We start from the raw sequence: 144,179 nt of genomic DNA on the forward strand, positions 1-144,179 counted from the left end.
TGAGCTAATTACATTTTAAATGCCCCAGCTTTATACGTGATGCGCATTAACAAATAAATAAAAAATACAAAATAAATGACAGCATGGAAAAATATGATTGTTTTTCGCTTGAATTTCATTTACACTGAATACACAAAACATAATTATTTTCGTGTATCGAAAATATTCATAAATCAATTTCATATTTATCATATGCATATTTTTGCATATATATGCGTATATGTATATGTTTATGTATGATTAATTGCTGCCGCAAAACCAATTTCAAGTCAAGGCCAGCCATAAACTGACTTTTAAAGATTTAAGCAACTTTTACTATAAACAGTTCGATTTGCTTTATTGGCTTTATTGGCGAATTGATAATAAATTTCAAAATATTTTAAGAGTATTTGCTGTGAGCTTTAATTATAATTTATATATTATTTAATGCGTTAGGCTAGACTGGGTATCTATTAGTCAAGCAGCATGCTTTTAAGAATATATTCCCAAATTCCAATACGAATTATATTGAAAATATTCCGTAGCCAAAAAGAAAGATAATTATTATAAAACAGCTGGTAAAAATGTAGATACCCTTTCGAATCTCTGTATCTATGTATTTATTCATCTATGTATATTTGTATCTATGTATTTATGTGTCTATATATCTATGTATCCATGCATCTATGTATCCATGTATCTACGTATCTATGTATGTATGAGTATCTATGTGTCCACGTATCTATGTATTTATTCATCTATGTATATATGTGTCTATGTATCTATATGTGTATACATGTATCTCTGTATCTATGTATTTATTCTTCTATGTATCTATGTATCCGTGTATCTATCTATGCATCTATGTATCTATGTATGTGTATCTATATATCTATGTATCTATACCTGTGTCTCTATATATCTGTCATCTATCTATATATTCTTCTACCTATTCAATCGCTCATCTATCTACTTATGCCTCTACTATCTATCTATCTATCCTTATCTCCATCTACAACTCTCTACAGATGCTCTTCTCTATCCACTGCGTTACATTCTGCATAACGAACTCATAGGCTTTCACTTTTCAGTATACAAAATGTTGAAAACAAATCGAATATGCTCGTTCTTATGGCATCTGCTAAAATATTTATTGAAATACATAAAACATCTGCAGATGATGATCAAAGCGGCGCAACGTTTTAGCCAGCATCGAAGCAATTAGTTAGCCATAAAAATCCATTGCTAATGGGCACTTCTTTTTCGGCCATAAATGATGACAGCCGGCGTTGAGTATAAGAAAGCATACAAATAGTTGGCTAATAAGCAATATGTGTATATATATTCATCTTATTGTATAATCAGCTCAAGCTCATGCCATCGGGCAACAGGCATGTGACCAAGGCACGTGCTTTTCAATTGGCTATTAACAAGATCATCAAATTAACATTGCCAAATGCTTCGACTGACTGATTCCCCGATTTGCTGACTGGCTAAGTGGCTGGACGTATTTAAATCCGGACTTCAGGCAATTCCCACCAACTTCATTAGCATGCGCGTCACGTCGCCATCAGTATTTGTGCTCGGCCGGCGACTGGCCCCGAATCGCTCTTCAACTGCTGCCTTCCTCAATGCCAGACCGCCTCAGGTCGTCTCCGACCCTGCCCCGGCCCTCGTCCACCTGTTCAATTGAGCACTCGAAATGCAACTTTAGGTCTCTGCGCAGGTGGCGCGTGCCAAGGACTCATTAGCTTAGGTACGGTGCAAAAAAAAAAAAAAAAAAAAAAACACACATATTGTCTTTTCGCCTGGACATATGCAACAGATTTTGAACAGCTGAAGAAGACTTGAGTTAACAGGGTGCGTTAACAGTAATCGGTTGCATATGTAATTACAATGCTGTAAATATCATTCAATAAAAATTATATGTGTATCAGCTTTTCATTTTCGAGAACTAGTTCCCTGGGGACTTTGACTCTGAGTTTCTGCTTTAGCTGCATATGAAATTTATGTCTTGAATAACCCAATGACTAATCAAGTTTTTGATACATAAACCGAATAGTATAAAATAAAAATAAAGATCAACAAATCTTTTTTTTTTTTTTTTTTAATTTTAAATGTCCCTAAATGTAGTTTCGATTTGATAATTCTGCTGTGCTTCAAAGTCAAATTAAAATGTAAATATCAGTGGTCCTAGTCTCTGATTTAGATGAAAATAAATTATTAGCTTTATATATATATTCTTATTCCAATGTATTAGTCAATTTTAGCACACCTATTGTATATAATTCATTAACAAAATTTGTATTTACACGCTCGCCATTCGTATCTCTCCACTGCAATCTTTGCTCATATGTGACTCAGCTTGCCTTTCGATCCAAACACTCGAACGAGTTGGCTTCTTATGATTCATAGTCCCCAGCTAGACACAGTCGACAATAAACAATAGCAACAGCTATAAATAACTCGAACAATGCGAGTATCAGAGTCTCGCATCATTGTTGCAATTACATTTATGCACTCAGAAGGTCTCTCTCCCTCTCTCTCTCTCTGCTCAAGATGCCATAAAGTCTGGAATATTTAATTGTGTCACTTGTCCACTGTCTTGGGTGTGCGTTTGTAGGTGTGTGGGTGTGTGGGACAGATGAAGTGCACATTTGAATGCCCAAATGAGATGTTGTCGCTGCCGCTGAGGCCGTTTAATTGTAATTTCGTGTGCAGGCCCAAAATGCTAAATAAACAGAGAGCAAACGACGTGTGCGTGCGTAATGCGGCTACAGTGAGCACCAGCTAAGCGAACTTGACAGTCAAATGTCAGAGAGTGCCGCCAGTTAGCAACTGCCAACTAACTCAGTCAAGCTGGGCTGAACAGAAAGCCATGCCAAATGCAGACAAGTCATGCCAGCCAGAGATCACTGTACTTGCATTTGTAATGCAGCCTTGGATTGTGCAATATATATTTGGGCGCTGGCAATTCGATTTGTGTCCAGCCCCTGGGCATCCAGCGAATTGCGGTTGCCATTGGCGCGTATCATTGTTAACATGGCTAAATTATATAAGCGATTCAGTTGCTGCTCTCTAAACATGTGTGTGTGTGTAGGTCAAATGTCGGCAACAATTTTCAGCCAAAAACTATTAAACGAAATGATGACGTATTTGAGCACCAACCACAATTGATCTGAGCTCTTGACATCGACTACATATGTATGTCAACGGGTGAGTTGTCAAACCCATAAACGTAGATCTAATGTGGGGTTACCTGTTTGTCAAGCGATGGCGATTGAGAGTGAGTGATTGGATTTTTTACTCGACTTATAGGGATAGTTTTTATAGCCGATTTGATATGTTATAGTTGAACGCTTGATTTAGTGTACAATAATATGTTATAGCATAATATACCATTATGTGTTATACTAGGTATACCATAATATCAATATAATCTGGCATACTATATTAAAATTATGTGTTATACGATTGTACACAGCACTTCACTATATAGACTATAAACTGTTATACTATATACTATACTATACTATACATACTAGACTGTAAAATACATTAATATGTTATACTAGACTTTACCATATAATGTCCCTCGACTATAATCTGTTATACTAACAAGATTTATACAATACAGCAATATACTAAATAATGTATTGTGCAATACTATTGTATTTTATTATATAATATAACCTGTTATACCATGTGAGTCAAAACTGTTTAATAATATAATATACTACACTATAATATGGTATGTTTTATATTTTTATACTACACCACAGTAAACTTTTCTATTATGTGTTTTTCATTACTATACCTCACTTTGCTTTTGTATTCTATGCTAGACTATACTAAGCTTCATTATACTATATTCTAATTTGTTGTACAAAAATTTGCTGTAATTAATTCATTTTGACATACTATAATGTGCTGTAATGAGTTAAACTATACTATAAACTATAAAACGATACTGTTCTGTTATACTATTTATCGACCATTCTGTTATACTATATGAAATATTTATATGCTGTTCTGTTATACTATATATTTTAATATGTTATACTACACAATACTGTATTATATTATGCTATAATGTTGTTTACTATAATACTGCTATACATGGTTTCCCATCTATTATTATAATTATAGGCCTAGTCTCCAATGCGCCATTTCTCGATTTCAAGGCAGTTGTTGGGTCAATAGATATGTGCACAAGAATTTGGAATCTCTATATATTAATTCTCCACATATTAATTCAATATTATGAATAATATTTATAGTAAGTATTTTTTATATCAATCAGTATTTAGGAAAATATTTGATAGCTGATTATTGAACGCAAAGATTGCGCTTGAACTAGAGTTTCTTGGTGGCTTGCCGCACACGGCGTCTGAAGAAGACGTGCTCGGCCAGAAAGGCGACTGAGGCAAGCAGAGTGCCCACGATGACCACATAGAAGGCCAGCTGGAGGTCGCCGATGGTCAGGACGCGCACCTCGGTAGCCTCGGCCTGCTCGTTGAGCGCCTTGCGTGTCGTGACGGTCACCCGGAACTTTTGGTCCTGGATCCATTTGGGGATGAGGCCAGCGTTGAGCATGCGCAGCAGCTGGGCATTGATTGCCTCCTCCCAGGGCGCATCTCTGGGCAGGACATAGGAGATGGTGTAGTACTTGGGGCACTCGGGCACAATCCAAATGCGGCGCATCAGCAGGAAGTTGACCGATTCCATCATCAGCGAGGAGTACCGGGAGACGCTTGCCTTGCCGCCCACAGTGGCCACCTCCTTGGTGACGTCCGCATTGAGATCCCGGTTCCACCACAGCTTCTTATTGAGGCTGGCGTACAGCGGCGACGTTTCGCTAAAGAACAAGTCATCCGCCATGGACGTGTACTTGTAGACGACCTTCAGTCCGCTGTCGTCCAGATCCTGCAGCGTTAGAATGTCCTTGTAGTGCAGCGGATGGATGTAGACGGTCGACAGGCTGGACTCGAATATGGCGCCGAAAATGACGCTCACCAGGCACAGCGAGCCAATGAACATGCGCTCCGCATAGCTCTCCGGCAAGTGGCTCAGATTCACGCGCACCCACACCACCCACGTGTCCACCAAAATGCCCAGCGCCTGCTGCCAGAGCCGTCGGCTCTGGGCGCTGATGATGTGCAGCCGCAGATTGAGGATGCGCAGCAGCAGCCAGATGAAGGCGCACACGAACGCCATCAGGATGAAGCCCAGCCAGATGTCGTAGCCAACCGCAAAGATGGGCAGAATCGACTGTGGAATGCGGCTGGCCTTGGGCGCATAGATGCACAGCTGATCATCGTAGACGGCCACCGTGAAGTCCATGTACTCCTGCACCAGATAGTCCTTGACAAAGAAGCCCGTCAGGCAGACGTCCAGGCCGTCGTTCAGTATCGAGCCGATGGCGCCATTGTAGCTGCCATTCGCACTGCGCTCGCTGAGGAGGAGCAGAGATTAGAATATCTCAATTAAACACGAAACGCTTTCAATATTTACCCAAAGTAGTTCTTGTCCGGCTGCTGGAGCAGCATCGTAAAGTTCAGCGCCTCGGCTATCACCAGCGCCACCTCCCAGTCGACGCCCGTGATGCTGCGCAGGAGACCCGTCTCCGGGTCCAGCTGCGGCCGGGAATAGACCGACTTGAAGATCTGCACACGCAGCGGATAGCCGCGCATGTCGTGAAACAATTGAGTGGAGAGGGGCTCACCGCCCGCATAGGGGATGAGGCGACCGAAGGCCTCGTCGTAGCCCATCACATTGCCATCCCACTCGCCCGCAAATGGATCATAGATCCAAACATCGCCAGCCACCAGAATGTACCTATTGAAGACCCTGTGCTGGGTCCACAGCCGGCGGCTGCTCTGCTCCAGCTGCAGCTGCTGCTCGCGGCTCAGGCTGTCCGGCACATCGGCCACAATGTAGAAGTAGACGCCGGCACGATCCGCCGAGCTGACGGCGCCGCTGCCGGCGACCAGCTGCGCCAGGCTGACCACCAGCACCAGGGAGGCGCGCTTATCCAACTCAGCCAGCCTGCTGTCCAGCTCCAGAGGCCGGCGCTCGTCGTAGCTGTGCAAGATGTGCGGCACATCCGTGAGCTGCATGAACCACATGGCGTCGCTGTTGCGGGCATCCTCCTGTAGCTGTCGTCCCTGGCGCAGCAGCACGTGCAGATAGGGTATCCGGCGCAGCGGCTCCGCCAGTAGCTCGTCCAGCGATGAGGCGGCTGTCCGGGCGTAGCCCCAGTGAAATGGAGCGAGTGCCAAGAGGAGCAGCAGTTGGGTCCACATGCCGCCGTTCGCCAGCGTGTCGCATCTGCAAATGAGCTCGTTCGCCAAAACGTTGCTCGTGTGGCTCGGCCAGGTAATGTTGTGACACCTGCAATTTGGTCTGTTTGCCCAAACGTAATTAGAGACCAGTTATGTCAGCTGCCGTTCTCCCAGCTGGGGCCGCCTAGGTCACTGAGCAAACATCGGCTTCTCCTTCGGCTGGCTTTGTGTGCTTGCGAGTCGAGCAAATCGGATTCGAAATCGAAATTTATGCGGCTGCCTGCCTGACACACTGAGCTATTGAGCAGGAGTCGGTGGCAACGTCAAAGACACCAAAGTTCTTTAGAAATCGCCACAATCGCAATATGAGAAGAAAAAATAAAAATAAAAATAAAGAAAAATGAAAGCAATTCACATGCCAAATCAACTCAATTCAATTCATAGTTCCGCCGACCAGCAGCGAGCACAAGTCGCAAGTCGAAAGGAAAACACTCGAAACGCTTCGAACGTCCGCATTCAATTGGAATTTCCCATTCAATATTTCTGCACATTGGCAGCCAATTTTCATTAAATTTAATACCCAATAAGCAATCATGTTGATTTCCATATTGTTGTTTCTCTGTCTGTTCGTTTGTTTGTTTCCCTTTTCCACATGATTTCCACACATTTTTCGCATTATATTCGATAATAAATGTGAAATGGACTCGGCTTTAATGTGGCCTAAGCAATTACAATTTTCGCCAGCCATTTCTATATATTCGCAGACACTGTGCAACAAAATTTGTGGGCTAACAAAGTTACAACACTCGTCAGCATAATTTGAATGGAACTTTATGTCAAGAACTGTAATATATGGAGTTATACGAAGAGTGTACCAGATAGTTCCTATTGATTTGATTTTATACTGGTTGTGATGTTATTTATTTATATATCTATGTTCTTTGTTTCTTTAATGTAATATTATTATTATAATAATTAATTTTTATATTATAATTAATTAATTAACATTTTTATTCATATTTCGATATATATATTATCTATTTATATTTTAAGTTTATTGATATAAATCTATTTTTAATTTTTTGAATATTTTTATTAGATTTTATTTTTTATTTATATTTTTTATATATACCTATCCTTCTACTCTATTGATTTTTTATTTTTATTTTTACTTTTATTTTATTTTTATACCCTGAACCCATTTTCAATGGGAAATCAGGGTATAATGGTTTTGTTGAAATGTATGTAACAGGGAGAAGGAGGCGTGGCAGACCCCACAAAGTATATATATTCTTGATCAGGGTGACGAGCTGAGTTGATTTGGCCCTGTCCGTCTGTCTGTCCGTCTGTCCGTCTGTCCGTCTGTCCGTATGTATGAACGCGTCGATTTCCGAAGATATAAGAGCTAGAGACTTCAAATTTTTTTTAAAATGTCCGTAATTACAGCGCGCATATCAAGTTTATCATTAAAATTCGATAACTCATCCCGATCTTTTTTTATCGATAAAAAACCTTATCGAAAACCAGTTATAAAATTATATCTTCTACACCTTTATTGCTAGAGTCTCCAAATTTTTAATGTATGCTTACATGCAATTTATACAATTTCGGTTTTTGTTAAAATTTACCCCCCACCCTTAAACTCACCCCCTCACCCTCACTTTTGTAAAAAGCGTATTTCAAGTACTAGAGACTTGTGCTTTGGCAATTACATGCATATCCATGTTATAATCATAATCTGAAAGTTTCATGAAGATCGTACGTCTATAAAAAAAGTTATTAAACAATTAAGTTCTCATAGTAAGCGCACACTGCAGCCCATGCGTGTTTATGCGTGGGTGCTTGTGTGTGTATGTGTTTGTGTATGTGTGTGTATGTGTTTGTGTATGTGTGTGTGTATGTGTATGTGTGTGTGTATGCGTTTGTGTATGTATGCGTGTGTGTGTCTGTATGCGTGTGTGTGTATGTATGCCTGTGTGTGCGTACGTGCCTGTGTAAGTGTGTGCGTGTTTCTTGTGTAAGCTGAAAGACGCGAAAAATTATTGAAATATCTATTGCTCCAAGGGTTCAGGGGATCTCGTAGTCGAGCAGTCTCGACTAGAGCTTTCTTACTTGTTTTATTTATTTATTTTTTTTTTTTTGGCCTTATTAATATTCCTTATGATGAGAGTTTCAATGTATAATATCTTCAAAAATTAATAGATATGTATTTTCTTTCTGATGCGGTTTTAAGCGCATTTAAACTTGATTCCAAGTAGTATTAATATGATTCGGCAGGACCTTGAATATAGTATAGTATATATAGTATAGTTGCGTATATCTAGAAAGCAGCTTAAGAATTTAGTCCAGCATTAGGGGAAAAAATATTAGGAAATTTTATGCGCATACCTGGAAATGAGCTTAAGAGTTTGCGTTGCTCAGCTGCTAATGTCTGGAAAAAAAGAAAAAACAATAGAAAGAGAAGGAAGAAAGAAATATATAATAGATCTATATCATATTGATCACCTAACAATTTCAGTTATTAACTGCTAATCAATTGGAAGTTGAACTTGAAACTTGAAAGTTTCTTCAAGTGAATTTGTGTACCAATGAAATTTTTCGAAGAATATAAATATCGAATATAATGTAAATTCAAATGATATATTGCCAGTAATATATAAGGTCTTTTTTCAAATTTTATTGGCACTCTCTTTCTTTAACTACCCATTTAGTATCAGATTGATTTTTTTTTTATTTTTATTTTTTTTTTTAATTTGGTTTGGCTTAGACTTTGAACAGATCAAGACAAGTTTTAATATGCATATAGACTAACAGTACTTAATTTAATTTAAATCATACACACATTTTACTAAAATAACATTCAAATGAAACAAAAGTGCGCGTCGATTCTGAGTTATATTCAATCCAATCTATTATTTGCAATCAAATGCTAAGTTCACATTTCAATTGATTCTCGGTAAGTAAATACAATTGATTACAAAAATTTGCAACTGACCCAAAATTCCTGTAAACTCAACTCAGCTGTGAACCCATTTAATCCGCTTAAAGTGTTGGCTTATGGAAAATACCAAATTCAAGTCAGATCGATGCTCAATTTGCCAACTAGGTAATACATGCATGGAATAGCAAGAGAGGGAGAGGGAGAAAGGGAGAGGGAGGAAGAAAGAAAGTGTAATAGGTAGCGAAAGAGAGAGAGAGGGAGTGAGAATGAGAGTAATGTAGGAATAAAGGAGAGGAGAATAAAGGAGAAGATTAGAGAGAGAGAGTCAGACAAGCAGAGGTAAAGAGATAAAGAGAGTGACAGAGATAGTCGGATAGAGTCAAAGCGACAGACACTGAACGAAAGACAGAGAGAGAGAGAAAGAGAGGAGCATACAAATAGAGGGAGAGACAGAGAAAGGGTAATAAAGAGAGTGGCAGGAGAAGCAGTGATAAAGAAAGAAGGAAAGAATGAGGTATATACAGAGAGAGAGAGAGAGAAAGAGAGATATACACAGAGAGAGAGAGAGAGAGAAAGAGAGAGACAAATGGTGGGAGACATTAAGAGAGAGGGGTAATAAAGTGAGTGACAGAGATAGGCAGAGTGAGGCATAGAAAAAGCCAGAGAGATTGACAGAAAGAGAGAGAGTGAGAGTGAGTGCGATCTTATCATAGCAATCAATATAGCCAGCCAAAACTCTACAATACAGGGTATTTATTAATCAAGCACGCTCGATTGTAAACAAACTTCGACAAACGAGTGGCAAGTGCAAAGTTATATTTTCTGCACCTCTGTGCAGTGCGCACAGTTATTGCTGCGCTCGTCCAAAAAATTGGCCACTGCCTGCGTGTCTGTGAGTGTGTGGGTGTGTGTGTGTGTGTGGGTCATATGTGGCACAGCCAGCCGTGCCTCAGTCAGAATCAAGCTCATGCGTTGCCTGCGTCGCTGCCAGCTGCACCAACAGAAACCATCAATAAACTCTTGCTACACTTTTCTTTCGCAGCTCGGACCCTCTGCTTGGGTTGCTTTCTCACACACACAGACACACTCACACACACACACTTGGCGTTTTCAAAATGAAAAATAAATTGGAAAATTGAAAAAGCAATTCATCGCATTAGAAACGTGCATTGAATTGAAGTCTGCTGACGTTGTCTATCAGGCAGCAGCAGCAGCAGCAGCAGCTTCGTTTTGGTACTTTATCGCTCATACGCCAGGTGTGACGACACAAAAGTGCACGCCGCCTGCCGTCCCATCCACCCAACCCCCAAGCTGCATCAAGACAATTGCCAGCGAGAACGTATTCATTGAAATGCTGCCGTCGCATCGCCTTAAGCGACTCCATTGGCCATTCGGCATTTGCGGGGCTTATGGCCGAGGCGATAAAATCAAATTGGCAAGCTGCAAGTTTGGGGAACGTTTTGTCATTTGTTATTATGACGAGGCCGTTAGATGCACTTCGCTAAGCTCTGACGAGATCCCAGACCCAAAACGAAAGCGAAAACGAAAACGAAATCGACGTGCAGCGCAGCGAAGCGCAATGAAATCATTTGTACGTAGCACGTGAAAATGAAATTTTAAGCATCAGCACAAAATGCGTTTTGCGGCTTTGCCACAGCCATTGGACAGAGCAATGTGCCACTTGCATCCAAAATACTACGCACACACACAGGAGTACAAAAATAAATACACACACACTTATATGTATATAATATATATGTATATGTATAGAATGCATACATATATATTTATGCACTTAATTCCACATCATTTCGCAGCGAATGAAAAAATTGTATTAATAAAAGTAAAAAAAGCCAACTATGAATGCTGCGGTCGAGCGCTACCGACTGCAGAATACTCAGTCACGAGGCTAACGTTGACATATGTATTTACCACGCCCCCAATCGGTATATGTGTATAGGAGAATGTCAGCAGCAATTGTGTCCAATTTCAGTATCCGCCTTCAATAGCGAACCACACAAAATCAATATGCTCATTTCACATTCGTGAATGAGCATAAAAAGGCGAGCCCCAGCGCTACCCATGGCCCTGACGGCTATAAGTTCCGTTGCATTTACATCTGTTGGCACACAAATTGTAAGTGAACAAAAAAGAGGCGACGAGAGGCGGGGCAAAAGAGGCGAAGTAGAATCGGGGAAAAACGAAAACGCAATCAAGGCGGATTTAGCACCTGGGCAGAGCCAACGGCAGACTCAGAGCCAGAGGACTGCGACTGCAGCACCAAAGCCAGCTGTGCATCCGCTCAGATTGGCAGCCGGGCTCTGCGTGTGGCCTGGCAGCGACTTTCCGTCGCTTTGATGCCCCCGGCTTGCAATTGGATTACATGCAACGAATGCGAATCGTCACTGCCAGCACAAACAGTTGCCACTCCATTTGCCTAACAAGCCATTGCAGACTACAGGTCCCATGCCCCATGCCGCATGCCCCATACCGAGTGCCGAATGCCGCACAAATCGTCATCTCAAGCTGATCGAAATACCCTCTGTGTGCATTGGCAAACGCTATCACAGGCGACAATCGCTTTATGCCACAAATGCGCATTCACCAAGTGCAACTGGCTTAAATGCAGTCGCAATGCGGACAATGATATGCATATGTATGTGTGTATGCGTATGAGTATATGCATACTATTTTAAGCTGAAATATTATTGGTCTGTTTGTTGTTTTAATGACACTCAACTATGCATTATTGCAGCTGCATTGCAGCCCAAATGAGCCTTCGATTCAAGACCCTCGCGACATCCACTTATATCAGCAATTTCAAAAAGTACTTCGTTGCACTCTAAAAAATCAAATAAAATAAGTTAGACAAGGAGCTATTTATTTTATACAAAAATAAAATTCGCTGTATTAATCATATATTATAATTATAAATTATTTTATAAATTTGAATTCAATTAAAATTATAAAAGTATGCATAGTATAAAAGAGGGTATAAAGAAAAATTATATTAAGATGAATATTATATACATAAATATATAATATACATACAATATATTAAATTAAATTTAAACTATTAAATTAAAAACAGGAAATCATTTTAAAAGTATGAAAACGGAAACATTTATTTAAAAAAATTCACTATATTAATTATATAATATAATTATAAATTTTTTTATAAATTAGAATTCAGCTAAAATTGTAAAAGTATATATATGAGAAGATATAAAGAAAAATTATTTTAATATGAGTATTATGTAACAATATATCATATTATTAATTAAATTACATTTAAATTTCTAAAAAATTTTAATTTTAAAAATACTAAAACAAAAACGTTTATTAAAACTTAACTTGAATAAAAGTAGAAAAGAAATTATTTATGTTAAAAATTCGATAGCTTGTAAATAAAGACGAATTCACAAAATAAATACAAATAAAAATGTTAACAATAAATTTATGTATATATTGTTTATACATATGTATATTGTTTACACATATTTTTTTTTTTATATTTAAAACATTTAGTTAATTATTGTGTGCCAAATTAATAAAATCGCCCACTGTGCCTCGCTCTCTTTAGGCGGGCTGACCAATTAAGAGCTATAGAGCAACAAATGGCAATCAAATGAAAACTGTGATTGTTTTTATACCCTGAACCCATTTTCAATGGGAAATCAGGGTATAATGGTTTTCTTGAAATATATGTAACAGGCAGAAGGAGGCGTGGCAGACCCCACAAAGTATATATATTCTTGATCAGGGCGACGAGCTGAGTCAATTTGGCCCTGTCCGTCTGTCTGTCTGTCCATCTGTCCGTCTGTCCGTCCGTCCGTCTGTCCGTCTGTCCGTATGTTTGAACGCGTCGATTTCCGAAGATATAAGAGCTAGAGACTTTATTTATATATTTTTATTTTCGGGCAATAATTAAAGCCAATTTAAACAATATTACATCGTAGGATTCTCATTATGTGGATAACGTAGATTGTTTACGTAATATTGAATTAGCATTCTTATGTCAAGCACCTTCAACTGCTGGGCAGTTATCAATTCTGGCAGTTTACGATTCTTAAATTTTACGGCAAACATAAGATCATTTTCGTAGGGAAATGCGGCTAAGATCATTTCTGGCCTGAGACCGCGTTCGAAGCCATTATTGACAGTGGCAACAAGCTTCTTGTGTTTCTTTATAGAACGCAGCATTACCTTTTTTGTGACATTCGTGTTATTGACACTGTCTTCTCCCATAACCACCGAGTTCAACTGACTGTTGCGTGGACGTCCCTGCCATAAGAATCAATGGTAGCTGGCGCATTGACACAAAAAGGAAAACTTACCCGCCGACGCGGTAGAGTACGTTCTGGTGGTTCGGAGTCTGCTCCTGCAATAGATGGAGCCGCAGCAGCGCTAGTAGCACTGGCAGCAGAAACCGCTGTTGGAAGACAAAATATGTAAAATGTATCCATATATTATATATATGTATACATATTAATTAAATATCTAAATTTAACACTTACGTTGCATATTCTTGTCGGGAGAAACCCTTCCGCCGTGTATCTAAATTAATTCACATTTAAATTAATTAATTAATTTACATTTAGTTAATATTCGAAAATGTAAAAATGTAAAAAATATAAAAAATTACCAATTGAGCTTTTAAATTTCGTTTTCCCATTTTATTGTAAGACGGTTAACTTTTACAATATATTTGAAGCTATATCAGCATATTTGAGTTGACATACAAGTGTGACATTAACCACGCAGACTACTAGATTGTTTGATGCTGAGCAAGGCACGAACATATTTCAGAGGTGCTCAAGCGAACTTTCGTTATCGGATTTTAAAAGAACTAGTTCGATTTTTATACCCTGAACCCATTGAAAATGGGAAGTCAGGGTATAATGGTTTTGTGAAAAGTATGTAACAGGCAGAAGGAATCATCGCAGACCCCATAAAGTATATATATTCTTGATCAGGATGACGAGCTGAGTCGATATAGCCCTGTCCGTCCGTCCGTCCGTCCGTCCGTCCGTATGTGCAAAAGGATCTCAGAATATATAAGAGCTAGAGAGCTGAAATTTGGCATGCATACTCGTGTATACCATAGGCAGTACAAGTTTGTCTTATTTTTTCGATAACTCGTCCAATAACTTTTTTATCGAGAATAATCGAAAAATCGACATTTTTTTTCAGCCTAATTTGCACACTTTTAGACCTGGAGACTTCAAATTTGCGTTGTATATAAAGTTAATGGATACAAAGATTTTGCAATCTACAGAGTTTATATACCACGCCCCCTTCGCCACCAATTTGTAAAAAACGCGTTTCAAGTACTAGAGACTTGTGTTTTGGAATGTGCACACATTTTAACCATATGATTACGCTCTGAAAGTTTCAATAAGATTGTATGTCTATAAAAGAAATTATTCAAGGAATAAATTCTCATAATATTCCTCACATTGCAGCGCAGCCCAAGCGCAGCCGCTGCTAACTGCGCAGTCAGCAGAGCGCGTGCTTATAAGTGCATGTATATGCATAAAAGATGTCCAGAATGATTAGAATATTAGCTTGGAGGGTTCAGGGTATCTCCTAGTCGAGCAGTCTCGACTGGAGCCTTCTTACTTGTTTAGTTTACTTTAAAGCTACAGCCCGTATGTATGATATATGAAAAACCTTGCATATTTATATACATAAATATTCCTCACAGTGCTTCAGTCTTAGATGATTCTGTCCAACATATGCAATATTATTGCGGCCTTGGCATCTCCCACGTTGCCTTCGAGATATTTTAGTAAGTCAAAGGTCTTCAAGTGAAGTTAACTTACAGTTCTCTTCGAATTCATTATTTTCATTATCAAAAAGCAAATCTGATTGAATATTAGTGTTATCGATAACTGCAATATAGTTATCGGTAGTAAGATCACCCCATACAAAGTAAACAGCTTGATTAATTATTTTTAATATTTTTCTATATTTATTTAAAAACAATAAAAAAAATTGTTAATAATACGATAACTTGGCTTACAAAATAACTTAAATATCTAGCTCTCTCTCTCTCTCTCTGCGACTCTGTCTCTTTGTACAACTATAGGCTAGCATTATCTATAATGCCAGGTGGTCTCTGTCCTCAGTGGTCCATGTTGGTGGCTAACGCTGCACCACAGCGATCCACGCCGAAGTTCTGACGCATGCGCTCCAGGGCGACTCGACTGAAGCCGCGCGCCATGAGCTGCGCCTCCGCCTGGGCGATCACGTCGCGCATGTAGTCCAGTGCGCCCGCGCTCTCCGTCAGCTGGCTGCAGACGAACTTGTGGCGGAAGCGCAGTTTGGCCTTCTTGATCTTGTTGTTGTAGCGCGACTTGCGACAGGACTCTGCCCGCTGACGCTGTGCATCACGGCTGTTGCCACCAGTCGAGGTCTGGCTCTGCGTCTTCGTCTGCATGGGATGGACCTGTGTGGCCTGCGGCTTGGTGGTTGGTGGTGCACGTCGCTCCACCACAATGGGATTCTCGATGAGCATTTGGTCCACGTAGCGCTGCTCCTCGTCCGCATAGTGCGTCTTCAGGTGCTGCAACTCCACAGCGACCAGCTCATCGATCTGCTCCGGCTTGTGGCTGTGCAAGGCGGGCAGCTTGCTCGGATGCACGCCGATGCCGTGGAGTGGGTAGTGGCCCAGCTGGGTGTAAAACTTGTGCAGATAAAGGTTGCTCTGATCCATAGTCTGTTTGCGCTTTCACTTATCGCCTTCGTCTATCGATCTGCTCGCCCCGAAATCAGTACTGCAATTGCTGTCCGTAATTTGCTTGCGCCTCGCTTTTATAGATGGCCAAGGCACGCACCACGCACCACGAACCCGACCCTGCCCAACCCGCGCAGGTCAAGTCCCATTATGAATCAACTAGCGACCATTTTATGATCTCCATTGTGCGGCGACCACATGCAACGCCTACCTGGCCCACTACCTGCCCTACCCGGCTAACCCTACCAGACCGAGTCACGTAAACAAACGGATTAGCGTGCGACTTGTTTGGGTTTTAACTGACCCATCAGCATCGGTCTGACCTGCCCACTTCTGTTTCCGATTTAGCCATTGAATGATTCGATATGTGTTTATATATATGTATGTATATATGTATATATATGTATTATATAAGCTGGCACACCTGAAAGTGAATAGAGTCACCATATCCATATCATCCGTGTCCTATGCTGATGTAGAAAACCAAAAGTCTCTCAGGCATTCAGACTAAATTATAAATATTCTAAGAGTACGACCATTTTATAATATTATATAAATCAATTGATAGATTATATATTATATATACAAATATAGTATATACTATCTTTATATACATTATCTGCATATAACTTTTATATATAATTTAATATACGATTGTTTCCAACTAACAACAAACTCGGATAATATATATTTGAAAAAAATCAAAAAAAATGATTATAATATAATAATTAATCATAAGAATAATAATATAATAATTATTAATAATAATATGTTCTTCCTATATTTCTGCATTAATCATTATAATTAATAAAGAATAATAATAAAATTTAAAATATCAGTGGCCCGCTGAGATACTTGCATCATATATTCATAATAATCAAATACATATCAAAGATGTTCATGCAAGAGCTCAAATTGTGTCTAAATGATATAGGAATAAGTTAAAGGCAATAATTAGATTAAGCTTATAATATGATGTATAAATTGGGTCTTTATATAGTATAAAACGAAGCGGGGAACGCCATTAAAACTACGAAAATATTAATACAATCTAAATCTAATCTGCTAAACACAAAAATAATATATAGACAACAAAATTTTATTGAAAGGCTTTTTCCTGTATTTTTAAGACCTAATGAAATCCCAACAGGAAAGCATCCTTTGTAAAAATTATGTTCAATCTTTTGTATTCTTTTTTTATTTGTATAAAAATAATATGGAAAACATAATATCTTACATTGATATGAAAATATATCCGTGTGTTTGCTTAGGTTTAATATAAGTATGGAGAAACCCTTAGTTTATTAGTTAATGATATTATATGTATGGCTAATTAATAATAGGTTATTATATCTCTATATAAAGCATAGTCTGTTATGTGTTAATATTAATTTATCAGTTTTTACTAAAAAAAACTTTTTAGACTATTAAAAATCCAAGCATTGCATTTTACAGCGTCTAAATTTATTAGAGACTCAAAAAGATTCAAAAAAGACAAAATTATATAAATAATTAAATAAAAAATGAAAAATTACTATGGAATTTACATATAATTTTTGAATGCAAATTCTATTTTTATTTATTTTATATTTTTGGTCGCAGTAAAGTGAATCCATCATCCTTATGTATACATATATACAATATGTGTATATAGCGTTCATGTATTCGTTATATATATAAAATCGAATCGGCTTTGCTTAAGCATCTACTCAGATGTTGTCTAAGCAAACAGTTTTCGGTCAACACGAAGCCAAGTTCAAGTGCGGCTTATCGGCGGGCTGCCAACAGTGAAGCAGCTGAGTAACTGGCATTTACATTCGCACACACTGATAAGAGCGCGAGTGAAAGAGAGTGAGAGAGAGGGAGGGAAACGGAGAGAGTGTGCTGTTGATGCAGCAGGGGCAGTGTAGAGGCAACTGCAACTGCGATAAGCGAATAGCCATAAACCAATCAACAAGCGTCTGGGTCGCTGGCTCTAACCTGCGGCCCGTTGGCTCTGCAACTGCAGCAGCAGCAGCGGCAAGTGGCAAGTGGCACGACAGGTAGACAGTTTTTTTGATTTGATGGATTGGTCGCGTCGCAGCGATTTGTCAGGCCTGGCGGACATGTTGCTGCCTGTTGCCGCATGGATATGGATTGCATGCAGGTAGCACTCGGCACAACAATTAAATTAAGTGCCCCTGGCCTCACAATAAAAACAACAGCACCTCCCCCACCCAGCCCAAAAGGAGCGTAAACGAAAACAAGAGAACTCCTCAATAGTGGCTGACAGGCAACTAAATTACTGTAGCTGCTGCCATTTACGAGCTGCGCCCGAAAAATGCCACGTTTAATGGAAACCTTTTAAACGGCCAAATAAGTCAGAATGTCATCAATTTAAGTGCAACCTTTGTAAAATAAATATTTCACCACTTTGTTTAAATATGAGGCGAGACCTTAAAAAATAAATAAATACCGGGATATATATATCCCATCGAGGCTCGCATAATCTATTGCAAATGTGTTTTTCAATCAAATCGAGCAATATGCAAAATAGGTTTTTATCTGTCTCTATATGTGTATTTGTTGTCTCTCTCTCTTTTTATGCAGTTCTCTCTTATGCAGTTCTTTACTACTAACATATCATATATAATTTTTTATATTTCTATCTTTTTCTCTACATGTATTCCTCCCATACTCTGTCTTTTTCCTCATACTCTCTCCCGCTCTCTGCCTCCTTGTCTTTTTCTCCCTCTACTTCAAATCGCTTATCATCACTCTTCTCTTTGGTTTTGTCTCCATTCTCATTTTCTCTGTGCTTCATAGCATACATATACTTTCCTCTCATTTAGCATGAGTTCTTATCTCTAACATAACAATTCTCGCTTTGATTCTACAATCTCTAACACTCTCTATGGTTCTCTCTTTATGCTTATCTTTTGATTTCTCAGTTTCTTTGTATATAACTCTCGTTCTGCTTCACTGATTTTCCTTTCTTTGCTTTTCGCTCAGTTTGCCTCTTTATGCTTTCGCTATACAATCTAGCCCTCTCTGTATGTCAGTATTTCATTAGCTCTTTTCTCTATATCTCTTTCGTTCTCTTTCTCCCCCAACTCTCCCTGTAAGCAGCATATGAAACGATAAGGAAAAGTCTAGCCTAATTTAGAAAGTTGCTCTGAAAAGTTTCTTTCTTTATTCCTTTTCAATTAGCGAAATAATTTGTCCACTTATAGGACCCGCTTTAGAATAACTTTCGTGCTCAGAATTACTCCTTGTTCTCAGCTCTATTCTATTCGAATTATATTTTGTGGTAATTCGGCTTTATTGGTCAAATGCACGTACCACTTCATTAGGTTTCGGAGCCGTCATTAAACTTCAAAAATTTAAACGAGCTCGACCGAAATTGGCTAATAATATATAATAGATCCCATAGATATCTATTATATAGTATTAGCCAATTTCGTACATACATCAACAATTGAACGAAAATTCATTTGGAGAAGAGCTGAGAGTCTGATGGAAAAAGTTAGGCCAAAAATAATTATCCCAAAGCCCTGTCAGCAGCAGACACAAAAAAAAAAAAAAATATTTTGAAGCTGTATTATAATACAAAATATGATGATAGAAAATGCGGTTCTATTTCCAGTTGGCTGCCAAAAGAGATAGAAAAAACAAGTAAGAAAACTCTAGTCGAGAGTGCTCGACTAGATACTACCCTGAACCCAACAAATAAAAATGCTCATTTAGTATGGCTGAAATTTCAATTTCGATGTATTTAAAAATATAAATAAAATACCAAACTCATTTAATAAAATATAAAAATATTTTGAAACAATTAAAAAAAATTAACATCAGTTGCATCGATCGGGATTCGAACCGCGACTCCTCGATCGAGCGTCATGCTGCTAACACACTAGGCCACCTCACTCCTGCTAGTGGCGCTGGCAAAACTCAAATAGATTCACTGCTGCAGCGCCATCTACCAAAACTAAACGAAACTAACTGCTGATGTGATTCTAAGAATCTGCTAGAATAACCAAACTATTAAAAACGCACATAAAGTATAGTTAAAATTTCAATTTCGGTGTATTTAAAAATATAAATTAAATAGAAAACGTATTTATAAAAATATAAAAATATTTTGAAACAATTAAAAAAAATTAACATCAGTGTTGCACCGATCGGGATTCGAACCGCGACTTTTTGATCGAGCGTCATGCATCTAACACACTAGGCCACCCCATTCCTGCTGGTGGCGCTGGCAAAACTCAAATAGATTCACTGCTGCTGCGCCACCTACCAAAACTAAACGAAACTAACAGCTGATGTGATTAAACGAATGTTTTTGTTGTAGCTGCTGCACGTGCGTTTGTTAATTGGCGAAATATTTGATTATTTTTTATTAATTTTTGACTGAACGGAATTTAATGAAACTTTCAGCATATGATCTACATATTATATTAAATATTTGAGAAATTTAAAAAAAGAAAAATCATTCACAATTAGCTATAGAGGCATCTGATTTGAACTTGAATGTTTTTACTCGATAAAAACATAACGGGATGATTTATCGAATTTTAAAAGCAAACTCGACGTCCGCGCTGTATATACGGTCATTTTAAAAAAAAATTCAAGTCTCTAGCTCTTATATCTTCGGAAATCGACGCGTTCAAACATACGGACAGACGGACAGACGGACAGACGGACGGACGGACAGACGGACAGACGGACAGACAGACAGACGGACAGGGCCAAATCGACTCAGCTCGTCGCCCTGATCAAGAATATATATACTTTGTGGGGTCTGCCACGCCTCCTTCTCCCTGTTACATACATTTCAACAAAACCATTATACCCTGATTTCCCATTTTCAATGGGTTCAGGGTATAAAAAGAGAAAGAGAGAGTGAGTGGGGGTGGGAGAGAGAGAAAAAACTGGTCATAAGTATAATTAAAAAGCCATTTATAATCATTTTGTCGAATTGTGACCCAGTCAAAGCAGCACAGGGGCCACACCACGCCCCCCTCCACCCACCAAGCAGTGGCCGACACTTGAAGGCGAGTCCAGTCCACTTCAGTCAAGTCCAGGTCCCCATAAATACGCACATAAAGCGACAGTTCGCCGGCTGCCTCAAACCCAGCTTCACATTGTAAAGCCGAAGCCCCCAATGCCAATGCCATTGAGTTTGAATTATGTCAGCGCAGTAATAAATTGCTCAGGGCATTAAATTAAAATATACGATACGTGTGTGTATGCGTGTGTGTGGGTGTGGGTGTGCGTGTGGACTTGAGCGACACACACACACACTGACTGGCAGCAATGGACGCCCACCCAATAGGATTTGTGGCGAGAATTTACTACAAAATGGCAAAACATGTTTTGCACACACACACACATACACATGCATATATAAATCTATATACATAGTGTGTGTATGGAAATAAAATAGGATTTTGAGGCATTCATTTGAGCCTTGACAACTCTTCTTATTCATTCTTCTTTCGGAGTTTTACGCTTAGCGCCGTGGGCGACATGGCCATCATCAAGGTGAGCGCCTGTGCACAAAGCTCTACAATATTTCAATATACGATATAGATAAATTAAGTATCTCTGTTTGAGCTGCAAATATCATGTGGAGAAGAAAGATATCGTTTGTTTTCAGTTAAACTATTTATAGAGGTGCTTGAACAATTCGTTTTATAGGGCTTAAGGCCATAAATGCTTTACCTTGAACGGGGTATTTTAGCAAATTGAAATTCAGGTGTGAAATTACTTTCTTTTCATTTTTAAATTCATGTTCTTAGTTTATGTTTACTTTTCATTTATATCTATTAAATTATTATTTTTGTAAATTTATTATTATTTTTATTTTATTTTTATGTACTTTATTATTATTTATTTTATTTTATTTTTTATTTTTTAGTTAGCTTTACTCTAGAAGACCAGCATATTCAGTACAAGATATCATCTAGTTAAGCATTGCCCATGAGAGAGCACTCTATTGCATATATTCCCGCAAAGTTTGATATGAAATCGATATCAGGCCTGAGACCATCAGATCTTAATTCAATAAAAACAATTTGAATTTATAGCTGGTCAGGATAGTTTCTAGTATAGCGAAAACAGTTTTAGCTCAAACGTCTGCAACTCTGGAATTCGTACAAATATAAAACCACTTGACTTATAAATTGTTTTTGCAATTGTAGATATTTTTTGTATTCTATTAAATACTTATGGACTAGTTCACAAAATACATATATAAAACAGTATATAATTTATATATTGCATACAAAGTGACTAAACAATTGTCATTGTACCATACGATTCTGTTACATTTTGGTAAGATCTTTGCGGAATTGGCGATCGAACAATGCGAACTATTTACATAGAAACTGAAGTTTCGATCAAGTCAGCAAAAAAAAAATTTGTTAATTATTATAATTAATAATTATTATTATATTATTAACTATTTTTGTCCTAATTGTGTATAAAAAATTCTAGCTAAGGGCTTAGCCGGAGCAGCCACGGCAACCACAATGGACGCACTCTACGATGCGACCCTCCTCGAGCTTGGACTTGGGCACGCGGCAAATGCAGTTGGTGCCGAAGTTGGTGTCGCGTGTCTGGATGCAGCGCAAGCAGCATAGATTTTCGTAGCCAGACTTCTTCCATTTGGCTATCAAATTGATGTCGGCGATCTTCTCCTTCAGGCAGTAGTCGTACAGCTCACGGCTGATGGCCTTGCGGCGATAGAACAAGTCGTATATGTAGCGCGTCTTCTGGTGATGGATCTTAAAGATGGGCCACAGCGACTCTGTGATGCGCTTGCCTTCATGTGGCTCAGTCTCAGCTGTAAGTAGACAAAACTCAATTTTAGTAGCAAACATACATACTTGCATACACACACATATATATATATGTATTTATATATCTCTGTATATGTGCAGTACATGAGGCGGCATTTAGCCTTTGTGCATACCTTCGCGCATTTTTTGTTCCAGTTCCTCCAGTGTCGGTTCGATAAGCTCCCAGCCATCTGGTGGTGGTTTGCGGCTGCGGCGTACTTTAGGCATGATATTTTTCTATATATTCTTTTCTAAATATGCTTCAGGAACAAATTTCACAATATGACAGCAAACTAAAATAAAGCGCAAACAGCTGTCGAATGCTAGAATCGTATAGTGTTACAAAACACTCGTATTACAAGCATACACAGCACTGTCGGATCTGCTATCGATTTGACTATTTGCCCGCTAATTTCGCCGTTTGGAAAGTACTGGGAAGAATTTGAAATGGAGGTTGCAGGGAGCTATATTGCAAGAATAAATGTCTCTATTTTTAACTTCGATAGCCTAATTTCAAATCAAATTTCTACAAAAATAAAATATTGCACATTTAACAATCAATAGGTGAACGTTATCGATGCATTTTTTTCATCGAAATAGACTGGTAAATATTTGAATATTCGAATGGAAGGCAATAAATTACTTATATCAACCAAATAGAGAATTTATAAGTATTAAATTCAGAAATTCTACATGAATATAATAAAAATAAAAACAAAATATCAATAATAATAATATAATAATAATAGAGCTTCTTTGAATTGCTGCTATGGTTGTTTTAAGCCGTGGAGATCTGGTAGCACTGGTTGCAAAAGGCAGACAGGCCGCACAGATAGTTGTTCAAATATATCGATAACAGGTTGCAGTTTATTTTCCACTTCAGTGTATATGTAATCGTAGAAGTAATGAGTTGATTGTTTTTGTTATTTCTATTTGGCCGTCGCGTGTGGTTGATATTTAACTAATTTTGTTGTTGTTTTTTTTATTATTGTTAAATATATATTTAGTCCTATATTGCAATTATCAATTGCTAAGACAGTCAACGAATACATCAATTAAACAAATCCAATACAGCAAATCCAAAAGTAAGCAGAGCCCAAACCAACAGACGCAGTCGAAAAGATATCAGTCTGTTTCGTTGGATGTGTGTGTTGTGTGCATGCGAATGTAAATGTGAATGTGCAGCAGCAGCAACCCACAGTGAAGCGTTTGGCAAACTTACCCACACAACTTCAGCGCAGCTTCACACGCGCTATAAAACAGTTGTATTGCTGACTGCGGAGGCGTCCACTTCGTTTTGTCTTTTGTGTGTTTCGTGTGTATTGTGACAATAAATGATAAATGACTAGCTAATTACATGGGCAAATAACCATACCTAAGAACTACTGTTGTGTATGAGTGTGTCTGCGCCTAACTTTAAAGTAAGACAATTTTATGCGTTATACTACATACATACATACATGTATGTGTATGTGTGTACATGCGTGTGCTTTATTATTGGTTTGTTATGACGCAGTTGTCCCTCTCACTCTCTTTGCTCGTATTTGTTGTAAAGCGTCACTTTCATTCATAAGTCCGTTGGCTTTCTTTACGGCAATACAGAAGACATTAACAGCAGCAGTAGCGCCCGCAGCAGCAGCAGCGCCAACAATAACAACAATTACAACAACAAAGAAGCACTTGGCCTTCGCCTAATGCGTGCTCTCACTGCTTTCTCGCTCGCTCACTTGCTCGCCTATTCTCGCTGTTTCCTCTTTGCTGTTGCTCTCCCTTTGCCCATCCAATAGCGATTGCTATTGCATTTCCATTCATTTGGCGATTGGCGCGTACGCTTTGATTGTCATTCGCGTTCGTTGTATTCAGTGCATGGTACGTAAAATAACAAATTTAAGCACACACATACACATGCACATGTGAATGTGTGTATGTTGTGTATTTATATGTGTGTGCACAAAGAGAGATCGCCACCCCCAATCTGCTGGCACATTTAAACGCCCCCTTTACGGGGTGTCTGTGTCGCTGTGTGTGTGGGTGTGTATGAGTGTGTGAGTGTATGTATGTGTGTGTAATGAGCGCACTAAATCTGTATTGTTTGGTTTTTGTTTTCACATTCCTTTAATTTTGCCATTTTGCGCAAAATATATGTTACATATATTTATACATACATATTTGTACGTATGTACATATTGTTATACACCCATACACTGTTATATTTACATATGTATTGATAAAACAGTTTCAATTGCAGCCCAGTCATTGTTTTGCCGGTTACCTGCAAATTGGTCATAGCGTTTATCTAATTTGTTAGGCGTGTAAAGCTTCGCTAAGACTTGGAAGTCAACGAAACTTGCGCTCTGATATCGATAAGATAGTCTACAAGTCGACAAAAATCACATACAAACGAAACTAATATTCAGGTCCAGTTTGCCAATATAAATTCGGACACTTTTACAGGCAGTCCAAAAATTCGCTATAACTTAAGAGATGTACTACATATATTATATAATGCTTTTGACTAATGATTGCATGATAAATTGCCATTAATGATCTTTTTCCTGTATACCAAATGTTAAATCAGTTCCAAAATGTCAAAGCTCTTCAGACCGAATCGCATTAATAGAGCATACATATATTTATATACACATACATATCTACTGCTTTACATAACATGGAGGCGATCCAAACACTTTCCCAGATAATGATAATAATCGCAATATGTGAGCATTTTCACATATTCGTCACGAGTTCCGTTTACTTTGTGTGATCGACTCAGGTTCCCAGAGAACAATATTTATGGCCCAATTATTTGCTCATGAAAACATTGTAATATATGTATATACATACATATATATCTCCTTCTGTCTCTCTCTCTCTCTTTCTCTCTGTGATGGCAAAATATATTTGTTTATTTTTAGACACTCCATTATATGCCCCAAATTCACAATTTCATTTTTCACTCCCAGAGATCTGTATATACATAGATGTTTAATTTTTAAGCTAGGAATCATTATACATATATCTGAAATCTTGTATGTTTAACAGATTTGTAATTTGCAAGTGGAATTTTGGACTCGTCGTCAAATTCAGGAAAGAAAAAAAAAAATTAAAAAAAAAAAAAAACAAAAAAACAAAAAACAGGTTGATAAGCTCAGGCAATAGCTCATTTCAGTAACGCTTTGCATGAGCTGATGCTGTTCAGCTACATTAGTTTGATTGCATATGTATATGAATATGTATATGTGTGTGTATTATTTCACATACATATACCAGCTGTACTATAAGATAAATGTAAGTGAATCCGTCAGTCCATTGGCATCACAAATGCGCGCTAATTGCCATACAAATAGTTTTCCAATTGGATATCAGAGAAAGTTGTGATACAATAAGATATCAACTATAAATAAATATATACATATAATATATAATCCAATATGTATTAAATGTCCAGTCATGCAATTTAAGAGATCAAAGAGAATTTAATTCCCAAGAAAATCTTTGGTGTATTAAAATTTGAATTTGAATTTGATTTTAAAATAAAGTATTATAAAATAAAATATAGTAGTAAATGGAATTCAAATTAAATATAATTATAAATATATATATATATTATATATTATAAATATATAAATATAATATAATTTAATCAAATTAAATATAATTCAAATTCTTTCGACTCCACAGCAAGGGCCTCACCATGGAGCCCACAGCTGGCGGCAATCTGTTGGAGATCATGGATCTGGCACGGACCCTGCGGCAGGAACAGCTCTTCATACAGCATGAACAGGCGGCGTTTGCACAGCTCACGTCAGCCTTGGAGACGAATGCGACGACAATAACCGAGGTGCGCACCCATATTTGTTTATCAAGAATGTCACGTCTCATTGTTGCTTCACCTTAATGATCTATATCCATTTTGATCTCTGTTCAGCTGGCGTACATCTGTGCCCAACAAAGACAGAACCTGCACGATCTGCTGCTCGCCAGAACGGATCATGATCCGTTCCTCTGCTGCCGACGTGCGAGCACCTACGACAATCCGAAATTCGTGGACGCCAAGAAGGTGTTGCCCTACGAGGTGTGTAACAATTAAATATGGTAGAGGGAGAGAGAAAAAGGGGGAGCTGACATTGACAGAAGTCAGTATGAACACGATGTATACATGGCGTATAGGGTGTATATCCATGCATATCAGCTGGCTCTGGACTGCCCAGACAACAAAGAACATCCCATGTAAATGGAGGAAATATTGGTTTGTTTCGCTCTGATACAGTTACAGCGTAGCTGCTTGCTTTATGCGTAGTTAGTTACATGCAGGAAACTTTTTAGCTCAAATGGAAGTCGGTAACTCTAAGTCGTAAATTGTAAATATAATCGTAAATTTGTAATGGCTATCAGCAACTGTATCGTAGGCGACTATATTATAGGCTATGCCAGTCAAATTCCAGTTGCGACTGGCTTTATGATATTACAGTTTATAATAGATTAGAAGCGGGCGAAGTGAATCCATATAGTACATAATTTTGATCAGGATAACCAGCGGAGTCGATTTAAGCAGCAGCGAGTGAAGATAGAACAGCTCGGCGTATTTCTTAGTCAGACACTTTCGACCAGACTTGTTGGCATTTGCCATATATGTATCGCTGATTAGCTTTGATATGTCCATAGAGTTGGCATCGTATACGATTATACGATACCATTGCAGGCATATAGCGCTACATCGTTAGATTGTGTGTACTCAACTGGCAACTATTATATTATATTATCCAAGTTACATAGTTCAGCTATTATCAGCTGATTAGTTAGACAGACTTTAATATATAAACATGATATGTCTTCTGATACCCTCAACAATTGCTCGCTTATACCGTTTATTTAAACAAAGCTCAAAATTGATTCTTATCGATATCAAAGAGATAGGAACATGGAAATACGTATATAAGTATATACATACATATATCGATATAGTTTATCATCTAGACTAAAAATACAACTAGGAGCGTTTTTCTGTTTTACACATTTGAATATTTTAGAATGGAAATAAATTAGCAAAAAATTGTCTTAAAATTAAATTTAATTAGGAATATTTATTTAGATATATTTAAATATAGAAATATATGAGCTTATATTTTCCTTAAATTTAATTTACGTATAAACATCTGTTAGACAAGGAGTTCTACTATAAATACATAAACAGAAATTTTTCTGAAATTCTCGACAATGAATATTAATGTTTTTTGTTTCGATTGAACGATTCCAGCACGCTCTTGCATATGAGGATCTGTTCAACTACTTGTACAATACGCCGTATTTGCTGGCCCTGTCGCTGGCCACGGCGGATCGCTTGTCGCTGCTGGCGCCGGCGCAGCTGGGGCAGATCGTCCACACGATCGCAACGGGCCTCTACGGCAACGCGATCAACACTAAGGATGTGGAGCTGCTGCTGAAGCTGCTGCGCGAGCTGATCGAGCTGCAGCTGCTGAACAGCGAGCAGCCGCGTCGCCTGCTGCGCACCAATGGCAGCGCCTTTGCGAGGCTCTATCATCGACTCGTTGAGTCCCTCTTCTCCGCTCGAATCTTTCTGACGTCGGCGCTGCACGAGCCGCTCATGGCGGTGCTCAGCGAGCACGATGTGCTGCTCGACGTCGACCCGCACAAGCTGCTGCAGAGCTTTTCGGCACGGGAGCGACAGCGGCGCTTCGGCGAGGACGACACCAGCTCCGAGTACCAGCGGAATGTGGCGCGCTTTCACGCCGAGACGCTGGGCAAGCTGCATGCGCATGCGCAGAGCTTCGTGCGCAGCCTGCAGCAGAGCTGGGCCTTGTTTCCCAGCTCGCTGCGCTGGCTGCTGCAGACGCTCGGGCAGCAGCTGCGGCAGACGCAGCGCCACAGCGACCACGAGATACGCCAGCTGCTCACCGACCTGGTCTTCACCCACTTCATTTGCCCGGCCATCGTCAGCGCCGATCTGCAGGGCATCATCGACGTCAACGTGGGCGAGCAGATGCGCCACAATCTCAATCAGATTGTCCAGCTGCTGCAGCGCATGGCGCTCAGCGACGAGGCCAGCGAGCTGACCCAGCTGATGGAGCTGCTGCTGCTGGGCCAGACCGGCGAGGATGTGGTGGCCATTCTGCCCCAGCAGAGCGACTTCGATCGCGCCCAGTTGGCCATCAATCAGCGCGAGCTGCAGCAGTTCGCCGACTTCTTTCGCCTGCTGGCCGCGCGCGACGAGTACGATGTGTCCGCCGAGGAGCGGCAGCGACTGCAGCGCATCCTCTCGCGCATACCCAAGCCGGAGGGCGACCGACCGGCAGCAGCGTCCATGGCCCCGCCCGAATCGGTGTCGCCCGAGAAGAATGGCAAGCGCCCGAACAAGGGACTCTTGCGGCTGGGCAAGGCGACGAAGAAGAAGCTGGCCAAGGGCATGAGTTTTACCACCAACACCAACACCACCACCAACAATAACAACAACAACAACAACAACGCCACCAGCAGCAGCAACCACAACAACAACCACAACCACAACAGCAACAGCAGCAGCAACAATCCCTTGAGTGACTTGAGCAATGGCAGCTCGGCCAATGGGCACAATGGCGACCTGGAGCAGTGCTCCTCCTCGCATAGCGGCAGCAACACCAGCCTCAGCTCCTGCGGCGGTGCCAGCAATGGAGCGGCTGTGGCAACTGCTTCAGCTGGGCCAGATGCAGACACCCCAGTGGAGGGGGATGAGCAGGTGCTGATGTTTAGCATTTACAATGCGGCGTCCAAGAACAAACTGAAGCCGCTCACCGAGGAGGACCTGCTGAAGATGAACTGCATCGGGCAGGACATTGCGCCCGTGACTGTGGCGGCGGCAGCCGCGTCCTCCAATGCGGACGATGTCAGCAGCTTGGATGCGATGCGGCGGCCCCATGACGACGCCTCGATTGGCAACTCGGATAACCTGGAGGCGATCAGCGAGGCGGCCCACTCGGCCAATCATTCGGTGGTCAGCTCCCTGGACCTGGAGGAGCAGCAGGAGCGCGATGCGCACGACGTCGAAAACGATGACAATCTGTCGGACATGGTGTCCGCCAATGTGTCCGGCCGTGGCACGCCCAACATCAGTGGCCGCGACACGCCCTCGTCCCAGGTGACGGATGGCGATGGCGCCGGCGGCGACTTGACCCACCATGCGGCCCGGCCCACGCCGCAGATGCAGAAGATGCTGCTGTCCAAGGCGCGCTCGGACATCGTGGACAAGTTCTGCAAATTCGAGCTGAAGAAATTCGAGGGCGACGAGAACGTGAGCATCATCTCGGACACCTGGTCGACGGATGTGCTGGCCAGCGATTCGGAGACGACGCTGGACGCCAGCAGCGAGCAGCAGCGGGAGCGCGACCGGGACAGGGAGCGGGAGCGCAACTTTGCCACGCCCCTGATACCGTCCGCTGTGGTGCTGCCCGGCGACAACAACAACTTCGTGGTGGAGGCGCTCGCCCGAGCAGCGGCTCCATCGCTGGACGCCTCGGATCAGCGCTCGGAGTCCAATTGGAGCACAGATGTGCTGGCCAGTGACTCCGAGAAGCTGGCCGAGATCGATACGGACGACAATGCCAGCATAACCGCCAAATCCGACATTGTGGCGCCCATGGTGCCAGCCGTTGTGCTGGACGACGGGGAACAGACGCCGGGCAGCAGCGGCGACGGCGACGGCGATGCAGATGCGGATGCGGATGCCGATGGCAATGGGAATGCCAGTGCCAGCGAGCGCAGCCAGGAGGACTCGGCCTTCTTCGACGCCGTGAACTCGTACGAGGATGCGCATCTCTATCAGTTAGCCTCCTCGCTGGCTCGCAGCTCGGTGCGCACCAGCTACCATGGCCTGGGCAGCGACAGCGGCGACAGCAGCTTCCAGCAGCAGTACAAGTGCAGCGGCGCGGAGGGCCGCAAGAGCACGCCGCTCATGGGCATCGCCTGCATGCGCCGGCAGACGTCGGCGGAGAGCAGCATTTCCAATCAGAGCCTCAACCTGGAGGAGCCGACCACGACCAGCCAGGCTCAGCAGCAGCAGCAGCCGCAGCATCACCATCATCATCACCACCATCACCATCATCATCATCACCACAAGAAGAAGAAGCAGCAGCAGCAGCAGCAGCAGCAGCTGATGGGCGCCAACGATCACCATGACCTGATCGACTTTAGCGACTACAGCGAGGACAAGGAGGAGCCGCCGGGCCTGGTGCAGCAGCTGATGGACAAGTTTGGCATCGAGCAGCAGATGCGCAGCGGTGTCCAGCATCGTCGCATTTCCATGGAGCAGCGCACGGCCAGCGAGGATGGGCGACGCAACGGCATCCTGGCCGGCGGCAGTGAGCGCCGCCATCAGAGTCTCAATTACGAGAACCACGAGATCATGCTGCACGCCCTGCTGTCCCTCAAGCCCAAGACGGACGACGATAAGCAGCAGGAGCTGCAGCTGCTCTGTGCCCAGGCGCAGCAGCTGCAGCTGTACGATGATCAACCCGCCGCCACAACAGGAGCAGCAGCAGCAGCAGCAGCAGCAGCAGCAGCAGGAGGAGCAGGTGCAGGAGCAGAAGCAGCCGTCACTGCTCCTGCTACTGCTGCAGCTGGCGCACAAGGCAAGCCCAGCAAGGCCACCGGCGCCATACCAAAGAGCATCAGCTTCGATGCCAGCGCGGACAAGGACAAGCATCGAGCGCAGCGGGATCAGCGCGACCAGAGCGCCGGCATTCTCAACAAGCTGCGGCAGGGCATCTTCAAGAATCGGCGCAGCAACAGCAGCAAGGCTGCGTCGGCGTCGGCGTCGATGTCGACGTCGGTGGCCAACCAGCGCTGCATCATTAGCAACCACAGCAGCGGCCTGAGCGATCCGAACCGCGGCGTCAGCTTCGATCGCAACGCCGCCTGCGTCAGCTTCGGCGCCCACTTCTGTGATAGCAGCGAGGACATTCTGGCCAAGTACAGGCGCAAGGTCAGCAGCTCCAGCGAGGCAACCAATTCCGATTCCACGGGCAATGGCCACGGTCTGCCCCAGCCGCATGGCCAGGCCATCAATGGCGGGTATGTAGCAGCAGCTGCTATCTCTGTCTATTGCATCTAATACATGTCTCCCTCTCTCTCTCTCTCTCTCTCTCTCTATCTTCCTCTGTCTCTTTCGTGTGCAGGCAACTACCTGGCGTGGTGTTCAGCAGCGTCAAGCAGAAGCTGCGCACGGTTCTCTCAAAGACAGACCTGCACAGCGGCGACTTCCGTCAGACGACGCTGCGGCAGCTGGACGCGACGCCGCTGCAGCTGTATCTGCAGATCCAGCTGGCGCAGTGCACGAGCCTGCAGCGCCTGCCGCAGATATCCCATGTGGCGGAGGCGCTGCGCTGTTTGGCGCAGCTGGAGCGGCCGCAGCATGGCCAGCTGCTGCTGGAGCTGCAGCACGATCTGCAGCGCAGGCAGAGCTATCTGCAGTACCTGCTCGTGCATCGCCAGCAGCTGTTGCTGCGCTCCGAGCAGCTGGAGCAACTGGAGGAGCGGCTGCGCGGCGAGGCGCGCAGCTGCCAGCGCTGTCTGCTGCAATCGCTAGTCCGTCTCTATTTGGGTCGTCAGCAGGCCAAGCTGCAGACCTTCCAGACCGAGTTCGCCCAGCTGAGCGTCAGCGACGAGCGGCTGGAGCTGATCGAGGAGTTTATCGAAACTCTGCTGCAGGAGCTGGCCGACAGCGGGCTGCAGGACGACTGGCAGCGGGAGGCGGCACGCGTGGCCATCGAGCGACTGTTGCTGGAGCAGATGTACGAGCAGGTGATGTTCCCCAACGAGGACGCCGACGTCTCCAGGGACGGCGTGCTGGCGGCGCACATTGGCAAGCTGCAGCGCTTTGTCCATCCGGCGCATCCAGCCCTCTGCATTGCCCAGGAGTTCCTGGGCGAGGCGCCCTGGACGTTCGCCCAGCAGCAGCTGTGCTACATGGCCGCCTACAAGACGCCGCGCGAGAAGCTCAACTGCATCATCAAGTAGGTGTTGCCTAGTATATCAAGTGTTCCATGTATTGACATTGACAACTCCTTTCGCAGCTGCATCTCCAGCATCATGAGCCTCTTGCGCATGTCCAGTCCCCGTGTGCCAGCCGCCGACGATATCTTGCCCGTGCTCATCTACGTTGTCATCATGGTAAGCGTCGCAAGAGCTACTCCAGCTGCCACTTGAATACTCAAATGATGTATTTCTATATTTCCTGCCAGGCTAATCCCCCGTATCTGCTCTCCACCGTGGAATACATCAGTTGCTTTCTGGGCAAGAAGCTGTACGGCGAGGATGAGTTCTACTGGACGCTGTTTGGCTCCGTTGTTAAGTTCATCAAGACTATGGACTATTTGGACTAGGTTGTTATAAATATATATATATATATGTATATTCAGATATTTGTTAAGCTAAAAGTATTGGAGTTGAGTTATGTATGTTTCTCTGTTCTTAACTTGGTGTCCAGTAAGCGATTGATATACATATATAAATGTCTCTACTCTCTCTATAATGTAAAAATCATTTGAATACTTCACATAGTTGCTGATATGTACATATGCATATATATTCATATATGTATTCATGTTTAACATTGTTATTAATATTCAAATCCAAGATGGCTAAATAATCGCGGCAGCTGCTCAATAAATTGAAATTCCCCCCCTATGGCCGCCTAATATATTTGTATACCCGTACATACTTAGTAGGTACCTTAGTACACACACACACACATATATATATATAAATAAATACATATACTTAGCTACAAACATATATATATATATATATATATACTTATATATATATAAACATGCACGTAACATGAAAATCAACTTAATATTCCTTATTGTGTAACACAAAATAAAATATGTAAAAACTATGAAATAGAATTTTTGCATTGAAGATTTTCTTATCGATAGTTTAAGATAATTTTTTGAAATTTTACTCTCCCTAGACTTGGGGTTTATTTGACATAATGTATTATATGGATTACTACAATATATATGTGATATAGTATAGCTATCATTCAAAATGATATATGGATGTATGACTGACTCTCAATTATTATTGAGAATTTCTTTGTGCAAATGATATATGATAGTTCTGCATTTTCTCGTAATTCGGAGAATATTTAATATGATATATGATGCTTTTATTAATATCGTTTGCACAGAGGAACTCTCAATAATAATTGGGAGTCATAGAACATTGTTTCCATTATCTGGAAAAGATTCATCATTCAATTGAATACGTACAAGCAGAAAGTCAGATATAGTGCTTCAATCGCAGTCTTATATACTGAGTGACCCAGTCCTATATGATGAATCAACTGCTCCAAAGCTGGAGTTCGATCATTCAAGGCTTATGAGAAAAGGAACTTCAGGTCTTGTTACTTCTAAACGAACATTTATTTAATCGCAAATCTTAGAGCTATATTGAAATCAGACTAAAGTCGGGTCTGCTCCTCAGAGTCGACATTAATTAACATGAAGAAAATTTTAACAAAGCAAAAAATTATAAAAAAAAGCGAAAAAAAATGAATATATAAATAGATAAGAAACTGGAGAATTTGCATCGTTCACTGGCGCAGGACGTACTTCTCGAGATTGGCGTCCCGGCCGCCCATCAGGTAGCTATTGATGCACATTTGGGACATGATGCGGACGCCATGCTGCTGCAGATAGGCAAAGTCCTTTGCGGCCAGCGGCGCCTTCTTGGCATCGACGAAGCAGTGGGTGGCAGTGGCTGACGCGGGGTCGGCGCTGAAGGGTGAGCTGGGCTCCAGGATCGTGGCGCCGCCAGCGCGCAGCACATTCTTGATGGCCGCCAGATTGCGCTCCTGCAGGCTGAGGATGACGCGGTAGTCGCTGAAGGCGCCGCTGTCGGGCGTCAGCTCGAGCCGCCAGCGGTGCGCAGCGGCTGCGATTTGCTGCTCCTCCGGCGCCAGGGTGGGCAAATTGAGCGCCTTGGGATTGCCCCACTCGTAGAGCGACTCGTCCAGAAAGACGCCGCGGGCGTGGCACTCCTCGATGTAGCTGATGTTCAGCACCCATTTGCCGGCTGCCATGCAGCCGAGCAGCTTCTCGCCGCGATTGGGGCGCTCGCACAGCAGATGCGTGCAGGCGGGATCATAGTTGGACAGATTCTGGCAGATCTGGCCGCCCAGCAGCCGAATGCGCTCCATGAGCAGCATGCGCTTCTCCTCGTCGTCGCCGCACGAGATGCTGAAGCAGGGCGTGCCCTGGTAGATCATGCGCGACGACTCGCCGTCGCTGCTCCGCTTGCCCAGGTTGAACTCGGCGGGATCTCGCCAGCCCACAATATCCTCGCCGGCGGTCATGGCGAAGCCCTCCGACTCGAAGGGCTGCACGTATTGCACCTCGCTCCTGGCGTGACCCTCGTGGTCGCGCTTCAGGCTGCTGCGCCGCGACTCGCGGCTCTTCAGGTAGTCGGTGAGCTGCTTGAGCTCCAGCGAGTTCTCGGCCGCCGACTCCTCGAAGCTAATCTTGTCGAAGTTGATGGTGCTGGCGCTGGGCAGCTCATCCGCTGCACCTGCGCCACTGGGACTCTGTGTGCTGGGCACGAACGGGGAGCCAGGCGCTGTGGCTGTAGCTGCAGCACCAGCTGCAGTTGCTCCCGCCTGGAACAGGAGGCGACCCACCGGCTGCTCCACCATACTCTTGGGCTGATGATCGGCCACTGGCACGCCCTCATTCTCGCTGTCGCTGTAGTCGATGCCCAGCGTCTCGCACGTGATGCGCATCACGCGCTGTCGAATGACCGTTATGGGCGTGTCCGGCTTGATCTGGTGCTTGGGCAGGCGCCAGCGTCGCTCGAAGTCGTCGGCCATGCGCTGCTGGAACTCGGGCGTCAGGCAGAAGTTGGGTATGCCGGGCGCAGGCTTCGAGGCCTGGCGTCGATTGACGGGCGTGCAGGCCTGCCGCCTGATCCGCTCCAGCTCGGGTGTCTGGTTCTCGCGCATCTCGCGGATTATCTGGCGCACACAGTCGCGCGCCTGGCTCGTGTCCAGCCGCTGCACCACCTGCTCCAGGAAGTCAAAGTTGCACGCGCCGGCGCTGGTTTTCTGATTGAGCGGCGTGTGCGGCGACTCCGGCGTCGTGGTGCCGCTCGAGCTGCGCCGCCGCGTGCTGGCCACACCCGTGACCAGCTCGGAGATGCGCGGGTTGCGCAGCGGCGTCAGCTCCGGCTGCAGCGGCTGCTGCTCCTTATCCTCCTCCTCCACCAGCGTCGACTGCTGCTCCACTCCTGCCGCCTTCTCCTGCGGCGTGGCGGGCGTCTTCCCTTGGTTCTTGGGCGTCAGCGTTTTGTTGCTCTTGTTGCTCTTACTGTTGCTCTCCTTGAGGCCGGGCGAGACGGGGAAGTCGCTGACGCTTTTGCCCACCAGGAAGCGGGCATACGGCAGCTTCTCGCCGCGCTGGGCGCACTGCACCAGCCAGTCGGCCCGGACCACCGGGTAGCCCCATTTCAGGGCGCCCTCGTACTTGGAGCCCTCGGCACTGGAGCAGATGAGCAGCGGCCGCTCCTTCTTGACGAACGCCTTGTTCAGCACGGCGCCGAGCAGCTCGGCCAGCGCATTGATAAAGTCGCGCTCCAGTCCCGCATAGATGGACACCACAATGGTCATGCCGCGCAGCGGCTCCAGCCTGGCCGTGTGCGGCACCGGCCGATGGTAGTACTCCAGCGGGAGCAGCGCGTTCTGCTTCATGCAGCTCTCCAGGTACAGCTCGGTGACCACGTGACGCGCCTGCACCGGCAGCGTGGCCTCATCCAGCGCCTGCTCGAAGCTGACAATGGCATAGTCCACCGGATCCGTGTAGCTCGCCGGCACCAGGCAGCCCTGGGCGGCCTTGCACTCGCTGAGCATCTGCTCGTACAGCTCGCTGCTGAAGCACGGCTCGTGCACGTACACCGAGGCGCCCCTGAAGTAGTCCAGCTTGTCGAAGTCGATGGAGAGCGTGCTGGCGCTCAGGTCGGGCAGGGCGACGGCCAGTGGAACGGCGGCCGAGGCGGGCGCTGCAGCTGTGAGTCCGCTCAGCGAGAGCTGCGTCGAGCTGGCGGCGGGCAGCGGCATGGCTGGCTCCTGCTCCTGCGAGTAGTGCGTGAGCAGGTCCGGTTCTAGCTCCGGTTCTGGCTCCGGCTCCGGTGGAGCATTGCCGGCATCTGTGGGCCCATCAAAGAGCTTCTTCTTGATGGGCAGCGACGGCTGCTTGAAGCTGTGATTCATGGAGCGCAACGTGCGCTTGCTGGCCGGCGAGGGGGCGTCGGTGGCCTCGCTGGCAAGATGCGGCACGGAGACCCGATACGGCAGCTCGCTGACAATGCGCCCAGCGCGAATGCTCTCCAGCAGCCACTCGAGCCGCACCACCTGCACCGTGGCCAGCAAACCCTCCGTCTGCCACTGCCGATACGCGGCATCCTCCAGCTGGCCGACAATGATGTGGGTGAGGCCCTCGTGCAGCTCGTCGTAGCGCGTGGCGCCGCCCGTGTTGAGCACGCGATTCAGCTTCTCCCGCTCGACACTGCGAAAGCCGCTCAGGTAGACGCAGCAGCCGTCCAGAAAGCTGCCCGCCTTCTTGGCCTTGCGCGGGCTAATCTCCGCCAGCGTCTCCTGGTACAGCTGCTGCTTATGATTGCTGGTGGCCTGCTTGAGCAGGCCGCTGCCGCTGGCCCCACCACCGGCACCCCCAGCGCCGCCGCTGCGTGTCCCGATGCTGCAGTTGCTGCTGACGGTCTCGTTGAGCGTGGTGTTGTCGCTGCACATGCGACGACCCGGCGCACTCACGAAGCTGATGCGCGACAGATCCGAGAGCTGTGTGTTGTCCGCAGCCGTCTGGTTGGCATGGCTGCCATGGTTGCCATGGTGGCGCTTAGTGGGCGTGGAGACCTGCTTGCCGGCCCGCACCTCGTACTGCTTGGTGGGCAGCGCATAGCCGCGCTCATGGCTATCGAATATCCACTCGGGCAGCAGGATGTCCTTCTTGAAGCGCAGCGCCGCCTTGTATTTTTCGGTGTCGGTCTTCGACTGCTCCGTGATGACGATGTCCACCTGCTGGGAGCGGAAGGCGCGATGATAGATGCCGCCGTTCTCATTGACCAGCCGCATCACCGCCTCCTTGCGCGCCGTGTCCAGGCCACTGCACGTGATGTTGGCGCCGAAGAACGTGGGCAGGCGATACTTGTCGAACTGTGGATCCGTGGCGCTGATGCTGGTGCCATTGGCGCCGCTGCGACAGCACGCCCAGACGCCCTGCACCCAGTCGGTGTGCATGACGGGCACATCGTTGAGCGTGGCGTGCTCGTACTTGTTCGACTTGATTGTATTGGATATCAGATGTGTGATGTTGCGTCCGAAGTTCTGGAAATAATGACCGCCCATCCAGTGGATCAGTTTCTTAATGTCCTCCTTCTCTTTGCTGCTGATGCCGCTAGCCGAGATCTGCAGGTCACGCATAGCCGTGGCGTAAATGGGACTGCTGCCCAGTGGAACGGGCGCGTTCTCCTGCAGGCACGCCACAATACAGGGTGGGCCCAGCACCAGCGCCTTGGTCAGCTGCAGCTGCTCGAATAGCTCGCCCTCGAACTGAGCCAGCACGAAGACATCCTTTTTCGTCAGCCCCCCACCGGCGATCAGCGGAAAGCCTTCACTTGGACGAATTTCACGAATTTGCGTGTCCTCCAGCTGCTCGCGCATCAGCTGCAGTGCGTTGGCATACAGCTCAGCGATGGCCAAGTCGGCCTCTGTGTCGCTCTTTGTGTTGTTGACGAAATACGCGCATATTGACTCGTCCAGGCTTGTGCTCATCCTCACTTTAATTGTATTCTATACCACAATTGCAACGATCTGCGAATCCTGGCTGACGCTCGAATTGGGACACACTTTTCGCGAATGATTTTTGGCGCGTCCGATGTTTACTAGTTTGACTCTGATATCGCAACAGCTATCGATATATCGACCACAAAAACATGTACGATCTTGCCACTGACCAGTGATCTTGCATAGCTTGCTGCATACGATAGATACAGCCGTTAAATATAAAATTTAATTTACGCTGCCATTTCGCTTTTATGTACATATATGAAAATAATTTTAGCTTTTGTTTATTTGTTTTGAATTCAAAAATATTTTATGTACGCCAAACACATCCCACACAGCTATATAATACGAGCAATGCTACACATACAAAAATTCATGACCAGACAGGTGTTTTCTCTCAAAATAAAATACGTACTTAATTATTGTTAAAATCAATTCACAATATATTTAAATTTCTGCTTTCTTTGGCGATGGACATCATGACTCATGAGTGTGAACATCCGATATATATTGCACGCACTGGCAGCTCTTCCGAGATGGCAACGCTAGCAGTGTTTCATATTCAAATAATTTGGCGCGATAATCCCGATGCCATTCCATTATTTCAACCAAGAGAAAAGACATAATTTGTGAGTTGCACTGTACAATATCTATTTATTTGCATTTTAAAACACTTGTTTAAGATTTGACATAGGTGCGTACATTGCTTATATATATTAATGCTTAATCGGGCTAATATGCTTTTGCTGTTTTACTTGTGGACTATTGTAGTTATTGTTGCTCACATTTGTTGTTAACTGATAAATTCTTATTGTTGTGAAATAGGGAAAGCTGAGAGAATGTTCAAGACTGCGCTCTTATCATACAAAATAATACAAATTATAAAGATTCCATACATATATATGTATGTGCATATATAGATATGTTGATAGTCAAATAACAATTAAAGTTAATTAAATAAATTAAATACAGCTATGTAGGCCTTAGAATGCTAAACAAATCAAATTAAATGCTGCTGTTAGTAAAATTATAATATTGCAAAAAAAAAAAAAAAAAATAGAACATAAAATATATGTTGATGTTTAATTGCTGTCATTATATTTGAATTGCTCTTCTCTATGGCGATAGTTTCGCACTCATTGCTAAGCAGAAATATATTGCACGCAATGGCAGTGCTGCAGGGGTGGCAGCGCTGTTCACGTTTCATAATTCAAATAGTTTGGCGCGTAACTGCCAAAGCGTTTTTCATTATTTCAATCTGCTGTATCAGTGAGTGAATACTGGTCTATGATTCTAAGCAAAAAAAAAAAGTATATATGTATATTTATATAAATATATTCACTTGAGTTGCGACGCTTTGATTTGATTTGAAATTCTTAAATTTAAGCTCTACAATCTACACATATGTTTAGTAAAAAAAAAGTATATATAGCTTGAAGGTAGGTAAATGAAATTGACAAGTGACAGACAAAATATTTGTGTGACAAAGATGGCCACTGCAATGTGGGGACGGTGGGTCATCTCATCTACGCACAGCTGCGCGCCCTCCTCTGGAACCGCTTCATGCGCCGATACCAATCGTCCTTCCATTCAATAACTATCGTACGCGGACCAACGCCCAGATAGCCGGGCGGCGCCTCCGAGTCACGCCCCATAATCAAATATGATCTGCAACGACAAACAGAGTTGAGGAATGAGTAGAGGCAAGGCATTAAGAAGTTATTTGCTCTACTATGCGATTCTCACGAAAGTTGATCGAGACTGTATACACCTACATATATAGTCCGATATTCAAGGAAACGAAACTCATGATGAGTGCAGCGGTACCTGTAGTCGTACACTCACCTGTTAACTTTGATCCTGGGACAGTGGCACTCTAAATTCTTAATCGGTATGATCCAGGTCATAGGACCTCGTTTCAGCATTGTATTCGGCATTCCATAGGCGGTGGTTCTGCTGCGCTTGAAAACCGCTTGGATTAGCAGATCGTACCGGGCCGTGTCGCTGTCGTTTGGGTAATCCGGCACGCTGGCGCTGCTGCTGATGCCAGCCAAGGCTGCTGCTGGCCCCGGTCCCGCCCGATACTCGTATTCCAGCCCGCCCATTGCCTGTTGATCCATTTCGTAGTCCCCGTACGGATCCATTGCGCGCCTGCGCTCGATACTGGCCGCCTCGCTGCTCGTATCGCGACCAATTACTTTTGCCATTATTGCTAATGAGAGAGAGAGAGAGAGAGAGAGAGAGAGGGAGAGTGTGAGTGATTGAGGATATATAAATTTTATATGTTTCTAGATACTCCATTTAGACTTACCGTAGTCTCTTTTGCAGAATTTGTTGAGATTTAACCTTTTGGTGCTGACTTTGCACTTTTCGCAAACTGTGAAGAGGGGAGAGAAGAGAGAGAGAGAGAAGTTGTAGAGTTATTAGACAAATCGCACAGATGCACAGATCAACGAATCTCGTTGCGTGTTTCTGTTTACAATTTAATTGCAGAATTTATGTCTTTATAGCCAATGCCAATTAGCGCGTCCACAAACAGAAACAAAAATAAATAAAAACAGAAACGGAATCCGATTCGAAATCCGATTCAGCAGCTGAAACTAAAGCAGCCACAAAAGCAGGCGAAACGACTTGTTGTTGTTGTTGCTGTTGTTGCTGCTGCAACAACAATAACTGCGCGCATTAAGGCGCTCGATCGGTATTGCATTAAAGCTGACACGCCCACCATACGCCCATAAGTGGGGGGAGGGGGGCAGGCAGTCTAAGGTCGTCAATGCCGCCTTTTGTGTACTAAAATTAGCGTCGTGTGTTTTGATTGCTGCAATGCAAATTGCTTCGTTTGTTGTTTTTAGTCACAATCGTTTGTTGCAGTTGTTGCTCTTGCAATTGTTGCAATACCCTGTACATGAGCGAAGGGTGGGGCTGGGTATATAATGACCTGATCAATGCAGAGCGTATAATTGAAAGAGTGAGAGAGCGATTTAGAGTGAAGTGAAGTGATTGAGGGAGAGAGAAAGGGTGAGAGAGCGAGAAAGATAGAGAGAGAGAGCGAGAAAGATAGATGGAGAGAGAGAGAGAGAGCGAGAAAGATAGATGGAGAGAGAGAGAGAGAGAGAGCGAGAAAGATAGATGGAGAGAGAGAGAGAGAGAGAGAGAGAGATGGAATACAAAGAGGTTATGATTAAGATATAGAGAGTAGTTGAGTGAGAGAGAGAGGTAGAGATAGAGAGATATATAGATAGAGAGAGAGATAGTAGAGATAAATATATACATATATAGACGAAGAAAGGGGAAGAGAACCTGAAACGAGATGAGAAAGGAGAGCGAGCGGTAGTGAGTGAGATCAAGAGAAAGAGAGAGAGAGAGAGAGAGAGAGAGAGAGAGTGAGTGAATAAGAGAGTATGAGGGATAATAGAGCGTAAGTGTTGACGGCGGTGACAGAAAAAATTAATTGAAAGAGAAAGAGCGAGAGGTAGAGAGAGACAGCGTGATATAGAGGTTCATATAGATAAATAGGGAGAGCTTTGAACTGACGGAAAGTAAATTTACTTTCAGAATTTCACTACGATATATAAGCTATATATTATTCCGATTTTAAGCAAAATCAATTGAATATAAATATTTTCAAAATACGCTCACATTGCGAGTTAAACAAAAATATACTTTCTCAATAACCCAATGTCAGCTGGCTGACCCTGGCAGGGTATCTGCCGGTCGTTCACTCCCGCTTCGGTGTTATTTCAGCTGCCGCTGCCAATGTCAGAGCCGTTGCCAGCAAATCGTGACACAATTGAGGCACAGCGCATAAACTTTGTATTATATGAGCGAACGATCGGATCGGATCGGATTGGATTGGATCGATCGATCGATCGGTCCAACTATTGATCGATAAAGAGGGAGGGCAGCCTTGGGCCCGGTGGGGGCCGGCTAACATCTAAATTTGGCTGGGTGCGCCAACATTTCAATGGCTCGCGCCTCCAATTTCGGCACGAGATCTGAACAATTCGAGTTTTTTATTTTCTTCTTTTCTATTCTTCGCTTTGGGCGGGCGCCACATTTCCTGCTCTAAGTGGCCCAGCGATATTTATCGCGTCTATTTACGGCTGCGGGCGCTAAAGAGCACTGGCCACGCCCACCGCTGGGGCAAGTGGCAAGTGGCAAGTCGAGTCGACTCGTTAATCATTTAATTGTGCATCGCATTAACATGTCATTAAATTTCATATGCAAAATCAAAACGGGTCGATGGTAGGGCGTGGCTGCCAGCAGCAGAGGATGTGTTAGAAGTTTTTTGCAGGCGACGGGGTGTGGGATGATGGGGAGTCGACAGCCTGGCACTAACTTTAAATTAACTCCGACCCGACAGAATTTCAAATTAATTTAATAAGATTATCAAATTATAAATTCATAATTAATATTCATGTCGAGCTGTCTCGCCCACGCTCATAGCCGACGCCCCTTGCCACCCGTCCCCCGTCCCCCACCCCCTTTTGCCACTTGCTGCTGCCTTTGCCCCGCAGCGAACACTATTCAAGGACTAACTTTTGCGCTATGTGTGTGTGTGTGTGTGTGTGTGTGTGTGTGTTCGAGTTTTGTCCATCTTTCTAGTGCGCTTCTTGGTTACAAGCGTGCAAACTTCCAAACTTTCAACTTCCAACATCAACTTCAGCTCCAACTTGGGTTTCTCAGCCTCAACTTTGCGCTTTTCTTTGCCATTGACAAATAAATTTAACTGAATGCTGAATCTCCTTCAGTGGCTGGGTGTGTCGATATATATATATATATGTGTATACAGGGTGGTTGGGTGGCTCGCCAGCCACTTTGACTCTGGCCCCATTTGCATTCGATGATGGATGCTCTCTTCTGAATGGCCGCCCAATGTGCATTCGTCTTTAGCGACTGCCTCCACTGGGAACTGGCTACAGCTCCTCCGCATTGCGTGTGGCCCAATTTGTAGTTCGCTTTGAGTGCTGAAATGCTTCGGTAACAAACCGAAGCCACTTTCAATGCAGCGCGATCCATTTAGATATTGCAATTTTAATATGCCGAGCCACTTGCTCTGCGAGGTCTCTGTCTGAGCATGGAATCACTTTTACATTTCATATACATTTATTGTTTAGCATTGACTGAAAGAAGCGGCAGGCATTAGTTTGGCAGTGATTAAACAATATTTGGAATATGTGTAGACAAACTGTCGGCCGGATGGCCGGACGGACGATGGGAAGGAAGAGCGGACGGACGAGCAGACAAAGTGACGCAGGGACAGGCAGCTGGAGTGTAGGACAGATGAACGGATTGACGGACAGGCAGGCAGAGGACCGACTGACGGACACACGGGGCATTGGACGGGCAGTTGGAGTGCCGGACGTATAGAGGGAGCGACAAAAAGAATGTGGAACGGGAAAGACGAACAGGCGAACAGACGGACTGAAGGACGGATGTATTCAAGTATTGGACAGACGAACGTGTTGACCAACTGAAGGAGGAACGGTCGAACGGATATGGTCATAACTAAAATACTTTCCTACTTCTTGAAAGTCGAATTCCAAGAATCCATTGAAGTGGATTCTATATATAAATATATTTATAATGAGATTATAAATAATCTAAAATTGAGAGTAATCCAAGACTTAAGCACTGACAACTGGGTTTATCGACTTGGTTTATAAATATATGCCTAGCTGAGTTGCCTGTACCCAGACATTCATCAGATCTTCCCACTCTATTTAAATGATATTGAATGTCCTGCAAGAAGCATAGTTTTCTGCCTTTTCCCTCTCTGATTATTATATATGACTAATCTAGTGGAGTACCTAGTATGCAAGTATTTCTGAAAGTTTTCTCCTCTACATATGTTGAATGAACCCTTCATAGTGAAATATGGCACTCAAAAATATATTTAATATTTTTAAAATATTTTTTTAAACAGTCGCGTCTCGATAATTTGTACTCCATTAAATCAAAAACCGTAATAAATTGAAAAAGATTCTATTCTCTTGAATAAAAATCGCTCTCGATAATTCTCGATAAAAAACTCATCACCTTCACATTTCAAATTATCGGTACTCCACTGTATATATCTCTTTTAAATTTTGTTATAAGTAACATTCCAAGTCGCATTACAGCTCATTTTGGTTGTCATACTTTTAGCTGAACTGTCGGCGAGCCGCTGTCGCTTAACCGCTGGCCAGGGAGCTGGGCTCAGGGGAGGCCATCGCCAGCCCAGGACGTCTGTCAATTTCCTTTCAATTTGTCATTCGGCCTGTTGCCCGTTGCCTGTTGCCTCTTGCCTGTTGCTAAATGCGCTATGCAAATAGTTGACAGCAATTAGCGGCTGCAGTCGGCACTCGGCAACAGGCGACAGTCAACTGGCAACTGGCAACTGGCAACAGGCACTGCGCACAGTGCTGCTTAAAAGTGTGCGACCATTGTCGCTGGACGCCGAACAAATTAAATAAGGAAACTTTTTAATACATCAGCTCGGCGTGGGCGGGCGCCCAGTTGCTTCTTCCATTTGCTGCTTGGCACTTTGTGAAAAAGTTTGCTTTGCTTTTACTTCGGCCACGCGCCAAATGATGCGAGGGGCGCGAGCGGGGGCGGCAGGGGCTGGGGCTGGGGTGCTGGGCTTTGGGGGTTGGCGGTGCGATGCGATGCGGTGCGGCGGGGGCGTAGCACGGCGGGTTGTTGGTTTGGTCGGCTTTAGCATGATTTATGCTGTTGTTGCGCATTCTGTTTGCTTGTTGCTGCAGCCTGCACATCTACTCCCCCAACCCCCCTTCCCCACTCACACACACAGCACAGCTATAAAGCGTGTAGCTAAAATGTAACTAAAAGTTGCATGCAAACATTTGCACTATCTGTTAAGTGCTGCACGCCCACACGGCCGGCCACGCCGCCACGCCCCCACTCACTGTACCCCTGCTAGAACAAGCAGCAGCAACGGCTCCGCCTCAGTCTTCATGGGAGGCTCGCTTAACCGACAACCGACTGCACTTTAGCGGATTTGTGTTTTCTCACCCATTTGAAAGGATTACAAAGCGAGAGAAGCGACGCGGCAAAAGTTTGCCGTCTGGGATAGTTAGTAGAAGCGACCGCAGCAGCAGCAGCAGTAACATCCAGCAACAACAACAACAACAGCAACAATTTTTAGCACACACAATGTTCATGCTATATACGAATAAGATAGCTAAAAAGAGTATGAGCAAGCGCAGGAGAGTGCGAGCGAGAAAGAGAGAGAGAGAGAGGGAGAGCACTTACTTACCCCTGCCGCCCTCGGTGCGATAAAACTGCGATTGGGCGGCCGCTGAGCTGGCGCCTCTGTCCATGCCAACGCCTTCAGAGGATTCGTTGGGCTCCGGCGCCGTATTCTGCGTATCCAGCATATTGATCATGCGAGGCGGTTGCTCTGCAAACGATATCATATCAATGGATTAGATTCTCTATGCGAATACTTGAGCGAATTACATCAGACATTCTTCTGTACTATTTCTATACTATACTATATCCCATATTGAATAGCATATGTATCGATACGATTGAGGTTTAAGGAAATATATTTAGTATATTTCTATATTTCTTCTATTTCTGTATTCTGTATCCCATCTCTATATCTATATGTTTCCACACTATTTATTGTATATCATATTTAATAGATTTACAACAATATATGGTATATTACTTGTTTCCATACTCTGTATCCCATCTCTACATTAATATAGAATTTTTATTAATTGTACTTATTTTAATCATTGTCTATTTCTTTGTCTATCTTTGTGCTTATCCACTCATATTCCTTTCATTTATTCGTCCGACTGTTTACACGGAATTATAACAGTTTCCTGTTGTTGGATTTATTCGTCTATCATCCACCTTTAGAACACTGAGACTCAGAGATCTTCACTTTGTGACATCTTCTATTTGTCCATCTAACTTTGTGCTTATCATCCCATTTTCTCTGTTTATTTTATATTATTATTATTATTTTTTATTTTTTTTTTTTTTTTTTTTTTAGATTCATCTGTTCTTCTGCTTGCTCTTGTTTCCAGTGTTTTGTTATTTCGTTTAACTCGTCGATTCTTCGGTTTTTTGTCTTTTAATTTTTTCACCCATATTTTCTGCTGTCTCTCCGTCCGTTTGATAACTTGTATTGGCCTTTCAATTGCTCTATCAGTCGTTCGTTACGTTTCTTCGTCTACTCGTTCTTCGATCCGTATCGTGTCCGCATTCTTTTGCCTGTTCGAACCCCATTCTTCTAACTGCTCGTCCATCGGCTCTCAGCCTACAGAAGTTAGTGACAGTAAAGAGCTTTCTATGGCACACAGCCAGCTTAAGTCAATCAACGAGAGCGATAAATATCGATATGCCAGAAAAATCGATAATTTCCAGCAATTAATTCATTATTGTTTATGTTTCTGTAGAACGAGTTGCTTATTTATGTGTCGCGTAGGGCCCATCTGGTAATTGTGATATATGTCGGCCGATTACTCACTGATGCAGGGTGCGATGTGGGAGCGACTTAGCTGATAGCCGGGGGCGCAGCGATTGCAGGTCAGGCCCGTGACGCCGTCCTTGCACGGACATTGACCGCTCGTGCTGTTGCAGATCTTGCCAGATGAGCCGATCAGATGGCAATCGCAGGCTGCAACGAGACAAACAAGAGAAGAAAAGGAATCAGTTGAAATGCAGACACAGATACAGATACAGATACAGATACAGATACAGATACAGTTATAGCTATAGCTATAGCTAATGTAATTGTTGTGGCAGTTTGCCGTGGCAGCTGCTGTGCGTTGAGAGCTTAATTGTGCGGGCCGCACTTCAAAGCCATTTTTTCCTTCTTGTTGCCAATCGCAAATGCAATCTGCAATCGGCACACACACACACACAGAGTCGAGCAATATGGCGTTATGGTCATGGAAGCTACTTGAATTTAACATGAAGTTGCTTTCAATTTTTCTCATTTTTTTTTCTTTTTTTTTTTTTGGTCAAGCAGCGTGTGACGATGGCTACACTTGGGCTGCCCAGTTGCTCTCTCTCCCTATCTCTGTCTCTCTTTGTCAGTGCATTTATGAGCCGTGGAAATGTACATTAACAGATAACAGGCACTGTGAAGTTTCACTTAAATGCCGGCACACGGTTAATTGCAGCCAAACGTGTGAAACTGCCGACGCAGCGGCTGGCTTTAAAATTTTGCACCCCCTTCAGTTGCCTCAGCAGAATGTGAGCAATTATAGATATATATATATATCAATATATACATCATGCTATATGGTATCACTATATATATAGAGCAAAAGCTTTGACTGGATTCGTTTTTGTTGCTCTGGCCTTAATCGCTCGACTTTAACTAGTTAAATAGGGCAACGCAACTTAAAAATGAAATAAATTGTACATACGGTCTATAGAAAAAAATTTAAAAAATATCAATTTAATATAAAGCAATCTTTTTATATATGTAAAAATACTAACATATATTTTTAGCTAGGTAAACTGTTAAAGTACAATATAGATAAACTATATACAGAATTTTGTATGCATGAAAGCTCAAGAGATTTGTACAATGAAATATGTTTCCTAGTGATTTCTTAGATTTTTTCTACATGTTTCCTTAATGCTCTTCAATATTTCGTACTCTTTATCTTTTGTTTTCTTATATCTTGAGATCGAATCTGATTGAATTCACAAATTTTGTTTACATACACTTTAAATTTTGTTCAGAATTTTTGATGAAGAATTTTGCAGATTTCAATAGAAATTAGAAAATCATGTAAATAAATTTTATATTTTATTTGAGATTTATTGAGATTTTTTCTTTAAATATTGCAAATTTTCCATGCAAATAACATCATGTGGCCAATAAAGTTATTGTTGGTGGATGTTGCCTAGAGCTCTGTTCAAGCCTATTTAAGAATCTTCAAGCTCCTTCAAGAGCTTCCAAGTCTCTTTAATCGATCGCTAATTGTCTTAGGATAAAGTTTATGATATAAAGTTTTCGCTCTAGCTGTCTCTATCTCTCTCTCTCTCTCTCCTTAGCTCTTCTCTGTTCTTTTCTCACTTCAATATCTCTCTCTCTCTCTCTCTCTCTCTCTCTCTCTCTCTCTCTTATTCCCATCAACACATTGGCTGCAATTCAAGCCAAGCTGACTCTGCATTTCATTTTGTTTTTCTTTTCAAATGCTTTTCTTGGCTAAATTGCATGAAGTGCTTCTAGCCATTTATCGGCCACGAGCAGCTTTGTCAGCTACAAATGAGATGTTGGCTGTTGGCTAACTGCTTGCGTCTCATTTGTGTCCATTTTGCTGTTGGCTTACTTGGCGGCTAATAAGCCGCTTTTGGTCGCACTTTAAATGCAATGGCTAGCGTGTGCGAGGCATTAACTGAGAGAGAGAGAGAGAGAGAGAGAGAGAGAGATAGAGAGCGAGGGGAGTAAACTGAGACACTGGCATAGGTCGCGCATGGGGCAGAGCTAAAGAGTCGAGTGTGCAGCGTGCGTGCAACATTTGGTAATTTAATCCGATTTACAATAAATTAAATGCGATTTATATGCACAGAGCGACACATCCGGAAGATAACAACAACAGCAACAACTGCAGCAAAAACAACAACAATGACAATGACAACAGCAACGGCAGACAATAATAACTTGCTATAACAGCAACAACAACAACAACAACAACAACAACAGCAACAACAGCATAGGCACTTTAACCATTTGGCGCTTGTGTCCATTGTTGGCCCGTTGGGCGCCGTCGGGTGTGGGGCGTGGCAGCAACAATATGACAACAATACGATTGCGATTGCGATTGCGTGTGTGCGCTATCTGAACAGAGCGCAGCTCGCCCGCTGGCGTCCTGTTCGCAAGGCAGCCAAGGCACAAGCAAAAAATCGCAACAACGAGTTCATTACGCATCCTGCTCCACATGGATATGAACTACGCTGGCAGCGCACCGCCCACCCCCTCCTCAAGCCACAGTGCCCACGCATCCTGCATAGCCATATGCACAGACATATATATGTACATATATAGCATATTCAGATATGTATGTGGTTTGGCCTGGCTTGGCACTTTCCATATGGCACGAGTTGCGCTTTTCTTTCACCTTTTCTTTTTTGTATTCTGTTTTCCGCTGCTTCTTTTTGCGCACTGACCAAGCACGAGATTATGAATTTTCATTATAACAAACCACTCACACCCGCACACACACACACACATACATAATCATTATCGCACTCATTGGGGAAAATATATGCTCAGTGGCTGCAATTCCTATTCACAATGGCATCTGACTTAGCTCTGCTGTCCCATGGAGCTGGCCATGAAGCTGGAGCTGGAGCTGGAGCTGGCGCTGGCGCTGGAGCTGCTCTGATTCATTTCATTGGCATATCAGTTACCAGCACCAAGTACCTTTTCACATCCAGTTGACTCATTGCCGCAAAGGACGACCCAAATAGCCGCATTGAATCACAATTCTGCAGAGCTAACAAAGAGCCGCAGTTGTCAGTCGCTGGGAGCAGCTGCTTCTACTGCACCAAAAAATACAACAAAATGAAACACCATAAAAATGTCTGAAATTTGCAATGATGAAACATTTCTGTTGCAGTCAATGCTAAAGCAACCACAACAACAACAACAACAACTGTTGCTTTCGCTCTGCTGTGTGAAAGGGATTTTTGTTGAAAAATTGTCTCTTAATTAGGACAGCATGTGAATGAATCACGGCCAATGCTAATCGAAGCCAACCAACTGCATCAAAGTTCCATTCCATTCATTAAGCGCAGTTGCAGTCGGATTTGGATGTAGCTTTTGACTTTAAATGAGAATAATTCTATTTCATATATGCATATTTTATAATAGCAAAAAAATTGTTAATATATGTATAATTATACAAAAAATTAAAATATAAACAGCTTGATAGCACTTTATACTATACATTATAATTAAAGTTAGTTTCAGTTTTGTATTAATTGTAATATATAGTAAATAAATAAAATATATATAGAAAATACTGGAAAAATAAAAATAATAAAAGCTAACGAGTTTATTTTGAGAGGAACAGAAAAAAATAAATATTAATAAAAAATATATATAAATAATATAAAAAAAAATAATTAGGTATATTCTAAAATAATAAAAATGAAATTAAACTATAAATAATATATATATAAAAAGGAAAAAAAAAATTTAAAAATTAAAAAATAATAAATATATGTAAAAACAACAAAGCCATTATACCCTGATTTTCCATTTTCAATGGGTTCAGGCTATAATAATAAGAATAAAAATATATGCAAAGAAAAAAAATTAAAATTAAAAAATCTATAAATAATAAATATTAAAAAAAAAATAATAACAATAAAAATATAATTAAAAAATATAAATAAAAATAAAATTTACTATAAAAATATATACTATATATGATTAAACATCTTCTTCAGGAATATTTCATATTATTTCATATTACCAAAAAAAAAAAAAAACAAAAAAAAAAATCGTTAATCAGTTTTACAAGCACTTCTGCTTGATCTCTGCCTATTGTCTATTATGATTGCTGAAATATGCCAAAAATATAAATCAGAATTTCAATTTTCGCCTATTCCACCATAAATACTCAGCCAGAGGGGCGAATATAGATTTATAACTCATAATTTCGCAATTGAGCTGATTCATAGATTCATAAAATACATTTGAGAACAAACTAGATCTATAAATAAATAACGAAATTTTCAGCTGAGTTTGGAATCTTTCAGGTTGCTGCTCCATTAGCGAAAACTAATTTTCGTTACACCTGGCCAGGTATAATGGATGCTTGTTGATATTTGTGCCTGATTTGACAGCCGTTAATAGGACTACGATGATTTCTGTCTGTGCCCCATATTTAATTTCGGCAATTTTCTGCTTTTAAATTTTCGTTTCATTTTCTCTTCTTCTTCATCAATTTTTTTTCTTTTTGGCAATGCGCGCTGTTTCGCTCCAAAATTTGTTTTCGACTTTTATTTATTTAGCTTGGGCTTCCAAAAATTAATTAACCAAAGTTTTACAGTGCGCACTGTTTGCTCACTCACACTTGCATATTCAGTTATTCACTCACAAAGAGAGAGAGAGAGAGAGGGAGAGAGAGAGAGAGAGAGAGAGAGAGAGAGAGAGAGAGAGAGAGAGAGAGAGAGGGAGAGAGAGAGAGAAGGGCAGAGAGCGGGAGACAACGGCTCTGGGCATAATATAAACATCATAAAGCAAATCAAGCGCAATTTGTTATTGTTTATTTCAACTTTGCGCAAGCGAACCAACCACACCAATACCTATGCCCCCTCCCCCCGCCCAGTCCGCGCCCAACTGCTGCCGCCTCTTAGCTGACCGCAAGGAAAAAAAGTGCGTCGTCGCAGCCACTTCCCATCAATTGCCATAAAATATTAGCCCAAAATTTCGTAGTCCCGCAGAAGAAGAAAAAAAAAAATAAAAGAAACAGAAAAACAAGAAGAACAAAACAAATGGGCAGCAATAAAAAGCACAGCTGCCTCCGAAGAGGGGGTGGGGCTGTGTTGTCGGTAGCTGCGTAGGGTGTTGGTTTGTCGGTGTGCTGCTGCTGCCTGTTTGTTATTATTAGCCAAATAGATTCATGCAATTTTCAAAAGAAACCAAACACAGAAGGAGACGGAGAGAGAGAGAGAGAGAGAGAGCAGGAATTATGAAATGATTGCCTCGCCTCGAATGATTTGCTACGCGAGGGATTACACCTGACTACACCTGGCTTCGATCTGCTCGAGGTGAACACTAAACAGACAACAAAAATCCAGCTGATGGATGTCTATATGAATCATTTTGTGAACTGCAATACATTTGCATGCATTCACATAAAATGAGAGCAAATATGCAATGCATTTCGTAGACGTTTTCATTCCGTGAATATGACTACCCATCAAAATGGATTTTGAATAACACTACATACATTCATATGATTCATTAGGTAAAATGAATATCCATTAAAATATGTCAGAAAGGAAAAAAAAAATACAAAAAAAATTTCCATGTGATTGGAATCAAAAAAACAAATTTTTTATTCATTTAATCATGTGAATACTCATTCAAAAATTGTCAAGTGAGTGAGTGTGTCAATTGAAGTATTCACATTCACTCAATGAATCAAAAAATACTCATCTAAGAGTGTAAATTTAATAAAGTCTAATCTAGTTTTGAATATAAATGAATACACTCATTTTATTCACTGAATGAAAATTCATATTGAACTGAATTTGAATATTTTAAATTTAATTTTTATTGTTATGCATATGAATTTGGTATAGCTAATACACAAATAAAGTCGAATATATTCACGGAAGGTAAGTATATATATAATCATATGAATACTCAGTCAAATATTTCGAATAATGCGAACTAAATCTTATTTGCAGGTGAATACAAATAGCTTGAATATTTTGATTTTGAGTAAATGTGTCCGACAAAGCATGTGAATACGAGTTTAGTGTAATATACAAATGAATATTAATGAATATGTTAAACACATTTATATTTCTTGCACATATTCACATATGAAGGCAAGACTTCGTTAATTTATTCAAATTTATGAATACAAATGAAGTCATTTAAGTTAAGTGAATGTACATTGAATAAAATTTGAACTACTCAGTGCGGCGAATGCAAATGAATCGATTCATAGCTCAGACAACAACCATACAGCCTGACTGCTCCCTGCTCCACGCTCTGCCCCCATTGAAGCTCACTTAAAGCGGAACTTTTTCGCCAGAATGAAATAATCAGTAAATACACTCAGAGCTCTTCAAGTGAATTGTCTGGCTGCGCCGAACTCTTTTCCTTTGCCCTTCGAGGATCCTTTTGAGTAGCCTATTAATAAATCAATAGCTTCGCACGCAGCTACAAAAGTTAGACTGCTGTCTGTTGGGTCTCTATCGGAGCCCTGCTCCTTGACCCGCCTCCCTGCTCCCTGCTCCCTGTTCCCTGTTCCCGGCTCCTGCTGCAGGAAAAAGTTTAGCGCGGTTGCAACCGGCGCAAAGTTCGCTTAACTTTTGCGACGATGCCAAATGAGCAAAGATTTTGCTGCCACCCCTCCCCCCTCCTCACAAACTCTCGCCGTCTGCTCAAATGGATTGTTACAATTTCTGTTGCATGTACAACACAAGGCAAAGTTTTTGGGCGGCGGTGGCAGGTGAGAAGAGGCCGCCTGCCATGGAATACGAGCTTCAATTGTATTTGAAAACTTTTCGGCGCTCTTTTCAAATTGTGCGTTAAAAATTGAGGCGCAGACGACAACAGCCAAAGACTATTAAAAATCAAACGAGGCGCATAAAAGTAGGCAATGCCAAAAGCTCTGCTAGCCGGCATCGAGATTGGGAGGGGCAGTGCGGCTGTGTAGAGCATTCTTTGGGGAGGGGAGGGGGCGGCTTTGAGAATGGCAGCGCCAATTTGACGCTCGAACAATTTGCACAGCTTTAAATGTCAGCTCGCATGCAAAATGTCATAATTCAAATTCTGCCCACGCCCCACACGCCCCCCACAAATGCCAAAAGCGTGGCCAAACTGAGGTTCGCTTCATGTGTTTCAGAGGCGGAGAGGCAGCGAGCTAGAGCGAGGGAGTGGGGTAGTTTATATTGGCAGTATAGTTTGTCTGTCATGACGTGAATATGCTCTGCAATCAGGGTCCAAGAGACTGGACAAGTGACAAGCTATATTATTTAAAAATAACCTACAATATGTGTTTAATAATTTGTTATTTTTTTTGCAGCATATAGTTTTTATATATAAAAAAATTTATAATAAACCTAAAAAGTATTTTCCTTATAAAATTCTTGTAAGCAGTTCTTTGTGAAATTAAAAAGAAAATATAATAATATAATATAAATAATTCATGCCAAAATTTGTATTAAAGATTTTTTTTTTTTAATATTTAAAAAATAATAATTAAAAATTTTAGATATATATTTTTGATTATTATTTAGAAAAAAAAAACGGTATTTAAAATGTTATTATATTTTAAGTTTTAATTTAATTTCCTTAAAAATAAAAAATAATATCAATATGTTTATATATTTCTTTTCAATAACAAAATTATTATAAAAATGTTTTTCTTTAGGTTTTCTTTTTTCTAATTTGAAAATTGTTATTACTTTTGTTTTGTTTATTAGATATATTTTTAATCTATAAAATTGTTTACTAAAATAGTTTTCTTTTTTATATTTCATAAAAACAAACACTTAAAATGTTTTATATTCACTTAAAAATATATATATAAATATTTTTTAATAAATATATTTTTTATATAGCAAAATTATTTGTATTAGTACTATCCATATTAATATTAAATTACTACAAATCATTGTTAATAATTATTATTTCATAATTATCCGTTTATTTTTTAAATTTAATTCAAGCTAACTTAATTTAATTTTTTATTATATTAAATTATTTAAACAGGCTTTCTACTACCTAATTGGCAGCTTAACAAGTTGAACATTAATTCAAGCTAAAATTTTGTTTGATTTTAACTTTTTTTTTCTTTCATTTTCAGCTCACATTACATTAGCTCACAGCTCAAACTTGTACAGAGTATATGTTACGTTGAGTCGACTTTTTGCTAATACTCTCAACTTTTTATTGCATCGTCAGCGTTTGTTCCGCCGCTTAGTTCTTGCTCCCCATAGTTGTAATAGAATTTTGTAGCTTAGTTTTTAAAACCAGCCTGGCTTACTCTGTTACGCTGCTACAGCCACCCATCGCCCATCGCCCATCGCCCATCGCCCATCATCCGTGGCCCGTGGCCCATCCGCCCCCCCTTCATGCCCCAGCTCCAGGCTTGTAGCTCTATGATAAATGCATTTTGGTCTGGCATTCAATTAAGTAAGTTGGCCGGAACCCCTCGCAGCGCGACCTTTAACCGATTCGCTACAGTTGCAGGGCGCGTTTTATGAAATTCTAATGATGTTTGAGTGATATTACGCCCAGCCCCGACCAACCCCCGCCAGCCCTAGCTGCTCTAGCTGCCCTTGCCAGCCACCCCCGCAGCTGCTGCCTGTCTAATAATTACGCTGGCAGCGGCTGCGTTTCATGAACTTGGCTCCCCGAAATGGGCAGTAAAAGAAACTTTTTTCTCTTCGCTCTACGTGTAGCGGTTGCTCTCTGCTCCCTCCCCCTATATATGTGAGTGTGTGTGGGTGTGTGTCTAAGTGTCTGTCGCATAGGTAATTCATGACATTATTTTAATTGCAGCTGCTGCTGTTGCTGCTGCTGTTTCTGTTGCTGTTATTGCTGTAACATTTCGCACGTGACTTTGTGATTTTATGGCATTTAATTTCACGTATTTAGCTACGGATATTGTTAATTGTATTCCACAGGCCGCCCACACGCCCACACGCCTAGCCGCCCATTCGGCTTATAGCCACATTCATGACAGTCTATGTGTGTGTGTGCCATAATTTTGCGCATTGTTTTATTGACACAAAACCAAGCATTAGCCATTTGCGGTATCTCTTTGCATTCACAGGGCAGCCATGGGGCATATCGAAATCATCAGGCAGTTGAACAGAGTCAAAGCAGATAGCAGCAGGAGACCTTTTCACTCATATTTCAGGGTATTTTTTAGTCGTGCTGCTGTCAGTCGAGGCATTAAATTAATGATGTCACACAGCGGAGGCATAAAAAGCATAGCATACTTCTTGGGGGGCGGGCCCTGCTTTTAATTATCCCAAGATTTCGCACAGCAGGAGCAGAAACAGGAGCAGCAAAAACTAACAACACAACAGCAGAACTACACGTTTATGAATAATGGTTACAGCCTGACATTGGTCTATACATACGTATATGTAAATACGTACATGTGTGCTTGTGTATGTGTGTGGCTGTGTGTGTGTGTGTGCAATCTCTCTCATTGGACAAATAATAATGTGTAATTTTCCGGTCATTGAAACATTTGCGCAAATAAGGAAATTGGCTGAGCCCGAACTGAAATGACTTTGACAACATGTCAGGGCAAGTTTATAAAGGTATGCGTGTGTGTGTGTTTGCCTGGACATCCGTTTGGTATACACACACACACACACACACACACACATGCAACGTCTGTCCCTATTTGCACTCGCCCTGACTGCTGCCTGACGGATGAGTTATGGCTGGCAACGTCTGCTTCGGTTTGCGCTTGGCTCAAGTAAATCATTTGAATATTTAAATTAAATCGAAATCTTGTCAGCAGCAACAACAACAAGAGCAGCAACAACAGGCTGAAATATGCATCTACACTACCGTCCCGGATGCTGGGTTCGCTTTAAGGCGTTAATTATAATGCGAGACATGAGAGCGGCGCGTGATTTGCAATCAACGGGAAAACTTATAGTTTCTTATGTACCCATGCATATGTATGTATACATAGAGAAGAAGCCAAATAGAAATTATATATCAGTATATATATATAAACATATTATATTTCAAAAGCTTCCAAGTTGAGTGGTTAGATGGGATAGAACATAACGTAATTTTGTGTATACTTTTCTCTTCTTTATAAAGCTAAATGCGCGGGAATTAGGTTTCTGATGAATATAAACTTTTGATGCCGTTAGGTTATCCAAGCTTTCGTAACGTTATTTGCGAGTAACTACCTTCGATTTCAACATAACTCTTAAATTACTTATCGGAAAATTGTATGTCTTAGAAATATCTTCCATTACTGATGTTGCTCTCCTTTGATTCCTTTTTCATTTGCTATCTCTGTCTTTCTCTCCCTCTGTCACTCTCGCTGTCTCTCTTTCTGTCATTCTTGCACTCTCACTTTCGCTGTCTCTCTCTCACTCTCGCTCTCTCTCTCTTGCAATCTCTCATCACTCTTGCTCTCTCTCTTGCAATCTCTCATAACTCTTGCTCTCTCTCTTCCTCTGGCACTCTCACTGTCTCCCTCTCTCTCAATTTCTCTCTGTCACTCCCGTTCTCAGGCTCACTCCCCCTCTGTCCTTATGTAACTCTCTTTTCCTTTATCCTATTATACTCTCATTCTCTCACTCTCTAATACTCAAGCTCTATTTGCTTCTCTGTCATTCTCTGTCTATACTTATGCTCTCTGATTCTTTGTATGATATTGTGTTTGTAATACCTTGCTCATTTGTATTTCTGAACTGGATTTCCCATTCAAGAATCTATGCTTTAATTTAATTTAATTTTAGAATTATTTCTTTTTGCTCTATAAATATTTATAAAATGCTTTTCTTTTTGTTCTACAGCTCAACTTGGCAAAAAGTAATTACTATAGAAATAAAAATTTACATATTCGATAGCTCTTTCATCATTCATAAATATAAATTTGATAAATGGATTTGCCATATATGAATGTATTCTTAGGACGCTAAAATTAGATCTAGACTATTCTTGGTTCTTGAGAAATTCGCACTTCTCGTTAATTTGAGATTTTCGCACTAAATTTCTATTGTTTATCAACTTTCCTCACCCATAAATTGTTTCCTGTCTCGGGTTTTATTTGAGTGAGGTGTGTTCATCATATGTGCAAAGTGTTTCCTCCTCTAGTTCTTGTTCGCCAAAGACCTTTGATTGCTTTCCTGCGCATATTCTCTAGAAAATCAGCGAATTCTCCAAATGTTCAGCTGAAAAGCTTTTAGCTGCAGATTTGCGCTGCTTTTCGAATTGTTTATCCGAAATCTTTGATATTTAATTGATGGGCATTTCATGGTCTGATTTATGCAGACCCCTCAAGGTATGATATATAATGTAGCATGAGTGGATTATGAGAGCTCGCTCGCAATTATCATTGCGCCACGCATCAAAGGGAACTCGCTGGCATTGGGAGTCTCTATGCACTTGATCCGCATCTGAAGTGGGGGCATTTGTAAGGCGGCGCAAATGCCGTTGCAGGCAGGTCAAGACAAGACAAGACAAGACAAGTAGGAACCAGCTCGGACAGTTGACTAATTGAACGCCAACGTCGCCAGCCGAAAAAAACATGACGTAAAACATTTTGCCAGCACGCAACAACAACAGCAATAACAACAGCAACAGCAACAACAATGAGAACAAGCCGAACAACAATGAGAATAAATGTAAAACCACAATGCAAAAAATGCTTTAAACAAATTGCACGCGTGTCAAAATTAAAATGAATAAATTTCTTTCGACGTTGCACAAACGAAAAAAAAAAATGAAACAAAAACAAAAAAGAAATAAATAAATGCAGCAATAAAACAAAAACCGCAACCGACAAAATTCAGAAAAAAACAAAAAATTGTAAAAAGAAAACAAATAAATTTCAAAATGAAACAAAATTCTGCAAAGAGAAGCCGACGACGATTAAACTCAGCAGGGTTAAAGGTGTGTGTGTGTGTGTGGGTGTAAGTGTGTGTGTGTGTGTGTGTCTGCTTACTTTACATATTTACGACGTGCGCATTTGACTGGCCTTGTAAATTTCGATTGTTGTTGTGGCTGTTGTTCTTGTTGTTGTTGCTGCTCCGCTCGTATAATTAATTAAAAATCGATAAGATTTTGATATGGATTTAACGGCTTTTCAGAATTATGATGCTTAGTCAGCAGCAGCAGCAGCAGCAGCAGCAGCAGTAGAAAAAGCAGCGACATCTCTTGAGAAACGATGACAAATGGCAGACGCGGCGTATGCGCACTTTACAACTGCGACGAGTGAACACAGCAAACAACAGGAACTGGCAACAACAACAACAACAACAGCCACCAGCAACATTTGCCTGTGTTTACATATATTTGTTTTCTTTTCTATTTCTCGATTCGGTGCTCTTTAAGTAGCTTCGCATTTTGTTTGTTTACAAAACTCAATTTGCAATTGGCCAAACGAGCAACAAAAATTTTTTGGTGCAGACGTCAGCTCTGATTCGAAATGCCCAGTTAGATGGATGGACGCGATTATGCATGCATATACATGCGTATATTTATATACATATATTAAGTCTAAAAATAGCAATTGCCTAGTATTTGTTACTGTTGTTGTTGTTGTTGTTGTTGTTGTTGTAGGTGGAGCAACTTATTTGGTCGAGTTGATTAGGCAGCGCGTGAAAATTATAGCCAGCTCATAAATTAACTGACCACCGTGCTCAGTTCCTGTGGCTACTTCTTGTGTTGCTGCTCGCATTGCGCATACCCTGTAGTGTAGGTTTATTGGGTATGATGCGTAGGCAACACTTATCTAACTGAAGAGAGTAGAAGGCAGCAAAGAGCTTGTTGAACTAAGCAATTAAATAAAATAAAATATGTTCACTTGAATATACCCTGTAGTCTAGTCAAAATGGGTATGATGTATGGTGACAATATGTAGAATTTTTTTAAAGAAGTTTTTCGGTCATTGTTAAATCATGATTGATCTGAGTATACCCTGTCGGTCGGGTATTAAGGGTATGATGGATATAGAAAATTATTTAATCACCTTTTTAGGTTCTATTACTGAGATTTGCCCAGTACACCCTGCACTATAGGCATAATGGGCATATACACACATAATGTATAAGCATATATAATATATATAAACAGCTTTTCTCATATATATTTTTATAAAATACTCACTCTGATCATACCCTGTAATCTGAGTATACCCTCTACTCTACGCATGATATTTATAGTATCTTAATGACTAATTTCTAAACCTCTAGTCAAATTTTTCAAGTGTTGTGAAATAGTTGATAAACTTATTAAAGCTACTCAAATTCTATGTACAGGGTATTTACACATAGAGCAATCTCAACTTTGTAGCTATATTGTTGAATACACTTTGGCTTTTTTTTACTACCCACTGGCAAATTTATCGCATACATCAATTATTTTTAAAGGTCGTCGCCGCAAGGGTTTGAGATTTTCTATAAATCTCTGGACTCGCACGAATAATGGGCATTATTTGGGCTAATTGGTGTAAATTGTAATTCCACTGTTTTTTTTTCTCTGGATTCCATGTGTGGAAATAGTCAATTAAATTTGAAAAGGCCCCGCATCGATGCGCAACGGAATTCCTTGAGCGGAATGGCAAAGTTTTTATAGTTGCAATAGAACGAAAAACTATCGATAGACGAGCGATATATTTATACAAATATATAAGCTATTTATATAGCTAGTTACTTTCAGATTGTGGATAAAGTAATGCGCATTGACTTACCTTTGCACACCTTGCGATGATCTAGTGGCTTGTTGGGATCCCGATAGTAGCCCTCCTTGCACTGATGACAATTCCGGCCCGTTGTCGAGTGGCGACAGTTCTGGCAGACGCCGCCGGAGACGCCCTGTGATCGCCGAAAGATGTCCATATTGAAGCGACACTGGTGCGAATGATTATTGCAATTGCACTCTAGAGAGAAAGAGAGAGAGAGAGAGAGAGATTGTTAAAGAGCTGCATGAATGAGCATGTAATATATCATTGGCCCAACTATCGCTTAACTACCATCAATGTGTTGCCCCCTGCCACAGTTTAAGCTTGGCAAATGCGATAAATGGAAATAAATGGAACGCAAATCGTCCAACACGAGCTGGACTCGTACGGGCGAGGGGAGTGAGTGGGATGGGGCCAGGGCATGCCATTTTTCTAGCGGGACATTGGCTTCAATTGCATAATTTATGCGATGATTTGTTTGCCCGGCCTTAAGCATGGATTTTCATCGAGCTCTACGCTGAATACACTTTGCCGAAGGCCAAAGCTCTCATTGGCTTGACTGCAATTGTTGGAGGCGTTGAAGCGCTCTCTGCTATCCCGGGCACGTTGCTCTATTTGTACTACAGATCTATGACCAGTTTTGTTAGTGTATTTCGCTATTCGTTACGGCCACTGCCGACTGCCGACTGTCCACGGTCGACTGTTGGCTGGCTCATGTTTTGCGTTTGGCAAACACTTTGCTATTGACATTCGATGATGTCTGCTGTGCTGGCATCTTTTGCTGGCCATCGTTAGCTTTGTTCGAGCTGAAGTCCAACTTGGAGCTGTCAATGCCAAAGGCCGATGATTGCAGGCTAGACAAGAGGAAAAAAAATACAGACGAAAAAGCAGCTGCCTCTGCTCCACACACACACACAACGTGCAGTGAGTGTGTGAGTGCGAGTCTGTGTGTGTGTGTGTGTGAGTGTATGCACACATGTTATAATTATCTTTCACACATTGGGAGGCACAGACAAAGCGTTTGCCTGTCGTCTGCTGCTGCTGCTGCTGCTGCTGCTGATGCTTCAGTCCACAGCGCCCTTCTCGGCACTTCTCAGCGCGCTTGGCGCGCGCCAGCCGCAGACAAAGTTATGTCAGCGCAAATATTTGAGAGCAGTCGACTTGTCGAGGCCAAATACATGCACACACAAACACACACACACACACAGACGTATATTTATATATGCATGTGTGCAGGTGCTGTTTGAGGCATCGTCAACTGAATGAAACAGAAAGAGTAAAAGAATAACCTCTGCAAATATTTAGAAGACATCCGTGTAAAGCCCCAGCCCCAGCCCCAGCCCCACTCCCCCTCCCCCATGCACGGCGTGTGGCTAATTGATTGAGTCCGGAGGCTTGGCTTTTGCCACATTGAATTCGATTTTGATTTCCAGCCGCAGCAGCAGCTGCTGCTGCTGCCGCCGCCAGAGATAGTTAAATTTAATGACACACTTTCTGGGCTGCCGAATGCAACGTGATTTATGGGCCAGCGCTTCGATTATGGCCAAATCCCGTTCGCAGCGCATTACAAAACGCGGCTCCAAACTATGCATAAAACTGTTCATTAGGCCATCATGTTGTGGCCGCCTTGTGGCCCGGGCGTTATCTGAGCCGCGCAACGCGACGCGTTCGTAATTAAGTTCAAATTTGATAAGTGAACCCGAAAAGCCAGGCGAGCGCAGGCCGCAATCAAATTGTCAGCTCTATCTCAATCTCTATCTGCGTTGTGTGTGTGTGTGTGTGTGTGTGTGTGTGTGTGTGTGTGTGTGTGTGTAACTATATCTGCATCTGCTGCGTCAGCTGTTGGCTTTAATTAACTTGCATCAGTGTCGAGGCATTTACAACTTTCAGCTCAAACACTTATGGCCAAGGGCAGAGAGAGAGAGGGAGAGTGTGAGTAAGCGAAATCTCTCTTGCTTCTTCTAGCTTAGCTCATAGTTAATCAAACTCTCAGCTAGCTATGCGATCGACAATATATATGCTGACTGCCTCTAGCTGCGGCCAAGAGCAGCAAGCGTGAATTGAAATCGCTTTAGCTTTGACATTGGCATTTCTGTCCGCTGTCCGCTGTCTGCTGTCTGCTGTCCGCCTGATGGCCATGTTCATGTCCGTTATTTCGTTGTCCTTTGGCCGTCTCCTGGCAGCGTTTTCAATTTGCTGGCCTGCGCTCTCGTCGACATTTCATCGTTTTATGATTGATTGCGTTCGTTCGCCTCGCTCTGATTTTCGTTTACCAAAATTGTGAATTGAAATCGTGTGCATGTGGCTCAATGGCAGCGATAACTAACTTTCTGTCTGTGTGTGTGTGTGTGTGTGTGTGTGTGTGTGTGTGTGGCATGTGGCCACCCTCACACACTCACACACACACACACACACATTGTTGTTGCCTCTTGTTGGTATGCGTTTGCGGTTGCGGTTTCTGCTTTTGCGTTTTTGCGCTGCAATTTGACAATTTCATCGCAAAATTGTTTTGGTGTTTGTGGCCATGTTCCGCTGTGGCATGCAACGTTATATGTATGCGTGTGAGTGTGTGTGTGTTAGTCTGTGATTTATCAAAAGTGGTCGATTTACAAATTTTTGTTTACGTGCAAACGCTGGTAATTAATAATTTCTGGGCTGAATACAAAGCCAATCGATTGTTTCCAGCGAAATGCCAAAACATATTTAAGGCAGGCAAATAAAACAGAGCGAGAGAGAGAGAGAGAGAGAGGGGAGAGGAAGAGTGTAAGAGTGCAAGAGAGAAAGGGTGCGGGAGTGCGATTTAGTTATTGTCTGAATCATATCATTAAAATTGGCTTTTATGATTTCCTCGTTTTGATTGGCATTCATAACATTTCCGCTTACGTAAAATTTTCCAAATTTTATGCTCACCAGTTTTGCTCTGCGCTCAACACACACACATACTCACTCACGCACACACACACTCACACACACTCATTTCATACACAATTGTTAGATTTCATTTTGACCTATTCCAAGTGACCCAGTTGATTGGTTCTTTTGGGCACTCTTCGTTGCGAGCATTATTTATAAACATTTTCGGCTTAAATGGCCAGCATAGCCATAAAATGTTCCCGTTGATTCTAAAACTTTTGTTTTACGCCTTCATAAATTGTTCGCACTTTCTTCGCTGGAAGCGCCCATAATACTCAGAAATCAGAAATCAGAAATCCCATTCTCGATTCCTGTGGATGCTCCATTGTTTGGGCCTAGCGCTGCTCCTCTCCGATATTTATATCAGCCCATCTAGCCATCTAGCCATCTAACCATCTTGCCATCTGCCATCTGCACCGCTATGGACATTATTTTTTGGCCGAGATTTCATTATTAGGTATTACAATTAAAGCAGCTGCCGCTGCTGAATCCGGCTAATGGGCCGACAATTAGCGCCGAGCGAGAGAGCCGCGCTGAAATGCTGAAATGCTGAAATGCCATTCTCGTCTCACTTCAAAGATATTCGCAAGTCGTTCAACATCTCAATCTTGCAATGCACTTGCATCCGCTGGCCATTGCGACTCGGCGGGACATTTGAGAGGAGTCGAATGCACTATGAGTATGTGGGTCGGCGAGGCCTTTGGGTTGTTGATTTGCCAATATACATATGTATATGGCTAAGGATTTGTTTTAATTTGCTTAAGCATATACAGTACTCCAGTGGCATATTTTTACAGTAGCTGAGTTTCTTTCAGATTATGGAAGAGCGTATATTGATATAGGGATTCAACTAGAAACTCCCTCTGAAATTTAGAGGATTATGTTGATTTTCTATCAATAATCAATCTACTTTGCAGCTGAAGACTTGAAATATTTTCATATCTATTTGAGCATAAGCTGACTCTATAAAGTACTATACAGTTTAGAGGTGGCCGATGGGAGAGTCCTGTGCTGCTTTGTAGTTTTCTAGTTAGTTTCTAGAATTATAAAGAATGTCAAGTGATTTTTTCTGCATCTCCAATTGCATATAAAATGTCATTCTCCACTTGTATTTAAATATTAGTAACAACAGTAGGAAAGAGCCAAGTCGTCTAGCAATCGGCCAAAGTCTTGTTAGAGTTCATGAACTTGTATCTTATATAAAGAAAGACTGTAGGGTAAAATTTCATTGGAAACCATTTCATGTGCGTTGTTCGGTGTCTTCAATATAGATTGATGATTGCATATCAAATATGACTCTCTACTTCTTTTCCAATGCAAGCATCTCACATATTTAGTGAGAAAGGAGGAAAGAGCGCAGTCAATTAGCAGTTGGCCAATGTCTTACTAGTATTCATTTTTATTTTTCTTTTATTTTGTTTTATTTTATTAAGCTTTATTTCCTTTGAATATAAAAAAAAAAAATAATAAAATCATACTAAGCTTATGACAGAAATTTATTTTGATAAAGTTTTTTGCTTTGATTTTTCAACTGAGATTTTTATAGTTTTGCTAGTTAAGTTTTTTTTAAATTTATTTTTATTTTTTATTTTTTATTTATTTATTTTTTCAGTTTACTGTGCATAATGTAGCCAAAAATTAGTTATACATAGAAATTTTATACCAGAGGAAATTTAAGCATCATTGAACCCATTTTTTTTTTTTTTTTTTTTTTTTTAAAGAGAAATTATAAAATGTATTTATTTACAGCTTAGCGCACCGCTACCTAATTGGTAACTTAATCTAAACAGATATTTACAAAAATTTATTTACTTAAAACCTATATTATATTGAACCCCTAGAACAACTTCATTTCCTACTTTCTGTTCTCTTATGTAAGTCAAAGAGAATTGAAGCAGAGCTGAGTTTGACTAGGAATTTGGGAATATATTATATATGCAAACATTAAATATTACTTTTGGTAATATTTTACTGTTGATCGATTATAAAATTAGTATAAAATTGAAGTAGAAGCACTGCAGCAGTAGACTCTAGAAAACAAAACTCTGTAGACATCGCTAATTTCCGATTGCCGAGAAATTTGCCTCAGAGTCTAGCCCAGTTGAGGTTCTCCCAAAAGAGTCTGCTCGCATGTTTGATTCAATTGGCTCCACTTGAATCAGTGTGGTGCACAAGCTGCATTGAATTTGAAGATTTCTGTTTGCTATTTGTTGCCCCACAAACGACCTCTGGCATTTGCCACTTGTTTTCTGCCGCTGCCTCTGCCGCTGCCGTTGCCGCTGCTCCTGCTGCTGCTGCTGCTGTTGTTGGCTTCATCAGAAGCTATAAGCATATTTTTGCCGCTTCCTTGCGCATGCAATTAAGGCGACAGCGTCGACAGTGCGGAGTGTTGCATACAGCTTTCGCGTGCCGCAGCTGCAACATTTTCCTTGTCAACGGCAGGCAACAATGCAACAACGCAGCAACGCAACAACGATTACAAATTGTTTGCTGCCAGCGGCAAAATAAATAAATAAATACATCCACAAAAATGTCTGCTTCCAAATACATTTTTAGCTCTGTGTGGAATTCTGTTGCAACTTGCTCTCTGTGCCTTTTTTTGTTTTTGTTTTTGTTTTTATTGTTGTTGCTTTTGGGTTTTGTTTTCCAATTAACGCAAACGAATTAACATATAAATATATATAGAGAGAGAGAGAGAGAGTCACTCAGAGAGAGAGAGAGAGAGAGAGAGAGAGGGCGAGAGCGTGAGTCGATATGCCGATATCCTGCCGCTAATAAAAAACAAAGTTCATGGCCCACACACGTACACACACACGCACACACACACACATTCATAAGGGGCTGAGTGAAGACGATGTTCTTCGAGCACTGTGAGAATTTATGTTTAGTTTTTCGTTGAATTGCTTTTCATGTGTGTGTGTGTGTGTGTTGCCTATTTGTGGTTGCTGTTGTTGTTTTTCTCTTCTTTTATTTAAATCAAGGTACAACATTATTTTCAATTTGCCTCCACCACCACTTGGACTCTCGAGTCTCGAGTCGTCTGCTCGGCATTTTCCTTTTTGCTTTTAATTTCGAATTCCGATTTCGATTTCGATTTCTGCTCTCTTTCCAAATTAGTGTATGTGCGTGTGTGTGTGTGTGCGTGTGTGTGTGTGTGTGGAGGACCCCAAAGAAAACAATAAACAAATTTTCTAAATGTTATTTCTATTTTTTTTTTCTTGTGTGCGCTCAGCTTCAATTTGATGTTAGTTTCTTTCTTTTTCTTTTTTTGTGGAGAGGCGCGAGCGAGACAGCAACTGAGGGTGAGTTAAATAAACGACTCGTTAAGACACATAAATAAAACGCACCAAGTTTCCTAATTAAGTCGCCCCAAACAACCAAAAGAAGTGGCCCAAAAATAAAAAAAAAAATAAAACAAAGAGAAAATACTCTGAAATATGACAACAACGAACTCGCTTTGCACTTGGCCAGCCAAATGCATCGAAGGTGATGGAAAATAATGGAAACTTTCTAAACGGAATTTCCCAAATGGAATTTCGACATTATATTTGAAATATATTTATCATATATATTATTAATGTGAGCTAAGCGTAGCACAAGTTCCGATATGTCAAACCAAAAGTTCCATATTGATTTTGAATTGATTTCATTGCATATCTGGGGACAATTTCAGCTAAAAATACAAAATTTTACTATGGTATAGACTATAGACTATAGCCTTACCATTCATTTCAGACTTGCGAGCTCTATATTATTTCTACATAGCATCCACGTGCACGATAGAATCACATTTTCATGTCCTGCATTATCTAAAAGTAGAGTTACTCAAGAACTCTATAGCTTGAATATGTCTATGAAACTTACAATCAGTTTTATGTTGAGCTCAGGGTTTTTTTAGTCAAGCCGTCTTCTTTTACTGAAGGTTTATAAAACTCTCTTCTCTTTTAGTGGGCATTGACTTGTTCTCTATTATGGTAACCGATTTATTCTATTTCCTTCTCTATTTAAGGCATCTGCTAGTCGCTCATTCCCTACTGAATTACATTTACTTGCTTCGCTCAATGATTTGAAATTTATTGAATTCTTCTTTTCTTTCATTAGGGTATACGCAAATCCTCCTCTCCCAAGCGATGCAAGCTTACAATACAGTAGATTTATTCAATTCGTCTTTCTCTTCCTACAGGGCATCTTCTAGTCATTCATTCCCTACTAATACTTGTACTTGATTGATTTGAGGTTTTTTAAATTCTCCTTCTCTTTCCCCCCCTAAAGCACACTTATCTGTTACCATAGTAGATTTATTAAATTCTTTGTTTTTTTTTTTTTTCTTCAGCGCATCTCCTAGTCGTTCACTCCCTATTGAAACACTTCTACTTGTTCTTTTTAATGATTTGAGATTTATTAAAATCTCTTCATTTGTCTTTAGTGTACTTTTCGTCAGGCTTAACACAAATTGTATTTCTTAGGCCCTAAGCAAACTTGATGAAAAAGCGCAACAAATTTTGGTCGAGCAACGCCCAATGGAAGTATGTGTGTGTGTGTGTGTGTGTGTGTAGGTTAGATAAACAAAACAGCAGCTAGATCAACAGCAGCAGCAACAGCAGCAGCAACAACAACTACAACTACTGCGCGCAGGTGATAGACCAAGACAGAGCGAGACAGTGGGAGTGAGTGAGTGAGTGAGAGAGACAGAGAGGCAGTAGCCCGCCTGCTGCTCGCTGCCGGCGTCGAGCTAAAGTGTCTGCGGCTGGGCTGCCACTAGCTGCTGCTGCTGCTGCTGCTGTTTTTGTTGTTGTTGTTAGTTTTGATCTTTGTTTTGATTGGGATTGGGTTTTTGGATTTGGATTTGGATTCGGTTTCGGTTGCCAGTTCAAAAGATCAGTGCTGCGCTGCGCTGCGCATTTGCATTGTGTTCTGCGCACTTTGTCATTAGAGGGAGCTGGTGGTGTTGGTGGTGCTGCTGTTGAAATGTCAGCGGTGCGCAATGTCCGTAGCACATGGCCTCCAAGTGCGGCAATATGTTTTGTTTAACTTTTGGACTCGCGTTGCCGTTGCTGTTGCCGTTGCTGTTGCCTTTGCTGCATTTGCATTTGTTTGTTTATCTTACGGCCGTTGGCTGCACTAAGCAATCGTGGCCAGGCAGCCAGCCGGCCGATGGTGTTGGCCCCGCCTTAATTGCAGCGCCACAGCTAATTCAAATTAATGATTTTTAAATGCGCAAAATATGCGCTACTGATTTCCAGTTGACAGACTGCGAAGCGTGCAGCATCGAATAGAGTTGTCGATTGCATTTAATTAAGCAAACCAACACCTACCTCTCCCCCACCCCCCTTCCTCGCTCTCTCTCTCTCTCTCTCTCTCCCTCCACTTTTCTCTGTCAGACTGTCTGTCGACTTTGTCCGGCAGCGATGGGCTATCATTTTATGTCTACAGTTTCTCTAGAATCGAATCGAAGCGGCAACTGTAATGCGATGCGCCCGAAAGGTCAAAGCGAGCAGCCCAAAACATAAATCAGCAGCACAAGAATCTACCTCGCTCGCTCTCGCTGCCCCTCTCTTGCCCTCTCTCGCTCTCCCTCTCTCTCTCTCTGTGTGTGCGTCTCTTCTGTTTTGTCGTTTAACTGGCGGAAATTTCAATGTCACAGCAGTTGCAGTTGCTGCAGTTGTTGCAGTTGCTGCAGTTGCCGCAGTTGTTGCAGTTGTTGCAACTTGTTGCCCTTTCCCATAGCTCATATAACTGAACTGAGGAGTAGACAATGCAAATTCTCTCTCTCTCCACGAGTTGAATGGCTATTTCAAGAGTTTTGTGACGCGGTGCGCCTTATATGCCAGACTAAATCTAATAATTTATGAATATAAAACCTCAACTGCAAATGGATCTCTACGGTTGGATTTAATGAATATTTACAATATATAGAAAGATGCATGTATCAAATATATACACATTATCTATATATCTGTATGTGTATCAGTATTTTTTTCCTAGATTAAAAAGATATCTTTTCTGCTTGATCTAATATATGTATAATAAATATATATATAAAACAAATACGAAAATGATCTATTATCTATCTGCATATATTATCTATCTATTTCTACATTCCCCATTTCGAGCTCCGGTTTCTAAAGAATCTCCGTATATACTATGTTTGATCTTAACCTTTTCATATATAAATATATATTTTCTATTTATTTCCATTCAAGTACTTTCAGAAATATCTTTTCGGATTTCATATTCTTCAAGACTTCTCTTCGATTTGATCTTAACTTTTCATATATATTTTTTTCTATTTATATCCATACAAGTCTTTCCTGAAATCTCATTTCTAAGTCAAATAATTTATATTCTCCAAGACTTTTTCCCTCTGGCAGCTGTTTAAGCGTATTCGAGCATCGGTTTAATTTCGCCTCAGTTAACAATTTTTGTTTTCTGCGCCGCTTTGATAATTCGTCTTGGTCATATCGGGCGTACGTGTAAAATCTCCAGCTGGGCAGTTGATGGCGACAATGGGCAGCAAAGGTAGGAAACGGAGATCCTTTTGTGCGGCTCAGTTTTTGCCATTTATGGCACTTAAGCAAATTAATATGAGATGCCTTTTGGGCGGGCCGTTTAGGATTTGGGCAGCGGATAAGGATGAGCCGGAGCAGGAGTCGGAGAGGCCTAGGCAGCGGCTCTAGCTGCATCAGTTCTATCTCTCTCTCTCTCTCTCTCTCTCTCTCTCTCTCTCTCTGTCTGCCTGTCTCTCGGCTTATTTGGTTGTTTTTATGCATTTTAATCTTTTTGTTACGCTTTGCACATCGGGTCATGGTCAGAGGCAGGGCCAGGGGCAGCGGCAGGAGGAGGAACACTGGCAGGGGCATTGCCACATTTATTGTATGCAAGGCATCCCGGCTACGAATTGCTCGATTGTTCAATGGGCCTGCCAAGCGGCAGCTGTCGCCCTTTTGTTGCCATGTTGCACATCCATTCAGCAAAACTATGCAGCCCGAAATGCATGCAAAACTATGTCCCTGTTGCTTACCCTGTTCCTATCTCTGTGCCCTTGTCTGTACCTGTTCCCGTCCCACGAGGCGGCAGCGGCAGCGGCAGCGGCAACAGCAACGGCAGCCTCTGCATTTATTTACATTTGCCCGGCGGACGGACGGCGAGCAGAGTCGGACTGTCTGCGCTTCATTCCCATTGCCATTCAGCATTCGCATTCGAATTCGCATTCTCATTTTTTTTAAAGCCCTTTTTCCAGCAGTTCCCAGATCAACGAAATGCAACCAGAGCGCGCTAACAGGTGTGTGTACACACCCACACACGCACACACGCACACAGATGAGTTGCCAAATTGAAAAGGTTTTTCAGTTTTATGAATCGCTCGTAGCAGATAAAAAGAAAACACTTAAGCTGCCAGCTAATCAATTAGTAACAACAAATGTGATTAATGTTTGCGTAGCCAAAGCAGCAACTGGACATGGGCAAGGCAAGGCAAAGCTATGTATACACAAATATAACAGACATACACATATATACACTATGTATATTCATGTTATATATTTGCTAAATCAATGAATCTGCCACATTTCATTTGAATATACTCAACGAATGCTAATTGAACTTGAATTTGCTTCATTATTCAAATTGAAAAACAATTCACACTCAATTTATTTAGTATTTTATTATTAAAATGCGACAAGAGTGCAGCTGGGTGCAAGCCTGACTGCATAATACTCGCTCACAGTGTATTGATTCATTGTAAGAATAATAATATCAATATATGTGAAATGAGTATAGATCCAAGATTTTTTTGTTATTACTTTTTAAGGAGAACTAGATTCCCCTAAAAAATGTTTACAAAAAAAAAAAAAAAAAAAAAAAAGAAAAGAGAAAACTCTTGATGAGCTACAGTTGCTGTGGTAGCAGGCGTTTGGCTCTATGAAGAAGTCCAAGGTGGGAGAAGGCTGATAGGTCTATAGGAGCTCACATCTCTATGCTGTTTTCCGGGCTTCAGGAGCATTACAATGTCCGCAGACTTCCACACTCTTGGGAAATATCTATATATGTTAGTTTCTCGATATTTGTCGTGTAGCTGCTTGTTTCAGCTTATTCATAAAGTTGTCAATGCATCTTGGATATCTACATCCAAGTAGGCTACACAAACTTGAAACACTTACTACTTAGAACAAACATGTAATTCCCAAGTTGTTATAGCTTTCACAGGGTGTCAAGGCATCGAGAACGAAGCAGTTATCTGAGTTGAATTTGCTCACAGAGCGACTTCTTAATGAATTTTGAACAAATAATAAATACATCCACGTTTCCAGTAGGGCATAGGTTTCTGGTTATTTCATCTTTAGTCGGCGTTCTGGTAAGTAAACCGATAAAGGTGAAATAACCACTAAAATCAAATAAATAATAAACTAGTGAGAGAGGGTGCTCTAGTAGGGACTGCTCGACTAGCAGATACTCTGTAGCGTGCAGTGAGCTGCTGTGTCATTCATTCTCCGACTGTTTAATGGCGTGGATCTCCAGGTCATTTTATCATTGGCGTCATGCGATAGTTATCGCTTATCGCATCGCTTATCACGGCCACTCTGTGACATCAGCCTTATTATTTTGGAAACTTGACTGTGTGCTATGCAGTCGGTAATACCCGACTGCAGTACATATATATATATATTGTATAATATTGCGCTTAGAATCATTAGGCAGCTCCTTCAGAGAAATTACAGAGCTGTTCTCGAGTCTGATTTGATATCATACAATGGCCATCAAAATATTTTTAAGTGTTTCTTTCAGCTGCATGGGATTATAGCTTAAGTCAAAGACCCACTATAGAGCCACTAAAACCCCATGCGATATCATGTAATAGCACCTAATCTACAAAGGCCACGAAAATCGTAGCGTCAGCGATTAGCTTCGATATTTGATTCAAAATTAATCAATTTTATAGCCACAAAATATAGATCAAAGTTTCGTGCGTTAAGCTAAGCGTGAGTCGACTGATTGCAAACCCGTTTTATGGCCTTGCAGAGCACAATAAAGCCGATCATAATTGACATCGATATAGATGAGAGTGCGAGCTCTAAGAATAGCCCATGATATACAAACTGGGAGGAGATGGAGGCTCAAGTGGCGACTCGAATTTAGCTAGTAAAACGCTCATTGTCATAAGCAAAGCTGATCGCTTATCTGGGAATGGTACATGGGAAACGTTTGGAGATTTCGATCTGCCCACGATACCATCGGGCAGTTGACTTATTTGCAGCTGCCTCTTCGGTTACCTGATAGCTGAGAACTCAATTCGCAGTTAGCCCGACCGGAAAGCACAATTGTCAATGCCGTTCACTTTGCTGTCTGTCTGTCTGTCTGTCTGTCTAGCTGGCACGGCTAGGCAGACACGGCTAGTGAGTAACTAAGTATATTGTCAATGCCAAGTGGGGTGCAGGCTATGAGCGACTAGCAGTTACCCAGGCCGAGTAAGGTCGAGTGTGAGAAAGTGCAAAATAAACTTACAGTTGAGCTATAGATCGAGAGTGAGAGAGGGAGAGGTGAAGGGAGAGAGAGAGAGAGTAAATATATTCAGCTAGACTGCTAGCTATAAAATATGCAGGGTATATTAGCATTTCGCTGTATATTTTTGTTTGCCTCTTTTTAGTTCGGCCAAATCGTGAAAGTAACAGAAAAAGACCAGCAAATCACAACAACAACAACAACAACAACAACAGCAGCAGGAGCAGCAACAAATGCGATTCAATAATAATAAGTAAAATGTGCAAACTGTGACCAGTTGAAGATCGAAAGAGATCTCGCTTTGCGCGATTTGGTCATGATTCGGCAGCCGCATCGAATCTTTATTAATATTTGTTTTGGTTTTTTCTTTTTTGCGGAGGAGGAGGGCGTGGGGAGGGGGCCAAAAGAAATGCGCGAGGTCAAAAGGAAATCAACTGCGATCTGCTCTGCTGGGCAATTGAGCCCGGCCAGATAAGCTGAGAACTTGAGAACCGAACTCTGGCGATGCCAAGCGAGACAATGCAATTTGCATATTAAGACAATGGCAGCGACAAATACATATTTCCTTGGCTCTGGCCTATCTCTCTATGTCTCTCTAGGCTCACGACCAGGCAACAGGCCAATGCAAACAAAACAAAACAAAACAAAAAATGATAAATACAATGAAAAGTTAATTGTGCTGCACTGAGAGAGCCGAATTGTTGTTCAATTCTCTCTCTCTCCGTCTCTCTCCCTCTCGCTCTCTCTTGTTTTTTTCGGGGAAATTAACACTTGACCAAAAACTAGGCACTGAGCTGAGTCCAAATGGCATCTAAAGGAGCTGGCAGCAGGTCCTCTGCTCAGATAATATTTATGGCCAAGTGACAAGACGGCAGGCGAAGGCGAAACAAAAGCAAATGCCACAAAATATGCGAATGCCAATGTCAATGTGCCAGGCCGACTGCGAGTGTGAGTGTGTGTGTGTGAGTGTGAGTGTGTGAGTGAGTGCGAGTGTCGAGTATCTTTTGGTTTTTGCGGTTGGCTGTATCTGTGTATCTTTTGGCCAGTGTTCGCTTTATGTGGCTGGCAGACATTTGCAATTTCAGGACAACAACGGCTGGTCCTGGCCTAGCTCTCACTCTCCCTATCTCCCTCTCCCTCTCTCTCTCTCTCTGGCTGGTGTTTATTAAATGCTCGCTGGCCAAACTCTTGACAAAGGCGGCAACGAAAACGAAAACCCTCCCGGGGGGCCGGCACAGGCATAAAAAACCAACAACGAGGCCTTAACGACTTTTGCCCAGTTTCTCTAGTATTTTTTTGTTTTTTGTTGATGCTGCTGCTGCTGCTGCCTCTGCCTGTTGGGCCATCTTTCACTGGCTGTTTGCTGTTGTTGCTTCTTCTTTGGTATTTCTTTTTGTTTTGCTTTGCAGCTTGTCACATTTATCGCACTTTTATAATTAAAACGAGGAGTGGGCGCAACTAAAGGCTCTGTCAGATAAGCGACTCAGCTGCAAAATATGAAGCAACTGGACACAGCAGCAGCAGGAGCAGCAACAGCAGCAGGAGCAGCAACAGCAGCAACAGCAGCAGCAGCAGGAGCAGCAACAGTGCCCGACTCCTGCGCCTATCACTTTGCCTAAATAATGATAACAATAAACAAAAAGCCAGCGCGCATTGTTGTAAACATTTATTTATTTTTACTTTTGTCGCCCATCTACATCCCCACAAATTTATATATAGCCCATTTTTTTTTCGTTTCTTTTTTTTTTTTTTTTTTTTTTTTGTTCTCTTCTGCTTTAATAAATTACATATTTATGTATCTGGCGACTGCGATTTACTTGGCTAGTTGGCATAATTGTCGGGCCTGGGCCTGGGCCTCGGCTTGGGGACACGGCAAGATTAACAACTTCCGAAATGGGTTTTTTAATGACAGCAATTATGAGTTTCTTATCGGTGCAGCAGCTGCCCGTTTGGCTTGGACAATGTTTCAGATTCAGTTCTGTTCCTCTGCGCCGTCAACTTTTTAATGAAGTCATTTTTCTTGGCTGGGTATCAGCAGTAGCTGCGCTTTGTTTGCCCAACACAAATATTGTTACATGCCAGGTGACTTTTCAGTCCCCACTGCCGAAGGAGGAGAGGGGAGTGGGAGGAGGGGGGTGGCTACAAGTCGCAAGTCTCAAGTCGCAAGTCGCGACTTTCGCCGCATTGTTTGTCATTTATAATCTCGTGTTGGATTCTCTCAGATTTTTATTTTATTTTGGGTACTTGGCATTGTTTGTAGAGTTGCCTTTGTTGTTGCTGCTGCTGCTGCTGCTGCTGCTGCTGCTGCTGCTGCTGTTGGGCCTAAATAGTTGGGTGCGATAATCAAACATTTGCCCAGCATTATGCTGAGCGGGGGAGGGAGTGGGCCACTGGCAAAGGCAAAGTCTAAAGAAAAGCATCTGCAGACACTCAGCTGATGGGGACGCTGCGATAAAGTTTTGATGGAAAATCTCAGGCTAAGCAAATAGAACTGCCGGGGCAAAGCAAGCAAAGCGGAAGCCAAACTCAATGTGCGCCAAAGAACTGAAAAAGGCTAAGGTATTCAATGTCAAATGAAAACAGATTTAGTTTTACATATTTAACTACGGATAGAGGTAAGCGAGGGTCGATTGAATAATGGGACAGAGCTTGAGCATTTCAGCAAATTGGGCAAATTAAATCTGCCAGCTGAAGCACTTTCCGCGCTAATCTATTCCTATTCAAATGCCTCTATGATCATATGTGTCTATAGGGTAACTGCTAGTCTACTATTATCTATTCAATATATATTTTCCTGTTGTCTATAATAATATGTATATATAGGGTAACTTCTGGTTTACTATGATCTATTAGTATTATATATATTATTGCGAGCAAAATGAACAAGGTGAACTAAGGAATTGGGAAAGCCTGAACTATCCCAAGTCATATTGAAACTGTTTGCTTTTCCATATATAAACAATCGAATATCTCTATGATCATATCGGTCTATAGGGTAACGGCTAGTCTAATATTATCTAAGTACAGTATAAAACTCCATATGGGCAAGCGATTGGAAAAGGAAGGAAGAAACTATAAGAGAACGGTACATCTATCTACTGAAGAGCTCTCGAATCGAGCGCTCAAATATTTCTCTATCTTCAAATCTCTCTCTCTGTCTCTCTCTCTCTCTCTCTCTCATCTCAACTGCTTAAGGGGCAACTGCTAGTCTAGCATTGCCTATTCAATGCATCCATTGACTTTGTGCATTTCCTTGACGGACTTTCGCTTTGTCAATGGCCGCCGTCAATGGCTCATTAAACGAAATTTTTGGCCTCGCATTTGAGATGCTTCACACCTTTCACCTGGCACTTGAGTTGCAACTAATGAGTTGGCCCATTGAAATATTTGTCGCCTGCCGTTCAGGGCCCCAGCCCCAACATGCTCAAAGTCGAGAGGAACTTCATTTGTTTACATGCCAATTTCAATTTGTTTTAACTGATAATTTGAGCTCTTCTCTCTCACTCTCGCCCTCTCTCTCTCTCTTTCTCACTCTCTCTCTCTCACTCTCGCTAATGAAGCCAATGTAAGCTGCAGTCTCGTTTGGCGCCTTCGATTGTGCAATGTCATTTGGGGGGGTGCGTGAGTCGCTAGACTCCCGCACTGGCTTCATTAATTAAATATAATTGAGTTTTAATAGGCGTACTGAGCCCAGGCAACAAGAGCAACAACAGCATCAACAACAACAACAACAACAACAAGAGCTACACAGACTCAAGTCCGAAGTCGAAGCTGGCCATTCGAGTTATGCGGGTGTTGTTGCTGTCGAAGGTCGCGTGGGTGCTTGAACATGTCTTCAGAAGATGCTGTGACTACAGCAACAACAACAACAACAACGACAACAACCACAACACTCACAATGACTTAATGACTGACCATTGGGAAAGCTTGCCGTTGGGGCTCGGCATCTGTTTGAGCCCTCAGCCCTCAGCTCTCAGCTCTCGACTCTCAGCCCTCAGCTCTTGACTCTCGACTCGTATCCACGCTTAACAATCACTTAGCGCATTATTAAAAACGCTTTTTGATTGCGCTTTGGCGTGCTTGGTCTCTGGCTGGGTCCGGCCGATTGAAATCGATAGGCGTTTGCTTTAGTCGCCTATGCCCTAACTAAAAGCCAACCACGACTGCAGCAGACGGCATGACAGCCATAGCTTATCAATGCAGAGTTCGTTCCATTACAGACGAATCAAATGATCCCGAATTGACTCTGAATACACCTAGCATCTGCGCTTAGATCTTGAAGCTCAAGTGAACTTAGATTCCAGTAGTACACCTAGCTAGATCATATATGATATATACTGTCCCTTCCGAATGCAACCAACAAACATTGTAAGATCTTTAGTTATTTTTGAGTTATTGCAAATGCTCTTCCTAATCCTGTTTTAATTGACTTCTTGATGTAGCTTCAAAATTAAAGCAAGAAAAACTTAATATCTTGAATAATTTTTTAATATTTAATTAATATTTTTTATTAATTAATTATTGCAGTATCCTTAGCAGTCAATTTTATTGAGGCACCTAACTTTAGTCGTTCCTCGGGAGCTCAGAGCATTTTTCAGCCACTTTTAACAGCTAAATTGATATACAGTGGAATTCGGTTCAAACTAGGGACAGTCGGTATACCCGGAAGACACTTTAACCATATACGTTCGTTCATATAAGGTTGGGGACCAGAATTTTCGTCGCAATAACCGTACGGACGCTATGAGCGGAGTCGTTGTAATCGGATTCTACTGTATTATACACATAATTAATGATATATCAGTAATGTATATATACACACATACATATATCTAGTTATACATCTTGTTACCTAGTATATTGTCAGGGTGTTTCATATGCGTTGTCCATGTCTGTTTCTTTCCTTTTTGATTTTAATTGACCATGGCCAAGAAGTCGCACTTGGGAATGTCTCAATCAAAAGATACGGCAAACCCACGGCAAATCAACATAAATATTTGTGACTTGCTGTTGTTGTTGTTGTTGTTGCTGTAGGTTTTAGCTGCTGAGCCGGAAAATATCGAAGAGCCCCCAAAAAAAAAAAAAAAAATCAAACTTTTTCTATTGTTTTTTGTTGTTGTTGTGGTCTATGCGAGACACGCCCCGTTGTTGTTGCTGCCGTGATAGTTGTTGATAATTTGCATTTGATTATGGATGTTAGGCTCGTCACTGTTGTTGTTGTTGTTGTTGTCGCTGCGAAAATTGTTCCGGCAAAAGGCTTTGATTTCTAATCAGAGCTGTTAGATCTTGTAGCAGCCAGATTAGACGGCAGAGCACAGCTGGGCTCGTTGTTGCTGTTGTTGTTGTTGTTGTTGTTGCTGTTGGCTGGAGAAGGGTACGATATGATATTTGATCTGGGGGCAGGAGGCGGCACATGTCCAGCTTCGTCAGTGAAGTTGTCAACGTTCTTAGGTGAGGTGTCGCTGTCGGCTGGGACTGGGACTGGGACTGGGACCGGGACTGGGGCAGATACAAGGTGCCGCTAATAAGCTCGTTTGCAGACCAATATTAATAACACCAACAATGGCATCCGGGCCGAAAGCAGCGGCTGACAACGAGGCCACAATTTATGTAGCACCCACAAAAAGAAGAAGAAAAAAAATACCAAAATAAAGAAAAAATAAAATGGAAAAAAAGCAGTTACAGTGAGAGCGACAAGAGTGCGGGAACGGAAAGGGGATGGGGAACAGGGAACAGGGAACGGGAACGGGAACGGGATCGGGATTGGGTACGAACGACAAAAGGCAACTCAATAAAAATAAAAATAACAAGATGTCATAAAATGAATAGCCAAAGAAATAACAAGTACTATGCGACCTGAAGCTGAAAGCTCCAACAAGGCGCCCGAACAACAACAACAACAACAGCAACAATAACATGACGAATAAATAAGTGCATAACCAGAGCCAGCGGCTGGGTGGTGCAGCGGCTGAGCGGGAATCGTGCCGACCGAAAAAAAGGATAATTACGTGCTCAAGATTTTTTATGTGCCACAAAAAAAAAAAAAAAAAAGTTGAGAGGGTGAGCGGCTGAGAGAGAAAAATTGTCAAATTAAAGTGAGCCTAACGCTGAAATGGAGTGAGCAGAGCGCTGCGCCTGGGCGTGGGTGTGGGTGTGGGCGTGGGTGCTGCTCTTTCGGGCTACAGCGCCCTTGGCAAATAATCAGCAACATAAACAGACAAAACCAACCACCCAAATGTGTTGGCCACATTTCAAAGCAAAGCCAAGCAGAGATGCAGCAAGCCGCAGACGAAATGCGCTGAACACTAAAATTCCAGCAGAAGCTGACCAGCCCAAGAGCGAGACGATTTGCTAGAATTATGCTGAAAGAGTTGTCAGAGTTGGCGATAATTATGAATTTTTGATTTAGTTTATTTAAGAGCTGACATTTAATGTTCAATTAATGAAAAATTTGAGGAAATCAAATGTATAAATGAGGAAATCAAATGAAACAGAACTAAAAGCAGCTGAGATTGCTGAGGAGAGAGACAGAAAGAGAGAGAGAGAGAGAGAGAGAGAGAGAGAGAGAAAGAAAGAGAGAGAGAGAGAAAGAGAGCTAGCTGAAGCCAGGGCAACTCCTGCTTTATATATAGTTTAATAATGAGATATTAATGAGTTTGATAAGGAAAAAATTAACCGATATTTATGCTATGCCAAAGCCCAACAATAATCTCTGCAGCAGTCAACGAACTTCGCATCTGCCTGACAAACTTGATTACAAAATTCATAATACTCCTTGTGGGCAAGTGTAGACAAGAAAGAAGCAGCAGCAGCAGCAAAAACAACAACAACAACAACAACAGCACTCACAAAATATATAATACAAAATTTGTCAAATGAAAATATTTTGAATGCTGTGAGCATCGAGTGGAATGGAATGGAGGGCATGATGAGTATCCGCTGGTTAGACATGGCTCCAGACATTTTGCTCTCTACAATCAAATACACCTTCCGTTGTTGTTGTCGTTGTTGTTGTTGTTGTTGGGCTCTTGCCTTTTTATACGCTTCGATAAGTTAATCCCATCGTCTTTTAGCGCCTGTCAACTGTCCAACTCCCAACTCAGCTGAAGATAAACAAAATCGAAGGAACGCTCAACTTGTCAGCCAGAACGAGAGACGAGAGATGAGAGATGAGAGGTTGGAGCATAGGCCTGGCCAGTTTTTGCCAGGAATCCTTTTGCGTTTCACCTGCCAAACAGGTGTGCGTTTTAGTGGGCGGGTCAGCCACCCCCAAAATGCGGTGGTTGCTCTACACAACAGCAGCAGCAGCAGCAGCAGCAACCACCTCGATTTTGAAATATCTTTTCGAATATTTGCGCAAAATTTAATTAAAGTTAAAATGCCCAAAATAACATTCGATGTTCGTGCCGAAAAAAGCAACGGAGAGAAAAAAGTTCTATGAAATCAAATTAGATTTATGGTATGTGGCCAGGGTCTGCGCCTGTGCCTCTGCCTCTGCCGCTGCCTGAGCTTGTGTTTGAACAGCAAACAGTTTTAGGCTAAAATAGTGAAAACTGCTTGCGTTATTGCAAGTTTTCAAGTTATTCGTCCAATTCGGAAACACAAAAGGTTTCCATAGTGCAAGTTGTTGTCGATGCTCAAACGAGGTCTAACGATGATTGGAAAGCTGAAGAATAGGCAGAGTGGGAGAGAGACACAGAGAGCGCGAGAGAGAGAGAGAGAGAGAGTGAAAGAGTGAAATAGTCAGAGTGAGAGAGAAATGGAGATCAAGAGATGGAAACAATGAAATGGGAAATAGAGATAGTGACAGAAAAAGAGAAAGGGAGAGAGAGATTGATAGCGAAACAGAGGGAGAAAGAGAGAGAGAGATAATGAGATTGAGAGAAAGAGCGAGAGAGAGAGAGAGAGAAGCATAATGAGGAAGAGAGAAAGAGAGAAGGGAGAAAGACAGAAAAAGGTATGGGAAAAATGAAATGGGAGATAGATATAGCGAGAGAAGGACTGAGAGTGAGAGAGAGAAAAAGAGTGACAAACCGAGTGGCGAAAAGAGTGAGGGAGAGTGAAGAAGAAAATGAGATAAGAAGATGGAAAAGGTGAAGAGGGATAGACAGATAGAGCGAAAAAGAATGTCAGAGAAAAAGTGAGGGTGTAGAAGAGTATGAGAATAAGAGAGAAATATGAATGCATAGAGAAAGAGATAAAGTGAGGTAGAGACCAAGTTAGAAAAGGGAAGAGATGGATATGATGATGGAGTAAGTGATGTCGAAAACATCGCCATCTCTACACTATGCTACATATGTAGAACTACATAGAGCTCTACAGCTATATTATAGAAACTATATTTATGAGCATTTGCCAGCTTAGAGAAAGGGAATTGCAAACAAAAATAATTTATATATTTTGAGTTCCACATCATAAACGAATTTTAAAGCAAACCTCAAAGAAATTGTAAAGCGAACTTTCTGTATAACTGAACTTCACATAGCGAGGCCTCACTCGAGATCGATTGGATTCAAACTCTAGTTCGATTCTTGGTTACTGAGCCCTGTTGGCCTGTGTCGGCACCCACGCAGCCCTCAGTCAAGCCAAGCAGGGGCCACAGCCGCAACTAGTTTGACGATAACTTGCCATCGAGACGTAGTTATCGATATCAAGGTCATCTTCACTATTGTCTGATTTTTATCTATGCCATTATCTTTATCTAGTCACTTATTTTTGATCCATTTGCATGGCTATTGGCGGTGTTGTTTGTATTTGTTGTTGTTGTTGCTGTAACCGAGTTGATTTTGTTTTTATTTATTTTTATTGCGTTTTTTAGGTGTCGTTTTCTCTCTTTTGTTTATCTAGCCCCTCAGGGAGGCGTGGCCCAGCGGCATGTTGCAATTTGGTCGCCAACGATCGACTAATGAGCTTTTTATTTGACAGCACAAGAGCTATATTTGTCTCTGATGTGTGTGTGTGTGTGTGTATGTGTGTATGTGTGTGCCTCAAAGGTAGCTTCTGGCAGCCTCCTTTCATGGCTAACCCCAATTCCCCAAGCGATTTTCCATTCCCAACTCGACACAAATTGTGTGTTAAAGTCTTGTGATTAAACAACTTTGGCACCTGCTTGGCCCGCTGCACTTTGATTGCACTTCACACCTACGCCGACGTCGCTGTCGACGCCGACGTCGCTGCTTGCCATATGGCGCTCCACCTTGTGGGCCACTTGCGCAACTTGTTCGCATCTCTGCCTTCGTTTCTTCGTGTTTTCTCTCTTCTTCTCTCTTTCTAGTTTCGGTATAAATTTGCCCGCTGACAGGCAGCATAGGCATGGGGGAGCGGCTGGGTTGGGGCTGTGGCTGTGGCTGTGGCTGGGGCTGGGGCTGGGTCTGGGTCTGTTGCTGCAGCAGAGGCCCCAAGACGTTCATGATTTAGTGCCTGGCAAATAATGTTCTGCTCCGAGGCGATAATCAGGCGAAAGAAAGTGCCAGCGACTCAACACTCTGGTGTTGACTTGCTCAACTCTTAGCCAACTCATCAAACAGCTGGCCCGATCGCTGTGCCACATCAGCCTGGCATGGGCTGCAGGTCGTCCGATTGGTTGGCTTAGCTGATTAATTAGATATGTTGAGCATGGAAATTATGGGTCAATTGAGCAGAGCTGTGACTGAGCGAGTGGGTATATGGAATAGCTCAAAGACTCGAAAATCCAACTGCAAATAGAGATACTATATATATGCTATATACTCAGTTAGTCAGGCTTGAGCTAGTGACAGGCCGAGTTCGGGTTTTGGCTTTTGCATAATTATTGTTTGGCTTTGGGCGAAATGTTTTTCACATCAATTCAGCAAAACTTGAGCATTGTATTTAAAGTCGCGGACAAGAGTGTTTTCCTTTTATCGGGGGGGGGGGAGTGGGGGGCTGGCTGTGGCATGTGGCATGTTGCATGTTCAAATGCGCAGCTAGAGCTGCTGGGCAGGCGACGCCTTGAAAGCTGCCAGCATAAGTCAACACCATGTGTTGTGGCTGCTGTTGTTGTTGCTGCTGTTGTTGTTGTTGCATGCATAAATCTGTTGCATGTTGTAAATGTTAAATGCGCAACGGCAACGACGCTGCTTTTCATCTGAGCTGCATCTTTGGCGCATTTGCGCTTCAATGCGATTTATTTGCCCGTTGTTTGTAATGCCATTTATTGGTGTTGTTGTTGTTGTTGTTGCTGTTGTTGTTAAGGCTGCTGCTGCTGCTGCTGCTGCTGCTTGTCGCTATTGCCTGTTGTTAAATGCTTATTTACATTACGTTTAGCGGCACTTGACGGGCGGCTCCTGCGGCTACAACAACAAAACTTCAGCTGCAACTGCAACTGCCACTCGGCAGCGGCAACAGCAACTCCATTTCCAAGTGGCAGCTTCGCATGTTGCCCCCACGTTTGGGGCGGCGGCAACTTACCAGCAAAGGTAAAAAAGAAGACAGACAGAGGCAGAGTGAAAGAGAGACAGAGAGAGACAGAGAGAGAGAGAGAGGGAGAGATGTTGCTGCTGCACAAATTTTGATTTATGTCGGCGCTGCGGCAGCTAGTTTCTGGCTCTCCTCCTCTTGTTCGGTTTATTCATTTTTGGATTTATATGCCATACATATCATTAGGTAAGCAGCAAGCGAGGGCGGCTCAACAAGTTGCTCTCAATCATTTCAATTCGGCTAATCGCTTTTGCTTCCGTCTGTGTGTTTGTCTTATAGACAAACCGTTTGACGAACTATTTTAATAAAGTTTCAAGGGCTCAACTTTATTTTAGCCAACTTCCAAAGCTATTCAACTGCATTTTCCCATCCCAAAAAGAAAATCTGGCTTGCCTGCAAAAGTTTTGCATTTTGTGTAACTTTGGGCAGAGTTTTTTTTCGCCCTTTTTTGCTAGAATGCAGAACTCTTTGAATAGCAAGTGTAAACCATTTATTCTTACCTCGCTTACTATTTAGATTGTAATTATTATTGTTACAATTTATTTACCTTTATATATGCGTTGTTCGAATTAAGTTTACTTCCGATAACCCTTGAGGGGAACTCACATATACGCAAATTAAGAGTGAGCCATATAAATATTGATTTGCTTACTCAAGCCCATCCAATAATATTTCAATTAAGCACAAAAGATTTATATCACACTTCCTTTACATGTCGGTATTAAATTAGCCCCTAAGCTCAACCGATAACATAGTATAATTCAAATTTTAGTTCAAATTAAATAGTCAATTCAAAATTCAATTAAACAGTCAAATTTTATAAAATATTAGAGATAAATAAAAAATGAAATAGTAAACGTCTAAAAGATAATCACAAAGAATTCTTTACATATTAATTATTTAATATTGATATTGAACAATATGTAGTATTTCATCATATTGCTTACATTTGCAATTAAATTTAAACTTTAGAAATATTTCAAAAACTTGGAGTCGTTATCCTAAATGTACAAAAAATAACAAAGCTAAATACCAAATTCGAGGCGTCAAAAGACGCACGATATATAATAATGGAATTTCAGCATTCGATAACAGCGATCGATAATATTGAAACAGGCATAGTTATCGATTAATTGAAACAAGTTTGAACTGTTCATTGTATATAGGAGCCTACACAAAGTCCCTATAGTTTCTGAGATCAACGATCATCCAGATCTGAGATATATATTATGGGTGCTTCAGCCTCCTTTGCATTCCTTTTGAATCAACATTTTCCATAGGTAAATATATTCTTGACTAGGCATATCGAATCATTTTAGCTAGCGTTCAGCCAGCAACTCCTGGGGCAACCCACGCTAATCGCTTCGCACAGATCCGCAGCAGTGTTGCCTGTGTTATAGGCATGATATACCATCTTCAGTAGACGGTAGCCCAAGCAGTTGCTGTCTATTGTTGTTTCGTGTTATTGTTGTTGTTGTTGCGCATGAGCAGCTTCAGACGCGCGCAAAAAAAAAGAGAAGAGAAGAGGAGAGAAGAGGAGAAGCAGCAGCAGCAGCCAAATGTTACCTCGCTTCCTCCTAAACCCATTGGCATTGGCAGTTACGATTTAACATTTCGCATATTGACAGAGCAGGAGGCGGGCGGATCTGGCAGCAGGAGGGGTGGGAGGGCGGTCTAAGAACTTGGAATTTTGAATTCAGTAGAATTGCACAGCAACGGCGCAAGTGCAGCAGCTGTACAACAAATACAAAGAAACCCCGATGCTCTGCCATGGGGGAGCTGCAGTTGACGTATGCTTAAACAGATGCCGTTGTTGCTATTTTTATACACAAATTTATTAGTAAAACTGAACAAGAAGAAGAAGAAGCAGAAGCAGATGATGATGAGAATAATATCGTAGATTCCAAGACTTGGCGCTGACTTGAGACATCATCTCGCCCAGCGCCTCTCCCGCAATCCCAGTCTCTCTCCCCATCTCTGTCTCCCTTCCACCTGCCATTGCGATAGACATCTTCAGCTGGTTGCTTGGAGCCGATGTTGACATTTGGGCATTTGGCCTGCTGGCTGACAGTTAATGAATTATTTAGCTAGCTGCCAGCGCCACGAGCTATGCAACAATCTTTTATGCCGTTTCTGCAACAAGATGGGCTCAGAGGAGGAGACGCTGGACTCTGATCCAATTAACTGCTTATACAAAACACAAATGGCCAGACATATAGACAACAGCGGCAAAGCGAGACAGACACAGAGAGAGAGAGAGATGGAAAAAGCTGGAGGGAGCTGGTCAGACATGGACAGCCGCCCATGGACATATTGTCCAGGCCCAAGTAATAACAGTAAAAATCAACGCAAGCCATTCGTCCGCATGTCGCAACGTTTTGATGTCCTTACGGCTGCCCTGTGGGCTACACTTCAGCAAACATTCACACACACACACACACGCAGACAGGGGCAGCCTAAATGCCCCGCTGCGGCCCGCAGACGCCTGCGCTTGGCTACCTTTACACATGATTTTCATGCTCTCACTCAAGGCTAACACAAAATTGACATGTTCTTTGGAACTAGTTGTGCATTGCAGGTGAGTTTGTTTTGGTTGCATGGGCTAAGCAAATCAGCCGAATTTCCAGAAGTTTCTTTTGAGCTAGTTGCATGAACTTTTTGTTCTGTGAAGCTAGCGAGGCTATAGTTAAACTTTGCTTTCGGGCTTTGTCCATTGGCTAACTATGCGATCATACATACATACAGTTCTATTTGAACTAGTTCCACGAACTTTGTTTTAATTGAGCTGTTCAAATTTGTGCTGCTTGAAAGATAAGTTTATATAGACTTAGCCTGAATTGTACATATTTATTGGTTCATTTGAACTAGTTCATTGGAACAAGTTCATTTGAACTGGTTTATTGTATCTAGTTCATTTGAACTAGTTGTCCTAAAGCTGCCTGTGAACTAGTTACACGAAATTCGTTCAAATAAAGTAGTTCATAATTGTGATCAATCAATAATTCATTGGAACAAGTTCATTTGAACTAGTTCATTTGAACTAGTTCATTTGAACAAGTTCATTTGTACTAGTTCATTTGAACAAGTTGTCCTAGATCTGCCTATAAACTAGTTGCATGAACTTTGTTCAAAGTAGTTCATAATTGTGATCAATCAAAGATAGACTAATAAAAGTATATACTAACTGAAACTTTACCTTATTCATTGGAACTAGTTTCGTTGCAGCTGAGCTTCATTTTTACAGATCTCTTTCAATTGGTTTACTAAATGAACTCGCTGGTTCCATGAACTTTCAGCTAAGTAGTTCACATATGTGCTCCATCTAAAATGAATTGACATACGTATATCCCAAGGGATCTATACATTTTCAGCTTCCATTTCATGTTCCAACTCTAGCTCAAGGTTAACACAATTTTGGCATGTTCTTTGGAACTAGTTCCTTGAAAGAGAGGTTGATTCAATATTCATTCTGTTTTATATTGTTCTATTCATTCCATTCATATTGATCTCTTCATTCCCAGTGTTCATTTTGTTGCCCTCAAAGCTAACACAACTCTAGCCTGTTGTTTGGAACCAATGACGTCACATTCTTAGCTATGAAGTCATCTAGGCAAATGCCATGTCTATCCCACCCAATTTGACTATCTAAGAGCATAGAAGCTTCGTTGTAGAGCTCTGGCTGGCTTTTGCATATGCTGGCCGCTGGTTGACTTTTCAATTTGTAAATGTGTGCGTATGCGTGTGCGTGTGCGGTTGTGTGCGTGCGTGTGTGTGTCTGTTTGTTTATATCGGTGTGTGTGCTTTGGCTGCTTTTGGGGTCTAGCTACTCCATATTTCTGGCTGTTGGCTGGCTTTTGCTTTTGACGTGGCCTGATGAGCCTGCAGCTCTCGCTCTCTCTCTCTCTCCCTCTTTCTCTCGCTTTAGCTCTGGCTTTGGCTTTGGCTTTGGCTTTAGCTCTGGCCGTTCGGGCTATGGCTATGGCTTTAGCTTTGGCTTTGGCTTTAGCATTGGGGTTGGCCCGCATATGTAACGTTATGTGCATAAAAAATAATCATAATCACTTGAAAGCCCCGGCCAGAGTTAAATCCGGCATTAGGTGGGGCGCTGGCAAAGGCAAATAAAGGGTTCGGACTTTGCATGTGCAGAGGTGACAAGGTGTGGGCGGGGCGGCGGGTCTGGCGACTTGGCCCCTTGGCGCTTTGAGCACTTTGCCTCGACAATAAATAAAACATAAATTGCAACAAAATATAAAGCAGCAGCCAAGTGATTTTCACTTTTTCTCTCCCATTCCATTTGCATTTGTGTATGTGTGTGTGTGTGTGTGTGTGTTTTGTTGCAGCTCTGTTTGCGCACGTCGCTGGCAATTGTTGTTGACTGTGTGCTAGCTTATTAAAAATATGGCTAAGTGAATTTGCCACCAAAAAAGGAGGGAGCCCAAGGACGGGCAGCGGCAAGGACAGCAACAACCGTTGACTGTTTAAAATTCATAAACATAAACAATACAAACGCAAACATTAGGCAAACGTGTTAGCACTTGCCATTCAGCCACACAGAGCTGTCGCAAAGGTGTGCTGGTTAGGTGTGTGTGTGTGTGAGTGGACATGTGTGTGTGTGTGTGTGCGTGTGTGCTGGCCAGTAAATCAGAGCGTATGGCTGTGACAGCCTCGTCACAGACAGCGGACGCCATGACGAATGACATAGCCCAGGTCTGTCGAAAGCTGTCAGAGTTTCAGCAATGGACAGTCCCACAGTCCCACAGTCCCGCCGACTGTTGGGATCCCCGCCAGGCATTGGCGCTGTTTTTTGTTGCCCCTGCATCTGCTTTTTTTTTTTTTTTTTTTTTTTTTTTTTGTCCTGCTCCAGTGAAGTGCGCATTTGACAAGCCCAGTAAACAACAATTAAAATGACAACGGGCCGAGGGAGCCAAAGGATTTTTGCACGTTGCCTTTTCCTTTCCCTTGCCCACCTCCGAAAAAAATGAGAAAGTCTAACTGATGAAAACTGACAATGAACGAGCCGGAGCGAGAGCTGCTCGGCGCTAGAGCCGCTCTTGGTAACGTATCCCGGCTAGGCACGAAATTATAGCCACAGGACATGCACACACAAAGCAGCCAAATCAGCGCCTGCTCCGCAGCTGCATACACAATGTGGCAAACGAGGCCAAACAAGGCCCAAAATGTGGGCAAAGAAGATGAGAAAAAAACGGGGAGGTAAGCAAAAAATGAATGAGAGAAAGTGTGGTAGCGAGAGAGGGGAGGGGGAGGGGGAGGGGGTGGGGCAGCAGTCGAAGTTAACTATTCTGGGCAAATAACTTGAGGACATGACAATGCAATTTCGAGCCAATGCTCGAACCCAATGAAAAATCCATCAACGAATCGCCAATCTCTGACTGCTCCTGCTGCTCATGCTCCTGCTACTCCTGCTCCCCATTCAGCTCTAGCTGGTGGCGGAACATATGCGCCACATATTGATATGTCATGCGAGCCGAGAGTCGAGCGCAGTTGATGGATCTCATGAATGCGTGAATCACTGCAAAACTTTGCTGCCGTCTTTCTCTCTCTCTCTCTCTCTCTTTCTCGCTCACTCTGTGTCCAGTGCATGCTGAGCACTGAAAGCGAATTATCTTGTAAGATTTTGTTTTTTGTTCAGATGGCAAAAAGATGAGCTTGCTGTGCCAATAGATACTCTGTATTTCTCTCTCTCTCTCACTCTCTCTATCTCTCTCTCTCTCTCTCTCTCTCTCTCTCTCTCTCTCTCTCTCTCTCTCTCTCTGTGTATTTATAAATACCATAAAATATTATTAATGACATTTAACTAGATCTGAGCAATCGAGTTAAGCGTAGGCAACTAATAGTTAACCTGGATGTATTTAATGTATAAGTAAATAAATAGATAACGACTAATAGCTACCCTGTATATATTTAGGTTAGTAAGTATATTGTATATTGATTGCATTTAGAAGCCAACACAGTATAATATAATCATCTGCTGAGATTGAAATCAATGAACACTGTCTAGTATATACCCTGTATATTGCTCACACAAATATATTCACATGTCATGTGATATATGTATGTATCAAATAAATATTTATTAATATAAAGAATGATTTTGTGGAACTACAACTTACAAATAAATCAATATTTATTCTGAAATAAATATTTATGAACACATAGATCGATCTCCTTGAAATACAACTTGTAAATAAATCAATATGAATTGTAAAAGACGAACTGTAAATACTGTATTTCAATAAAAACAAACATTTATAAGCAATACCCGTGACTGCTAGTCGTTCATGTCCCACACCCTCAAGTCACGCACACGCACAATTTAATGGGTATACAAAGGCGCCGCTGGCATAAGAACTTTATGGCCAATTCAGCTTGTAGCTGGCTTTGAATGCGCATCAAGCTAATTAATCGCTGTTAATTAACAGGTAAATAAATCAGTTGCTCGCCTTAATTAATTTAATATATATAAATATAAATATCAACATAAATAGACACAAGATAAATGTAGTCCAGTGACGCGCAACAGCTCAAATTTATGCGATTTAAGAAAATAAAAGAAATACAGTTTATATGAATATATGAATAAATATAAATATAAATATAAATATATACATATATATAGATACATATATACATATATAAATTATAGGACTATGTTGCATAGCCTTGAGAAGCTGTTGATTTTATGATAGCTGACGCATCGCTCCACACAAATACGCATGCAATATACACACGTACATATATGTACATATGTATAGGTATCTTTCTATTGACCGATTTATACATATGTATGTATATAGTATTTGTCGCTGCGGCTCATTTGATTGGACAAATTGTTTGGCTAATTTGCCAGGCATTTGGCTGAAAGCCGTTGGCAAATTTATCATGACGCGTTTAGCATTAGAGCGCGTCCATCACACGGCGAGTGAGTTGGCCGTGTTTGGTCCAACTATTTCTGTACGCCGGCCACACGGCGTATGAGTAATGTCTTGATTTGCCAACGGCTTAAGATTTAAATTTATTTATTGCCGCATCCCCAACCACAAGGAAAAGAAAATAAAACCAACTCAACTCAACTCAACTGCGGCTGCGATTTAATTTTAGATGCCTTGAATTTGCTTTTATTATAATGCAGCAGATTTCCTTGTTGTTGCTGTTGTTGTTGTTGTTGCTGGCATCAACTATTTCTAAATCTTTGCCAGTTTCTTCTCCAATAGCTATTTCTCTTTATTTTTCCTCTTCGTTATTTTTTAGCTTTTTTTTTGCAAATGTTTTTTTCGGCGCCTGCCTGATGTGGGCGCCTCAGCTGGGTGGGCGTCGCTGTCTCTGTGTGTGTGTGTGTGTGTGTGTGTGTGTGGCATGGCTTGCATTTTAATTATGATAAAGTGCTGCTAATGTGCCATTCATTGGCCATATAAATGAGGCGTGGCACGTTTGCATGTGATTAGTGAGCAGCTGACAGGGGTAAAAAATAAAAATAAAAATAAAAATGAAGGCCCCAAAGACCTTTGACCTAGCACGAGAATTAAAGTCTAGCTAGCAAAAATTTAACTTTTTTCGACCAAAGACATCTGCTAATGGATTAACTCTGTTTTATAGTCAACTAATTTTAGTTTTCCCTGCCTTGGCAAAAGGAAAATTTGTCATTGAATGCAGCTAAATTAGAATTGATGCGCTTTGCCTGATGCAGCTGCATTTGTATTTTCTTTCGGCTTATGGGAAATTGTCTACAATTTCATTGAGCTGAGAGCAAATCAAATTGCTGCCTAGGCAAGTCAATTTATATTGGAAGCATGACAAGAACTGACAATTTGCATAGACTCGCATTACAGTGCAATGTGTGTGTGTGTGCAATTGGTTGATGCTACAAATGTGGCAGCACAGTCTCAAGCGCCCGCCACATGCCTAGCCTAGCCTAGCTACTATGGGCAAAATATCTAGAGATTTGGTATTGTTTATAAAAGTTTTTTTTTTTTTTTTTTTTTAGGCAAAGTGAAATGTGAATGTGATTTAATTAAAATAATTAAATACAACAAACTAAGATTTTACTTTGTCTGTAGTATTTCGAATCACTAGGCATTTCGCTAGTGAATTGGAATTTTTTACGGAAGGTTTTCAAGAAAAATTGAAAAGTTGAATATAATTTAAATAAAATTAAGAGTGAAAATTTAAATGTAATTTAAATTCAAAAATGTTAATATTAATATTTCGAATAACTAGACCTTATTGCCTAAAGTCGCATACTCCCGCCTCATGCCTGGCCTAACCACTATGGAAAATACTTGAAGATTTCGAATTTTTTTATGGATTTTTTTTTTTTTTTTTTTTTTTTTTTTTTGAGACAAATTGAAAAGTTGAAATTGATTTGAATAAAATCAGGAAGCGAAAATTTATATTTTATTTAAATATAAAAATCAAAGTTTTACTTTGTCTTTAATATATCGCCTCCTGCAAAACCCCTCCTGCAAACCCCCAGAATATTTTTGGCACTGAATCGAGGCACTGAACTAGAGAGTTGATAAATGGCTTATGGAACTCTGGGATGCCTGAATAAATATATTTATTTGTTTATAGTAGTTGGGAATAATTAAAATGAATATTAACTAAAAAAATAATTCAAATGAATACTAACTGAGTAACACTAACTAACAGTGGCTCATCGAAAAAATTTGAAATTAATTGATTTTATTTACTTGAAGTAAATTATATAATATAGAACATATATAAAAGTATATACATAGACATATAATTATAAACATATATATAATAGATAATAGATAAACATATAATATAATATATAAGCTTTCCATAAGTGTTAGCTGTTTAGATATTCATGTAAGGCTTCAGCAGCTCTAATTTTATGGCCACAAAAATGTGTATTTCGTCCACAGTGCAACGACTACTTCAGCTTGGCTGTCGGATTACGTTCGTCTAATTGAAATCTATGCGGGCTCGCTGCATATCTCTGAGCGCAGGACGAGGCGTTAGTTGTTATTAGTTGTTGTTAACAGCAATTACACGCACACGCACTCGCACACACACACGCACACATATGCACTCACACACACAAGCGCTCTCATTATGTGCCAAAAATGAGGCATATTTGTAGAGATGCGACGCAAAAATTTTCCAATTTTCTCTGGTTTTTTCTTCTGTTGCTGCTGCTGCTGTTGTTGTTGTTGTTGTTGTTGTTGTTGTTGGTTGTAATTGCCGGCAGTTGTTGCTGTTGTTGAGGTCACATTGAACGTCAAAGGCAAAAGTTTGGCAGAGCGTTAATTTCGCTTGCCCATAAACATGCAACATATGCGTGGCAGGCAAAGGGGCGTGCCCCGTGGCAGGAAGGGAAGGGTCGCCGCGCCGTCCTGCACTGCATTTGCAACCCTAATAAAGCGCAGCGGTTGCTGCCACACGTGGCCCAGCTCTGATAACAGACGCGCCTGCCTGCCCGCCTGCCCGCCTGCCCGCCCGCCCTACAGATTGCCTGCCTGCCTGCCTTCCAGGCAGCCTGGGCAATGCCCATGTCCTCGGCCTTTGGTTTGTCCTGTTTGCCTGGACTTCGTGGCGCACTGTGTGATTTATGCACTAAGCAACGGCTCGTCTATGCGCCGCACCCGCTCGCGCCCCCCTCGAGCCATGCGAAAAATGCAATTCTCATCTGATTGTTGCTGCTGCTGCCGCTGCTGTTGCTGCTGTGGCATGTTTGGCATGTGGCATCCACGCGAGATGCGCACGGTACATGCCACTTGCAGCAAGTGCCACAAAAACATTGACACATCGTTTACAAGGCCAGCGCAGAGCGAGCGTAAGGCAGAGCAGACTGAGCACAGACACTCACACACACACACACACACACACATAAATATATACATATATATATAAATTTGCGAAATTTGGAGCCTGGGCTGCAGCTGGCTGCCCCGCTGCGGATCGTGCCACAACAAACAGCAACAACAACAACAACAACATGACAATGAACACACAAGCAAAACAAATGAAATATGAAATAGAAACGCTACCCCTAAGGCAGCAGCAGTGCCTGTCGCCCAACCCCCCTCGCCACACCCCCCGCGACTCGACGGCTCACAATCGCCTCGATTCTTTTGAAAATGCTTATCAAATTAATTTCGCTTAAATTCGCGTTTATTGTTTGAGCTGAGAGCGCTGCTCTCAGGCAGGGGGTTAATTGCGAGGGTTTAGCTGAGCTGAGCCATTACAACTAGTTGCCTCTCGCTCACACTCACTTCCACTACAGCTCGCACTCTCTCTCCCTCTCTCTCTCGCTCTCTCTCTCTTTGGTCTGGTTATTTCTTTAGCTGACTTTCCTTAAGCGTTGCAGTATTGATTGCATGTTTGTTGTTTGTTGTTTGTTTGCCGTTGTTGTTGATGCGATGCCCTGGCCAAAGGTAAAAGGAGTCGATTTCCAGCGAGGGTTGGCCCAACAGTTGCCAATTGATTGAAATTGCGCTCGCGCTGCTCTACGTGTGCCCTGCACTCCACACGTGTCCGCTGTTGTTCAATTATGTTTAAGCCAAATCAGCAGCGCAAACACTGAACGCCGCCCGCTCGACCCACTGGAGCCACTCTCTAATATATGTGTATTATGTGCAGGAGGAAGAAGCAGAAGGAAATCAAATCTTTCACAAAAAGAGCAACCAACGCCTTGCCTACCCCCCCCCCCCCCCCTCTCTGGGCGCGTTGCAACCCCCGCAACATTCAAAATGCCATCGCCAATTTTTAAGTCGAAAACTAAACACACGCGACTCGAAACGTCGTCTGGATTGAAATTGAGTCGTTTAAGCCGTACCCCCGGCCACCCTGCACCACCCAATCATCCAGCCACCCACACCCACACCCATACCCTCAGCCTCAGCAACCCCAACGAACTCGCAGTTCATCATTCATAGAGCAGCCCAACCCTCCCACGCCTTCAGAACTCACTGCCAACAGAATGTAGCCGAATGTTTTCTTTTCCTTCTTCTTTTAATATTTTGGCATGTCAAGAGCAAATCGAAAATGAAATATTCCCTAAGACTTTTGCTAATTGACGGCATTTTTCAATAATACAAAGAAATTTTTATAAATTTTAAATTAGATTTTCCATAAAAATACGCAAAAAATTTCTGAAAACATTTCGTCGTTTCGAGAATAGGAGCTAGTTCTATTCCAGTGATGAATCTAGATCATGATCCATAATATATATAATTATATGTTTACGTAATTATATTAGATAGTATATCTAGATTTAAGCCAAATCATTCTGCACTAAATTTCGATTTTCAGTGGCTGGGAAAAAAATTCTTAAAGTATTTTTCTTCTCTCTATCTCGAGATCAACTCATCCAAAGTTATCCCGATCAAGCATATATATAAATTTATATATAATTTATGATAACGCCTATGCCGCTTGCTCCTGCTCGCCTCCTGCTACCTACATATTAGCCAAATCTCAAAAGCAGAAATTCCCATATTCAGTGGAATGTTTCTTCTGCTAGGGTAAAGTAGCTCTAATCCTGAGATCAAGATATGATTATTTTGTTTTCTGGTCTCGGCCACGCCTCCTCCCGCCTATTACACACATTGCAGCCAAATGCCCATTCTCAATGGGTATCTAAATGCTCAAGCAATCAATATGATGTTCGCAAAATTCGGTGCAATAAATTTTTAATACTTTTTCTATGCTTAATAAAAACATGTATAAAATGCTCATAAATATCAAAGAGAAATATATATTGTTGAGGAACATCAATCGGAAATATGTTTAAAAATAAGTCAAATCGCATAAATCACGAGCAGATGAATTGCTGCGATATAATTGGAACATTTCCAGATTTTAGAAATGAAATGTTTGTTTTTCTTTTTAAGCTAATTTCAATTTTCAATCAAATCACAATTCAAACGCAATTTAGTAAAGGCTCAAGTGTAGTTTCTCTCAGTGTACTACTATTTTTTTCAGTTAGAATCGAATTTCAATTCAAATTCAATTTAGTTAAAACTGAAATCTATTTTTCTTATAGACTGAAATCTCAATTTAAATTTAGCAAGAACTCAAATGTAGTTTCTTTCAGTGTATTACTCATTTTTGCACTTGGAATCAAAATCTTAAATTGAACTCAATTTAGTAAAAGCATAATTTTTGCCTTTATATGAAATCAAATGTTGAGTCTAGTAAAAGAGGAGTTTCAATTTCTCGCAGTGTACTATTCACTTTTGCAGTTATTTCAGTTGCCGCTCAATTTGGTAAAAACATAAATCCGCTCTTGATATAGATTAAACTCTATATAAATGTAGTAAAAATTCTGTCTGGTTTCTCTCAGTGTACTCACTTTTGCACTCGTTGGCGTCCCGTGCCGTGGCTCGTCCCCAGGGCCGATCGAAGTGGAAGGGCTTGCAGCGCTCGCAGTCGCGTCCGTCCGTATTGTGGCGGCACTCGCATCTCAGCTGGCCGCTGGCATCCGGCGAGCACTTGGAGGCGTGGCCATTGCACTTGCAGCGCCCGCCCACGGAGAAGTCGGAGACGGCGTAATGCAGTCCGGCTGCCGCAGTGGCAGCCGCCGACGCGGAAGCAGCGGCGCCAATGGACTCGATGTTGTTGGACGCCAGCTGGACGCTGTATTTGCCGGTGCGGAGGTCGGCGGGCGCGTCGATGTTGAGCAGCGCCTGGGGATCGGGCTGCTGCAGGCGGTAGAAGACAATGCGTATATCGGTGGCCGTCACCCAGTCCTGCAGCACGGGCGACGCGTCCAGATCCCGGGCCGAGGGTCGGCCCTCCAGCGTGCTGAAGGCGATGCGCGAGGCCATGCCGCCGCCGCTGCCGTTGGCGTCGTGGCCATGTCGATGGACGTCGCTGCAGCGCGCCTCCTGCTCGTTGTGCTTGGTGACGGAGGTGCGAGCGGGCCGGCCGAAGAGGCGGCGGCACTGCGAGCTGTAGTACTGGAACGGCTGCCAGCTGCGGCCGTAGTCGGAGCTCTTGTAGATGACCAGGGAGTCGGGGCGTGGGGCACGGGGACAGAACTGCAGACTGACATAGGTTAGCTCGTACTTCTTGCCCAGGGACAGGGTCAAGGTGACATTGTCGCCCCACTGGCCACCGCCGGCATAGCTGGAGCCGGGCGCTATCGGTGCCGATCGCCAGCAGGTGACGTTGTTGGAGTTGTTCAGATCGGTGAGGGCGCGTGGCGGAAAGCTGTTCGCCTCGCAGCTGTGGCACTGCAAATCGCCGGCGCTGTAGCCGGAGCCGGAGCCGGAACCGGAGCCAGTCGCGCGGCTGCCCTGATCCTGGAACTCGCAGTAGCGCTGCGGCTGCTGGGCGCCACAGGTGCTGCTGGCCACGACGGGCGCATCGTAGGCGGCGTTCACAAAGTCCGGAATGCAGGCGCGTGCCTTGTCGTAGTCGTAGCACGGATCCTCGACACGGGGCATGGCCAGCATTTTGAGGAACGCATCGTTGGGCTTGGCCAGCGCTGAAATCGCGCCCAGGCTCAAGAGAAACAGTTGCCAGCGTTGCATGGCGCAGTTCACAATGCGAAAATCACACACAAATCACACGAAAAAAAATGTATATATATCTCACTGTTAACTGTTAATTGTTGCTAGTTGAATTGCACAAGCACAGAAATACACTGAATTGTTCCGTTTACACAGTTTGCCAGGCAGCGTCCTGAGCAGCACGCGCAAGCGTTTTTTGGTGCATGGGCTGAGGGCGTTTTAAATCGCGCGCGAGTCGCGTAGGTCGTGGTTGTCGTTGCTCTGCTTGTCGTCGTCGTTCGGTCTTCGGTTAACGTCAAGTCGGCCTGCCAGTTCACAGTCGACTGTGTAATCGTCGGGCACGAAGCGCGCGCACCAGCCCACGAAGTCAGCGGCCGTTTGCCTGGTGTGGCTGTGTGTGTGTGCGCGTGTGTCTGTCGCTGTCGCTGTGTGCGTGTGCAGCATTTGATCGCGTCTGCATTCGTATGTTTGGCAACATATGTTGCCAGCCAGAGCACAGCATCCACACTGTTGCTGACTGGCTGTGTGTGTGCAAACTCACCACGACGTGCTCTCGCTCTCGCTCTCGCTCTCGCTCTCTCTGTCTCTCTTGTTCGTTTGGTTCGTATACTCACTCACGCTCTCGATTTGGCTTGCGCACTCAATGTCGCTTGGCAACATTTTTGCTTGCAGGTGGTTGTTGTTGCTGCTGCTACTACTGCTGCTGCGCTGGCAACATTTGTTGCTGGCGCGTTTTGCATCGCTCTGCATTTATTTTATTGCCCACTTGGCGACACATTTTGTGGCAGGCTGCTGCTGTTGATTGTTGTTTGTTTGTTCGCTCGTCTCATTGTTTGTTGTTCTTGCAGCCATCAAAATCGCACCCAACCACATTGCATATCAAAACAACGCCAAACGCGTCGGCCTGTCCCGGGTCACGGGGCAGAGGCGAGGCACACAGTAGGCGTCGCTTATGTCTTGTGTTTGCCTTTCGATTGCTATCGATAATGAAGTCGCCAAACGGCTGCGGCCTAAGTTATTAACTTGTCGTTAATGAAAATCATCAATTTTGAACTAAAACGTGAGACGGCCAAAGGGTGGCAATAACAGAGGCAGACCTAGGGGCGGGGTCCGTGGCAGACAGACAAGTAAGGGGCATTAAAGGGCACAAAATTATGTGATGCGTGTATGCGATGGCTTCATTAATATTGCGGCTGCTGCGGCAACTCCTCTGCTGCTGCTGCTGCTGCTGCTGCTTCCATTGCCTGCGTCGCTCTGATAAGCGCTTAACTTTCGGCTTAAACCGCCTTTCCACTCTGGTCTGAAGCTTTGTTTACTTTTGTTTTGTAATTAGCTGGAAATGCATTTTGACTGCAGTCGGCCGTATCTTTGGCGTAGGCGTGCCGCGTGGGCGTGGCATTGACCGCCACAGCCAAACCGAGCGCTAATTGTACAAATTCTCACGTATTATGCAATACGCAGACAACAACAACAACAACAACGACGACAACAACGAACTAACATAGCTCTAAAATACCCCAATTAAAATGTCTGATTTAATTTCTCTCAAATATATTATTCAAATATTATCGTACGTTTCGCACTCCAAACTAATGAGTTGCCATTCACATTTAATTAGAGTTTAATTGTCAATAAAACACCCGCAACAATTGGTAGCCATGAAACCCAAAACCAAATGAGCAGCACAGCTCACAGAGTCTATTGGCCAAATTTGCCAGCCGAATTTGGCTCATTAGCCGACTGCAACCAGTTGAGAATCGCAAGGCAAACTATGAACTACGCTTCGAACAGCAAAGTGAGCAGAAATGCATTTTACTATGGAGTCAATTTTGATTTGGATATGTAATATGATAATTATAAAACATCATTTATTGTTTCAATTACATTGTCAGAATGAGTAAATAAATTCATCACAAAACAAGTACGAATCATGTTAGTAAACTCTAGGAGATCCCCGAACCCCGAAAGATCTGGGCATTTACTTTTTTATAAATAAAACAAAAATGGAATAATAAAAATCTATAAATATTCTGAAATTCAAAATGGCGTATGATATGATATGATATATGAAAATACTTTCGATTTGAAGCATTTTATCACAGATGAACCGGTCTATATCGATCTTGTGTATATAGAGTGTATAAAGACTGCCATGTAAAGTAAGTTAAAGAGTCTCTTCCTCAATGTATTCCAAGTTTCCATATCAATGTATTCCATGCATAGACCCAACAAATGTTGCATATAAAACACATCCTTTATCTAGTCATAGAGACAGCTTCCGCTCATTCCACACACCCGTCTACACCTGGGCCGACTATCGTATACCTTGCTGCACTTCAATAAATATCGATTGTATGCACTGATAGCAATTATCTCTTTGGCCATTCGCTCAATTATTTGAAATGAAAGCCACTCATTAGGGCGGCTCATTATGTGAGCTATTGCCTCAAGGAGGCAAGGTAATTGCTAACAGTTGCATACGACACCCAAACAGAGAGAGGGAGAGAGAGAGAGAGAGATAGAGAGAGAGACACTCTCTGGGCTTAGAGGAGCTCATTTCCGCTTCCTTTGTTGTGGGTCAACTTCCTCAGCTGAGGCTGGAGCTGGATTCATATCTGTGTGGGTCTCATGTGCCATTAGAACTTTTGCTTTATTACTTTGGCGCCACTACGTACGTGTGTGTGTGTGTGTGTGTGTGTGTGTGGGAGTACAACTGAAAGGCAGCTGCTCGAAACTTTGGTGCTTAATGAAAATTGCATTGTGTGTCGTTGTGTGGATTTTGGATTCTGATTTCGAGTGCCGTCCACAAAGGCCGCTCTTTGTGCCGAGCGGTGGGGCCAAGGGCAAAGTCCAAGCGGCTGGCTGACTGTTTGCATTGTTGTTGTTGTTGCTGTTTGTTTGTCTTGTTTTGTTTTGTTTGTCTCGTGGCCGGCCGGCGGCAAGATTTTTAGATTATGACGCTTTTGCCAACATTCCCCAACGACGAGGGCCAAACAGTTTAGTCAAACGCAGCTCAACTTGTCTCGTCGCCACTTTGTTCATTGTGTGCTCTCGCTCCCACTCACCCGCTGCCCCGCTCCCCCGCTCGCCCTGTCACTCTTTCAGTTTATTGGCGACATCAATAAAATGCGACATTGAACCAAGTGAACCCCCACTCTGCCCCCCCCCCCCTCCCCTCCCTCTTTCTGGTGTGCAGCCTGTGTATTCACACGGATGTAACTCACAGGTAAAACAGCTCACCTGACCGACCACCCATCCCAGCCGCTTGCCTCCCTGCCGCCCCCTTTTCTGTCTCTATGCGAACGGGTCAGTTTTTGGTCAATGTTTATCTCAGCATTTTGTTTGTCTTTTCGCAAAAGTGTTTGGTTGTTGCTGTTGGCTCAGTTTGTTGCATTTGTATCTCGATTTTATTGCCGAAGCTGCGAACATGTGAAAGCCATTTGCCGCCCAAAAGATGACAGAGAGCGAGCAGGAGAGAGAGAGAGGGTTGGCTAGAGAGAGAGGCAGATCGGATTTGGGGGCCATGCCGAGTGCCCCACCCGCGCCGCAGGCGGAGGCGGGCGGCATCGCAGCTAAACGCACAGATAGATGACTAGATTCCTATCAGCGTCAATAAATAAAGTTTTTAAATGGAACAAGAAAATAAATATATGTCTCCGAGTGTCTCCTTGTTGTCACAGTGCACATCCAGGCGGACATAGAGACAGCCGGCCAGCCAGACAGCCAGGCAGTTCCATGCACAGTGGTTCAAACTGCGCCAAATTGTTGCATCGATTGATTTGCTCTCATATGAAAGTAAGTGATCGATAAGTCAATTGCTCCAATCGGAATAATTTAACCAGTGATTTATCGATTAATCGATATTTCGTTTGGTTTCATGTCATAAAGGAAGACAATCCAATCCGATAAATATAAATTAATTTTAATCGAATGTTTGATGGTAGCCAACAAACAATTTTAATCGATTGGCGATATATTTCTGTATACATATTTATATGGCATATAAAAAGTCATCTAAAATATCGTTATGTTCGTATTTATTTGATATGGAATAACTGATATTAGCTGAAAAACTATAAATAGAAAACTATTTGATATCGAATATTATTGCTCATTGTCATTATCATTATCATTAATTATCAAATCATTCCACATGGGGCCACAGCTTTCGACTATTGTTATCGTTTATCGCCTATATCATTATCGCGGACAAGTGTGATATATCGATACAGTTTAAAATCTATGTACAGTTAATCGATAAACGGCTTTAGCTGATAGAAATGTAACGGATCATAAGCCAGCAATATACAATATTGGGTATCGAGAATCATTTCCGGTACTAAGCATAGTTAGTTTATTAGCTTTAGTTAAACGTCTGTTTCTACAGTCGATATTTGCCAGTAATCGATTTTACCACTGTGCAATTGTAGCCCAGAGCCACAGTTTGTCTCCGTTGCCAGCTTCTTTTCATATTGAAAAAGTTTTTCGAGTGTCTATCGCAGTGTCTACCGCTGCCCGCTCGCACCGCTCGCTATTCGCAGACTCCTGCTCGGTGGGGTCTGCGGGCTCTGCGCGCTCTGCTCCCACGATGCTCTGTCCACGACGTCTGTTTGGCTGTTTGTTTGTGTGTCTGTTGCTGCAACGCTTTGTCTCCTGTCTTGTGCAATATGCGTCGTGTCTTGGCTGCCTGCCTTGGGCCTCGGGCCCAGGCGGCTTACCTACACCCAGATTTCAGATGGAGCTGCAATTGCAGGCGCTGCTGTTGCCAAGCCACATGCCCACACACACACGCACACACACACACACAAACATAGATATAGATACACGTATGCAGCTACTTACATTGATTTTATAATTAGCCATGTCAGCAGACAGAGGGAGATGGGGAGGGGGAGAGGCGGAGCGGTGCTCCAGTACAGGAAGGAAGGATGTTGGCAGGGAATTCAAAGTCAACTCGTGCTAATAAAAACAGCCAATTACCTTCAAGACTCATTAAGTACTACAACCATTTTAGCCCGCAGTCAGCACGGGCTGTGGCTCTGGCTCTGGAAGTGGTTGTGGCTGCTGCCGCTGCTGCGGCTCTTTTAGTGGCATCCACAGCAAAGGGGTGTTCGGTCTGCCAAAGGGCTCTGCTGCCTCTACTGTTAGCTGACCGTTACAATCGAATTAGGCGCCGTTCGCAACGTTAAATGCAATTAAAACTAGAAGATGTTGATTACATTAGAAGTGCAGGCAGTCACGACCCACTGACGGCAGCAACGGTACATAGCAGAGTGTGAAAAACGAGAGAGAGAGAGAGAGAGAGCGGGAGAGAGAGAGACAGGGAAAATATCATACAGAATCATGCCAAGTTTTGTTGTTCTGGCGCACTTTTCCTGCTGCTGCCGCTCTTGCCCCCCTCCTCCCCCTCTGCTCACTGCCCCCTTTTTTTTTTGCTTCATAATTTATCCCTTTTTTCGCAGCTTTTTTCTTTGCTTAGGAAAACCGCCTGAAAATTGTTGCGGTTGACCAGAATTATTTTTTTTTTCTTTAGAAGAAAAGTTTGTCAACGCTGCGAGCGGGCGTTGGGTGGGCGGTCTGATTATGTCAGCTAAACAAGGCAGCCATCAGTCATGCGTATGTGTGCGCGTGTGTGTGTGTGTCGTTGGCTGAGCATAAATCTGAAATCCGCACACTAATTTGTGCATGATAAATTATTTATGCCAAAATGGAAGTCAACAACAGCAGCAGCCAAACAATATCAAGAAAGTTAGCCGCAAATGGATTGAGTTGGGTTCCCTCCTCTAATATGCAATACAATATATATACATATACATATTGTATACATCTATATGTATATTTACTCATACTGCCGTCATCTAATCCGTTGAAATTTCCCCTCAACACGCATCGTTCATAAAAATGTTAGCCAATTGAGCCACAGATTTTGGATTTGGGCCACAAGTTGTCGCTGTTTCAGGTAAGCCTCAAGTGGAAAGGCTGAGAGCTGCGTGAGTGAAAGTTTGCTATATATAATTCATGATATAATCCATCACAGTGAATTTTTTATGTTGTTTGCCTAATTTAACTAAGCTGCACAGAACGCTAAATAAATAAAAAAATAAATAAATAAATAAAGCAATAAATATATATAAAAAGGCCTAACTATAAACTAAATTGAATCAAGTATTTTTGCAATTTTTCTACTATTGTAATGTAGCTCTATTTATGTCTGATTTAAATTTGAATTATTTTTTTTTATATTTTATGCACAAATGATAATTCCTCATATTTTAATATAGCGAAAAATTGGTTTATTAATTATAAAATATTTTCACATAAATTACACGTAAATAATATTCAATAAAGTCAACTGAAAATAATAATGCCAATTAAAAAAAAAAAAAAAAAAAAAAAACAAGTAAATAAAATCATAATAATATTTCAATAATTCCCTTTCGATTCCCTTTTACATGAACAATACGGTAGAGCATTAAAACATATTTTTTTACAACAACAATTTGGTATTCAATGCGGATTTAATTTTTTGAATTTTATTTTATTTTATTTAATTGTTTTAAATTTGTAATCTCGTTTTACATATTGTGAAGCTGCAAGCCTTTGGTTAATTTAATTACCAAATGTCAATTATAATATTTCCAAGACAACGCCATTCGTTCTATGATTGCGATTCTCTTTGTGAATCGCATGAATATTCGATTGCACAGCATGAATGTGTTCAATGATGGTTGATGGAGATAAAGCGAAATGTAAGACAACGATGAAGAATCGTGATATTTTGATAGATAATTGATTAAAATGAGTATTTAGTAATCTAGAATGCTTGCTTCGTTTGATTTGTGTAGCTAAAAGTTTGTCTTTCCAATCGATAATTATCGATCGTTGTGTATTGTACATCAGAGTTATATTTTGCCTCGTTTTCCAGCTTCTTGATCAGAATGACGAGCTGAGCCGATTTAGCTATGCCCATCCGCCTGTCCGTAAAAACTACTATAATATAGTATATATATTATATACTAAAGCGAACATATATGCAAAGAGACAGAAGTGAGAAGACACCACAGAAGACAATAGCTCGATCGAGTCGATTGTTTCTCTTGATGGAGAATATATATAGAATATATGGAGGACAGCTCTGATGAATTATTAATTCAATTTAAACACTACTATTTACTTTAGTTTCCGATTCACACTCTTAAAGATGAAACAATCATATGTATATTTGCCAAGGCACAATCAGTGCTCCTATTTAAAAAAAAAAAGGTTTGTTTCCAATTTCTGTAGAAAAGCTGTCCAAAGTGTGAATTGATTTATGTATTCATCACTATCATCAAAGTAGGCTACACAAACTTGAAGCACTTACTACTTAGAACAGGCTTGTAATTCCCAAGTTGTTATAGTTTTCCCAGAGTGTCAAGGCATCGAGAACGAAGCAGTTGTCGGAGTTGAAGTTGCTCACAGAGCGACTTTTTCTTAATGAATTTTAAACAAATAATAAATATCCACATCCACAATCATATCCACATTTCCAGTAGGGCATAGGTTTCTGGTTATTTCATCTTTAGTCGGAGTTCTGGTAAGTAAGCCGATAAAGGTGAAATAACCACTAAAATCAATACATATTAAACTAGTGAGAGAGAGTGTCTAGTAGAACTGCTCGACTAGCAGATACTCTGTTACAAAGAGCAGCTGACTGACATAGTGCACTCATGGCCAGTGCTCACTGTAGTCTGTATATGTATGTCGTATCAGTCCGATATTACACTGTTGTCGAAATTACTGTGGGATTTCTTGATGCAATAGTGTTGAGAAACACTGACAGTTCGTATTAGTCGATTTATTTAGTATTGTAATAGCAATTAGAGATTGTAATGACACTTAGAGAGAGACAACTATAGCTGTTGCTGAACGTGGTCCTGGGTGTCGCTGGGTGAGAGCGAGACGGCTAGCTACGTTGTTCGCAGCAGGGTCGCTGTGCTTTCGATGAACAAGGATATGCGACCAGATTTAGGGGCTTAGACAGGAGAAGAGAAATCAGACTTGGTCAAAGACGATTGAAACTGAAAGAGCTTTGTGAAAGAATTAAGCGACACCGGGAGCTCGCGTAGCTATGATGGAAGGCATAAACGAAAATCGCAACGCCCCGATACTTAGATGAAAAATGTATTAAATAAATAAGCTATTACATATGTATTTAGCTATAATGCAGTCCAAGTCGCTGCGTCGTCAACTGCGCAGTTAGCAGAGCGCGTGCTTATGCGTGCGTGTGTATGCATACATGTACATGCACATGCATTCACACTGCAGTGGCACAGCTGCACGCTACAGAGTATCTGCTAGTCGAGCAGTCTCTCACTAGTTTATTTATTGATTTTAGTGGTTATTTCACCTTTATCGGTTTACTTACCAGAACTCCGACTAAAGATGAAATAACCAAAAATCTCTGCCCTACTGGAAATGTGGATGTATTTATTATTTGTTCAAAATTCATTAAGAAAAAGTCGCTCTGTGAGCAACTTCAACTCCGACAACTGCTTCGTTCTCGATGCCTTGACACTCTGGGAAAACTATAACAACTTGGGAATTACAAGTCTGTTCTAAGTAGTAAGTGTTTCAAGTTTGTTTAGCCTACTTTGATGATAGTGAAGGGACTTTGATGAATACATAAAACAATTCACACTTTGGATAGCTTTTCTACAGAAATTGGAAACAAACCTTTTTTTTAAATAGGAGCAATGATTGTGCCTTGGCAAATATACATACTTTTGTTTCATCTTTAAGAGTGTGAATCGGAAACAAAAGTAAATAGTATTGTTTAAATTGAATTAATAATTCATCAGAGCTGTCCTCCATATATTCTATATATATTCTCCATCAAGGGAAACAATCGACTCGATCGAGCTATAGTCTTCTGTGGTGTCTTCTCACTTCTGTCTCTTCGCATAGTATAGTATAGTATGTTTGCTATAGTATATAACATATATACTATATAATATTGTAGTAGTTTTTGCGCACAGACGGATGGACATAGCTAAACCAACTCAGCTCGCCATTCTGATCAAGATTGTAAGTATATGTCTTATGTGGTATGCCAGGTCTCGGTCCTGCCTGTTATATAAATTTTCACATAAAGAATATACCGTGCTTTTCCACATTCAATGAGTTCAGGGCATCAAAAGTTATTCGATTGTCTATTGCACTGTTTAATGCTTCCTTTCTTCATCTTTTTCTGATAAATGACTCTGATTCCCTTAGGGAGAATCGAAATGAGTAAAAGTAATCGATGGTAGTTGATAGAGGTATAGAGTATATTAATATTAAAAGAAGTGTATAGTAGATGTTTTTCCAGTGTCTATGCCATGGACACTCTCTCACTCACTCACTCTCACTCTCTCATATCGACTCCTGCTGAATGTGTCTGATTCTGCTTGCAATTTGCAATCGAGCATTAAACTAAATCCAGAAAGTAGCTGAGCCTAAACTACCATAATTCTTGTAAGTTTTCATCTTGTTCTTCTTCTACTCATCTCAAGGGAACTTCGTAAATTTATTACTCCAACATTATGCTTTCACCTTTGTGTCTCATTTTCCACTTTCAGAGTTTCACTTTAGCCAATTTATGCGTCCAGAATGATTTTAGCATTTGCGCAATATTATTGCATGGCAAATGGAAATATTTCATTAGATTTGCATTAGTTGGCTGAGCTATTATGTTGTCTGTCTCTGACTGGCGTTGCCTGGGCCCTAAGTGGAAGCTATCAGCTAATTGATTCGAGACTTGCTCACATTTCCCTATCCACACATTTGGGAAATGCATTTAGCTTGTTGCAGTTGCTGCTGCCGGCTTATTGACCAAAATCCTTGGCCATAATCAGCTTCTGTTGCACTTAAAGTCATTTGCCTGCATTTGTGCATCTGCCTGGGAATGAGAGTGTGTATCTCTCTCTCTGTGTGTGTGTGTGTGTGTGTGTGGCACTTTGGTGCCCTGCAGCTTTGGCAAACACTTGGCGCCAGCTGCTGCCTTTCATTTGGAGCTCATCAAACGTTGGCCACTTTGCTGCAAGTTGCAAGCATTTGCTGGCTCCTTCAGCACCCACCTCTCTGGCTCCCTCTCCCCCTCTCTCTCACTCTCACTCTCTCACTCTGTCTGTCTCTCTGGCATTTGCCTGTCTCTCGCCTACTGTGTCCTGCATGTGCTCAGGTGTCGAGCATTGTGTTCATTGGGCGCTGCTGCTGTTTCAATTAGTGCACAGACGTCGCCTACAGCCAGCCCTCGCCCGTCTCGTCCCGCCGCTCCCCCCACCCTTGGCCACTCATTAGCAGCGCTTGCAGCTGCGGTCTGTGGTGTTTGTTGCCGTGCTGCCGCTTCCATTGCTGCTTTTAGCCTCACCGCAATCTCCTAACTGGCAATTGGTGCACGCTCCGTCGCCTCCCAGTCCCAACTGTCTCCGACTATCTTCCTCTCTCTCTCTCTCTCTCTCTCTCTCTCGCACCCAGCAAGCACTGCTTTCACTGCTCTGCTCTGTCTGGCTGACTGGCTGACTGGCTGGCAGGCTGCTATTGTGAACCTTTTTACCATTGCTCACCTCGCTCTCTCTCGCCCTCTCTCTCTCTCTCTCTTCGGGACATTTGGTCGGACCCAGCCGTCAAATGCTTAATTATTTGCAATTTTTCGTAGCATACTTTTGTGCGCCCGGGCATTCAAATTACGCCGCAGCACTATGGGTCAAAAGCCCGATTTTTTGGAAAAAAGTCTTATTTTCAAGTTGAAAAAATTTACAAAATTTTAATGCCAATCTATTAGAAATACTCTATATATAAATGTTACATACTCAGAATCTTAACAGAGGCGCGATCTGCTAACAAAACTGCTGTTAAACAGAGCTGTTATGCATGACACGCACATCATCAGTTTTGTAAAAACTTTATATGAATTTCAATCGCCAATTGAAATAAAAATAATGACAATTAGATCAAAATTTGTGGTGGAAAATATAGAATCGGGCTTGTTCTTTGTTTTTACGTGTTTGTATTGTCCAAAATCTTTATGTGATGTGAAGTTTTGAGTAAGTTAAAAAGCTACTTTTGACATCAGTAAAAAAAAAGTTTTTTGTCTTTGATAAGAGAAAACTTGTGCTTGTAGCATTTTGTAGCGATGAATTTACGCCCATATTATAAAATATTCAATTCCGAGCTATGACCTATAAGTTCAACGTGCACTTTTGCGCACTTTTTGCGCAATTTCATTTTTCAGCAACTAACCTCGTCGCAGGTGAGGAAGAGGAAATAAGCCTGTTCGAAAGGCAGGACACTTCAAATTTTGAGGTTTATGGCATGCTAGCTTCAGATAATGAAGAATACGATGATTAGCAATAAAAGAGATATATTTTAATGTTATTTGTTCTTAAGATCATAAAATATAACCTTTTACTCCTTGAAACAAATTTTTCTCAACTTCTACATATAAAAACTATATGATGTAGTTAACCGATTTTGATAATTTTTTTAACAGATTCTTTAAAACATGAAAACACATCTAATATGTAAATTTGGTGTACATAACTTAAAAAGCACCAAAGTTATGACAGCTAATAATATGAAAGAGGGGCGATACCACGCCCATTTTTTCATCAGAAATGCGTGTTGCGAACAAAAGTCAAATGCAAAAAAACAAATTGAATTATCTTTACTGATTTAAAAGTTATTAATTAATTCCAAAAAAAGCGTTTGACCCATAGTGCGCAGTCGTCTAGCTGCATGCTTTGTGCATTTATAATCATTTTTCATAAGTGTCTGACCGTTGGGCAGCGCTCGAAGCACATTTACTGTGACAGCTCTCAAAGGATTAGGACGTGTTTCACATTTCATAAAAGCGCACCCACAGAGACTCGCAATCATGTTGATAATGATGATAGTCAGCCTCATCATCATCATGTCGAGGACGATGTCCAGCTGCTGGCTTTGTCTCTGCCATAAGCGTTGATTGCTCAGCTCGTTAGAGTCAGAGGCACTTATGCTCCCTCTCTATTCCACTCTCGCTCACTCTCTCTCTCTCTCTCTCTCACTCCTATCTAACTGTAACTATATCTGTGTCTACTCACCTATATATATCTCTTCACTATTTTTTTTTAACTCTATTTACATTTGTTGCTTCCCTTTGTTGTTGGCTTTTCATTTTTATCTGCTGCCTGGATTTTGACTTTTAGCAAAAAAAAAAAAAAAACTGATTTAAGCCGCTTACCTCCAACAGCAGCCGCAACTGCGCCCCGCTTTAAGCAACGCTTTCGAATACCTATTGAGCGTAGTTTGGGTAATTGACGTAACCAGAGATTATGTAGAACGGCATCAACGACTCCGGCGTGGGCCCTTTGCTCAACATCCATTTACTGGAATAATCTGGAAAGTTTAATAAAGCAAAATAACAGAAAATAAAATAAACTACAAATATCGTCTATGTTACAAGCTGCTTCATGCAAAACCCAACGTTATGAAAAACTAATTACAATGCCAGATAGCACTCGGAAGTCATGTATACTTTGGCCTTGTAGGGAATAGAATTCGACTGTGAGAGAGCGATGCATACCTGTGTCTAGTCATTGAGCATGAGGAAAACTTGACTTCAAGCAAACATAGGTGAATCTTTAAAATTTAAAACAGGAGTAGAAGCAATGGACACCGCCGAGATCGTCTCGTTCACTTCTAGTTCGAGTGCTATCCTTAATTACGATATTTTCGCAGTAAGGCTGTGCATACCAGTTCACACACACTCTTAAAAATTAAGCCCAAATATGTATATCATCAAAGTAGGCTACACAAACTTGAAACAGTCGTTACATAAAACAGAATTGTAATTCCCAAGTTGTTATAGCTTTCACAGAGTATAAAGCATCGAGAACGAAGCAGTTGTCGGAGTTGAAGTTGCTCACAGAGCGACTTCTTAATGAATTTTGAACAAATAATAAATACATCCACATTTCCAGTAGGGCATAGGTTTCTGGTTATTTCATCTTTAGTCGGAGTTCTGGTAAGTAAGCCGATAAAGGTGAAATAACCACTGAAATCAATAAATAAACTAGTTAGAGAATGCTCTAGGCGGGACTGCTCGACTAGCAGATACTCTGTAGCGTGCAGTGAGTTGCTGTGCCACTGCAGTGTGAATGCATGTGCATGTACATGTATGCATACACACGCACGCATAAGCACGCGCTCTGCTAACTGCGCAGTTGACGACGCAGCGACTTGGACTGCATTATAGGTAAATACATATGTAAAAGTTTATTTATTTAATACATTTTTCATCTAAATATCGGGGCGTTGCGATTTTCGTTTATGCCTTCCATCATAGCTACCGGTGTCGCTTAATTCATTCACAAAGCTCTTTCTGGTACAATAGTCTTTGACCAAGTCTGATTTCTCTGCTGCTGTCAAAACCTCTAATTCTGGTCGCATATTCTTGTTCATCGCACAACAACCCTGCTGCGAACGACATAGCTAGCCGTCTCGCTCTCACCCAGCGACACCCGGGACCACGTTCAGCAACAGTTATAGTTGTCTCTCTCTCTCTTACTGTCAGTACAATCTCTAATTGTTACACAATACTAAATCAATCGACTAATACGAACTTCCAGTGTTTCTCAACACTATTGCATCAAGAAATCCCACAGTGACTTCGACAACAGTGTAATATCGCACTGATACGACATACATATACAGACTACAGAGAGCACTGGCCATGAGTGCACTATGTCAGTCAGCTGCTCTTTGTAGCAGTCAGAGTATCTCTGCTAGTCGAGCAGTATCTACTAGAGCACTCTCTCTCACTAGTTTAATATGTATTGATTTTAGTGGTTATTTCACCTTTATCGGCTTACTTACCAGAACTCCGACTAAAGATGAAATAACCAGGAAATCAACGCCATTAAACAGTCGTAGAATGAGTGGCACAGCAGCTCACTGCACGCTACAGAGTATCTGCTAGTCGAGCAGCCTCTACTAGAGCACTCTCTCTCACTAGTTTATTTATTGATTTCAGTGGTTATTTCACCTTTATCGGCTTACTTACCAGAACTCCGACTAAAGATGAAATAACCAGAAACCTATGCCCTACTGGAAATGTGGATGTATTTATTATTTGTTTAAAATTCATTAAGAAGAAGTCGCTCTGTGAGCAAATTCAACTCCGACAACTGCTTAGTTCTCGATGCCTTTATACTCTGTGAGAGCTATAACAACTTGGGAATTACAAGTTTGTTCTAAGTAGTAAGTGTTTCAAGTTTGTGTAGCCTACTTTGATGATAGTGAAGGGACTTTGATGAATATATAAAACAATTCACACTTTGGATAGCTTTTTCTACAGAAATAGGAAAGGAACCTATTTGAAAGAGGAGCAATGATTGTGCCTTGGCAAATATACATATTATTGTTTCATCTTTAAGAGTGTGAATCGGAAACTAAAGTAAATAGTAGTCCCACTGCTCCGAAATGTGCGCTATTTATGGTATCTCCTCGTCGAACTAATTTAACTACAGTTGATTTATAAATAATTAAAATGAAACTAATTCATTGGTATGTCTAGCACACTATATCCTTAATACTAATCAACTGGAATTAGACTGAATTAAGCTTAGATTACATTCATCAGAGCTGTCCTACATATAGTCTATATATGTATATTCTCCAACAAGAGAAACAGTCGACTTGGTCGAGCCAGTGTCTTTTCACTTGTGTCTCTTTGCATGTAGCTAGTACAGTATGTTTCCTTTAGTATATAATCAAGATGTAAGTATATATCTTATGTGGTATGCCAGGCCTCGTTGCTGCCTGTTATATACATTTTCATAAAAGCAATGTACCCTGCTTTTCCATTTTCCTAAAAAACTATGAATTATAAAAATATGTTTACATATATGTATATGCATATATATTAATATATATAAATAAATCAAAATAGTTATTTACAACTTAACTATTTGACAACTGTTATGTTTATACAGTAATGTATAAGACTTGCTCTTAGCCCGAGATTCAGTTTTAATTAAAGCCTCAAAGTCCTCAGCTGCAATATCAAATCAATTCTGGACTGTTTTTCTGACTTTCAGCCATCGATTGGCATTGGGTAAACGAAAAGTTTTGCGCTTTTGGTTTTTCAATGTTTTTTCTTTTTTTTTTTTAACATATCGCGCAATTAAAAGTAATTTTTGTTTGGCGTCGCTCCAGAATGAAGTTCGCACGAAGGAAGCAGACTTGGTTTTTATGCGTGTCTAATGATGCGTCAACGAATCCCGAAGAATGCGACGCTGAATTTTTGGCCGCATCATCAAATGAGGCGTCATTAAGTAATAAGTCTTTCAGCCGTGTCCGACAAAAAGTTGAGCCAAAAAGCTATTAAAAGTGAACCGAGCAAAAGCGCTTAACGTTTTCATTAAGCCAGGAGCGAGAGCTAAAGTCGGAGACGGAGACGGAGATGAAGATGGAGACGGTGACGGAGATGAAGACGAATTTAAGTTTAAAGCATGGCCGACTGAGTGGAGTGGAAGTGAGTCAAGTGCAGTTGCCAGCCAGTCAATCAGTTAGTTTGTCTAACTGTCTCTCTGACAGGCTCTCTCTCACTCTCTCTCCCTCTTTGTCTGCCTGTCGCCTTACTGAAGACGTGGCACTTCCGTTTCCGCTTCAAGTGCGTCTCCCACCAATCAGTTGTAGTCGACGCAGCGCCAGCCGCACACAGAACAAGAAAAATGAGCATTGCACCAAACTGACAACACTTTTCTTCTTCTTGCTCCACATCTACCACTGCCACTTCGTCTTCTTTTATTTTATTTTATTTTATTTTTTTTCGTTTCGTTTCTTTTCTTGTGTTCAAGTGTTGCTTGTGCTTTTGATTTCGCTTTCGTCTTTTGTGTATGCAGCGGCAGTAGCACTCGCACAAAAGACTACACGCCCCTCGCGACCCTCACCCCCCTCACTCCCCAGCCCCTACTCTACTTTAGGGATTTTGTTTGCCATTTCCGCCTGGGCGCGAAAAGTGGTTTCTATTTATTTATTTATACATCCATTGTGCCGTTGCAGTTGTCGATGCATTTGGCAACGGTACGCCAAGGGGCGTGGTCCTGCAGCAGCCGAAGCATTAGATGTGAACGATTTGGCAGCTAAGCACGCGCTAAGCCGTCAACTGGCAATGGGATTAGCTGCTGAATCCCAATGGCATTTGGGGCTTGGCCCACCTGGCCAAGGCACCTGTAACGAGCTAACAAAATATAGTTTACGTGGCTTGACAGGCAAGATTGCTTCCCTATCAATAACTGACTTTATTCAGATATATATGTATATAGCATATTTCTTTGATTGAGCTGAGTTTGCTTAGCTGAGAGCTTTGGCTAGACTCTCTCTGTTTGCCTGAGCAGGACTTAAGCGCTTATTCTCGATTATCTCTAGGCTAACCTGGGCTCATCACACACGCACACACACACACACGCACACACACATGGTTAGACATAGACATAGCTTAGCGCAAAACTTCAGCAAGACTTAATGTCAATTTGTTGAGCGCCCAAGTTTCCGTTACTTCATGAGCTCATCTTATTCTTATGGCATTTGGATGCACACACACACACAAACACATACGTACACACACACACACGCACATACAGAGATGCTGGTGTATGTTCACAAAAGTTTATAATCCTTTACGAAGCTGAGAACTAATTGCAATGTAAATAAATTACAGGCGACATTGGCAGCAAGAGCAGCAGGAGCAGCAGGAGCAGCAGGAGGAGCAGCAGCAAGAGCAGGAGCAGCAGCAGCCTAGACTGCCAGCCAGTTGTTCGTCCTGTCTCCTCCCTCTCCCCTTGAAACACACAATATTTCACTCAATATTCAAAAGCAGGCGAAATGCAACGCCTCCTCTGTGCCGCCTCAGCCCCTGTCGAAAAACGCATTCAACTCGACTTAACTAACTATTAAGCACTACTTGAAGTTTTACACAGGATATATGCATGTATTTGCACTAGCCTTCTCCTTGCTGCCTCTGCCGCCGCACTGACTTGCCTCTATACCCTGCAATTAAGTCATTTGCCATTCCATTCCATCCAGCTCAATGGAAATCTGAGCCCTGAGCAGCGGTCAAGCATTGGTGATACTATTTCCGATAATTATGGTTTAGCAGCTGATTTAATTATCGGCCACTTCTTTGTTATCGTTTTATGCATTCTTCTTTCATTTTTTTTTCATATCATTTGTATCTTATCCTTCTCATATTTATTATAACCTTCGCTTGTAACTTTAGGAAAACTTAAATCTCTGGCCTTTCATACGTTTTAATTTCTTCTCATCTAAACTTAACTCGATTTCCATATTTCTTTGCTCAGTCTTTGTAGAGTATTTAAGATTGTCGCATAGTTATTTTCCTCAATTACTACATCTTATATTCAGTAACAAAAGCCGAACGGGCATATTGGCTTTTGTGATCATTAATGATTCATAGCTAAGAAACTCTGCAGGACTCTTTTCTAGTCTGTGCAAACTGCTTCAAAATAAATAAATAAAAAAATTAATTTTAATAATAAATAATTTAAGAGTTAATAAGTTAAAAGACTCCATTGAATAAAAAATAAAATACATTAATTTATTATTAAATAAATAAATAAAATTAAATAATAAATTAATTAATAAATAAATACAAAATCAATCGATTATTATATTAAAAATTAAATAGTACATAAATTAATAAAAATGAATAAATAAATAAACCAATAAAAAATTAATATACAATATAAATAAATAAATTAACTGGGGGTTAAACTATAAATAAATAAATAAAAATTAATAAAAAAATAAGTATTTCATTCAATAATTAATAAATAAAAATAAATAAAAATAAAAGATTAAGTAATTAATAAAAAATAACACATTTATTAATGAATAATTTACAAATTAATAAAAAAATAAATATTTCATTTATTATATATTAGCTATTTATTTATTTATATTAGCTATTTAATTAATACATTAATAAATAAATAAATAAATAACTTGGTTATTATATTAGCTCTTTAATTAATAAATTATTTTTAATGAATAATCAATTAAAAGATACATTATAAAACAAATAAATAAATAACTTGGCTATTATATTAGCTCTTTAATTAATAAACTACTACATAATCATATCAATTTTCCATCTCAATTGAGTTGACCAATTTGTAGAGCATTACTCTGTCGGCTGTATCAGGACTCTCCAGGACTCTCATTTGTTTTTACTTGTAGTTTGTCGGCGTCGTTTGCAGCTCGTCCTTGCTGCTGGAATTATGAGTCTCATTGTGTGTGCGTGTGCGTGTGCGTCGTTGTCCTTGTCGATTTACATGAGTTGCAATTAGTGTGTGCTCTGCCTCAAAGCTCTTGTAGCTTTAGCAACACTCTGCCCGCCGTCCCTTAAAAATGAGGGAGAGAGAGGAAGGGGGTCAGAGGGTGTGTGTGTGGGGGGAATTGCGGCATGTCGCCCGCCTTCGCCCATTGTTTGCGGTTTACTTTTGTGTTGCCCAAATGTGCCGGAAAGTGTTGGGCCCATGTGATCCTTGCTCCACACCAGCTAAGCATGTGTGTGTGTGTGTGCGGGCTGGTGTGTGTCGCTCTCCTGCCTATCAACTGCATCCGGCTGGCACATCCGTTGGGCAACAGCTTTCAGCTTTTATGGCTTTTAAATAGTTGCAAGCGGCCGCAGCTATCCCAGCTCCTGCTCCGCTCCTGCCGACTGCCGACCGCCGGCTGCTGCTAGCTGGCCACTTTTGACAGGCTCTTGGCAGGCGCCAAATTTATGACTGTATTAAAGAGTTTTGCCGACTTTTTGCCGCACATAATTTTTGCATAGTTTTTGGCGCCTGAGCTGCTGCTGGCTTCGCCCGTCTCCTCTCCAGCAAAGTTATGTGATTTAAACGTTATGCTCGGTGACAAAAAGAGTGGAGGGAGAGTGGGCGAGAGATGTGGCTGCAGGGGCAGTCTATGGGCGTGACAGCTCGCAACTTATGTGCAGCTTCTTGCTGTGAACGCTTCAAAGTTGCCTGTCTCTTGGCCAGCAGCAGCAGCAGCAGCAGCAGCAGCAGCAGCAGCAGCAGCAGCAGCAGCAGCAGCAGCAGCAGCAGCAGCAGCTGAGAGCTGAGCTGAGCTGAGCTAAAAGCCAACTGCAATTGCAGGTAATGCAGTCACACACACACACACTCACTCATGAATACACATATACAAATTTTAAACACTGTTCAGTTGCAATGTTGCTGTTGTTGTTGCTGTTGTCCCCAGCAGCAACACGTTACTCCATTGATGCAGCAGGCGTGTGCCACAGCAGAGGTGCATATGTGTGTGTGTGTGTGTGTGTGTGCGTGTGTGTGCGAGTGCTGTGCAACTATATTTAAATGTTGCTTTAAGCCACAATCGCTGGCTGGACAGAGCCAGTTGACCGGGTCGACAGTTTTGCCTGTTTGCGTGCACGCTTGTTGTATGTTGCATGCAGCTGATTTCCTGTTGCAGGATGTGTTGTAGGATATGAGCATTGTGGCCTGTGCGGAAGCGGGCAGAGAGTGAAGACAACGATGCCTGGGACCCAACTAAGGGGGAGCCAAGGGCCGCAGACAGCCAGTCAGCCAGTCAGCCAACCAAGTGTTGCCAACCTGTTTTATGTATGTTGCTTTCATTGTTTAACATTTCTCTCTCTCTCTGTGTGTGTGTGTGTGTCTGTTTGGTTGCAAGCTCATGAGTGCCGCAATGATACTTGAGGCAGGCTGCTACAGATATGCTCGCACTTCATTTGTTTCTTGACGAGCGCAGATAATGCACGCGTTTGCAGTTTGCTTTTTACTTTCTGCAACAACAACTACAACAGCAGCAGCAGCAGCAGCAGCAGCAGCAATTGCTGTGGCAGCAACTTTGTTGCACAGCATTAAGGACACGTTGCACACACACACACGCATACAGAGAACTGCTCGTTGCCATTGTTGGGGTTTAGTCAACTTCAAGTCGTGTGTATTAGTTATGGCCAGCTCAGTGGCTCTTTGGTGTTGCTGCTGTTGCGGTTGCCGTTGTTGTTGCTGCTGTTGCTGTTGCCGTCGTCTCGAGTTCTTATGTGAAGTGCACTCTTTATGTTAATAGTTGACACTAATTAGGTATGTTTGCACAACAAAGCGCTCCACAGCACACACAGCATTAGTGTACCTGTGCATGTGTCTGTGTGTGTGTGTGTGTATGTATGTGTGGGATGTGGATGTGTGCTAGCGCAGGGCATGGCGTATGCATATTATGCCAAGTCCAGCCCAACAGCACAAAGACTTTGTCAGTGGCGCCATTTAAGCAGACGACCAGCAGCAACAAGACAGCTTGACTACAGTGAGCACTGGCCATGAGTGCACCATATCAGTCAGCTGCTCTTTGTAGCAGTCAGTGTCTCTGCTAGTCGAGCAGTATCTACTAGAGCACCCTCTCTCACTAGTTTAATATGTATTGATTTTAGTGGTTATTTCACCTTTATCGGTTTACTTACCAGAACTCCGACTAAAGATGAAATAACCAGGAAATCAACGCCATTAAACAGCCATAGAATGAGTGGCACAGCAGCTTACTGCACGCTACAGAGTATCTGCTAGTCGAGCAGTCTCCACGCTCTCTAACTAGTTTATTTATTTATTTTAGTGGTTATTTCACCTTTATCGGCTTACTTACCAGAACTCCGACTAAAGATGAAATAACCAGAAACCTATGCCCTACTGGAAATGTGGATATGATTGTGGATGTGGATATTTATTATTTGTTCAAAATTCATTAAGAAGAAGTCGCTCTGTGAGCAATTTCAACTCCGACAACTGCTTCGTTCTCGATGCCTTGACACTCTGAGAAAGCTATAACAACTTGGGAATTACAAGTCTGTTCTAAGTAGTAAGTGTTTCAAGTTTGCGTAGCCTACTTTGATGATAGTGAAGGGACTTTGATGAATACACAAAACAATTCACACTTTGGGTAGCTTTTTCTACAGAAATTGGAAAGGAACCTATTTGAAAGAGGAGCAATGATTGTGCCTTGGCAAATATACATATGTTTTTTTCATCTTTAAGAGTGTGAATCGGAAACTAAAGTAAATAGTAGTACCACTGCTCCGAAATGTGCGCTGTTTATGGTATCTCTTCGTCGAACTAATCGAACTACAGTTGATTTATAAATAATTAAAATGAAACTAATTCATTGGTATGTCTAGCACGCTATATCCTTAATACTCATCAACTGGAATTAGACTAAATTAAGCTTAGATTACATTCATCAGAGCTGTCCTACATATAGTCTATATATATTCTCCAACAAGAGAAACAATCGACTCGATCGAGCCATTGTCTTAAGTCTCAACTGTTCGTTCTCTCTGCTGTCTGTTCGCACTTCGCTAGTTAACACTGTGCCATGTTCTATGCCAACCCATTCACGGCAACAACAACCACATTGTTCACATTGTCGTTGTCACAGTTCTAGTGTTTGTTGTTGTTGTTGTTGTTGCTGCTGCTCCACATAATACGGTGTTAAGCATAGAGCACAACTATTACTTAATCATTTTAACCTGTTTAAGCGGCTTAATGTGCCACGAGAGTCTGTCTCACTCTCACCCACTCTCACTGTCTCTGTCTTTGTCTCTCTGTGTGCTTGTCTTGTGTATGTGTGTTTGTGTTTGTGCTTTAGCTGTTGCAGGCAGCTCCACAAAGCTGTCTCTCGAGTGCCACACGAGCATCTTAAAAGTCACTCGAATGTTTAGGCATCCGCACCTCCCCCCGGGCGGCCACAGACCCACAGAGCCACAAACACCTCGCTTGCCACGTTATATTGTTACACAATGTGTAAAACTAGCCGTGGCTTTGCAACAGTGGCTCCTCCATTGTGTGGCACACACACACACGCACAGCTACTTGGATGGTTATGCAGATGTTGCTGCCCCATGCTGCCGTTGCATGCATCCGTTTCTGTTGCTCTTAATGAAATTTTAATTTGCTGCGGATATGCGCAGTCAGTGCGCTGGCGAACTTGGACAGAAGCTGTGCCAGCGACTCGACCCTACGACGCGCTCCAGACCCAACTCCGAACGTCTTCAGCGGCTTCAGCTGGAGCTGACGCCTATTCCAGGCAGAGCCAGAGGCAGCCACAGTCGCCTGCGCCGCACAATTACTTAGACTTGTGTATGATTTATGCCGATGCCTGTGTATGCTAAGCCAAATGGAGTTGCTCTGCCCCCACCTCCCACCCCCTCACGCACTCTGTTTACGATGAGGCCTAATTTGTGTGAGGGGCTGGGGCAACATCTAAGTCAATTTTTTGGCAGCGTCATTTTCCTAACACGCGTTCGGCTTTGATGTGCTCGGCGCGTGTTGATTGATGGCCAATGCAAAGTTTGATTGAACACCAAATGCAAGGGGGACAGAAGGTGGCAAGGGGGGGGGGGGGGGGGGGGGGGGGCAAGCAGCCAAAGTGTGGCAACAATTGTTTAGCTCTGTTTAGAGAACTTCTGCAATTGCCACAGCAGCAGCAGCAGCAACAGCAGCCGCAACCAAATTGGCTGTAAATCTTGAGGCATTCGAATTCTAAAAATCCGTTTTATGGCCTGCTAATGTGTGTGTGTGTGCATGTTGGTGTGTGCGTGCTCCATTGATGCAACGAAGATGAAATTATTTCAGTCTCTGCTACAAATCTTTCTTTGCATATAATATGTCATGGCTAACGCAATGCAGTTGGCTGTGGGCTCTGGGCGTAATTAGCTATATTAATTTATAGGTTTTTGGCTCTGTAGATAAACTAGATAAATAAATACTGTTTACTGAGAAGGAATTCCATATTGACTGCTCGCTTCTCGGCTATGAATGCCTATTTAAAAGTGCATAAATTCGGTTGGGAAAATCATTTTTATTTATTTCGAGGTAGAAAATATTTGAATAAAATCGTTAATTTAGAACACATTTTCCTCTACCCGATCTGAGATGGTATAAATTCAAATCGTGGGATGTCCGTAGTGGATTTTCCTATTTCATGGAACGTCTAGTTAAATGTATTTTTCTTCTAGTTGAATGTATATTCAAAATATCAAGTCTTTATTAACAGGGCGAGTGTTTCCAAAAACGAATATACTCTTCTCAATTTCTGAGCGAGTTTAATAAGATGAGTATTTCCCAAAACTAATATACTCTTCTCAATTGAAATAGCAATAGAGATAGAGATGCAGGATAATAAATAAAATGAGATAGCAACACGAATATTTCCGAAAACTAATATGCTCTTCTGAATTTATGAGCGAGTTTAATAAGATGAGTATTTCCCAAAACTAATATACGCTTCTTAATTCAAATTAAACATAGGTTATATGGCAATATATATAATAATCAATGATAGCAATATGAGTATTATACAAAACTAATATACTCTTCTCAATTCATGAGTGTGTGTAATATGATGAGTATTTCCCAAAACTAATATACTCTTCCTAATTCAAATTCCACATGAGTTATATGTATAGCAATTGAGATAATAATACGAAATAGCAAGGTGAGTGTTTCCCAAAACCAATATACTCTTCTTAATTCATAATCGAGTGTAATAAGACGAGCATTTCGCACAACTAATATTCTCTTTTTAATTCTAATTAAATATATTATATAATATATTTAATATAGCTTATTTAGCAATAGAAATAATAATACGTGAGAGCAAGATGAGTGTTTCCACAAAACTAATATACTCTTCTATGTAAATGCATAAGCAATGGAGATAATACACCCCATATTTCACCCAGGCTAAAGCTTTTGCAATTTTTGATCAAAGTCATGTAATTTTTTTTTTCAGACGCATTTGTTTTAAAATTCAAATTTCTGCAGTGTAACGGCAAATGGAATAAACATAAACAATTTATAGAAAGTGAATTATCACAGAAACATAAAAATGATAAGGCAGAAATGGCGCTGCTAAGCCAGTTGGCTGAGGGCGGCTCTTACTGTTCGTGCCATTCGTCCTGGCAGCCAGGAAGCCGGCAACAACGGCAACGACAGCGACAGTGACACTTGCGGCATGACAGGCTGACATGGATTCTAGATGTGGCATTAGCTCGGCAATGTAGATGAGCAGCTCGGCCTGACGTTGACTGCGAGCGATTTGTATAAAGTTCGCTGCGCCCACAGCCACTCCAAAGGGGGAGTGAGAGTGGGGTTGGGGGCGGACAGGTGGTGGGCGTGCCACGTAAAAGTCCGTGCAACAAAGGTGGAGGCGTGTGCGTTACATGACAATAATTGTGACTGCGAGCAGGAGCAGGAGCTAGAGCAGGAGCTAGAGCAGGAGCCGGGCAGCGAAACACAGGAGGCGCAGCAGGCCCGCTCAGCCGTTTCAAGTGTTGCAAATAAATGTGATCATATCTCTGCGTCTAGGACTGAGAAGTGCGGATTGGGTGGGAGGCCGCTGCTTAAGACGTCCAGTTCAGTTTGGGGCGAAGTTGTGGCAGTGATTTGTCATCCTGATGCCACTCGTTGTTGTCTAGCGGCTATAAATAACCATCTGCAGCTAAAGACTGCCATAGCCGTTGCGTAGGTACTATAAGTACTTTCTATATCTTCAGACATCCATCTGCATTTCGGATTGCTTGTCCGTCCGTCTGTCTGTCTGTGTGCGTATCTCTGTGTCTGTTGCTCAATACAATTAGATCGAAGTGTGGACACACTGACAGGCGGTTCGTGAAAGTAATTCTGGTGAAAATATAAATATATATATGATTATTAATTGTATATAAAATATATAAATACATATATATAAAACCATATATATACATATGTATACCTGATATATTATTATTTTTAGTTCTTTTTGTCTTTTCACTCATTTTATACTCTAGGAGGCTTTAGTAAGCTCCCTGCCGATCCATCAATGAAATATGTATATAAATTAAAATTTCTTAATAAATTCGTTACGTTTAGTCTTGCCGGAACATCAAATAGAGCTTCCTGTTCCACTTCTTAAGCAATTTATTGTATAGCTATAAATTTTGATCTAAAGTCTATATCAAGATGCAATTGTAGAGATTATAGATGCCATAGCACCAAGCATAGAACACCTAATAAAGTCCTTTCAGCGTTATCCATCTAGACCATCCAGAAGCTCATTGCACGCATTGCAGTAAATCTTTCAGTATTGGACTTCACACTAAAAGAATGATCTGCAAAGCCTCGATTTGTTCTTGGAATAGGGATAATACAAACTTAAATATAATTACAAGAAAAACATATTAAAATATTACGTTCTTCTTGACTTCATTTTAGATCTAAATGTATTTCTTTATACAAATATGATGATAATTTAGCTTTAGGATGAGATCAAACAGAACGTAATATCTTGAACTGTTTTTCTTTGAGTGCGATTTCTTTTTGTATAGTTCCTATTTGGTCTATCCGTTAACTTCTCTAAATTATACTTCTCATAAGATCCAACTATAAATAGAATTTTCAATTTATATAGCGGCTTACTTATACTTTATCTTATTTTTCTAGGAACTTTAGAAACTTAACTTTTCATTCCATTTTAACTTGAATTGGGATGTTAGTACTAATAACTGTTCTTTTATTAAAATTCTTTCCCATATTTTTATGCATTCCCTTTTCACTTTTCATATCCAATCCTATACAAATTTTGCTTATATTTCTCATCTAATTTTAAGAAACTTTAGACCCACAACTATTTCTTATATTTGAATTCGAATTTGGTTTTAAATATCATTTATTTTATTGAAAATTATTGTACTTCGTTTGTTTTTCCTTTTTTATGCACTTTTCCGCCAGTTCCCTCTGCAGTCTGTATTTTATCTTCAACACTCTTTGCTCTTCCTTCTCATGTAATTTCAGGAAACGTCAGAGCTCTGCCTTTGCACTCCACTTCAATTTGATATTAATTACTTCTCTTCAAGTTCCTCAGCTTAACTTATCCACTGCGTCTTTGTAGAGTTTTCCAGAAATCAACTTGCTTTGAGTCAATTTAAATTAAAGTTTCATTCTCATTTATCGGCCGCAAAATTCACTCTCTGAGCTCGCTGCAAACAGATGTAAAATATTATTTTCGCATATAAAAAATGGCTTGAAATAAATATCTTATGTAAATGAAATTTCGCCAGCTTGCACATCGTAAAGCTATCCGCTTTTGCATTTCGACTTGGCGAGAACAGAAGCGCATCACGCCCAGCTCGTTTGCCGCTTGATATGCTCATCAGGCGCGGCCAACATTATAGAGTATTAGATTTCACTTGTTTGGCCCGCCGGCTGAAATATATCTGTTCATAAATTTCGCGCCAGCCAAATCTGTAATATAAAAATTGTCTACTGTCTGTTTTTTCGTTCGGTAACTCCAACTCCAACTCCTGCTGCTGCTGCTGCTCCTGCTGCTGCTCCTGCTCCTGCTGCTGCTGCTGCTGCTGCTGCTGCTGCTCCTGCTGCTGCTGCTGCTTCTTGTTTTATGATAACCATTGTTATTGCTGTTGTTGTTTTTGTTGTTGTTGTTGCTTTTTTGGCTTTGTCGTTGGGTGTCCTTGCGGCGCGAGTGGGGGGCGTGCCGTGTATGGGGTGCTGGTGGGGGGTGCGGGCTGCTGCTTAATAGAACAAATATTGAAACGACTTGGCACACGGGGGTGTCTCTTCCGCTGCGGCAGGGTGGTTTGGCTAACCACCCAACCCCAATGCGACCCACATGCGCCCCTTGCTGATGTGCAGGCGTGTGTGTGTGTGTGTGTTTGTATCTTTGTGTTGTTTAATGGGCATTTCATAGACCATTGACCAGTGGGTGGGTGTTTGGGTTGGGGTTTGGGTTTGGGCCTTTTCGCTCGTGCTTCGCTTTGGCTGCACAGGAGCAATCCACAGCTGATTAATTGGGCTCCATGATGGCCCCGCAGGCAGCTGGAACTGCGTAACCAGTTTCCACTGTTCAGTTGCATGCGTTTAATACGTTTATTAATTACATTCCGGCCGACATTGTCGCTGGACGCTGGCCAAGGCACAAAAATGCTGTGCGAAGGGTTCAACAATGCGTTAATAATCAAATGAGCGAGAGAGACAGATAAAGAGAGAGAGAGAGAGAGAGAGAGAGAGAGAGCTGAGTATGGCATGCCTTGGCGACAGTTTAAGTTAATGTCTCGCCCTACAGGCAGCAGCACCTCTCGCATATTTGCGCCAATTAATTTGTTAAATAAACGCATTTGTCCAGCGACAACGGCGACGTCGGCGTCGGCGTCGGCGTCGGCGTCAGCATCGCGTCGGTGCGTGCGTTTGCGTTAATTATGTGTGCATATGTGCGTGTGTGTGTGTGCGTGTGTGTGATGGAATTTCGTGTTAGTTACGGCTGCGTAATTGCATTACGTAACGCGCCTGATTCCCGTCATCCACCTGACCAAATTGACCAAGAACTCTCCAACCAACTCACCTGCCAAGTCGAGCTCCAATTCGAACTCGAATTCCGATTCAAGCCCAATCGCATCTGCTGAACAATTCTTATTAATTGATTGGCATTGGGCATTGAAGCAGCGACTGCAGCAGCAGCAGCAGCAGCAGCAGCAGCAGCAGCAGCAGCAGCAGCAACAGCAGCAGCAGCGACAGCAGCAGAGGCTGCGGCAGCTGCGGTGGCGTCTCCGTTTTAATTGAATTCCATGCAACCGATATAAGTTGTTGTTGTCGTTGTTGTAGTTGTTGCTGAGTAGTGATTTTTTTTTTTTTTTTTTTTTTTTTGCTGGCGTTGGCTTTGCCCCCGCCCCCGCGCAGCGTTGCGCACATTTTCATAAATCAATTTTAATTGTAGGTAATTATTGGTAAAGTTTTTTTCCCCATACGATTTTGCTGCGGGTAAAAGCAGACGCTGAGCGCCAATTTGTGTGCCATCGTTAATTGTGCAGGAATTAATATCATAATAGCTCCATTCAATCATACAACTTTTGTCGAACTCTCCCCGGTCGCAGAGCTACTTTAAAGGCGCTTTAATGCGTGCCTGAATCGCCTGAACTGAAATTGAATTGAATTGCATGAATGCGCGTTAAAGCTCTGCGTAGTTGAGCAAGAGCTAACAAAATGGCGTTCATCAGGGTGTACATACATACATAGTTGTGTATGTGGCTGATGGCTGTATGTATGTATGTATGTAGAGCTGTATATGAGGCTGGGGGCGGGTAGAGGACTTAGGTGCCTCTGGGGAGATTTGCACTGTTAATTGAATTCTTTAGCACTGCACACCCCTACCACATTATTTTTCACTAAGGATACCTCTCTTTTCCTCACTCTCCCTCTCCTCTGAGGCTCCCATACTCTTTCACTTCTCTCTCTCTCTCTCTCTCTCTCTACGTCTTAATCTGTCTCTCTCTCTCTCTCTCTCTCTCCCTTTATCTCTTTCTTATACACCTCACCTCTCGCTCTTATTCATATAATCATATCGTCATTCCATCTCTCTCACTCCCTCTCTCATTTAATCACTTCAAATCGTGTTCTCACTCTCTCATTTAAACTCCCTCACTCACTCACTCTACACGTGCACACTGCACGCTATAGAGTATCTGCTAGTCGAGCAAAGCTACTAGGGCACTCTCTCTCACTAGTTTATTTATTGATTTTAGTGGTTATTTCACCTTTATCGGTTTACTTACCAGAACTCCGACTAAAGATGAAATAACCAGAAATCTCTGCCCTACTGGAAATGTGGATGTATTTATTTATTATTTTTCTAAATTAATGAAGAAGATGTCGCTCTGTGAGCAAATTCAATTCAGACAACTGCTTCGTTCTCGATGCCTTTATACTCTCTGAAAGCTATAACAACTTGGGAATTACAAGTCCGTTCTAAGTAGTAAGTGTTTCAAGTTTGTGTAGCCTACTTTAATGTAGATATCCAAAATGCAGATGACATTGACAACTCTATCAACAGCTTTATGAATAAGCTGAATCAAGAAACCAACATAACACTGCAGCATATAGACAGCAACAACTACCCTCTGTAATAGCTAATCTCATTCGTCTCTCTCTCTCAAAGTCAGAAGAGAATATGCGAGAACAGGAGATGCCCGAATTCAACAGATCCAGAAAAGGCATAGAAATAGATGATGTGCTGGAGAATTTGGGCTCTGATGCTTCCACAAACTTCTCTCTTTGGCGCATCACTAAGAGGTATAAGTCACAGGCCTCACCAAACTCAGCTTTAAAGAAGCCGAGTGGAGAAGTGGAGGAAAAGTGAGAAGTATTTGCGAATAATCTAGAGTAACGCTTTCGTCCACATAACTTTGCTTCGAAAAGACAAAGATTTATGGTAGAAGAATCCCTAGAAACGCCGTTTCAAAAGACACTGCCTGCTCATCCTGTCACCCTGGATGAAGTTTCTCATAACTAAGAGGAGGCCCAACAAGGCCCCGGGCGAGGACCTCCTTGACAACCGAACACTACGACTCCTTCCAGATCAAGCCTTACTCCTCCTTGTGATGATCCTTAACGAGAATGTGGAGTCGGCGAACATTGTAATGCTTCTGAAGCCCGGAAAACAGCCTACAGATGTGAGCTCTTATAGACCTATCAGCCTTCTCCCGGTACGGGGAAAATGATGGAGAGACATATACTTAAGAGAGTTCTCAACATCGAGACTGTTACTCGGGCAATATATATAGAATATACTTATGTACGACAGTTTTGTATAAAAAGCTATCCAAAGTGTGAATTGTTTTATGTATTCATCAAAGTCCCTTCACTATCATCAAAGTAGGCTACACAAACTTAAAACACTTACTACTTAGAGCAGACTTGTAATTCCCAAGTTGTTATAGCTCTCACAGAGTATAAAGGCATCGAGAACGAAGCAGTTGTCGGAGTTGAAGTTGCTCACAGAGCGACTTCTTAATGAATTTTGAACAAATAATAAATACATCCCCATTTCCAGTAGGGCAGAGATTTCTGGTTATTTCATCTTTAGTCGGAGTTCTGGTAAGTAAGCCGATAAAGATGAAATAACCACTAAAATCAATACATATTAAACTAGTGAGAGAGTGCTCTAGGCTAGACTGCTCGACTAGCAGATACTCTGTGTGGTGCAGTGAGTTGCTGTGCCACTCATTCTACGGCGGTTTAATGGCGTTGATTTCCTGGTTATTTCATCTTTAGTCGGAGTTTTGGTAAGTAAACCGACAAAGGTGAAATAACCACTAAAATCAATACATATTAAACTAGTGAGAGAGAGTGCTCTAGTAGAGACTGGTCGACTAGCAGATACTCTGCTACAAAGAGCAGCTGACTGACATAGTGCACTCATGGCCAGTGCTCTCTGTAGTCTGTATATATATGTCGTATCAGTCCGATATCACACTGTTGTCGAAGTCACTGTGGGATTTCTTGATGCAATAGTGTTGAGAAACACTGGCAGTTCGTTATTAGTCGATTTATTTAGTATTGTGTAACAATTAGAGATTGTCATGACACTTAGAGAGAGAGACAGCTAATAGCTGTTGCTGAACGTGGTCCCGGGTGTCGCTCGGTTAGAACGAGACGGCTAGCTATGTTGTTCGCAGCAGGGTTGTTGTGCGATGAACAAGAATACGCGATCAGAATTAGAGGATTTGACAGCAGCAGAGAAATCAGACTTGGGCAAAGACGATTGAACCTGAAAGAGCTTTGTGAAAAAGAATTAAGTGACACCGGGAGCTGCGTAGCTATGATGGAAGGCATAAACGAAAATCGCAACGCCCTGACATATAGCTGAAAAATGTATTAAATAAATAAGCTTTCGCATGTGGTCCACACGCAGTCGCTGCTGCATCAACTGCGCAGTTAGCAGAGCGCGTGCTTATGCGCGCGTGTGTATGCATACATGTACGCTACAGAGTATCTGCTAGTCGAGCAGCCTCTACTAGAGCACCCTCTCTTACTACTTTATTTATTGATTTCAGTGGTTATTTCACCTTTATCGGCTTACTTACCAGAACTCCGACTAAAGATGAAATAACCAGAAATCTCTGCCCTACTGGAAATGTGGATGTATTTATTATTTGTTCAAAATTCATTAAGAAGTCGCTCTGTGAATAATTTCAACTCCGACAACAGCTTCGTTCTCAATGCCTTTATACTCTGTGAAAGCTATAACAACTTGGGAATTACAAGACCGTTCTATGTAGTAAACGTTTCAAATTTGTGTAGCCTACTTTGATCAATTTATGATAGTGAAGGACTTCTGTGATGTGAATTAAGCTTGACTTGCAGCTAAAGTGCAGACTACATTAATCAAAGCTCTGATTTATCAGAAGGCTAAGAGATTTGGACTTGAATTTGCTTTGCGCGAAAATCTATTTACTTTTCTCTCGATTCTGTTTGCCACTTTCGCGGCAGACATCGGCGATGTGGGCAGCTTAATGCAGTTGCCGCTGGCAGACAAGTGGCAGGAATACAAATCAAATTAACTTCTTTGTTGCCAGCTGCAACGGCGCTGCGGCACGTAATTAGTGGGCGTGGCAATCGAAGCAAACTGACCAGCGTGCGCAATACCTGAGCGCAGCACGTCTGGCGTGGCGGGGCAGAGAGTGGCAGGGAATGACATGGCATGGAATGAAACGGATTGGTATGGCGTTCTATTGCCATTGTTTGTTGTCTTGAGTGCGTGGCAAGTTCAGTTCTTCTTCTTGTTCAGCGGAAACTATTTTCAACTGAAGCGCAACTCTTGCCCGCTTAAAATCAACAAACACTCAACGTTTACACTCCCTCTCTCATCTGCCCTCTCTCTCTCTCTCTCTCTCTCTTTCGCACACTCTTTGTTGAAACGTGTTGCGGCATATATTAATTTTTATTTTCAACGTAAAGGCAGCAAATTAACGGCGATGCTGCTGCAGCTCATGTTGCTGCTGTTGTTTGTTTAGCAACTGAATGATGGATCACACACACACACACACACACACACACACACACACACACACACACGTATACAGCAGCGTGTTTTTTGTGTTTTGAAAATTACTTTCCTGGGATTTCGATAGCGTTTTTCACACACACACACACATTCAAATTTGGTTGCTTGTCCCGCCTCCTCCCCGAGTGAACCCCTTTCCTTTTCTTTTTATTTTTTTTGGAGCACTGGCATTGTGCTAAGCATGCCTGCTCATTATTTTCACACGTTGCTTGGCACGCTCTGGCCATGCAGGCTCAGCCAGCCCATTCCCATTCCCATTCCACCTGGCCAGCGCATGTTTATGTTTGAAGGTAATTTTCTGGGCCGCCGACGCTTAACTCAATGCGGCAACTGTTGCGCCTATATGGCTGCATGACCCCCACACCCGCACACCCGCACACCACCACGCCGCCGCACCCTCCCAGCAAAAGGTCAATGATACTTCAAGTTTGAACAACTACAGCATGGCCCGGCCATCGTCGTCGTCGTCGTCGTTTGTCGTCGTTTGTCGTCGTGGAAGTAGTCGAAAGAGCGCCCGAAGTGTTCGAGTGGCTTGTGGAAATTGAGAAAGCAAGGAGCAAAAAGTTGCAGCTCAAGTGGCTGGCCGGCGAGCTGGCGAGCGGGCGTTCGAGGGGGAGGGAGCAGTTTGTAAATGTGCTGGTCAAGCTGCATGAAATTGAAATGGTCAAGCCATAAACTTGGCCATTTGTATTTGGCCGACTGTGAGCGGAAACAAAAAACCCAGCGCCAACGACAATTGCCACAAAAATATGAAATATCAAATATATGCGGAATGTGGCACGTGGAGCTGGATGCCGGATGCGGGGGCTACAGCTGCTGCTAACCTCCAGCTGGACAGAAAAGGACTCGCAAGGGTTTTGGGTTACCCTCGCAGGCCACCCAAGTGGTCATTTCGATAAGTGGCACTCGAGCCGGGCCAAGTTGAAGGCTAAGACAAACAGCAACTAGTTAGCCGGCCAGGCATATGGGGGAGACAAAGAGCGAGAGAGACAGAGTGAGAGAGCTGTGAAATTTCAATATCAACTTCAACTCGAACTGCCGCCCGTTGGCAAGTGGCAATGAAACAGCCAACATGAATTTCAATTGGCCTCCGCTTTTCCTTTTTGCCCTTCTGCTTTAGGGCCAGTTAGAGTATTAGCCAAATGCCGCTTATGTGGCCAATTGACTGCGGTCTGAATAATATATTAAACAAATGACAGGCTGAAGCAGGCCAATAAAATTTTCACTTTACGGAATTTCTTATGGCCAGCAGGAAACTTATTACCTTTACTACAACTGCGGGGGCTTAGGAGCATTTTTTATTATCAAGAATTTCCGTTTCTTTTATTTGCAAATAAGTTTGTTATCATTTTTGTAATTTGCTCGATGAGTTTAACTGAAAGTGTTTGCAGCTAAAGCTATTCAGTTGCAAATTGCAATGAACTTAATTTATTTGAATTATTGATAGGGACTCAAAGGTCGAAAGGCGCAAAGGTGGACAAATCTGTAAGTGAAATTAGAGAAGAAAAAATTGTACAAATTTATGCAAAATGTATTTTAAAAATTTCCAAATTCTCTTTCGAATGATACTATTTTCAATTTCTGGGAAAAAAAACTTCACTTTCATCAAAGTAGGCTACACAAACTTGAAACACTTACTACTTAGAACGGACTTGTAATTCCCAAGTTGTTATAGCTTTCAGAGAGTATAAAGGCATCGAGAACGAAGCAGTTGTCGGAGTTGAAGTTGCTCACAGAGCGACTTCTTCTTAATGAATTTTGAACAGATAATAAATATCCACATCCACAATCATATCCACATTTCCAGTAGGGCATAGGTTTCTGGTTATTTCATCTTTAGTCGGAGTTCTGGTAAGTAAACCGATAAAGGTGAAATAACCACTGAAATTAATAAATAAACTATTTAGAGAGCGTGGAGACTGCTCGACTAGCAGATACTCTGTAGCGTGCAGCTGTGCCACTGCAGAGTGAATGCATGTGCATGTACATGTATGCATACACACGCGCGCATAAGCACGCGCTTTGCTAACTGCGCAGTTGACGACGCAGCAACTTGGGCTGCATTATAGGTAAATACATATGTGAGAGCTTATTTATTTAATACATTTTTCAGCTATATGTCGGGGCGTTGCGATTCTCGTTTATGCCTTCCATCATAGCTACCGGTGTCGCTTAATTCATTCACAGAGCTCTTTCTGGTTCAATTGTCTTTGACCAAGTCTGATTTCTCTGCTCCTGTCAAAACCTCTAATTTTGGTCGCAATTCTTGTTCATCGAAAGCACAGCGACACCCTGCTGCGATCGACATTAACTAGCCGTCTCGCTCTCATCCAGCGACGACACCCGGTGGTACCACGTTCAGCAACAGTTATAGCTGTCTCTCTCTCTCTCTCTCTCTTAGTGTGATTACAATCTCTAATTATTACACAGTACTAAATAAATCGACTAATACGAAATGCCAGTGTTTCTCAACACTATTGCATCAAGAAATCCCATAGTAACTTCGACAACAGTGTAATATCGCACTGATACGACATACATATACAGACTACAGTGAGCACTGGCCATGAGTGCACTATGTCAGTCAGCTGCTCTTTGTAGCAGTCAGAGTATCTCTTGCTAGTCGACCAGTCTCTACTAGAGCACCCTCTCTCACTAGTTTTATATGTATTGATTTTAGTGGTTATTTCACCTTTGTCGGTTTACTTACCAGAACTCCGACTAAAGATGAAATAAACAGAAACCTATGCCCTACTGGAAATGTGGATATGATTGTGGATGTGGATATTTATTATTTGTTCAAAATTCATTAAGAAGTCGCTCTGTGAGCAACCTCAACTCCAACAACTGCTTCGTTTTCGATGCCTTTATACTCTGGGAAAGCTATAACAACTTGGGAATTACAAGTCCGTTCTAAGTAGTAAGTGTTTCAAGTTTGTGTAGCCTACTTTGATGATAGTGAAAGGACTTTGATGAATACACAATACAATTCACATTTTGGGTAGCTTTTAATACAAAACTGTCCTACATAAATATATTCCATATATATTGCCCGAGTAACAGTCTCGATGTTGAGAACTCTCTTAAGTATAAGTCTCTCCATCATTTTCCCAGTACCGGGAGAAGGCTGATAGGTCTATAGGAGGTCACATCTGTAGGCTGTTTTCCGGGCTTCAGGAGCATTACAATGTTCGCCGACTCCACATTCTCGTTAAGGATCAGCACAAGGAGGAGTAAGGCTTGATCTGGAAGGAGTCGTAGTGTTCGGTTATCAAGGAGGTCCTCGGCCGGGGCCTTGCTGGGCCTCCGCTTAGTTAGGAGAAAATTCATCCAGGGTGACAGGATGAGCAGGCATTGTCATTTGAAACGGCGTTTCTAGGGATTCTTCTACCATAAATCTTTGTCTTTTCGAAGCAAAGCTATGTGGACGAAAGCGTTGCTCTAGATTATTCGCAAATACTTCTGACTTTTCCCATGAAGTACGGCACCACTCCTCCCCTCTGATTCTTTAAAGCTGAGTTTGGTGTGGCCTGTGACTTATACCTCTTAGTGATGCGCCAAAGAGAGAAGTTTGTGGGAGCATCAGTGCCCAAATTGTCCAGCACATCATCTATTTCTATGCCTTTTCTGGATCTGTTGAATTCGGGCATCTCCTGTGCTCGCATATTCTTTTCTGACTTTGCGTTTGAGACGAATGAGATTAGCTATTACAGAGGGTAGTTGTTGTTGTCTATATGCTGCAGTGTTGTGTTGGTTTCTTGTTTCAGCTTATTCATAAAGCTGTTGATAGAGTTGTCAATGTCATTGCCATCTTGGATATCTACATCAAAGTAGGCTACACAAACTTAAAACACTTACTACTTAGAACGGACTTGTAATTCCCAAGTTGTTATAGCTTTCACAGAGTATAAAGAATCGAGAACGAAGCAGTTGTTGGAGTTGAAGTTGCTCACAGAGCGACTTCTTAATGAATTTTGAACAAATAATAAATACATCCACATTTCCAGTAGGGCATAGGTTTCTGGTTATTTCATCTTTAGTCGGAGTTCTGGTAAGTAAACCGATAAAGGTGAAATAACCACTAAAATCAATAAATAGTAAACTAGTGAGATAGAGCGCGCTAGGCGAGACTACTCGACTAGCAGATACCCTGTAGTTCTGGTAGGTAAAGTAAATCGGTAGAGGTAATAACCACAAAAATCAATAAATAATAAACTATTGAGATTGCTCGACTAGAAGATACGCTGTTCCACTCATCATTAATTTTTGAATAGTTGTTTTAGAGATGACCTATCATAAAACTTTCACAGTGTGATAGCTGGCGATATTTGGCAAATATTTATCACTATAGAAATTTCCCCAATTAGATTTTATTTTATTTTTGTATAGCTTCAAGTAAATTAGGGGAATGAGAGTATCGCAAAAAAAATCTGGATTGAAAGTTTGGCATTCGTAGACACAATGAATTTTGGTTTTTACCTATATCAACTCTCAGCTAAAGTAAGTTTAAATAGGTACGAACCACTGACAAAATAGAAAGGTTTCATTTTATGGCTGGAAAAAAAAAAAGGTCTGCTTTTCTCTTCCCTGCTCTTTGTGCACTTTTCGCATGTAAAATGGAAGGCAAGTCACATTGATTGGATCTTAGCTGCTTCAGATTTAAGTTGACTCAGCAAACATAAACATGGTAACAAGATGGCTTACTTATAGCTGCTGTGTAGCTGGCATACCCGAACCGAGCTGTAAACAAAGCGCAAAACAACTCGAGAAGTGTCAACCGAAATGAGCTGTCAGAGCAGCAGCAGCTGCTGCTCCTCCTGCTGCTGCTGCTCCTCCTGCTGCTGCTGCTGTCACTATTCCTGCTGCTGCAGCTGTGAGAGTAAAGAATATTTAGACTTGGCTTAGTGAGAGCTTAGTAGCCAAAATAAGACGACACACAGGATGCGACACAATGTAACTACAAGCTATGCAAATGCACAGTGCACAGTGGGGCAAAGTGAATGGAGAGAAACTTTAATATATGTGAATGTTAGATAAATATTAATATTTATAATTTGTTGTATTTTATTATTTTTAATAGCCAAATCTATTCAATAAAAAATAAATAAATAAATGAGAATGAAGCACAATTTTGTACATCAATTAAAAAAAATATAATAATAATAAATAAATAAAATTATTATAATAATAGACTTTATATTAAACTTTCATTTACATAACTATTTGAGACACTGAAGCAAATTTTCGTCATTCAAAAATGTATCTTTATGTATAAGTAAGTTTAGAAAATATTTAATTAAAATCTGAGCTTTCATTGTAGACATATGTATCATTTTAGATACCTTCGAGAAAATTAGTATACAGTAGCTATATACAGATATATTTATATATATTTCAAATATCTAAAACTTTCCAATCGTTGATCTCACTTATTTTTGAACTTCAGCGAGCTGGTGAATTCCATTCAGAATTTCTAACAAATTTCATGGCCAGTAAAACGTGAGAAGAAACTGTCCAAATAATACAAATATTTTGGCAATTTTATATACGTGGGTGTTCGGCATGTGGCAGCTAGTTTCAGCTAGTCTGGGGATTTCGGGCGAGTTGTGTGCAATGAATTGCATTTCCTTTTGTTGCCAGTTCCATAATGAAGACAACTGCCAAAAAGAAGAAGAAGAAGAAGAAGAAGTAGGAAAACCCGAAAGGAAAACCCTGGTAGCTGCGACAAGGACACGGCCTAGACAGTGTCAGAGCGCGTCTGCAGATGTTTATGAGGCGGGGCTAGGGTGGGTTAGTTGGGATCTGGGACTCGGGATCCGCGCGTCCATGTTTGTTTGTTTGTCTGTTTGCCAACTGTCTGGGCCAGCAAACAGGCCAGGCAATAAAATAAGCAACAAAATGAAATGGCTGCAGACATTGGCAGCCGTTGGCGACGTCATCTTGGCGTCGCTGCCTCTGCCCACAGACGCGCTGCACCTGCGAGCGAAGATATATGAAGCTAGTTGTTCATGCCAGGGAATCGCTGGAGCTGGCGGATGGATGCTTTTAAGCGTGGGCGCATTCAGCATCGTTTTTCTTTTCCTTTCTCTCTATTTCTCTGCCTCTGCCGCTGCCGCTGCCACTGCTTCTTCCTCTTGGCCTGTCGCAAATGGTAAAAATATTTACCAATAGACGAAGGCGTTACTCGAGATGCTGCTGACTCAACTATCCCACTCAATCTATATCTATTTTGCTATCTCAGTTTCTCGAGCGCTCTCTCTCTCCCTATCTCTCTCGCTCTCCATCTCTTTCTCGCAGTGGGAGACTGGGCAGCAGCAGCAGCAGCTAACGAGTGGCCTTTGAGCAGCACGTTCGTGTTTAGACTCTTAACACATTTTTCGATTCGCTTTCGTTTCGACTCAAGTGCAATCAGCAGAAGGAGACGGTCTAAGGACAAAGGACCGCTTTGGCCCACGGACACTGCTTGGCCAAGACAGCGGCACGTACCACGCTGTCTCGCCCAGACAGTTTGCAAACAGAAAGCCAGAACTACCAGCCCAGCCCAGCTCAGCATCCATTTTGCCCAAAAAGCTATCACTGCTCGTTCCGCCTGCCTGCTCGCCCGTCCGTCCATCCGTCCGTCCGTCCGTCCTTCCGTTGGGTCTTCAAGATAAAAACTAGTGGATCAGCAGCACTTAATTACATGAAACGAAAACTGTTAACATTTCGCTTCGGTTAGGTTGGCTGTGGGTGGGATGGTGCTGCTGGGTGTGTGGGGTCAGTGGGGGGCTAGTGTGTACGGCTCTAAGTGGCCGGGCCATTGTTATGGCCTAGGCTCATAAAAGCATTGAGTGATGGCATGTGACATGATAATCATCGTCAACGCCAGCAAAACTTTGCCACGTTGCCGGGCGTATTCAAGGCGCTGCACTTCAACGGAACTAGAGAGTTAAACGTTGGCGCGTGCAGCTATAAAACGTGAACACTTCCGGCCGGAGCACCCCAATTCCGTCTCGGTCTCTGCTCTGTTGTGCTGTGTTGAGTGTTAATTGACCTAATTGCTGGGCAATTGAAAAGCGAGGCTAAAACCAAAGCTGGCCTAAATATTGTCAATATTTTATGTGCTGGCCGGGCCCAGAGCAGATGAGCACCACTGGCTCCCACTGGCCAGCAGCCCAAAGCCCAAAAATGGGTGGTCGCTGCGCTGGCTGTATAATCTGATGCGATTTTGCGATTTGTAGTCGAGCGAAACTGCTTTTAAAAACGCAACAACAACAACAACAACAACAGCATCGACGACGACTACGACGACGACAACAAACAGGATGGGTCGAGAGCTGCCATAAAAGGAGCTAAAGTACAAATCGTTGTCACATGTGAGCCGCATTTTTATGGCCAACGGCTTGGGAATTTCTGCTGCTGCCGCATTGACCAAAAGCCTGCGGCATAAGGAATTTATTGTGCGCGCTGTAAATGGAGTGGAGCAGGCCAACGTTTGGGCATGCAGCCGGTGGCGACTTTACCAACACCAGCAGCAGCAGCAGCAGCAACAGCAGCAGCAGCAGCAACAGCAGCAGCAGCAACAGCAGCAGCAGCAGTTGCATCTCCTCCGACTCCTGCTGCTCCCATTCAAATGTGCAACAGGTCAACAGGCAGCAGCTCTCAAACGTACAGCAGGCGCTGCAATTTTTATTGCTTTCACGAGAATTGAGCCTGAGGCGAAGCCCTTAAAAGTCATGCACTGGCTCCTGCCCGCCTCCTGCCAGCCGCCAGCCGTTGCCTCAGTGGAATGCAATTGGGAATCAGGCAGCAGCAGGCAGCAAGCAGCAGCGACAAAGATGATTCAATTGATTGATTGATTGATTGATCGCTGCCCGTTGCTTACTGCCCAAATCTCGAACAACGACAACAACTGAGATCAGCAGCGACAACAGCGACAACACACTCAGCTCAGATAAGCCGAGCGCCTTATCACTCGCCCGCTGCGTCGCGACTCGCTGCGGCCCACAAGCTGCGCCTTATCAGCTCTGCGGCTCGTAAATAAACAGAATGCGATCTGTGTATGCTGAGCTGATGACGTGTTATGTTCAAATTTCATATAAATAGATTTAACTGATTCACATGAACAAGTTCTGAGTAGAGAGGTGGAGATGCAAGTTCAATTTAAATTTAAATTTTATAACTGATTCAAATTTTTTAATATATTAATATTATAATATTACATATATATTAAATATATTATTATTATATTACGTGTTTTTTTTTTGTTTTTTAAATATTAATATTATAATTTTACATATATAATATATTAAATATATTATCATAGCTATATGAAGTTAATAGAAAAAAGCATCAAAATAAATGAAGCAAATGAACAACATAAGCATTACAAACATTACAAATATGCTTTATGCTTAACAAAAAATAAAAATAGAAAAAAGAACTAGTTCCCTGCAAATATACAATAAATTGCCCACCAGGAGAATAAAACAAATTTAGATTTATATAGAAGACATTTGTGTTAAATTAAAAATCCATGAAACTACAATAAACTGAGAATTATAAACATAAGCAGCATATTGACGATTAAACTAGTTCATTTGTTATAAGCAATAGAACTAAAATAGCAATACAAAAGCATGAATTTCTAAATAAAATGAAAAATGTTACAAATTGGATACCAGCAACAAGAAATTAATTACAATTTATGGGAAATTAATTTTCGGTTCAAGTTTAAAAAAAAAAATGTTGAACTAGCTCTTTAAGCAGAAATATGAAAATACATTAAATACGATAAAAATATTTTTCACAAAATAATCAAAAAGAAATATGTGCATAAATAACAAAAATAATAAGTTAGCTCAAACTGTTTTTTCGTATTACTAGTTCATAAAACTCTACAAATGTCGATGAGAAAATATTGAAAAAAGAAAAAATAATAATGAGAAATAATGAATTTGTTCAATTCAGATTTTTTTTTTTTTTGGTACATCCTATGTTAGCCTAAACTACTTCAAATGAACCACTGCAATTAGTTCAAATAAACCACTGCAATCCAACCGCTTAGCAAATGCAGCGTATAAATGAACTAGTTCGCATTTACATAGTTATAACTAATATCCGCCCTACTTCCAACTGAATCAAATGAACCATTACATAGCAAGGTACTTGGAACTATTTCCTATATAGAGGGCGCACGTTCTATCCGCTCTCAGCCGATGTCGTCAACTCAGAGTCATCTGTTCACTGCTTGCGATGAGCTGGCAGGCAAAGTCCACAGCTTGGCGCATAGATAAGACGAATAGGCCGTATTTTCGAGTTTCACTTTCGAGTCGTAATCGCATCGCTCGCCAGATACAATTGGGCGCTCGATCGGTTCGCATCGTGTGCTGCCTTTGAGCTGTGAGTTTGTTGAACCGCAATTGGAATGTTGGCGAAGGGACTAAGACGCACCGCAGCGCTGCTGACGTCACGGGCGCTCGGCCGCCGTCAGCTGAGCGCACGCATCGTGGACGAGAGCTACGTGGAGGTGCAGCCGGCCAAGGGGAGCGGCGCTGCCGCACTGAAATTTCCGGCCGTTTGGCTGCGCGACAATTGCCGCTGCCCGAGCTGCTTCCACAGCAGCTCGCAGTCGCGCCAGCTGGACTGGAATCACTTCGATCCGAACGTCCGTCCGCTGGCCCTGCACATGGACGCCGGCAAGCAGCAGCTGCACGTGCGCTGGAGCGACGAGCACGAGAGCAGCTACGCGCTGGACTGGCTGCAGCGTCGCAGCTTCGATGGGCGCAGCCAGAGCAAGTACCTCAGCGAGTTCTACAGGCCGCGCACCAAGCACTGGGCGGGCGCCGAGTTTGAGCGGATCGCGCAGCGCTTCAACTACGACCAGGTGATGTCCGAGGATGAGCCACTGCAGCAGTGGCTGCAGGCGCTCGCCGTTTACGGTGTCGCGCTGCTGAACGGTGCACCGCCGGACAAGGCGGTGGTGCGTCGGCTGGCGGAACGCGTCGGCTTCATACGGCGCACCACCTACGGCGAGGAGTTCATTGTGCAGGCCAAGCCGGGCGCCAAGAACTATGCGTACCTCTCGCTGCCGCTGCCCCTGCACACGGATCTGCCCTACTACGAGTACAAGCCCAGCGTGAACATACTCCACTGCCTGGTGCAGACACAGTCGCCTGGCGGCAGCAATCTGCTCGTCGATGCCTTTCACATAGCCGATCGCCTGCGCCAGGAGCACCCGGCGGACTTTGAGCGCCTCACCAACACGCTCGTCGACTGGAATGACATTGGCAGCGAGGATGGACAGGAGTTTCACAACATTTGGCGTGCGCCCGTCATCTGGTAGGTCGCTGGCAGAGCTGAGATAATAGAAATTAAGTAATGTGCTTCTTCTTCTTCTTCTTATCTGACAGCCTGGACTCGGCGGGCGAGTACACGCGCATCAACCACAGCGTGCCGCAGCGCGACAGCCACTTCAACGTGCCGCTGGAGCAGGTGTTGCCCTGGTACAGGTCGTACGCTCGCTTCGTGCAGCTGGCGCGCGACGACGCCTACTCCTTCAAGACGCAGCCCGGCGACGTGCTGACCTTCAACAACATCCGGCTGCTGCACGGACGCACCGGCTACGATGACACCGAGCAGAACTCGCGATATATTGTGGGCGCCTATCTCGATTGGGATATCATATATTCGCGGCTGCGCGTGCTTAAAAAGCGTTTAACCAGTTCCTCCAACACCTCCACCTCCTCCAACTCCTCCTCCTCCTCCTCCTCCTCCTCCTCCTCCTCCTCCTCCTCCTCCTTCTAAATAAGCCAATAAAAGTCAGCGACATATTTTCCAAGCCATTTGCGTTGAGCTCATTTGAATAGTTGCAGAGTCGCAGCACATATGCCAGCCACGCCCACATTGCATGTTGTTCGCCGGCTGTGGCTTAGTGCAACAACAACAACAGTGCAAAGTAAATCCAACCTCGTCATTGGCAGTTAAAGCAGCTCAAGCGCGAAAATGAAAAGTTGTAAAAAATCATGATGATCCGGGGCGCGTTGTTGCGGATTATTAGCATCAGGATGCTGACAAATCGCTTGTGAAGATGATTGACAGTCGCAGGAAGTGAAATCCGTGGACCAGCCACGGCCCAAAAGAAAGGGAGCCCACTGGGCGGAGTGGGCGGATGTTGTAGGCGCAATGTCGCCGAAAAATTGGCCGCAGCGACAGCGACAGCAGCCACATCCGCCGCATTCAGTGAATATGTAAATTGTGCTTGGCTTCTAGAGTGTCAAATGTTGTCAAGTTTAGACGGCACTCAAGGATGTGCCTACCTGCTGGTCGTGCCGCGCCGTGCCGTGCCGTGCACACAAGGGCTCTGCTCCGGCCCCATCTTCCGTGCGCCACAGTAGACGCGACTCAAGTTTGGAGTGCATTAACCTTTAGCAGGCGCTCAATGAAAATGCCGTTAATCGCTTAACACTCGGCATTGCGAGGCGTGCCACAGCAAGCCCTTCAGCTCTCATACATGAATGTCAGCGGGGCGCCCCACTCTCTCTCCCCTACTCTCCCCAGTCTCTCACTCCCTTTGCAAGAAACTTTCTATGCCAATTTCTTTTGAATATTTTATAGAGCTCCATTATGCCTACTTATGTCTTGTTATAGTAATAAAATAAAATTTTTTAAAGAAACCGTAGCTGGAGGCCGTACTCGAAATCGTTAGGCCAAATACGAGTAGGAAACATCTACTGTAACTGTTCAAGGAGCAGCACCATCAACAGCTCTGAAGGTTTCAAAACATTTTTTTGAACAACATGGCAGCAACAATAACAGCAACAACAGCAACAGCAACAACAACAACAACAGCAAAACGAGTGAGAGCTGAATTGAAGCAGCACAGCCAAGGCCCAAGGGAATGGGCTTCGCTTTCAGGCTGCGGTTGACTGGGCCAGGTCGACTACGCAGCACGCTGCAATGCTTACGGTAAATACAGATTGTCTTGGGCGCTGAGATACATTTGTATCTGGCGAACAGCAAGTATTGATGCTCCATTCACATTTGTATCGCTTGAGTTGCAAATATTCATAGATCAGATACATTTGTATCTTTAAAGAGTTTTTATTTGCATAGAATAAAACTAAAGTATTTATATCTGAGCTTGCAGATTGTATCTTGCATGCATATCAGATACATTCGTATCTCAAGATCTTGAAATGTTCACATCTAAGATACATTTGTATCTCAGTGTGTGTAATATTCACTTTGCGTATACTTTTGACTTGTAGATATTTTTGTATCTAATGAGCTTAAGTCTGAGATACATTTGTATCTTATGAATTTTCATCACGTAAGTCACTGATACATTTGTATCTGATGAGGTTGAATGATTCCAATTGTAGATATAATTGTATCTCACCATCATCAAATGATCACATCTAAGATATTTTTGCATCTTCTGATCTCAACTTATTGCTCTGAGATACATTTGTATCTTATGGACTTTAAACGTTCACATAACAGATACATTTGTATTTTCATAGATACTTTTGTATCTCATGACCTCGATTTACCTTAGAGCAGTAGCTCTGAGATACATTCGTATTTTATGAACTTACAGATACATTTGTATCTTTTTGGTTTGAGAACATCCCTTTACAGATACATTAGTATCTCATCAACTTTTAGCATTATGCTAATGAGATACATCACGGATAGAAGAACTGGAATTCGCATAGATGATCTGAACTCCGATTATAGATACATTTGTATCTGAGATACATTTGTATCTTCTAAACTCCAAGTGTAGCTCCATTTAATAGTTCAACAAATAAAATTCTCATAGATGATATCTACTCTGATTATAGCTACATTTGTATCTCATATGCTTCACATATTCACATCTGAGATAGTTTTGTATCTTTTAAGCTCCAACTGCATCTGAGTAGCTGTAGTCTATGGCTACACTAACTAACGCCTCGACTAACTAATATACGCCAACTTAAATGACCCAAGACTTGCTCATATCACGGAGGCAATTATCTCGCACAACCGCATTTGCACTTCATGGATTCAAATGTATCTGAAGTCAGTTGCCGTGGCTAGCTTCTCGAAAAGTATGCCACAGAACTTATTCTGGCATTAGGCAGTCGTCGAGCGCAACTAATCGAGCAGGGAGTGGCGCGTTGCATACTTTTTGGGACATAGCAAATGCTTGGCAATCTGGGAGCCAGAATCTGTGCGAATTGCATGCTTAGCTAATCGACTTGATTGCGGCGTAGAGCATCGGAACTTTTCCTTTTGGCTTTCATGCGTTGTAAGGAGCACTTCCGCATTGCTTGCGCCGCCGGGGCCAATGGGAGCTGATCCCTTGGCCTGGTCTACCAGACCAGCATGTGTGCGAGTGTATGAGTATTTGTATTCGTATACGTATTCCCTTAACACGCATCATAACGCCCAGACGAAAAGCTTACACAGCTGCCATAGCCATCGAGCTGCGGCTGGGGCAGGAAAACGGGCGCGAGAGCGAAGGCCAAATGAAAAGTCTATAAAAAAGTTTACTTTTTTAATACTTTTCCCATTTATATATATACATATATACATATATATATTTGTGTGTATATACAAAATAAAAATCTTGTAAAATGCGCCTTTTTGCACTCTCTTTTTCTCTATATATGTGTGAGTGTGTTTGTGTGTGTGTTTGTGTGTGTGCTGCACACTCCCCGTTTAGGGTTCAGTGCAAAATTCTGTTATACTCGACTGCCGCAGGCAACAACTATGGCTCGAGCCTTGGACTTGGGTCTGGGTGGCGATGCTTCCAGCATTCACATTGAGCAGTTGCTGCAACAGCAACGGCAACAGCAATGGTAACGGTAACTGTAACACCAACGGCAACGGCAACGGCAACGGCAACTTGTGGCAGTCAGCACTTGAAATCCAAGCGGCGTAATTGCCGCACTGTAACAGACGTTGGCTATGACGATCCGAGTTGATGATGACGAGGATGCTGCTATGCGAGGCTAAGCATCTCCTGGGGGCGCACAAGCGCAGCAATGCCAAATGAGAAAGAAGAAGCAACAGCAACAGCAGCAAAAAATATCCTTTGAGTCGGGCAGCCAAAGATGGGGTCGACCAAAGTGGTTTGGACAGACGGCTGCTGCTGCTGCGGCTGCGGTCGCCATCTAAGCATAACAAAAACAACATTATTGAAGCAAAAAGGTTTTAATGCGGCCTAAGCTGCTATGGCAACGGATACGCCAATCCGTCCGGAAATATTTCCACTGGCATTTCTAGCCATGGCAACCCACGGCGCGGCAATGGGTGGAGCGGAGTGTGAGTTGAGTCGACCAAAGCTGGATTTTCATTTGTCCGCAAATCCAGGCCGCATGGTCGCCGCCTGATTGGCCAGCTAATCCGCCGTATACCGTATACCGTATGCCGTGCTGCGCCACTCGGACTCGCTTGTCCCATTTTGGTGGCGTATCTAAATGCGCTACTCTTTGACGCAGCTTTGCTGTAGCATTTAATACAGCTAAAAGCTTAGCGGGGGGCGGGAAGCGGGGCCGTGGGCGTGGCGGGGATTTACCTTTTTCCATTTTTCAATTTTTCAATTTTTCACTTTAATCAAATTAAAATTCATTCGTCGCGCTTATGAAGCGTGCAAATGGAGCTGCCAGCAGCAAAATAGCTTTGTCCTTGTTTATGCAGCATTGCCACGGCAACGTCCGGGAGGTCCGCAGAAGCCGGAGAAACCGGAGAGAGTTTGGGAAGTCCGTGGAGTCCGGGGAGTCTGTGGAGTCAGCCTATTGAGCAGCCAACCACCCAAGCCAAGTGCTTGCCGCTTTTTGTTAAGTTTTTGCCGAGGGCCAAAACTTTGCATTGCGGTCTGCCGGCTGCGTCGGCGTCTACGTCTACGTCTGCGTCTGCTGGAACTTTGCTGGCGCTGCAAGGCATTTTGGGCAACTACAATGAATCTACATTTGGGCGCGTGTCAGCGAGCGGGGGTTGCCGACTCGTTCCGAGTGCAGCAGCAACAGCAGCAGCAACCCTTGAGGCGCTGAAATTTGATAAATATGCGTATTAGTTTCAGTTGCCGGGAATGGCACGGAACCTTTGGCCAGAACGAAAGCCAGCGGCAATATCAAACGTTAAGCGACGTCCCGGTGGGTTCTGGGCAGGGTGGTGCAGTGTTCG

At 42.3% G+C, this 144,179-nt stretch overlaps 7 protein-coding genes across 10 annotated transcripts; 2 read left to right on the plus strand and 5 right to left on the minus strand.

Moving 5' to 3' along the window:
- Positions 1 to 4,096: 4,096 nt before the first annotated feature.
- Positions 4,097 to 6,905, minus strand: Ir10a (Ionotropic receptor 10a). Its single transcript, XM_018014095.2, has 2 exons — positions 5,494 to 6,905; positions 4,097 to 5,434 (listed from the first exon to the last, which is right to left on the minus strand). Exons 1-2 carry the CDS (start codon positions 6,282 to 6,284, stop codon positions 4,336 to 4,338), a joined length of 1,890 nt encoding a protein of 629 aa, XP_017869584.1. The 5' UTR covers positions 6,285 to 6,905; the 3' UTR covers positions 4,097 to 4,335.
- Positions 6,906 to 15,155: 8,250 nt separating this feature from the next.
- sisA (sisterless A) lies at positions 15,156 to 16,004 on the minus strand. Its single transcript, XM_018014093.2, has one exon. The coding sequence runs from the start codon at positions 15,920 to 15,922 to the stop codon at positions 15,332 to 15,334; it is 591 nt and encodes a 196-aa protein (XP_017869582.1). The 5' UTR covers positions 15,923 to 16,004; the 3' UTR covers positions 15,156 to 15,331.
- A 6,106-nt stretch (positions 16,005 to 22,110) lies between these two features.
- Positions 22,111 to 23,116, minus strand: l(1)10Bb (BUD31-like protein). The gene is made up of 2 exons (XM_018017553.2): positions 22,902 to 23,116; positions 22,111 to 22,772 (listed from the first exon to the last, which is right to left on the minus strand). Exons 1-2 carry the CDS (start codon positions 22,993 to 22,995, stop codon positions 22,432 to 22,434), a joined length of 435 nt encoding a protein of 144 aa, XP_017873042.1. The 5' UTR covers positions 22,996 to 23,116; the 3' UTR covers positions 22,111 to 22,431.
- Positions 23,117 to 23,631: 515 nt separating this feature from the next.
- Positions 23,632 to 33,668, plus strand: Gapvd1 (GTPase activating protein and VPS9 domains 1). Of its 3 annotated transcripts, XM_089475961.1 has the most exons (8): positions 23,632 to 23,852; positions 25,810 to 26,055; positions 26,449 to 26,608; positions 26,696 to 26,842; positions 28,025 to 31,830; positions 31,935 to 32,771; positions 32,832 to 32,928; positions 33,000 to 33,668. In XM_089475961.1, exons 3-8 carry the CDS (start codon positions 26,462 to 26,464, stop codon positions 33,138 to 33,140), a joined length of 5,175 nt encoding a protein of 1,724 aa, XP_089332087.1. In that variant the 5' UTR covers positions 23,632 to 23,852; positions 25,810 to 26,055; positions 26,449 to 26,461; the 3' UTR covers positions 33,141 to 33,668. The 3 variants fall into 3 exon arrangements, with proteins under 3 accessions (XP_089332087.1, XP_017872238.2, XP_089332086.1); XM_018016749.2 differs by lacking the exon at positions 25,810 to 26,055; XM_089475960.1 differs by lacking the exons at positions 23,632 to 23,852; positions 25,810 to 26,055 and adding an exon at positions 23,874 to 24,188.
- A 497-nt stretch (positions 33,669 to 34,165) lies between these two features.
- mus101 (mutagen-sensitive 101) lies at positions 34,166 to 38,947 on the minus strand. Its single transcript, XM_018016750.2, has one exon. It carries the CDS (start codon positions 38,600 to 38,602, stop codon positions 34,358 to 34,360), a length of 4,245 nt encoding a protein of 1,414 aa, XP_017872239.1. The 5' UTR covers positions 38,603 to 38,947; the 3' UTR covers positions 34,166 to 34,357.
- Positions 38,948 to 39,240: 293 nt separating this feature from the next.
- Positions 39,241 to 97,494, minus strand: NetA (Netrin-A). 2 transcript variants are annotated; one of them, XM_018017052.2, is made up of 7 exons: positions 95,918 to 97,493; positions 60,742 to 60,930; positions 47,100 to 47,249; positions 45,873 to 46,016; positions 40,926 to 40,991; positions 40,460 to 40,826; positions 39,241 to 40,282 (listed from the first exon to the last, which is right to left on the minus strand). In XM_018017052.2, exons 1-7 carry the CDS (start codon positions 97,098 to 97,100, stop codon positions 40,141 to 40,143), a joined length of 2,241 nt encoding a protein of 746 aa, XP_017872541.1. In that variant the 5' UTR covers positions 97,101 to 97,493; the 3' UTR covers positions 39,241 to 40,140. The 2 variants fall into 2 exon arrangements, with proteins under 2 accessions (XP_017872541.1, XP_017872542.1); XM_018017053.2 differs by having other exon boundaries at positions 40,145 to 40,282; positions 45,869 to 46,016; positions 95,918 to 97,494.
- A 40,724-nt stretch (positions 97,495 to 138,218) lies between these two features.
- Positions 138,219 to 139,842, plus strand: LOC108619147 (gamma-butyrobetaine dioxygenase). Its single transcript, XM_089474569.1, has 2 exons — positions 138,219 to 139,343; positions 139,415 to 139,842. Exons 1-2 carry the CDS (start codon positions 138,430 to 138,432, stop codon positions 139,806 to 139,808), a joined length of 1,308 nt encoding a protein of 435 aa, XP_089330695.1. The 5' UTR covers positions 138,219 to 138,429; the 3' UTR covers positions 139,809 to 139,842.
- Positions 139,843 to 144,179: the final 4,337 nt, after the last annotated feature.

The sequence above is a fragment of the Drosophila arizonae genome, chromosome X (genome assembly GCF_054131065.1).
Source record: "Drosophila arizonae isolate 15081-1271.41 chromosome X, UAZ_ARI_1.0, whole genome shotgun sequence".
Lineage (NCBI taxonomy): Eukaryota > Metazoa > Arthropoda > Insecta > Diptera > Drosophilidae > Drosophila > Drosophila arizonae.

Coding starts and splice junctions, on each gene's coding strand:
- NetA (XM_018017052.2), bottom strand. CDS start 97,100: ATGCAACGCTGGCAACTGTTTCTCTTGAGCCTGGGCGCGATTTCAGCG. Junction 47,250..60,741: donor TCATCGCAAGGTGTGCAAAG/GTAAGTCAATGC, acceptor GTCTCGTTGCAG/CCTGCGATTGCCATCTGATC. Junction 40,283..40,459: donor CCCAGGATCAAAGTTAACAG/GTGAGTGTACGA, acceptor TTGTCGTTGCAG/ATCATATTTGATTATGGGGC.
- Gapvd1 (XM_089475961.1), top strand. CDS start 26,462: ATGGAGCCCACAGCTGGCGGCAATCTGTTGGAGATCATGGATCTGGCA. Junction 26,609..26,695: donor ATGCGACGACAATAACCGAG/GTGCGCACCCAT, acceptor ATCTCTGTTCAG/CTGGCGTACATCTGTGCCCA. Junction 26,843..28,024: donor AGAAGGTGTTGCCCTACGAG/GTGTGTAACAAT, acceptor GAACGATTCCAG/CACGCTCTTGCATATGAGGA.
- Ir10a (XM_018014095.2), bottom strand. CDS start 6,284: ATGTGGACCCAACTGCTGCTCCTCTTGGCACTCGCTCCATTTCACTGG. Junction 5,435..5,493: donor CCGGACAAGAACTACTTTGG/GTAAATATTGAA, acceptor GCTCCTCCTCAG/CGAGCGCAGTGCGAATGGCA.
- LOC108619147 (XM_089474569.1), top strand. CDS start 138,430: ATGTTGGCGAAGGGACTAAGACGCACCGCAGCGCTGCTGACGTCACGG. Junction 139,344..139,414: donor TGGCGTGCGCCCGTCATCTG/GTAGGTCGCTGG, acceptor CTTATCTGACAG/CCTGGACTCGGCGGGCGAGT.
- mus101 (XM_018016750.2), bottom strand. CDS start 38,602: ATGAGCACAAGCCTGGACGAGTCAATATGCGCGTATTTCGTCAACAAC.
- sisA (XM_018014093.2), bottom strand. CDS start 15,922: ATGGATCAGAGCAACCTTTATCTGCACAAGTTTTACACCCAGCTGGGC.